General features: G+C 44.3%; 1 protein-coding gene and 1 long non-coding RNA gene across 3 annotated transcripts; both read left to right on the forward strand.

Moving 5' to 3' along the window:
- The first annotated feature begins 13404 nt into the window (after nucleotides 1–13404).
- Nucleotides 13405–55099, forward strand: LOC121539487. 2 transcript variants are annotated; one of them, XR_005995370.1, is made up of 6 exons: nucleotides 13405–13480; nucleotides 23382–23494; nucleotides 50173–50305; nucleotides 51991–52067; nucleotides 52203–52300; nucleotides 52476–55099. It is a non-coding gene; the product is annotated as an uncharacterized LOC121539487 (long non-coding RNA). The 2 variants fall into 2 exon arrangements; XR_005995371.1 differs by lacking the exon at nucleotides 50173–50305.
- A 3880-nt stretch (nucleotides 55100–58979) lies between these two features.
- Nucleotides 58980–110151, forward strand: LOC121539488 (leucine-rich repeat and fibronectin type-III domain-containing protein 5). Its single transcript, XM_041848015.1, has 3 exons — nucleotides 58980–59943; nucleotides 98632–100039; nucleotides 108485–110151. The coding sequence occupies exons 2-3, from the start codon at nucleotides 98652–98654 to the stop codon at nucleotides 109470–109472; spliced, it is 2376 nt and encodes a 791-aa protein (XP_041703949.1). The 5' UTR covers nucleotides 58980–59943; nucleotides 98632–98651; the 3' UTR covers nucleotides 109473–110151.
- Nucleotides 110152–144179: the final 34028 nt, after the last annotated feature.

Below are 144179 nucleotides of genomic sequence, written 5' to 3' on the forward strand. Positions count from 1 at the left end.
AGGCATTTAAACCTGTATGGTCAAACCATAGTCTACTCCAACATTGAAATCTGGGATATACACCCCAGCCCCCACCCTTCCACTGACTGGATCATTTGAACTATCTGTATATATCCTTAAAAACGAATAAAACCGATTATCTATATATCTCTCCACACACCATCTCAGGTTCTCACCCCATTCTCTCCTGCCCTCAATCATGTCCACACTACTAAACAGCCACGGAGGAACATTCCCCAATGCAATTGCCGGCTCTATCTCTCTCTCCCCCCGTCCATATTCTACCACCTTCTGCCCGATTGGCCCAGCACAATTGGCCCAGCGTCGTCCGGGTTTGGCCGGTGTAGGCCGTCATTGTAAATAAGAATTGCAATATAGAGTCTTTATGAATGTGTTATTTCAAACTAAGGATACTACATAAAGTGTTAATAAATAGGTTACTAACACTTTGCTGATTTATGAAGGTTCTCTCATGATCCACAGGTTACTGTAGGGTGTGAGAGGTATTCAAATAGGTTGATGGACCTGAAAACCTTGCGTTTGTGTGTGTGTGTGTGTGTGAGAGAGAGAGAGAGAACCAAGATGATTTGGAGTAGTCCAACCTGAGACTACCGCACCAGATATTCCTCTTCTGTTCCCATGCTGGAGACCAGGGCTTGATTACAACCTGTTACAATGGTGCCAACATTTTGTGGCTGATCTTTCAGCGGGTGAGTGGGTGAATGTATCAAAGACCTGACTAGGCCCAGCACCACGCGGTATGGCTTGTTTTTGTGTGGGTGTTTGTATACTGAGTAACATGTAACTTGGTTCCAGAAGAAAAAAACTTTCAATTTCTTTTAGTTTGGGGGCTTTCATCAAGGTAAGTGTTTATTGGTGTAATGTCATCTCCAGGCTATTGCACACACAGAACATATAAGCCTGGGCTATCAACCATTCAAAGTTGGCCTTAGTGGGAGTGACCATAGAATTCTATAAGAGTGACCTTACTGAGTAAAGTGTTTGTCATCGTCGTCACTACTTAAAAGAGTAAAAAAGTCATAATTGTTGCTAAACCCTGCCCATTTCCACAATTTATCTTCTTAAAATTTGATTTTAAACCCAACCCTAACTAATGAAGGCCAAGTTTGATGCGTTGGTCCATCTGGGAATGAGATTAGGTGCAATGTGACTAACATGACATCACTTTAGAGCGTATGCCATCCTTCAGCACGTCACTCTTCATAAAGCACATTTATATCATATTCGACATAGTGAGTTATGTGACATTTGACATTGGTGATTATGTCACAGAGTTATGCCACATTTATGAACCTTTTTAAAAAGCATGACATACAGTTATAGATGCTTTGTAACACATTTATGTAGTGCTTAAGAAGACATTATGAAGGCTTTATGAAGCCTTTATAAGCTGAATGTAATTTAAAGCGGGACCGTGTTGGTCAAAGTGTTCGGAGGAACATGACAGAGGTTTTGATTCCCCTCTGATGAAAATGTATCTTCTTTGAAAATAGAAATCGGATTGGAAGCCCACAGATGTGAGGGACTCAGTGGCTTTCTGTGCCATGCAGCTTGATGAAGAGATCTCCACCACTGTTGGGAAACAGTGTCACACATAATGTACTGTGGCTGTTAATGATCAAAGAGACATCAGGAGGTAAAACGCATAGAAGGTTTCCAGTTTGGAAAATACATCTTAACTTAACTCCACCCCCTATCCCCATCCTTCCTCTCACTTCCTTATTGGTGTGGATTCGTGGGATGTGTGTGTAATGAGGTTTAGGAGATGTTTCACATCTCTATTGTCACATTTCATGGTTTTGTAATTGACTGGGTTCTATCTCTTTGCACGCTCCTGTCAGAGACAATGAAGGGAATGGTGAGGGGACTGTGTAGTTCAGAAATGTTTTTTAGAACCAGACAATGCGTTTTCGAAATTGAATTCAACATTTACGTAAGGAGGGGATCTTTTCTGCGGTTCTCGCCTGTCATATTATTCACGGCACATTTTACAGCACGCTCCAGCCATTTCTCATTGTTAGGAAATGCCTGAGTGTGTTTCTTTGTTGGAGGAAACTTTGATAGCCTGCTAGCTACTAGAATCTGTGAACTGCACATAGTAACACTTTATTGGTATGCTACATCACAATGACTACATAAGGTTGTCTTAAAATATTTGGGAGAATAAGCAAAATGATTAAATGCTAAGCTGTACAGTAAACATACTTACCATTATTTTTTATGCCTGTGCCACCATCTCTCACATTTCTTGCTTCAAACATTTAGAATGCTCTTTCATTCTCAGCCTAGTATTAGAAAATAGAGGCACACAGACCCATCAAGCAGGCTTGATGTCCCACCTCCTCCCTCCCCACCTCCCCCCTCTCCCCCGCTTTGGCTGAGCAAACACACAAGCTCTCTGGAGACAAGACATTAATCCTGAAGACAAACAATGTGTAGCAAGTAGCTACAGCCATGATAGCCCTGCTCCTCCTCTAGCTCTTCCCTTTAAACACCGACCAGCACCGGAGGCTCGGGAGGCAATTTCACAGGCCCAGGAGCTAGCTAGCTGCACATACAGGAACCGGATTCTAGGCGTGCCACGGTTGTGTCATCATGCTTCAAGGGGATTAGGGGTTAGCCAGCGGTTAGTGCTATGGTCCCAGTTATTGAATGCACCACCAAAGTCCCTTTCAACTCTGTATATGGATGTGTCATGAGCCCTCTCACTCCACTGGGTTACCACCTTAAGTTGTTTCCACTCTGCTCACCACTCTCTCTCTACTCAGCCTAACTAGCTCCACCTGTCCCTGCTCTGCTCGGCTCTAATTACTCTGCCAGCTGCGCTGCATTACCCACTAACCTCTCCCAGTATTTATAGCCCTGTCTTTCAGCTCTCCTGTGTCAGATCGTCTGCAAAGCTCACACCCGGAACCTGTTTGCTCGCGCTTCTGGCTCACCCTGGTTTTGTGACCCCGGACCTGCCTGGTTTTTGGATACTCTTCTGCCTCAGGAGATCCAGACCTGCTTCTGCCATTACGACTCCTGACTACTCTTCAATCCCGGTAACTCTGACCAGCCTTCTGCCTTGCTACTACGTATTTTGGATCTCCCCTTGAACTGTACTGCTGCCTGGTTTCATTCCGCCCCGTTGTGTCTGTGTTTCCTCCCCCAGGACTTCTGGACCACCAACCACCGGCGTCATCGGACGCATCGCTGCCACTGGGGGAGGCACAGACCCAGCACATCGGACGGGATAACCCCTGGAGCCTTCACTCACTCCCTACATCCCTTTCCCCTTAAGTTTAAATAAACTTTCTGGTGTGACGCAATTGTGGTCCTCTTGTCGTCTGTCTGAACCGTGACAGTACGATCTGACCATTATGGACTCAGCGCACACTTCCCCCGACATGGAAACCGAAGAACCTGAGCAACCCACCGCCATGCTACGCCTGGAACACACTGAGAGAGAGCTAGGCCGCATGAGCGGCGACATCACCTCTCTGCTTCAGGCCGGCTACCAACAGCATCAGCAGTTCCAGCAGCACCAGCAGCAGTCCCAGCAGCAGCAACAACAACTCGCCATGATCATTCAACTCCTCACCAACCTGACCCCAGCCAGTCTGCCCACCAGCCCTGCCCCCGAGTTACCTGCCCCGGTCATTGCAGCCGCTGCTCCGAACCCAAGATTGGAAACCCCGAGCGGTTCAACGGCGATTCTACCCAGGTCCGGCCATTCCTGACTAGCTGCCGACTTCAGTTCTCCTTGCAGCCAAGGACCTTCGCCACGGAGGGGGCTAAGGTTGGGTATGCCATCACTCACCTGACGGGCCGAGCTCGACTCTGGGGAACAGCAGAGTTCGAACGTCAAACCCCCGCATGTGCAACCTTCGACCGGTTTGCCGAGGAGATGCTGAAGGTGTTTGACCTGGATTCACCAACCGCAGAGGCGTCTCGTGAACTGTTCAGTATTCGACAAGGCAGACGTACAGTCGCAGACCATTCCATCGACTTCCGAACCCTGGCTAGACGAAGTTCTTGGAACACACCATCGTTGGTGGACGCGTTTCTTCCATAGTTTGGCTGACTATATCAAGGACGAGTTGGTCTCCCATGAACTGCCTTCCACTCTTGATGAAGCCATCGCACTGACTGTCAGGATCGACAGAGGGATACAGACCCGTCGTCGTGAGAGGGGGCGCCAAGGTCCACCTACTACCGGCATTCGGAGAGATCCGACTGGGCTCCTGTCATCTACTGCCACTCACCCAGTTCAGCTTGATCAGTCTGAGCCTATGGAGATTGGGCGAGCCTCTCTCACTCCTGCAGAGCGCCAGCGACGCTTCACCTCAAACCTCTGCCTCTATTGTGGAGGTGATGGACATCGTGTGGTAACCTGCCCTTTAAAGGGCCGAAGCTCACCGGGCATAGGGGGAGTCCGGTTGAGTTCAATGACCATCCAGTCCTCCGACCGCAAACCCCTGCTGCAAGTTCACCTCCGCCTCCCTGACTCAACTCACACCCTGGCTGCTCTGGTGGATTCTGGCGCCGAAGCCAACATAATGGACATCAAGCTGGCACGCCAACTGGGACTGGAGAACCTCCGTTTGACACCTCCTATTCCTGCCCGGGCACTGGACGGACACTTACTCGGATCGGTCACTCATGTCACGGCCCCGGTCTCGATGGGTCTGTCCGGGAAACCATCAAGAAACTATCCAGTTTCACCTGCTCCCCCTCTCCAGGCCAACCCCTCATCCTGGGTTACCCATGGCTCCGCCGGCACAACCCTCAGCTCGACTGGGTGACCGGGGTGATCAGGGAGTGGGGAGAGGACTGCCACCGAACCTGCCTGCTTGCCGCCGCACTACCCCCTCGGCCAGTACCTACTAACTCCGCTCCTGACCCCTCCAAGGACCCTGTGTCGATTCTGCCAAGTCCCTGCATCGTTGCAGCTCTGACCTGGGCTGTTGAGGAACAGGTGCTGGAGGCTCTCCGTAACCAGCCAGGTCCCAGCACTTGCCCAGCTGACCGCCTTTTTGTCCCCGAAGACCTGAGGTCCCAGGTCGTTCAGTGGGGACATGACTCCCGCCTAGCTTGTCACCCTGGCTCCACCCGCACTTACAACCTGCTCGCCCAGAGGTTCTGGTGGCCCTCTCTGAGGAAGGATGTACGGGAATTCGTCCAAGCCTGCCCCATCTGCAACCAACACAAGTCGTCCTGCCAGCCCCCAGCCGGATTGCTGCAGCCCCTGCCTGTGCCCAGGAGTCCGCTGGTCCCTGCTGCGCCTTGTCCTCCTCCTCCACGGCTCGTCGATGGTGGTCTGGTTTACACCGTCCGCCGCCTGCTTCGGTCCAGACGGAGGGGTAGGGGTCTCCAGTACCTCATTGACTGGGAGGGCTATGGACCTGAGGAAAGGACCTGGGTGCCAGCTAGTCGGATTGTGGATAGGACTCTCATCACCGCTTTCCACCAACGGCATCCTGATCAACCTGCAATCCGTAGGGGCCGCCCCAGAGGGGTCTCTAACCGTCCTGCCCGCTCGGCTTCCTGTCCTGTGCCTGATCCTGTCTCGGGACCTGTCCCATCTCCCGACCACGGCCCTCCGGCTTCCTCCGAGGATGAGGACGTTCGCTCGGACCGTTCGGAGGAGTTCTAGCCCTCCTCCGGCTCCCCTCCTCCCGCCCGGCGTGGTGTTGCTCTTGGGACTTCTGGGGCCGTCCCCTTGGGGGGGGTTCTGTCATGAGCCCTCTCACTCCACTGGGTTACCACCTTAAGTTGTTTCCACTCTGCTCACCACTCTCTCTCTACTCAGCCTAACTAGCTCCACCTGTCCCTGCTCTGCTCGGCTCTAATTACTCTGCCAGCTGCGCTGCATTACCCACTAACCTCTCCCAGTATTTATAGCCCTGTCTTTCAGCTCTCCTGTGTCAGATCGTCTGCAAAGCTCACACCCGGAACCTGTTTGCTCGCGCTTCTGGCTCACCCTGGTTTTGTGACCCCGGACCTGCCTGGTTTTTGGATACTCTTCTGCCTCAGGAGATCCAGACCTGCTTCTGCCATTACGACTCCTGACTACTCTTCAATCCCGGTAACTCTGACCAGCCTTCTGCCTTGCTACTACGTATTTTGGATCTCCCTTGAACTGTACTGCTGCCTGGTTTCATTCCGCCCGTTGTGTCTGTGTTTCCTCCCCCCCAGGACTTCTGGACCACCAACCACCGGCGTCATCGGACGCATCGCTGCCACTGGGGGGAGGCACAGACCCAGCACATCGGACGGGATAACCCCTGGAGCCTTCACTCACTCCCTACATCCCTTTCCCCTTAAGTTTAAATAAACTTTCTGGTGTGACGCAATTGTGGTCCTCTTGTCGTCTGTCTGAACCGTGACATGGATGCATGGCTGTAGTCTGGGTGTCTCTTTGAAATTAAAACGTAAATTAGACTAAACAAGATTGAACTTTAACACCAGACTATGTCAACACCACATATTATCTCACCCAGTTTGAAAAGTACTGGAAGAGACTAGGATGAGTTTAAGGAGAAAATAAGCCCGAAAAACAAACCGCTTCACATTGGCTGTTTTTATCTCTGCCTCAGATGAAACAATGTTCAGAGACTCAATTATTCATGTTTCACTTTAATAGTTTGCTGACAAAGAGAAGAGTGTCAGAGTGCACTACAAGTTCCTCACGATTGTTGTCTTGACATACACATAGAGAAGCATTTGCAATGAATTGCGAAATCATTTCTTGTTGTTGATTATGTCTTGTAAACAAAAGACACCAATACTGCATTTGTAAATTAGTTGGGAAGGATAATACATAAATCCATCATGCTTGGTTTCATTTATTCATTAGAAATGGGAATTATTTGCCACAGATGTGATCAACATCCCAATTATAAGCTCATCAAATTGCCTCATAGCAACGGCCCATGTCTCCTAACGTAGTGCCAGCGTATTTTCTAACCAGTATTGGCTCTAATTTCAGAGTGCAACAGTCCTGTCATCAAACACATGCAACATTACCACATACTCAAAGCATTGATTCTGATTGAAGCCTTCTTCCAGCTCAGGATATTTTTTAAAGATTTATTTGAGGGATTTCAGTTTTGCCACACCTCTGAAGAGACCCATGCATACCTGTGCCCCTGAGAAACATGAATCATACAGTAATAGGAAGGACTTGTAAATAGTTACTAAGTACTGTAGTAGCACTTAGAGAAGGGAGAGAAGTCATAAACACATCAACATACTAGGAGTTTATGTCCTAAGAGAGAACACATCACAGCGTTAATAGCGTTGACAGAAATGCCTCCACAAATGAGAAGGCAAGTGGAAGGGGGAGAAAGTAAGGAACTTGTCTGTCTGCCCTGCATTAAAGACCAAAATTGGTTAAAGAAAACTGTAATGAATAAAAAAGTATACCAGTTTAATAAAGTATTCAGACCCCTTGACTTTTTCCACATTTTGTTACATTACAGCCTTATTCTAAAATGGATTAAATTATTTTTTTTCCTCATCAATCTACACTGAATACCCCATAATGACAAAGCAAAACCAGGTTTATATAAATGTTTGCAAATGTATAAAACATTATGAACAGAAATATCTTATTTACATAAGTATTCAGACCCTTACCTATGAAACTCGAAATTAAGCTCAGGTGAATCCTTTTTCCATTGGTCATCCTAGAGATGTTTCTACAACTTGAACGGAGTTCACCTGTTGTAAATTCTATTGATTGGACATGATTTGGAAAGGCACACACCTGTCTATATAAGGTCCCATAGTTGACAGTGCATGTCAGAGCAAAAACCAAGCCATGAGGTTGAAAGAGTTGTCCGTAGAGCTCCGAGACAGGATTGTGTCTAGGCACAGATCTGGGGAAGGGTACCAAAACATTTCTGCAGCATTGAAGATTCCCAAGAACACAGTGGCCTCCATCATTCGTAATGGAAGAAGTTTGGATCCACCAAAACTCTTCCCAGAACTGGCCGCACGGCCATGCTGAGCAATCGGGGAAGAAGGGCGGTGGTGATCAAGAACCCGATGGTCACTCTGACAGAGCTCCAGAGTTCCTCTGTGGAGATGGGAGAACCTTCCAGAAGGTGAACCATCTCTGCAGAACTCCACCAATCAGGCCTTTATGGTAGAGGGCCAGACGGAAGACACTCCTCAGTAAAAGGCACATGACAGCCTGCTTGGAGTTTGCCAAGAGGCACCTAAAGGACTCTCAGACCATGAGAAACAAGATTCTCTGGTCTGATGAAACCAACTCTTTGGCCTAAATTCCAAGCATCACGTCTGGAGGAAACCTGGCATCATCCCTACGGTGAAGCATGGTGGTGGCAGCATCATGCTGTGGGGATGTTTTTCAGCGGCAGGGACTGGGAGACTAGTCAGGGTTGAGGGAAAGATGAACAGAGAAAAGTACAGAGGGATCCTTGATGAAAACTTGCTGCAGACTGGGGCGAAGGTTCACCTTCCAACAGGACAACGACCCTAAGCACACAGCCAAGACAACGCAGGAGTGGTTTCGGGACAAGCCTCTGAATGTCCTTGAGTGAAAAACAAATGATAGTCCCACTAAGCGCAAACCAGATGGGATGGCGTATCGCTGTAGAAAGCTGTGGTAGCCATGCTGGTTAAGTGTGTCTTGAATTCTAAATAAATCACAGACAGTGTCACCAGCAAAGCACCCCCACACCATAATACCTCCTCCATGCTTTACGGTGGGAAATACACATGTGAAGATCATCCGTTCACCAACACCGCGTCTCACAAAGACACGGCGGTTGGAACCCAAAATCTCCAATTTGGACTCCAGACCAAAGGACACATTTCAACCAGTCTAATGTCCATTGCTCGTGTTTCTTGGCCCAAACACTTCTTATTGGTGTCCTTTAGTAGTGGTTTCTTTGCAGCAATTCGACCATGAAGGCCTGATTCACGCAGTCTCCTCTGAACAGTTGATGTCGAGATTTGTCTGTTACTTGAACTCTGTGAAGCATTTATTTGGGCTGCAATTTCTGAGGCTGGTAACTCTAATGAACTTATCCTCTGCAGCAGAGTTAACTCTGGGTCTTCCATTCCTGTCGCGTTCCTCATGAGAGCCAGTTTCATCATAGCGCTTGATGGGTTTTGCGACTGCACTTGAAGAAACGTTCAAAGTTCTTGAAATGTTCCAGATTGACTGACCTTCATGTCTTAAAGTAATGATGGACTGTCGTTTCTCTTTGCTTATTTGAGCTGTTCTTGCCATAATATGGACTTGGTCTTTTACCAAATAGGGCTATCTTCTGTATACCCCCCTACCTTGTCACAACACAACTGATTGGCATTAAGAATAAAATACATTCCACAAATTAACTTTTAAGAAGTTAATTTGTTAATTGAAATGCATTCCCGGTGACTACCCCATGAAGCTGATTGAGAGAATGTGGCTACTTCGAAGAATCTCAAATATAAAATATTTGTTTAACACTTTTTTGGTTACTACATGATTCCATATGTGTTAATGTCTTCACTATTATTCTACAATATAGAAAATAGTAAAAATAAAGAAAAGCCCTGGAATGAGTAGGTGTGTTCATACTTTTGACTGTTACTGTATATATATTTACAAATAAAATATATATGGGATTGGAAATGCTAACAATTACATTGATGAAAGCCACACTCTATCTGCAGTATTAAAGCTGATCCAAAATAAGACTGGGATTTATCAACTAAATGACAGAAAGTGGATGAAAATGGGCTTAGCAATAATATAAGCATTCTGTTTAGAGGAAGCTGTGAGTCAAATTGATTGTAATTAATTGTATAATCACAATAATAACCCTATGAAAGCAAACTATTCAAACATCTGTAATAGCAGAACAGAGCTCTATTCTGCCTCACTGTAGGATGGATATTACTTTAGGTCACTACTCCACATAACAACTAAAGTTTGATCCAGCCTCTTTAGTTTTTAGTTAGTGTCCTCTATGTCCCTTGCCAGTGGGTCCTGTCCTGCCCAGACCGGCCCCGGGGCAGGAGGAGCAGGGGGACGAGAGAAGAGGATTATGATGTTGTGTGACAGGAGCAGATGCTGCTGTGAGACCTCCCCAGTGGCTGTGTGGCTGCATCAGTGGCAGACACTGGAAGGTCAACACTGCATCCATCACCACGAGGCCAGGATCAGGGCAGAATATGAAGGCAGGCTGGATGGATGTTTTTCTATACTCTGACATCTCCTCGCAAAGGTTAAGTTGGTGTACAGAAAGCTTTCCCAAAATGGTTGTTGTTATGCACACTTGACCTATACCAGCTCCCTGCATACTACACCCTTGACCAAAATACATTGGCTGACCTGTTTGCTAGCTAAAACCAATTTTAAGGGTGCTTAAGAGTAAGTTAATCTCAACTGATACTAAAATGATTTTTTTTTACATTTTTAGTCATTTAGCAGATGCTCTTATCCAGAGCGACTTACAGTTAGTGAGTGCATACATTATTTTTTTCATACTGGCTGTCACGATCGTCTTCAAAAGGAGCAGACCAATACGCAGCGCGTTGAGCGAACATGACTTTATTAAATTAACGTACTCACTACAAAAACAACAAACAATGACTAAAACGTGAAGTCCTCCGTTACAATGACTGACAAGGAACAAAAACCCACAACACTAAGGTGAACACTGACAGTTTAAATATGGCTCCCAATCAGAGATAACGAGCCGACAGCTGACACTCGTTACCACTGATTGGGAGTCACACGACCAAACAATGAAACACAACACAACCAAATGAACACACCCTGGCTCAAAATACACAGTCCCGGAGCCAGAGCGTGACAGTACCCCCCCCTAAAGGCGCGGACTCCGACCGCGCCTACACCCCAAATAGGGAAGGGCTGGGTGGGTATTGCTCCTCGGAGGCGGCTCCGGCTCCGGGCTTGACCACCACCCTACTACAATCCCCCCGTAGTGTCCCCAGTCCGATCTGACCCAGTTAGCTGGATCAGGACTGCCGACGCGCACTCCCTGGCTTGGCGCGTGAGGCAGGAATGGACCGGACCTGGCAGACGATACGCACCCTTTGCATGGTGCGTGAGCCGGAACAGGCCTCACCAGGCTGAAGACTCGCATCCCTGGCTTGGTGCGAGTAGCAGGAATGGGCTGAATCCGGCTGACGACTCGCACCCTTGGCTTGGTGCGAGTAGCAGGAATGGGCTGAATCCGGCTGACGACTCGCACCCTTGGCTTGGTGCGAGTAGCAGGAATGGGCTGAATCCGGCTGACGACTCGCACCCTTGGCTTGTTGCGAGTAGCAGGAATGGGCCGGACTGGGCTGGCGACGTGCACCACAGACCTGGTGCGGAGAGCAGGAACGGGCAGAACCGGGCTGACGAGACGCACCACAGGCTTGATGCGGAGAGCAGGCACGGGCCGTGCCGGACTGACGACGCACACCACTGGCTTGGTGCGGGAAGCTTGGATGGGCCGGACTGTACTGGGGACACACACCACTGGTCCTACACCGGGATCTGGAACGGGCCGGACTGGCAACACACGCCAGTACCTCTCGCCGTGCCTCTACTTCCTCCATCCCCTCTCCGACCAGTGGCCCCCGTAACCTGGCGGCCTTCTCCGGCAACCCACTGGGCCGCTCTATCGCGGCCTCCTGCTGGTCCGACGTCGTGAGCCCCCCCCTAAAAATTTTCGGGGCGTCTCTCCTACCCGTGGACCAGGTCTCCATGTCCCTCGCCAGCCTCTCGCCCTTCTGCCATAATGTCAAGCCCTTCTCTTCCTCACTCGGCTTGACCCAGTCCAGGAGGCGAAGGAGATCTGTGAGGGATCTCCCTGGCGATGGCTCCTGGACACGCTGCTTGGTCCCATCTTGGTGGGTTTTTCTGTCACGATCGTCTTCAAAAGGAGCAGACCAATACGCAGCGCGTTGAGCGAACATGACTTTATTAAATTAACGTACTCACTACAAAAACAACAAACAATGACGAAACGTGAAGTCCTCCGTTACAATGACTGACAAGGAACAAAAACCCACAACACTAAGGTGAACACTGACAGTTTAAATATGGCTCCCAATCAGAGATAACGAGCCGACAGCTGACACTCGTTACCACTGATTGGGAGTCACACGACCAAACAATGAAACACAACACAACCAAATGAACACACCCTGGCTCAAAATACACAGTCCCGGAGCCAGAGCGTGACACTGGCCCCCCATGGGAATCGAACCCACAACCCTGGCATTGCAAACGCCATCCCTGCCGGCCAAACCCTCCCCTACCTTGGACGACGCTGGGCCAATTGTGCTACGACAGAGCCTGGATTCGAACCAGGATCTCTAGTGGCACAGTTAGCACTGCGATGCAGTGCCTTAGAGCACTGCGCCACTCGGGAGTCACTGTTCTATAGCATCAGCTAATCATAGGAAATTTACATTTAAACCCACTAAGAAACATATGGATTCTGTTTACAGGGCAGTATAGTTAATCTATCTTAATCAACCCTAAAGAGGGAAATGGTTTATGTAATATCCCCAGACTTTGTAATTACAGTATTTACCAAGGAGTGTCAAGAATAGGGTTGCAAAATTCCGGTAACTTTCAATAAATTCCATGGTTTTCCAGAAATCCTGTTTGGATTATTCCGGATTTCCTGCTTATTCCCTTCTGATTCCGTGAATCCTCCAACTAGGATTTCGGGAAAACCATTTTACTTAAAATAATGTCCATACAGCTCAGTACATCATGAGGAAAAAAATTCCTTAATATAAACAAATATAAATATAAACAAAATATTGCTACAGTTAGGCACAAAATCTGTCATAAATTGCCTCTCGAAACTACCCCCTGGAGCTTGCTTCTATACCCTTGTGGATACCCATACGCTTGTTTGGGAAAAACAGATGTAGTCCTGAATTAAGCCTGTCAGAGTGACTATATACGATTCCTATGGCGTCATTTTTGTCTCACAATTCAAAGAAGCAGGGAGGCATGTCGAGAACACAGAGCATAATGTTGAGCGTGCATGGAGAGAGTTGAGAATTCAGATAAAAAATGTCAAAGGCGCACAGGATCTTGTTGAGGAGCTGAGAGATAGTTGAGAGCTCAGAGAAAAATATTGCATGACCAGAAAGTGGAATTGAGAGTTAGAAATTAAGTGTCGAGCACGCATCTCTCTGCTCATGGTATACTTGCCTGCACTCTCTCAATATACTTGCCTGCACTCTCGAAATTCATCTGTGCTTGCTCGAAATGATGTCTGCGTGCTCGCAAATCTACCATGACATGGTACTGAAATATGACTGCCAGCCTTATTGACAAATCATAACACTGCTTTTTGTTACAATGTAATTGATTGGCTAGCTAAATGGAAGGCGGGATCCATACAACGTAATGTTTACATCTCTAGTTAGCTAGCCAAGTTGCAACATGCCAGACCCCCAGCAAGGCACTTCTTCTCAGGTAAGAAAGCTAGTTAGCTAATTCAGCCTAATGCTATTTGAATGTGTTTTTGATGATCTAATTTCTGTAAAGATTTTCCAGTAGATATCTGGTAGACTCAGTTGCGCGTTTTGTCACAAAATTGTTTTGAATGATTGTTTTAGGACTGATTCGGTCTAAAGTGCATTACTGTGTCTTGAAAACACGATTACATTTATAAAGAAGGCAAATAATTAGCAGGAAAACCTTTTGTCATAATTTTGATGTCGTCAGATTGACTTTAGATGCAGTATAACGTTAGCTAGCTAGCTAAGATGGAGGGGAGACCAACAGATTTTAGCTAGCTAATGTTAGTATTGCTAGCTATTTTTGACGAACTTTGCTAGCTAATGACAACATCGCCATCTGTTCAAAGTAAATTTACTGATATGATGATGATGGTTATTTCCTACTAAATATTTGCCTACTTTAGCAATGTCATCATATTTACAAACCATTAGTGTAATTTAGATTAAAGTCATTAGCTCCCGTTCAGTCATTAGACCCCGTGGCTGTAGAGCCAATCCTTCGGATTTCATCTCACTCAGTTATCTAATATCACCCATATACTCAATAAAACATGGATGAAGTCAAGTGTCTGACATCCCCAAGTAGCCACATCTACCTAACTCAGCCCACTACCTTTGCACCTATACTACATTGTATAGCTGAAGTAGCTATAGGAGTGTAGACTGCTGCTGTCAAGATTTTCTTGTATTTTATTTTTTCATATTTTATTTTTTATTCCTGTTGTTAGAAATTGCGTAAATCAAATCTGGTATTGGAATAAGAATCAAGAGATCTTCAATCCAAGCTAAATTTATTATATGCAAAATGTATGTATGATAAGTTTGAAGGTTCGTATACGGGTTCACTGAAAAACCACGCAGGGCAGACAGAGAAGTAAACCATTGTTTACAGGTTCTTTCTCAAATACTCTGACAGAGAGTTCCCACCTCTTCTGTTGGCCAATCAGAGTAAAGGACTGAGTGTGGTTTAGACTTTACTCAGCCAATCCGTTGGCGCACGGGTTAGTCCCAACCCCTTGGCGCTCCACCGTTCCCAGGCATAAGTTGCTATCATAATAACCTGTAGAGTCAGCACCCAAAAGACACCATTCCACTGTACTACGTTCAAGGACGGTTTACAGACAACAAAGAGGCAGTGTTCGTATCTGTGAGAAATACAAGTCTTATCTATAAGAAATGCAAGTTTTATCTCATCCTAGCCCCTAACGTTCCTCACATGAATCACAGCCTGTTATGTGAAACAATTTATATCAGTATAGTTCAAACCTATGCTCCTCATTAATGCATTCCTTCTAAGCTATTCATCACATACAGATCCAATTATGAGAAAAATAGAACCCAACAATCCCCCTTTTCACACCCACTAGGGTGTGAACCCAAAATAAGAAAACACAGGATGTCAGTCATTAAAATACAATACAAACAAAAATAATCACTTTTATTAATAGGCAATAATGATACTGAAAAATAAAAACCCTCAGTCCTTCCATCTACACCCAACTTGCAAACGGTTGGCTACCAGTCACCCAGGAACTTCAAACCTTCACGTAAGGAAAGACAAACATTCACAATGGTTAGCTTGATTAATAAAGCATAATATACAAACAGGGAAGTAAATTTTGGCCCCCTTTAGACACCCTCTAGGGTGTCACTCCACCAAGCCTGGTAGGTCATATCCTTCATTCCTTAGGTCGGAGTCCGGGATTGGGCCGTATCTCACCATCTGTTTGGAAACCACCTTCTCCATCTCCTTTTCTCACCAACCCTCAGACACAGGGAATAAGACAACATCCACAAAGAACAAGTATACCCATAGAAGCTATAACTTCACCCAGAATAGTTACAACAATAGTTTTCCATTTACCAAATATGTTATCAAACCAACCGTTTATGGAGCTATCAATACCAGAGTTCTCAACCAGTTCGTTCGCCAGCGTGGTCACTCCCTGAAGCGCTTTGGTCACGGACCCGTCCGGTGCTGTATTGTTTGAGGATGAAAGTACAGCACATATATCCAAACAGAACACAAACCCCATCCCGCTCAGCCAAAAGCATATCTAAAGCTATTCTATTCTTCCATGTCATTAAGCTAGTTGCCGCTGTCTGCTCAGCTAATCCCTTTATTGCATCACGAGTGTGGTTTATAAATCTTTTGCTGGTTATATTAAATATAATTTATCCAATCTACATTTTTATTAATTGTTGACCACCAGAAAATACTTGATTCAAACCCAGCTGCGATCTGATTCCTAGCTTTGAATTGTTCTGGAACCCCTCGAGGTACTCCTATCCCATCAATATACAGTGGGGAAAAAAAGTATTTAGTCAGCCACCAATTGTGCAAGTTCTCCCACTTAAAAAGATGAGAGAGGCCTGTAATTTTCATCATAGGTACACGTCAACTATGACAGACAAATTGAGAAAATAAATTCCAGAAAATCCCATTGTAGGATTTTTAATGAATTTATTTGCAAATTATGGTGGAAAATAAGTATTTGGTCACCTACAAACAAGCAAGATTTCTGGCTCTCACAGACCTGTAACTTCTTCTTTAAGAGGCTCCTCTGTCCTCCACTCGTTACCTGTATTAATGGCACCTGTTTGAACTTGTTATCAGTATAAAAGACACCTGTCCACAACCTCAAACAGTCACACTCCAAACTCCACAATGGCCAAGACCAAAGAGCTGTCAAAGGACACCAGAAACAAAATTGTAGACTTGCACCAGGCTGGGAAGACTGAATCTGCAATAGGTAAGCAGCTTGGTTTGAAGAAATCAACTGTGGGAGCAATTATTAGGAAATGGAAGACATACAAGACCACTGATAATCTCCCTCAATCTGGGGCTCCACGCAAGATCTCACCCCGTGGGGTCAAAATGATCACAAGAACGGTGAGCAAAAATCCCAGAACCACACGGGGGGACCTAGTGAATGACCTGCAGAGAGCTGGGACCAAAGTAACAAAGCCTACCATCAGTAACACACTACGCCGCCAGGGACTCAAATCCTGCAGTGCGAGACGTGTCCCCCTGCTTAAGCCAGTACATGTCCAGGCCCGTCTTAAGTGCATTTGGATGATCCAGAAGAGGATTGGGAGAATGTCATATGGTCAGATGAAACCAAAATATAACTTTTTGGTAAAAACTCAACTCGTCATGTTTTGAGGACAAAGAATGCTGAGTTGCATCCAAAGAACACCATACCTACTGTGAAGCATGGGGGTGGAAACATCATGCTTTTGGGCTGTTTTTCTGCAAAGGGACCAGGACGACTGATCCGTGTAAAGGAAAGAATGAATGGGGCCATGTATCGTGAGATTTTGAGTGAAAACCTCCTTCCATCAGCAAGGGCATTGAAGATGAAACGTGGCTGGGTCTTTCAGCATGACAATGATCCCAAACACACCGCCCGGGCAACGAAGGAGTGGCTTCGTAAGAAGCATTTCAAGGTCCTGGAGTGGCCTAGCCAGTCTCCAGATCTCAACCCCATAGAAAATCTTTGGAGGGAGTTGAAAGTCTGTGTTGCCCAGCGACAGCCCCAAAACATCACTGCTCTAGAGGAGATCTGCATGGAGGAATGGGCCAAAATACAAGCAACAGTGTGTGAAAACCTTGTGAAGACTTACAGAAAACGTTTGACCTGTGTCATTGCCAACAAAGGGTATATAACAAAGTATTGAGAAACTTTTGTTATTGACCAAATACTTATTTTCCACCATCATTTGCCAATAAATTCATTAAAAATCCTACAATGTGATTTTCTGGATTTTTTTTTCTCATTTTGTCTGTCATAGTTGACGTGTACCTATGATGAAAATTACAGGCCTCTCTCATCTTTTTAAGTGGGAGAACTTGCACAATTGGTGGCTGACTAAATACTTTTTTCCCCCACTGTATATATCTTTTCATCAAAGGATCCCGGGAGGAGGTTCTACTTTCTACGTGACAACTCACCAGTCTCTGACACGTTTGATTGTTTGCGTATGTAGGTGAGTTCACAATCAGTTATCACCACACAACCATCAGATGTCAGCACGGGCCTGGTTTTGGTTCCTAAAATCCTCTGGCTGCAACAAAGAGGAGAGATTAGTCATGGTCTCTTTTAGTTGTTATATTCTCTGTGTGGGAGCAGGAGCTAAGATGCCTTACCCTGTATCCTATCTTATTAGTCCTAGAAAAATAATAAGACTCCCCTGTGACTTCAAATGGAGGCAACCCAGGTCGGGATGACTTTGTTATCGGGGGAAACAGATAGTGCAAGTTACCATAAGACTCTTTCACCACATTCCCAGGTGGCTTGCATGGAGGATAAACCTGACAGAGAGTTAAAGCCTGTCAAGGGGAATGGAGTAGTTGTCAACCTTGGTTTGGCTGTCTTACAGGCATAACAGTCCTCTTTAGACCGTATACTGAATCCATTCCTAACTACTACTTCTGGCTGATCAGGAGGGTCTGTGTGTGTTAGGAATATGGCCCCCACAATCAGACAGCTACCTACCATCGGGAGACCTGTGAATCCCCACCCTCGCCCTGAGAACATGTCAGACGCCAGAGGCCAACCCATTGCTTCACCTTCTATCGAACTCACACAGGGATGATCAGACAGGGTAAGGGAATCTTCGTTAAGGAGCCAACCCCCGAGCCCTAGTGGTGATCGGTTCTTTCTCCTAACTCTGTGTTTGTTCGTCAGGTGTAGCTGGGTTTACCTTTTTGCAGTGAGTGACATGCACCCAGATGGATCTCTCAGCTATTCTGCTGGCAAAGGCAGTACTTGGTAGGGCCCTTCCCGCCAGGCCTGCTTCAGTCTCCTGGTTAGATAGAGTGGGTCACCTTCTCCTTTAGTTCACCTGTGGGGCACAAAACCTCTGACATACAGGTGTGGTTAATAAATTATCTTCACACATACATGTTCAGCTCTCAATTTCTAATCTTTTTTTAAAAAGTATTTTGTCCTCTCCTTCATATATAGTTATTATTTAATCCTACCTATCACCCTTGACCTGCTGAAACCCCCCCAAAATTGAAACAACAAGGCTTTATAAACATCATACTAGGTGTGTTGTTTTTTGTTTGAAAAACCCAATTTGAAAAACAACAACCACAAATAGCTTCCTCCAATTAAACATAACACTACCGGTTCTAACCCTGGTGGAAATGAGTAGATGTTGGTGGTGTGGTTATATTGGGTTTCAGGGCAGCTTCATTGGGGGTCCTGGTTGGGGTGTTGCATTCCCATCCATGACATACTTGGCAGCATTTCAGGGTTGGGTAGTTGCTGTGGCTGGATATTTGACCCTCCAGGATATTGGGGTGCTGGTTGGAAGTGTCGTGGTTGGAATTGTTGGGCGCCTTGCCAGGTTGGCCTTTGACCTGGGTATCTGGGCCCACCCCCTTCTTGCTGTCCTCCATAACCTCGTCCTCTTGGTTGTTTGAGGGTTGTGACCGACAGTCTCTAGCCATGTGTCCGTCCTTGCCACAGTTGAAACACCTCCTGTGACGGGGTACGTAGCCAGGATGTTGGGGTAAATCTGGTTCTGTGTACATCCCGACAGAGAAATACCCATTTGGCCCCACAGGAGCCATCATCTGGGGTGCCATCATCCCAGCCATTGCCTGTACTACTGCAGCAGCCGCGGCTGCAGCTGGATCAACACCTGGCACACCCTGTGGATTCGGGGTACTGGTTACAACCATCTGTTTGCCTGTTTTGTCTTCAGCTAGTTGTTTTTTCAAAACTTTCTTCTGTAGCTGCTTTAATTCATCTTCCTCCTTCCTCTTGCCTTCCCTCCATCGCTCCACATGATGTTGGGCTATCTCTGTGAACTCTGGGATGGATTTTGCTGTGAGTGCCACAACCTTTTCACACTCTACCCGGGCCTGGTCTGGGAGTCCCCCCAGGCAGTTTGCAAGGAAGAGGTGACTCATTGTATTTTTGGTGGGCTCTTCATTCCATGCTTGTCTCCAGAGGCACTTTGCCCTCTTCATGTAGGCTGGTATGGTTTCATCATCATTCAGCGTCAGTGTTCTCATGAGATCTGGCCTTGCCTGAGTGGGATACTTCCTTCTAACTGCATCCCATATGACAGTTCGGTATCGATCAAAACCAGTTGCTGCTCCTACTATTCCTCTCAGGCCTGCTTGTATGAGTATCTCTTTGCATTCATGATCTCCCATGCACCTGTTCATCACTGCCACCATATCCCCTATGGTGAGTTCATCTGCTGCAGTAAGGCTCTCAAAAGCCTTCACCCACCTGTGTCCTGATTCTTCAGGCTGGGGTAAACTGTCAACCAGAGTTTGCACATCCCTGTGTGGCCAGGGCTTGTATACTGAAGCTCCCCCTGTTGTTTCTCTCAGAGGATACTGACCCCCACAGTTACCCCCTCTCTCTTGAGTTTTGGCCCGTGTGCGTTGTGCAGGCCCTTCCTCATCCCAAATGTCTCCATGGAAAGCTCCATAGAGCATTTTTGTCAGCTTTGTGTCTTCATACTCTTCCTCTTCTTCTCCCACCCATGTATCCTGCAGCACGCCATCTTTCTGCTGATACTGTACCTGCCTGGTCAGTTCCAGCACTGGTGCCATTGTTTTTGGAGGGTTTTCATACGGCGGTGGGACCGATGGCAGGGCTGGATACAACCAATTCGTTATCTTGGGTGGTGCTTTGTCTTCCCACATTTTCTTCAGTTTCTCCAACATAGCCAAACCAATCCGCTCCTTTAACCTGGCTTTCTCCATCGCGTCTTTGGACTTCCCTTTGAGGGGCTCCCCTTCCTCTTTCCACTCACTTACTGCCTTCTCTGTTCTCTTCTTCAGGGCTGTCAGTATTGTCCTCGGTTCTCCTTCCCCTGGGATTCCATTCATTGCCATTATCCATCCATCTGCTATCCATTCTTTGTATAACTTTTCTCCTCTCCTCTTCCATTCCTTCCCGTCTTTTCCCCCATTTATCTCGAGGGCGGATTTCAACACTTTAATTACTTTATCTGTCATTTTTGCCAATGTTGTTGTATCTATACTTTTGTTTTAAGAACTTTATTATTTATTCTTAATTGTAATTTAAAACCTTACTGACTCCAATATTTTGTATAAAAAGTGCTTTTAATGTTAATGGTCTAATATTTTTAGTTTAAAACTCAAATGGGTAATAGTAATACCATTAGACCACTTTATTTAACTAAATGACCAAAAATGCAAATATAAATATTCTCTACTTTATCTCTCCTTCTCCTGGTTATAATCTAAAAATGGTAGTACACACAAAACATGATACAGATATCCCCAGTCCTAACCCATCAATAATTGTTTGTATCAATCTAAATCACCCCCCTTCTCTCTCTCCTGACTCTTCAAAAGCCACACTCTTGCTGTCTCCAGCCCCTCCCCTCGCAACTCTCTCTCTTTCCGTGTCCAGTGGGAGTAGGCTCTTGAGGAGCTGTTTCTCGTTTTAGTGATTCCAATATTCTGTCATTATTTAAAGTACTTTAATCTATTTATTTAAATCAAATTATTCCCACCTAATTAGTTAAAGTTGGTGCATATTTATATTTCAACGATAAACCAAATTATTTCAGTCGAATTGTTTAACCAGTATTTTGCAGGGTCAAACATCAATAACGGGTTATACGGTTTTAAGCAACCACAAACCCAACAGTTATCCCCAAATTATACAGTTTTGACAGGCACAGACGTCTTTGATTCCCAATTAGTTTTCTATCAAGGTATACAGGTTTATCATTCACACGTCATCCCTGTCTTAAAGAATTTTAAGTGTCTCCTTTGAACCTAGTCATATCTAGTCTGAACTGATATGTGCCATAGCGTCGCACTGCCTATTTATTTAAAGTACCTCCTATGGGTGTCTTTTGTTAACGTTTGCACAATTTAAACTTTATTTCCTAATTGTAATTCTCATTATTTACTGTTTTAAAATATTGTTTGTATTCTCAGCCAAAATGGTACACAGTTATTACACAGTTAAACGTAGTATACAGTTATCACACAGCAAAAATAGTACACAGTTATCACACTCACTCACAATACACAGTCATAATCCTATCACACAGTCAAATATGTCACGCTTACACTCGACACACAATCGTAATTCTTTGTCACACAACTAAAGTTTCTTAGGACACACAGATAACAAAGGTATACAATGGGGCACACAGCCTCCTCTACTATGGGGCACACAGCCACCTCTACTATGGGGCACACAGCCACCTCTACTATGGGGCACACAGCCACCTCTACTATGGGGCACACAGCCACATCTACTATGGGGCACACAGCCACCTCTACTATGGGGCACACAGCCACCTCTACTATGGGGCACACAGCCACCTCTACTATGGGGCACACAGCCACCTCTACTATTCCATGGGTTTAACCATCAGAATTATCAAACATTTGCATAGTATATTATGAAATCGAAATAGTATACTGTAATCGTTATTTATAGTACAATAGGGTTCACTTACATCAAACAGGTGTTTCACAAAATTAATTTGGATAAAGCCAATATGCAGAACTTTAGTTATATAAACAATAGGTGTCTGCTTACCAGTGTTTTTAGAAGCCCGGGCACTTTGTGAAACACACAGTTCGACGACAGTGATGTCCAATAGGCTGGGTGAATTCCAGCGAAGTTCCGCTACCAGATCACAGTCGGAGGTCACCAATTGTTAGAAATTGCGTAATTCAAATCTGGTATTGGAATAAGAATCAAGAGATCTTCAATCCAAGCTAAATTTATTATATGCAAAATGTATGTATGATAAGTATGAAGGTTCGTATACGGGCTCACTGAAAAACCACGCAGGGCAGACAGAGAACTAAACCATTGTTTACAGGTTCTTTCTCAAATACTCTGACAGAGAGTTCCCACCTCTTCTGTTGGCCAATCAGAGTAAAGGACTGAGTGTGGTTTAGACTTTACTCAGCCAATCCGTTGGCGCACGGGTTAGTCCCAACCCCTTGGCGCTCCACCGTTCCCAGGCATAAGTTGCTATCATAATAACCTGTAGAGTCAGCACCCAAAAGACACCATTCCACTGTACTACGTACAAGGACGGTTTACAGACAACAAAGAGGCAGTGTTCGTATCTGTGAGAAATACAAGTCTTATCTATAAGAAATGCAAGTTTTATCTCATCCTAGTCCCTAACGTTCCTCACATGAATCACAGCCTGTTATGTGAAACAATTTATATCAGTATAGTTCAAACCTATGCTCCTCATTAATGCATTCCTTCTAAGCTATTCATCACATACAGATCCAATTATGAGAAAAATAGAACCCAACACTGTCAAGATGAATCTGCGACATACTGTATATAAGAGGAGATGTTGAGTCGGCCACGAGGAACCTCATTCAGGTTATTAGAGGGATGTAGCTAAGTTGATAGAGCATGGTGTTTGCAATGACAGGGTTGTGGGTTCGATTCCCACAGGGGGTAGGAAAAAATTAATAATGTATGCATTCACTAACTGTAAGTCGCTCTGGATAAGAGCGTCTGCTAAATGACAAAAAAAATAAAATAAAGTGTGATTAGAGGGTTAGACAGAAGGCCTTGGGCCAATGGGAGGTCACGGGTGAGGGCTTGGGGGTCAGAGAGTGGACAAGTTCATTTAACATGGCCCACTGCTCTACGTTGCAATGTATACGTCTTTACAACTTTTCTAATGGGACGGCCTCCCCCAACACACTCCTCACATTGAGATGCTGAATCTTTTACACATCCATTTGTCTGAATTAAAGGCCCCTTTAAAGTCCTCAATCAATGTAATACTTGTTACATGTTAACTATTTTGCTTTCTTTCAAGCACACTTAGTACTTCTATCCTTCCCTCTCCAGGTGGTATTTCAAGGACCTCCAGAGCCTTCTGACCAACTAGCTGCAATCTCTCCAGAGCACAGAGCTTCACTAGTGCTGTCCTTGTGTCTGTGTGACATAGCATACAATCAAGGGTCAGTGGTTGGATTTACTGTAGTTCAAAACTCATGCTCCCTCTAAAAGTCTCCCAGACTTTAATAAAACTAACTAACTGCTCTTTCCATGACAGACTGACCAGGTGAATGCTATGATCCCTTATTGATGTCATCTGTTAAATCCACTTCAATCAGTGTCGATGAAGGAGAGACAGGTTAAATAAGGATTTTCAAGCCTTGAGACAATTGAGACATGGACTGTGTATGTGTGCCATTCAGAGGGTGAATGGTCAAGACAAAAGATGTAAGTGCCTTTGAATGGGGTATGGTAGTAGGTGCCAGGTGCACCGGTTTGAGTGTGTCAATAACTTTCCCGCTGCTGGGGTTTTCATGCTCAACAGTTTCCTGTGTGTATCAAGAATGGTCCACCACCCAAAAGACATCGAGCCAAGGAAGGTGTTCCTAATGTTTTGTATACGCTGTATATCAAAGACTAGATTGAAGAATGGGACACGGACAAGTGAATGTTTGTATCAGTTTGTATGAATGTGTGGTTACAAGATATGTAGACCTTCCAAACACAGACAGAAGGGTGTTCCACAATCTTTGTTTAACAATGGCTATAATTCCCAACTGGACAAGTCCAAAAATAATATGTAAAAGTCCTTGAGGAACGTTCTGTGGTCCCCCCATGGCAGGCACGCACGGAGGGATCCAATCCAGTGTTCGCAGCAGCTTCTAATAGATTCACAGTCACCTCCGTGACATACTGTACTTTCCATAACCAAATCCCTGTTAGTATTTACTGCTCGTGTTGCTGAACAATCCAACCCTTTTGATAGAGCCAATGATATAAATGGGCAATTCACACCATATTGCATTGACTGTAGTACCTTTGCTGTACAACAACAGCTTTCTTCCTGGTCTATCAGCATGCTCCTTTCTAGTGATCTTCCCTCTCCACCTGAAATGCAATAACAACAAAAACATGAATAACGACGTGATTACTCAGTCAGTAACTTAGCCAACTTATGAAACTCTAATGTGTACGTGTACAAGCCTATTCTTTATCAGCCAAATTGTACCAAAACAGCCTCTTTGCTACTTTCTCAGTTACCAATTCATCAATAAACAGTCAGGGGAACTAGGTAACTAGTTTGGGGAAAAGTGTTCAACAGTCAGTAGCAAGACTTTAAAATATAGCTAGAAAATAGTTTTTATTTTCTAAAATCTTTAGTTAGCTACATTGATGAACTAAGCTGATGGCGGAAGTTAGCTCTTCCCCAGCAGTTTCAACCTAGCTGGCTAGCTCATCCAACAGGCTTAAACTGCAATGAAACAGAGACCAGACCAGACAGCCTGACCCTATTGTCTTTAAGCTAGCTAGCTACCTAATGGCCTTTTGAAAATCTTTATAGATAATATAAATATATTAGTTTTCCCCTCGCATCTACAGCTGCCTAATATAGCAAGCCAGTTCATAGTACAGTAGCTAGGATGAATGCAAAGTGTGACATTAGTAGCTATATAAAATATTTTCAGATCATTGTTCTGTGGCTATATGGCCGGGCGACATTAGATAATTGAGTGAGATTAAATCCAAAGGAATTAAAAAGGATAGCTAAACTGGAATTACTGAGTATACCTTTACGAATGTCCACTGGCAAATCTTCACTTAAATGAGATCATCAAAAACACATTAAAATGGTATTATGCAGAATTGGCTAGCTAGCTTTCTTACCTGAGAAGAAGCACCTTGCTGAGATTCCGCCATATTGCAATGCTAGCTACTTGGGCATGTAAACGTCACGTCGTAAGGGTCCCGCCTTCCATTTAGCTAGCCAATCAATTGCATTGTAACAAAAAGCAGTGCTATGATTGGTCAATAAGGCTGGCAATCATATTTGAGTAACATGCTATTGTAGATTTGTGAGCACACAGAGATCATATCGTGCAAGCACAGGTTAATTTCGAGAGAGCGCAGGTAAGTATACCATGAGCAGAGAGCGTGCTCGACACTTAAGTTCTTGCTCTCAATTCCAATTTCTGGGCCCGCAACAATTGTCTCGGAGCTCTCAACCATCTCGCAGCTCCTCAACGTGATCCTTTGCGCATTCAAAATTTTTTATCTCAACTCTCTCCACGCACGCTCAAAATTATTCTCAGCGTTCTCAACATGCCTCCCTGCTTCTTCGAATTGTAAGACGAAAATGACGCCATAGATTCCAATCACACGTTGCTGCACCTACAGCAATTTAATGACTACTTCACCGCAGCCTTCTGAATCTAAAGAATCTCTGAAAGCAATCACAAGCCGTGTGCCGCACATCTTTCTTGGAATCTCTTTAGGAAGCCAATGGAATGCCACGGTCCTTCACAGCCAATATTGGACCTGAAAAGTGTTAAGTCTGTAATGTACAATTTGAGCAACGTTCCCATCCAGGCTAACTCTAAGTCCATTACCAGAGGTGTATTTCTACAAAGAGGCTCAGGCAAATCCTTTAATGGCTCTCAGATTGCCTGTAAAACACAACAAGCTCATTACTACCATCAATCCTTTATATTCATGTCATCTCAGCTCTAATAGTGTTAAACTAAACATTTCTGACTCCTTTGAACAGACAACGTTGTTGTACATTTGATGGTTTTATGGTTTCTCAGATGCATGAAATCTTTACACCATCTAAGGTTTTACTGTATCGGCTTTAGTGTCACAGCTTTTAACCCACACATCTATTAATCAGCTGAATAACCTCGCTCTGTTTTATCAGCATTTCTGTCAATATCTATATCGATTTTAATTAATTAATTATTTGTATGAATTCTGATTGCATCTTTCCTAATAAAAAAAGTTGAATTCGTAGCGATAATTACTTTGCAGACACAATAGATCCCACTGGCAAGGCACATTTTTACACACTCAACATGTACAATGTAAGTGTTGGTTATGCCTTGAAAAGAGACAGAGCTACATGAATAAATGTGCACATGTCCCTCAGGTTCTCAAGTATGTTCCGTCTTGTTCATGTAGTCAAGCAGCCGAGCCTGTAGGCACACATATTTCCACAACTGCTGTGAAACCTGAGGATCATGGAGCAGTATTTATGTATGTATTTAGATTTACAAATAAGTTAACATATTTAATTCATATCCCCCTATTACACACGTAAATAATCATGTTATCTAGTTCACAGTTAAGCATCAGAAGGAACTAACTGAATCCCCATGCTTGTTTTCATCAGACAAAAAAATATAGCAAAAATCTAACTTGTTGATTAAAATAAAGATAGAAGAGAGGGTAAATGTGCAACGTAGTCTCCGAGCATTTCATATTATTCTCTATGTAAATCCGAGACACTCCATTTAGTATGATATGTTACGTTTCGTATAGAATGTTTTAATTTGTGGATGTCCATCATCCATTTCGTATGATATGTTACGAATTACAATTTGTACAATATGTTAAGAATTTGCTAAACATGTTATATGTTACGAATTCCAAATTGTTGTAGCTAATATTAGCTAGGTGGCTAGCGCTAATGTTAGCAAGCTGGCTAACGTTAACTATGGGTTAAGGTTAGGAGTAAGGTTAAAGAGTTAAGGTTAGGGGAAGGTTAGCTAACATGCTAAGTAATTTATTTGCAAAGTAGCTAAAAAATTGTAAGTAGTGCAAAGTTGCTAATTAGCTAAAATGCTAAAGTTGTCCGTGATGAAATTCAAACACGCCACCTTTGGGTTGCTAGACGTTCGCGTTATACACCAACCCATCCACCCAGACCAATCACTCCTTTAGTTTTTACCTTAAGTAACCTTATATCTTATGGAACCACACCATACGTAACATATCATACTAATTTGAGTGTCCCGGATTTACATTTACTATGCTACGTCTAGTCTATGAGACCAGTCTGAAATGTGAGGTCAGATGACAAGTCCATTGGCATTCATGGACAGACAGCTCAGCTGCTGACTGGCACTTACAGACTGGAAGCTATAGAGATTAGTTGTGATACCCAGTCTTTGACAAAAGTTCCTTGACAGAGCTAGCTTAGTTGGTGGTGGGTGGCACTCTCTCACTTTTTTTCCCTGTCCAATCCTCCACATATTAGGGTTATTACTCACTGTTTTCCTGAAGCAAGGGGGAAGAAAATGTGTGTGGGCTCCCTTTTGGGAGCGAGTGAAATGTGTGGAGAGGGGGAACAATGTACCCCTCTCTCTGCAATTTACAATCCCTCAGGTCAGGGGATGGGTCTTATATCTCAGAGAAATAGGTTTTGGTTTTATACTGCATCAAAACCTCTTCTTCCACTGGCCTCGGATCTCCTCTCTGTCACAGTCACTGCTTTTCTTCTCCCATCCGCAAAATAACACCATATTACTGAATCCTCGTAATCACATTGCCTGTTCTGCTTTGCAGTGCCTCTTTGTATAGTGGGCTGTCTCAAATTTTTTAGTAAGGAACCTAGTCTGGCTGCAATAATATCCATATTTTCTTATCCACTGTCTGTTACTAAGATGAGATGATTAACTGCAAACTCTGTCCGCTACAAACTACACAGATATTTTCCCATTTAAGAAATATGTATTATATTATGTGATTGTAAGGAGTCTCAAATGAACCTGAGATGGTTCTTAAATAAACAGTCACATTTTCAGTAAATTGCTGTTTAAGAATAAGATCCATGCCAATGTTTGGCAATCACATTTTTACATTTTAGTCATTTAGCAGACGCTCTTATCCAGAGCGACTTAGTGAGTGCATAATTATAATTATAATTATTTTTTTTCTTCATACTGGCCCCCCGTGGGAATCCAACCCACAACCCTGGCTTTGCACGCGCCATGCTCTACCAACTGAGCTACACGGGGCACAATCACAATTACAATTACATTATTCAACTGTATAGTCTGAGAAGGTTGTTACATTTGAAATGTACTGTACAGTAGGTCAGCCATCCAATTTAAATTGGATATCTACCACTATAATTTGCTAAATGTAGTGTTCTAATTTGATGGACGTTTTCCAAGGCTGTGGTGATCCCTCTTCTAAATTATTTCACGACTGTTGCTTTGTTGCATGTGTAATATGTAGCACATAAATAGCCATTCCTCTTGAATGCCTGGCTGGAACATGGCCATTAATTACAGTTTGAAAATGAGTTCCCACTTATCTGCCCCGATGACATTTTCCTATCCTTCATGTTTCTAGTGCCCTATAGAATAAGAGTAGTGGTCACCTACACACACACACCTGAGTCATTTAGTTCAGATATATCTCAGTAACATCATGCCAGCACACATCAGATTACATATGTGTTGTACTTACCCTTGTGGTGTAGCGCTGCTCACATAACCCACGCATCCACATACTTTATTCCATTGTCATTTGTAACTTTTGTTTGCAGTCTGGAAAGGCCTACCAGCGTGCATTCATTTGGTAACAGCATCCTAGCGCATATCATTGTTAAATCTTATCGTTGCATATATATACAGTAGTTACATCTATTTATCGCAACTATTTATAAGAAATATGCAGACAAAATGTATATTTGCAAATCATGTTCTATTTATTAGAAATCATTGAAATCAGAATTGTTTGTTCGCCATTTATAACTCACTTGTCTGTAGTCTGCGTCTGTCCAACAGGAATGACGAACCCGAGTTGGGAGAGTCCAAGGACAATTGTTGAGGGGTTCCCGGGTTCAAAGCAAATGTGATAAAGTAGAAGGGAGGGGAATTTATGAACAGTGGGGAATTGATTTCACTGTTTTTAGTAAGTTGATTTATTTCCATGAACATACTGGGGAAACCGTGGGGTGTTTGGTTGAGCGTGCAGAGATGAACACAGAGACAGGGAGGTTCTAGTCAGAAAACATGACTTTACTAGGCAACAAAATAAACATAACAATTAAATAACTTAGGTTTGGCTCCGTTCCTCCAGGAGCTTCGTTCCCCTTCGTAGGCTCACTCCTTGCCTCTCTCTCTGTCTTCCTCGAGGTGTGCCACAGTGCTCCCTTTATGTGGCCTGCACGGCTGGTTGGCACTCTCCCCTAATTACCTCTACTTGGCTCCATCAGCGTTGGGGTGCCCAGCCCGTGTACTCCCAGCAGAGGGAGCCAATGTCACGGCAAGAACCTCCCCTCTATCACCAACCCCTGGGGTAGACCTCCCGGGATACCACCCCCCCCTCACCCCTTAGCCCTGAGTGGGAGGGAAGCTTGCTCAGTCGAGTACTCAATCGAGTACTTCTTCTCCCTCGGTAGGAGCTTCCTGCTGACATACATGATGGGGTGCTCCTCGCCTTCCTGCTCTTGGGACAAGACGGCCCCTACCCCTGTGTCAGACGCGTCTGTCTGGACCAGGAGGTATTTTGAGTCCGGGGTGACGAGTACCGGGATTGCGAACATAGCTCGTCCTTCAGGGCCTGGAACGCCACCTCTGTGTCCTCTGTCCATCGCACCGTCTGGGTTAGGCATGCCTTCGTTATGTCTGTGAGGGGAGAAGCTATTGCGGAAAAGTTAGGCGCAAATCGACTGTAGTTGGCTGCTAACGCCAGGAATGACTTCACCAGCCTTTCTTCATATTTCCCCGCCCAATTCTATAGCCCAGGTACTCGACCTCGGTGTAGCTCAGCTTGCACTTGTGGGGGTTCGCGGTCAGCCCCGCATCCCTTAGCGAATCCACCACCGCCTGTACCCTACAGAGATGGGACTCCCAGCTGTCACTGTGCACGATTTATATCATCCAAATAAGCAGTAGCGTACACAAGGTGCGGGCGCAGGATGCAAGGAAGAACCCGAAAGGAAGAACACGGTAGTGGTATAGCCCCCCTGGGGTGGAGAAGGCCGTCTTCTCCTGGGAAGCCGCTGCACCTACCAGTACCCCTTCGTTAGGTCCAGGGTGCTGACGTATCTTGCCTTCCCCAAGCGGTCGATCAGTTCATCCACCCAGGGCATGGGGTAGGGGTCAAATTTACTGACCGCGTTCAGGCCCCGGAAGTCATTGCAGAAGCGGACGGTTCAGTCCGGTTTCGGTACCAGCACTATAGGGCTAGACCACTCACTGTGGGACTCCTCCAGTACTCCCTTCTCTAGCATTGTCATCACTTCCCGCTGGACCGCTGCCCTCCGGGCTTCTGGTATCCGGTATGGCCATTTACGCACTTCTTCTCCCGGACGTGTGTGGATATGATGCTCCACGAGATCCGTGCGCCCCGGCACCTCGGAGAACACGCCCGTATTCCGCTGGACCATCTCTCGGAGCGTTTGTCGTTGGGTCGGGCTGAGGTCTTCCCCCATGGAAACTTCAACAGAGGGCGGGTTCGGCTGTGGCCGGGTCCACGTTGCGCACAGCGCCTCTCGTGCATGCAACTTTTTCAGCAGGTTCACATGGTAAAGCTGGAGGGGTTTTCTCCGCCCCGGTTGGCAGACCTTATAATTGACGTCGCCTACCCGCTCTACGATGTCGTAGGGCCCATACCATGTAGCCAGGAACTTGATCTCTGTTCTCACCTGGGTGAAACTCTCGTGGTTGGGCACCCCGGTTGTATACACGCTCCTGGGCACGTTGCGCCTGGGCAATGTGCTCCCTCACCACTGGCCAAATCGCCTTCATCCTCTCCCTCATCTCCTCCACATGTTCCACCACGCTATGTAGGGGGGTCGGTTGGTCCTCCCAGACCTCCTTGGCTAGGTCCAGCAGTCCGCGGGGCCGACGGCCATACAGGAGCTCAAAGGGGGAGAACCCAGTGGACGCTTGGGGTACTTTGCGCACCGAGAACATCAGGTGGGGCAGAAGCTGGTCCCAGTTCCTCCAGTCTCTCTCGATGACCTTCTTCAGCATCTGTTTAGGGTCTTATTGAAGTATTTGACTAGCCCGTCCGTTTGTGGATGGTACACACTGGTCCTCACCTGTTTGATTCGTAAAAGGTTGCAGACATCTTTCATTACATGAGACATGAATGCGGTGCCCTGGCCCGTCAGGATTTCCCGCGGAATACCCACCCAGCTGAATAAATGGAAGAGCTCCCGTGCGATACCTTTCGCTGCCGCCGTGCGTAACGGGATTGCTTCCGGATACCGGGTGGCGTAATCCACGATTACCAGGATGTATTGGTGTCCCCTTGCGGTCTTCACCAACGGAACCACCAGATCTATTGCCACCTGCTCAAACGGCACCCCTATAATGGGCAAGGGAAACAAAGTGTTTCTATAATGTGCCCAGTTTCTATAATGTGCCCACGGGGCTGTGATCTGGCACTCCGGGCAGGTACGGCAGTAGTCCTCCACAGCACACTTGACTCCGGGCCAGTGGAACCGATTCCCGATCCCCTGCCTGATTTTCTCAATCCCCAGGTGTGCCCCGAGCAGGTGGGTGTGGGTGAACTGCAAGACAGTCCTAACATACTGGGTGGGTATGAGTAACAAGTCTCTTTCATCTCCCCATTGTGCTTTACTACCTGATACAACAAATTACGCTTGATGGCGAAGTGTGGGTAGCGCCACTCACTTAGCCCGGGTAATAGCGTGTCATCCACTGCAATCACCTGGCCCCTCGCGTTCTGGAGGTAGGGGTCCTTTAACTGGGCCTCAGACGATGGCTCGCTTCCCGGCGCGGGGTCGTCTCCCTTCTCCTGGACCGACTCGGACCGACACAGTCACTGTCCTTTTTCCTCTCCTTCCTACCTCGCGCACCTCCCCACGTCCCTCCTCCACAGTGCCTGGAAGAGAGGGTAATCTCTACCGAGGAGAATGGGCACGGGCAGGTTAGGAACAGCCCCCCACGCGCATCTGGCACTCCCCCCTTGGGGTGGTTACCCACACCGGCATGGTTGGGTACCTCTTTGTGTCCCCGTGTACACAGGACACTGTCATCTCCTCGTCCCCCAGTTCGTCTTTCCCTCACGTGTGATCCGCTGCGGCTGGGCCAGGGTCACCATGCTGCTGGAGTCCAGCAGAGCGCTGGTGTTGACGCCAAATAAAAGTACTGGAACCATTGGATGGGCCGTCTAGGGGTGTGTTCCCAACAGGAGGTGACATAACTCGCCATCCGGGTTACCTCGGAGCTGGGGGATGCGGAGGGCATGGACTCTTTCCGGCAAGGGCAGCTCCACGCGAGGTGTCCCAGCTCGCCGCACTCATAGCAGCGCCTCTGATCTAAGTCTAGCAGCAGACGTCGTCGTCCGTTCAGGTCGCCCTCCTGCTTCACGGCCTCGGCTGGTTCCGTCCGGGCCCCCTTCAGCCCCTTGCCTCTCTCGGTGCTGTTTTCTTCCCCCTCCCCTCGTTGTGCATGGTGTGCGAGGCTCAGGATCTCGCGTTTGAGTCCCTCATAATTCGCTGCCTAGTCAGCGTTCAAGTCGAAGTAGGCCTTCTGGGCCTTCCCGGAGAGGTAGGGTGACAAAAGGCTGGCCCACTTGGGCTTGGGCCATCCTTCCGTCTGCGCCGTCCTCTCAAAGGTGCACAAATACGTATTCACATCATCTTCCTCCATTAGCTTGACCAGGAACTGATTCGGCTAGACTCCTGAGCCATCCCATCCTTCAACTGGGCTACCTCCGCTACCAGTCTGAGGTTTTGTACAGCCACCAGTTCCACCATTGTAATATCCGTATGCTCGACCCCACGGCACCCAAAGCTACTGAGTTGCCCGCATTCTCCACCATAAGTGGTAAACCATGGGGTGTTGGGTTGAGCTTGCAGAGATGATCACAGAGACAGGGAGGTTCTAGTCAGAAAACACGACTTTACTAGGTAACAAAATAAACATAACAACAAAATAACTTAGGTTTTGCTCGGTCCTTCTTCTCAGATTCGGCTCCGTGCCTCCAGGAGCTTCGTTCCCCTCCGTAGGCTCACTCCTTGCCTCTCTCTCTGTCTTCCTCGTGGTGTGCCATGGTGCTCCCTTTATGTGGCCTGCACAGCTGGTTGGCACTCTCCCCTAATTACCTCTACTTGGGGTCCATCAGTGTCGGGGTGCCCAGCCCATGTACTCCCAGCAGAGGGAGCCAACATCGCGGCACGTACCTCCCCTCTATCACCAACCCCCGGGGTAGACCTCCCGGGATACTAACAATACTTTGATTCATTATTGGTACCTTACATTATGTAATCTAGAATATTGTGTTCATTTTTTATTGGATTAACTATTTTTGGTTTGTCTCTATAGGAGGGGCTAAGGCAACTTAAAGGCTGGGGTAGAGCTCCTCCCTGCAGACCATGATGGACCTTTGATGCGGAAGCATGTAATGTTTAGGGCCCAAGACATATGGCCGTAGCCTAAAAAACACAGTTAAATCTAGTCTCATGATTTTCAAGTTTGTCATTTTAATTTTATTTTCTGTTTTTATCCTGCACTGCAAATATTCCTCACTGGATTTTGGAACTCCACAATCTTTGTAAATAAACCAATAGTGACGCCATACCGCTGCCTCCACTCCAATGCTGTTAAGCCTCCAACTGCTGGGCCAACCCAACACACTCGTTTTCCTTGCCAGGTGTCTCTCTCTCTCTGCCTGGCTCTCTCCTGGCTGCCTCTTACATGCACACACAGGCAAGACCTAGGTTTTCCTGTGCAGGTGAAGCTACAGCTGCTTCACGCTTCTGTTTGCCAACTTCCAGGCTCTAGTCAGAGCTGGAGTTGAGCTGAGTCCAAAGACTACAAAATATAGAGGTGCTAAACTCACTATACTCAACAAAGATATAAATGCAACATGCAGTTCATATAAGGACGTCAGTCAATTGAAATAAATCTATTAGCCCTAATCTTTGGATTTCACATGACTGGGAATACAGATACAGTATGCACCTGTTGGTCACAGATACCTTAAAAAAAATGTAGGGGCATGGATCAGAAAAACTGTCAGTATCTGGTGTGACCACCACTTGCCTCATGCAGCGCGACACATATCCTTCACATAGAGCTGATCAGGCTGTTGATTGTGGCCTGTGGAATGTTCTCCCACTCCTCTTCAATGGCCGTGCGAAGTTGCTGGATACTTGCGGGAACTGGGACATTGGCGGGAACTGTCTTGGAAACAATGTTGATTCAACCAGTGTTTGCCCAGTACGATGCTTACCCTTTAGCTGAGGTACTGACTAACGAAAGGCATTTGTATAAGCTATACAAATGAAAAAGAAAGCAGAACACTCAAGAAGAAGCAATAAGCAATTCCATGCAATTGTGTATGTCTACTCTGAGTTTAACCAAGAGGATTTAAGGATTTGTGGATTTCAAACAGACAGAGAAAGAGAGACAGGATGTGTCGCAAATGGCACCCTATTCCTTACATAGTGCACTACTTTTGACCAGAGCTACACAATATACACAAAAGTATGTGGACATTACTTCAAATTAGTGGATTCGGCTATTTCAGCCACACCTGTTGCTGAAAGGTGCTGCCCCAGTCAACTGTAAGTGCTGTTATTGTGAAGTGGAAACGTATAGGAGCAACAACGGCTCAGCCGCAAAATGGTAGCGTAGCTCATAAAAATGGTCTGTCCTCGGTTGCAACACTCACTACCGAGTTCCAAACTACCTCTGGAAGCAACGTCAGCACAAGAACTGTTCGTCAGGAGCATCATGAAATGGGTTTCCATGGCCGAGCAGCCGCACACAAGCCTAAGTTCACCATTCTCAATGCCAAGCATCGGCTGGAGTGGTGTAAAGCTCGCCACCATTGGACTCTGGATTAGTGGAAACGCGTTCTCTGGAGTGATGAATTACGCTTCACCATCTGGCAGTCCGACGGACGAATCAGGGTTTAGCGGATGCCAGGAGAACGCTACCTGCCCAAATACATAGTGGCAACTGTAAAGTTTGGTGGAGGAGGAATAGGAAAAGCCTTCCCAGAAGAGTGGAGGCTGTTATAGCAGCAAAGGGGGGACCAACTCCATATTAATGCCCATGATTTTGGAATGAGATGTTTGATTAGTAAGTGTCCACATACTTTTGGTCATGTAGTGTATTTGAAACCTGGTCAAAAGTATGGTACTATTCAGGGAATAGAGTGCCATTTGGCATGCAGGCAGTCAGAGCAGAGCCCCTTGTCTTCATTGTTGAGTCAACCTGGCTCACTGCTGGTCCGGTCATAACATCTCAGTAGCAGAGCACAGCGGTTAAACCGGAGAAAGGCCTCACCACTTATTAGGAGAGAGGAGCACAGGGCAGCACTCAACTCTGTGTGGGCTCATTAAAGCAGATCTGCTGCAGACTAGTTGACATTATTTAAAATCTTATATTTATAACTGGCTGAAGGAGGGGAGCAATGTAGCTTGAGAAACAGGCGGTCCGAGATTAGAATAGGACAGGAGGTCTCTTCCCCTAACCCCCTCTCCCCATACCCCTTCTCCTCCTTACACGCTTAGCTGATCTATTTCAAGGGTGTGCATGCATGTGTGTGTGTGTGTGTGAAGGCTTGGAGCGTAGACTGTTGTTTTTCTGTGACACAGGTTGTCGATGAGAGGGGTTCACGGGATGACTGTGGCTGTCAGGATGGCTCAGTCTGCCTGTTTGTCACCGACGGCAACCTTCCTGCCTGCCTGACGACCGACCCACCCACAAACCGGGTGCTGTTCATTAAAAATCACACCGGGTCCGGGGAAGACTGACAGGTGACAGGGCATGCTGTGGGTGCTCTCTTCTCCCTCTCTCCATCCATAACTATTTCTCACCCTCTCGCTCTCTCTCTCTCTCTTCATCCATCTCTTTCCAACTTACCCTCTAGCTCTCTCTCTCTCTGGATCTCTCTCTTTCTCCATCTCCCTCTCTCCCCCTGTATCTCTCTCTCCATCCATCCATCTCTCTCTAGTCTGCCACCTGAACTGCTCATTAGCAGAAAGTGTATGTCAATCCTCCAGGGGTGAGTCCAATGCCACTGAACCCCTGATGTTAGTTCTCTCTCTCTCTGTGTGTGTGTGTTTGTGTGTAGTTTGGAGAGAGGCTACTGTGGTATTAGCTACAGACCACAAGCCACTGGATGCCATGCAGGTGGCACCACATAAATATAATTATATTTCTATGGGTGACACCTGCCAACAGCTCGTCTCTTTCTGATTGGCCATCTGTTGAAATGTCACACAATGACTACAATACTTGATTATAGTAGGCCACCTTGGAATTCCAACACATAATCAGACATTCCAACACATTATTATGTTTTGCTTAGAATATGTCAAGGAAGGGAGGGAAAGTACATGCAGTGCACTATTTAGTCAAACTGTCAATTATTTCCTATGGCCCAATGAAGCACTACAGTAAATTTAAGCATGCTTAAAGTGGAGGAGACTGTGGGTTGGCTGATAACTGTGATTATTTGACTCTATGTCATGTGGATTCTCAACTAAGTGTGATGGTCATTTGACTGCATGTCATGCTGACTATCTTGTGACAGTGATGGTAATTTGCCTGTTATGCTGTCTGACTATCGTGTGAGGGTGCTGGTCATTTGATTATCCTGCTGTGTGGTCCCAGTAGGGTTGAGCTGATTGCACAGATCACTGGATTTCATAGGGATTTATTTTAGAGTTTAGAAGTGGGGAGGGAGGGGAAGGGGGTGTTAAGAGGGATGTGTTATGTCAACATGCAAGGCAGGCATCCATCAAAGCCAACGCCTGATCTGACCCATGTTGTATTGTGGTGTTCAAACCCTAGCAGCCTGACAGATTGGTACGAGAGCGTGGAGCTATCCATCAGAGCCCATCAAACACCAGCTTGTGTGTCTCTTTTTCTGCCCTCATTCCCTCTCTCTGTTTTTATATTCTCTTTCTCTCTCTGTCTGTCTTTCTCTTTCTCCCTGTCCACCATCAGACTGTCCTTGTGTGTCAGCCGCTGGCTCTCATGGCTTTGCCAGGGGGACTGGAATGGTGTAAGGGAGGTTTTAAGTATCTTGGAGTGTACCTAGGAGATGAGGGGACAATGGAAAAAAATTGGATTGGGGTGGTTGAAATGGTGGAAGCGAGGATGGGGAGATGGCGTTGGTTGTTATCTCGTATGTCATATAGGGGGCGCACAATTATAGTTAACAATGTGATTGCCTCTGCGCTGTGGCATCGGTTGTCAGTTTTAGAGCCACCATCTGGCCTTCTGGCTAAGATACAGGCGATTATTGTAGATGTATTTTGGGATAAATATCATTGGGTTCCACAAAGTGTTTTGTATTCATCAAAAGAGGAGGGGGGACAAGGTCTTGTACCGGAAAATGTGGTTTGGAGAGGGGTGGCAGGTCTAGTATTACAGCAGGTTGGAGGATTAGGTTTAAAGAAGGCTTTATTTTTGGTTGATAGTAGCCAGATTTCTAGGGAGGGAGTACCTCCGTTTTACAGAGGCCTTCTTAGGGTGTGGAGCATAATGAAGGTGTCCAGACGAACTTCAGCGGAGTCAGTGCATTGGCTGTTGGAGGAATCTCTGGTGTATGGGGCAAGACTGGATTGTACAACTGCAGCTGTTCCACATTTCTCCAAGATTCTGGTGAAGTGCAAAATCATCACCTTAAACAGTTAATGGCCATGGCTGGGCCCGCCTTAATGGATGGAAGACGGGTGGCTGAACATTTGGGGGTGAGGTCGGAAAGGATTGTCGGACAACTGCTGGGAAGCTGCAGGAAGGCTCTGTCAGCAGAAGAGTGGGGTATGCTGGATAGTCACAAGAACAAGGTACAAGATGAAAACGTCTCATTTCCAAGACTAGGGATTACACCCAATATCCCAGAGTCAGAAAGAAAGGCGTTATTACTGGATTTGAGAGGGTTGGAAGAGGTGGGTTTGGATGAGGTGAATGGGAAATACTTATATAGGGGGTGTGTCAAGGTGTTGAATAAAGATACATTGAAAAATAGAAAAGACACTCTATGGAGGGTAAAATTGGGCATTGATGACAAGGTAAAGCCAGCATGGAGAGCACTGTACAAGCCACCGTTACAAAAGGGTACTGGGGATATGCAATGGAGGGTTTTACAAGGCATCATTGCAGGTAATGCTTTTGTATCCGTTATTAACTCAGATGTTGGAGATGGATGTCCTTTTTGTAATATAAGAGAAACAATTTTTCACTGTTTTATGGAGTGTGAGAGGATAAAACCTCTCTTGGAAATGCTGGAGTCTTTGTTTAAAGCTGTAGGGGTGATTTTCAATAACAGGGGGGGGGGTTTCAATATAGTAAGCAACAGAAAATAAAATGTAAACTGTTAAATTGTATTTTGGGACAAGCTAAGATCTCAATTTTTCTGAGTAGGAAACATAAGATAGAAACGGGATATGGGCAGGATGTAAGATGTGTTTTTAAAGGATTAGTGAAAGCGAGAATAAAAGTGGATTTTGAGTTCTTCTCAGCTGTAAAAGATCTCCCATTGTTTGAGGAGAAGTGGGCCTACGAAAGAGCGGTTTGTTTTGTGGAGGAGGGGAAACTATTTTTTGTTGATGTATATGTTTTTTTGTATTTTTATTTAATTTATTTTTATTTTTGTTTTCATTTTTATTTAGGAATGACATTTGTTGTTTAATTTCTGAAAAGGCAGTGTGCCATTATTTATGTTAACACTTGAGTATAAAATAAAGGTTTTATAAAACCTAAAACTTTCTCTCTCTCTCTCTTCCTGTCTGTCTGTATCTCTCAATTCAATTCAATTCAATTTCAATTTAAGGGCTTTATTGGCATGGGAAACGTGTGTTAACATTGCAAAAGCAAGGGAAGTAGATTTACATTTACATTTACGTCATTTAGCAGACACTCTTATCCAGAGCGACTTACAAATAGGGACCTGTAAACAAAAGCGAAATAAACAATAAATATTAACAGTAAACATTACACTCAGAAGTTTCAAAAGAATAAAGACATTTCAAATGTCATATTATGTATATATACAGTGTTGTAACAATGTGCAAATAGTTAAAGTACAAATGGGAAAATAAATAAACATAAATATGGGTTGTATTTACAATGGTGTTTGTTCTTCACTGGTTGCCCTTTTCTTGTGGCAACAGGTCACAAATCTTGCAGCTGTGATGGCACACTGTGGTTTTTCACCCAGTAGATAAGGGAGTTTATCAAAATTGGGTTTGTTTTCGAATTCTTTGTGGATCGCTGTAATCTGAGGGAAATATGTGTCTCTAATATGGTCATACATTTGGCAGGAGGTTAGGAAGTGCAGCTCAGTTTCCACCTCATTTTGTGGGCAGTGTGCACATAGCCTGTCTTCTCTTGAGAGCCAGGTCTGCATACGGCGGCCTTTCTCAATAGCAAGGCTATGCTCACTGAGTCTGTACATAGTCAAAGCTTTCCTTAAGTTTGGGTCAGTCACAGTGGTCAGGTATTCTGCCACTGTGTACTCTCTGTTTAGGGCCAAATAGCATTCTAGTTTGCTCAGTTTTTTTGTTTGTTCTTTCCAATGTGTCAAGTAATTCTCTTTTTGTTCTCTCTCTCTCTCTCTCTCTCTCTCTCTCTCTCTCTCTCTCTCTCTCTCTCTCTCTCTCTCTCTCTCTCTCTCTCTCTCTCTCTCTCTCTCTCTCTCTCTCTCTCTCTCTCTCTCTCTCTCTCTCTCTCTCTCTCTCTCTCTCTCTCTCTCTCTCTCTCTCTCTCTCTCTCTCTCTCTCTCTCTCTCCAGTTCTCTTTTCTGTTTTTTTCTTCAGCTCTCCAGTTAAATGTGGCTCAGGACAGCTGCCCCAGGGGTCTGAATGGACGGCTCCATTTGAATGAGACTCATTCACTGGCCACTAATTTTTTTGGATGGTGCTTTGTTGAGCATCCAAATGTTGCTTCAACCAGATGTGTTAAGTGCATAGCAGAGCACACGCTGTGTTCAGTGGCCCCTCTTATCAACCCCTTTACTCATGGATGAATTGAGACAATATCTCCATATTAAATCACCCTAGATTCCTATTGAAGGAGGAAGGGTCTTTGTTGCATCGCTGTTTAATGCACAGTGTTAGTCTTCATACATAGAGTGGGCAGGGCTGGTTAACACTGAGCTCCTGTGATCGACCAGGCTGCACCAATATTATCATAATAAGCCGCTTTTCTTCATTGGGAAAACTAATTTTTTTTCCACACCACTCTTTTTTGAGATGTTGTAAAAAAAACACTTGCTGGCCGGGATGCCTGTAAAAAGATCTATCTGTATGTGGATTATCTGAAAGGTTTAAAAAAAGTTCAAGAATAGACTACCAGCCATACCTGTTTAGTCGTAAGAAAGAATGCGGCAGCTTCATAGGCAAATAAGGGATGTGAAATGAGTGACATGCGACAATGTCTATTAACACCTTATAACATGACCTGTGATATTGTGTATTTTACACTCCTTGATACCGAGTAACTAAAACAAACAAAGTCTAAACATATCTGTAATGCGATGCCTCTCCTTATCATTCCCATTGAGCTCTGTTCGTTCGCATGCTTCCTGCTTTTGTCATGTGGTTGCATGGTGTTAAATCTGTGGCTTAGGTTATTTATCTCCAGATTCCACTGCATGTATTCTCTTGTTCAAAATTCAATATAGGATTTGGTACAGTATAAGATGTGCTGTTGGCGTGTGAGACTAAAGTGAATTGGCATTGACATTAAAACGGTCTACACAGCCAATGCACAACAATGGTCAATCTGACGCTCAGTTCTCTGTGAGGAATAAAATGTGATTTCAGCACGGACACACTCTCCTGTTGTTTTATCTCCAGAGCCAGGAACACATGATGCTGCCTCCTAGAATAAAAAACAAACCCATCCAAAAACTACTAAGGAAACAATTCCACCTGTCTGTCAAAGCAGTTCGACACCCAGCAGCAGCTTAATGGTCCTCGCTGTTAGCATATCCTCTAAAGCTGGGGGAGTTATATGCAGAGTCAAAGGGGGTCTGCTTTGTGTACTAAGGCACGCATGTTCTGCTCTTTATCACTACATAAAACAAAAAAGCGGAGAGATCAACTCTTCCCTGTACATATGTTAGCCTTCCTGTTATGTCATTTTCTCTGATTATCACGTTACAATGTCCTTACTAGCATACTATTCCAAATGCATGCCCGAATACCTTACCTCATTCCAAGTAGTGTGCTAGTGGACTATGTTGGAACCTTGGTACAGAGCCATACTCTGCTTAAACAAAGCAAGAGGAGCAGGAAGCTTTAATTACAAAGGGGTAATGAACAAGACCTTAAATGAAAAGCAAGAGGGATGGAGAGAGGCAGGAGGAGAGGCAGGAGGAGCAGAAACAAAAGCAAGTCCCAAGGCCAGTCTGCGTCCAAAATGGCACCCTATTACCTATTAGCTATAGGCCCTGGTCAAAAGTAATGCACTACATAGGGAATAGGGTGCCATTTTAGACGCAGACCCTGTCTTTGATGGAGGTGGAACAGCTTGCCTTCTCCACTGAGACTCAAAGATGCATGACAGTCTCAGCTGCCTCCCCTTCCCTGAATGCATGGAACATGGAAAATGTCTGAACAACACTAATACAGCTTTGAATGTGCATATGGACATTAGGAAATAGCTAGTGAAGTAGACATTGTGTTGCTTTATTCAGTGCTGTGCTGTGCTGTGTCACGTTGATCTCTCGTCTATTATGTAAACTGGTCACATACTTTGTGAAACAACAAAACCCTCAGAAGAAGTCACACAGATGAGTAGTCGTTTCTCTGCTTGCTTTCTCTTCCATTTCAGCCGGGTTAAAGTGTGACCAAAGTCTTTGTTCCCTCTTTCACACCATTTACCAGATTTCAAAATGCAGAATTAGTATTAAATTGAACATTGTTTGTCTCATAAGCCATTTTTGTCTAGTTAATCTGAGTGTAGCAAAGTCATGTCCCATTGTGTTTCATAATACATCCTCAGATTGCTGCAGATTTCGACTGCATCACTAAATCAACCAAATCTTGGCAGTCTGAAATGATCGATCACCAAGAAACACAAGCTTAAATGAAATGGCTTGAGATTGTATAAACAAGTACAACATGGGGTAGTTATTATGGCACAATGCTCTGAATTTAAAGAAGTGGTCTAAGTGGTTTTTACATCTGTGAAAAAGAGAACAAGGTAGTGTGGGGTGATGATCAGTTGTGTTTCTCATAGTTAGCTGCAGTAACAATGTTTCTGGTATGTGTTGTGCAGTCAGTTTGAAAGAAGCATACAGTACCTGTGATATAATATAACCTAGCTGTCAGCCCCTCTTCTCTCCTCTGTGCTCTGTAATGTTCTGATGTGATGTTATCCTCTCTCCAGTGTGTGTGTGTGTGTGCGTGTGTGTGCTTTTGCATGTGTTAGTCCAGGCCCCAGCCTCCTCATCTGCCCTGTAATGAAGACAGACATCTCCAATGACATATCCCATTGGCAAACACAGCACTGAGCTGATTACAGACGGGCCACAGGCTTCACCTAACAGTAGAACTATCCATCTTGTTATGTCTGTAGTGGAGTTCAGTCTTCTGTGTCATGTTGTATGTGTGGGGTAAATAAAGCTGTGTTGTATGACTGAGAAAGGTGTGTTTTTTTATGCAATGTTCCACTGTATGATCAGCATCTCATTTGTTGCATTCAATGGAGCTTTGGACACTACAATGATTTTAATGATACACCACTCCAACCCTGAAGAAGGCACTGTGTGCCAAAATGTTGGTGTTTTATACCCATTAATTTATTGGGAGCATACATAGTGACTTTCGACTTTCTTTATGTTTTCATAAATGATGCACCGCTCCTGATGTGCACAACGTTTAACGAGTGTTTCCCAAAATATCATGTAGACAAAAAATATCCACAAATGTTTAGTAACTGTTTGGCTTAGTGACAGATTGGCCAGCAATGAGAGGGAAAAGGGAGGGATGGATGGTGGATAGCATTATGCAGCAGATTTCAGTTTTTGGAATCCACTTGGGGATTGTGTTTCCATTGTTTCAGGGAGTGGTGCTGTGTTTTTGCCTGCTGTCTATGTCACAGAGAAGTGTGTGATTATATCACTTGAAGGAGGTTTATGCCGGGTCTCTCTCTCTCTCTCTCTGTGTCTGTCTGCCTGCCAGCCAGCCAGCCAGCCAGCTAGCTAGATAGATAGATCAGAAGACTGAGGGATTACCAGCACGTGTGTGTGTCTGTCTCTGTGTGTGCTGCACATGCAGGGAGACAAACAAAGTGCAGACGGAAAAACTGAACAAAATGGCCTCTGTGTCACATTAAGCTAAAAACACCCTCAATCAGAAATCAGACCACACATGACCTGCTATCGTAAACACTTCATATTCAGTCGCTCAGCCAATGTAACACCACTGTAGTACATGGTTTATTGGGGCTGTACAGTCTGCTGCGCAGCTACAATGAAGGCACATCATGAAAGAGCATGGAGACTGCACAGCAGGAGGACAAAATGCAAATGAGTACAGTGTAAAAGTAATCTCATCTTCCTATTCAAATAACGTTAGACATCAAACCCAGACAGAGTGTTATGATATGGAGACTTATGGACTGCATGGCTATGCCTTGAGGGTCCTAGTTGGATAGTTGGATATACCAAGCTCCAGCTCCAGTTCAAGCTGCATCCCTGGCACATATAAATTAGTTACTAACCTACAAGGGCAAAGTAAAAATGTGGTCCCGCTTTAAATGAAGTGCAGCTTATTAAGGCTTCATAAGGCCTTCATAAAACCTTCATGAGCACTACATACTAATGTAATACATCATTTATAACCGTATGTGATGCTCTATACAGGGTTCATAAATATGGCATAACTGTGTGACATAACAACCGATGTCAAATGTGACATAAACCTGTGCTAGTGGGTTCGATTCCCGGGATCACCCTTACGTAAAAATGTATATGTAAAGGTATTGCTTTCGTCCCTTTCCTTGCACCAACCTGGGCTCGAACCAGGGATCATCTGAACACATCGACAACAGTCACCCACAAAGCATCGTTAACTATCGCTCCACAATAGCCAAGGCCCTTGCAGAGAAAAGGAATCAACTACTTCAAGGTATCAGAGCGAATGACGTCACCAATTGAAACGCTACTAGCACGCACCGTTAACTAGCTAGCCATTATACAATGGTTACATATGCATGCATGACTATGTCACTTCGAATAAAAGTGTCTGGTGAAAGCTATTGATATCACTTGATCAGTGTAGATGAAAGGGAGGAGACAAGTTAAATAAGTATTTTTAAGCCTTGAGACAATTGAGACATGGATTGTGTATGTGTGCCATTCAGAGGGTGAATGGGAAAGACAAAAGATTGAAGTGCCTTTGAACGGGGTATGGTAATAGGTGCCAGGCACACCGGTTTGAGTGTGTGAAGAACTGCAACACTGCTGGGTTTCTCATGCTCAACCGTTTCCTGTGTGTATCAAGAATGGTTCACCACCCAAAGGACATCCAGCCAATGGCAGGCCACTGGTCGGAAACGAGTCATTGATGAAAGAGGACAAAGGAGGCTGACACGAATTGTGCAGAGCAACAGACGTGCTACAATTAGTCAACTGACAGTCCAGTACAACATTAGCGCCCACAGACCCATAAAACAATGGTCGCACCTTGACACGAATTGCGTATGGCAGTCGACAAACTTACAGAGTTTCACTTCCTTCAGCAAAAAACAAGAAACTACGGTTGCAGTGGGCTAAGGAACGAAAACACTGGACACTGCATTATTGGAAAAACATTGCCTGATCTGATTAATCCCAGTTCCTGCTTTTTCACGTTGATGGGAGGACTAGGGTATGGAGAAAACCACGTGAGTACATGCATCCATCATTTCGCGTGTCAACACTGCAGGCTGTTGGTGGTGGTGTGGGGTGTGTTTTCATGGCACATATTATGCCCCTTGATAAAAGTGGAGCAACGTTTGAATGCCACAGGATATCTGAACATCAATGCCAATCAGATGCATCCCTTCATGGCAGCAATGTATCCATCTGCAAATTGATCCAGGAATGGTTCCATGACCATGACAGTGAAATCAGCTAACTGCAGTGGCCTTCCCAGTCACCAGATCTGAATCCAATTGAGCATCTGTGGGGTGAGATGGAACAAGCTATTTGGAGTAGAGATCCACTACCAGCCAAGTTGACACAACTGTGAGAACCATTGGAGTCAACATGGGCCAGCATCCCTGTGGAACGCTTTTGACACCTTGTAGAGTCCATGCCCCGACGAATTGAGCCTGTTCTGAAGGGTGCAACTCAATATTAGAAAGGTGTTCCTAATGTTTTGTACACTCAGTATATATATACAGTGGGGAGAACAAGTATTTGATACACTGCCGATTTTGCAGGTGTTCCTACTTACAAAGCATGTAGAGGTCTGTAATTTTTATCATAGGTACACTTCAACTGTGAGAGACGGAATCTAAAACAAAAATCCAGAAAATCACATTGTATGATTTTTAAGTAATTAATGTGCATGACATAAGTATTTGATACATCAGAAAAGCAGAACTTAATATTTGGTACAGAAACCTTTGTTTGCAATTACAGAGATCATACGTTTCCTGTCTTGACCAGTTTTGCACACACTGCAGCAGGGATTTTGGCCCACTCCTCCTTACAGACCTTCTCCAGATCCTTCAGGTTTCGGGGCTGTTGCTGAACAATACGGACTTTCAGCTCCCTCCAAAGATTTTCTATTGGGTTCAGGTCTGGAGACTGGCTAGGCCACTCCAGGACCTTGAGATGCTTCTTACGGAGCCACTCCTTAGTTGCCCTGGCTGTGTGTTTCGGGTCGTTGTCATGCTGGAAGACCCAGCCACGACCCATCTTCAATGCTCTTACTGAGGGAAGGAGGTTGTTGACCAAGATCTCGCGATACATGGCCCCATCCATCCTCCCCTCAATACGGTGCAGTCGTCCTGTCCCCTTTGCAGAAAAGCATCCCCAAAGAATGATGTTTCCACCTCCATGCTTCACAGTTGGGATTGTGTTCTTGGGGTTGTACTCATCCTTCTTCTTCCTCCAAACACGGCGAGTGGAGTTTAGACCAAAAAGCTCTATTTTTGTCTCATCAGACCACATGACCTTCTCCCATTCCTCCTCTGGATCATCCAGATGGTCATTGGCAAACTTCAGACGGGCCTGTACATGCGCTGGCTTGAGCAGGGGGACCTTGCGTGCGCTGCAGGATTTTAATCCATGACGGCGTAGTGTGTTACTAATGGTTTTCTTTGAGACTGTGGTCCCAGCTCTCTTCAGGTCATTGACCAGGTCTTGCCGTGTAGTTCTGGGCTGATCCCTCACCTTCCTCATGATCATTGATGCCCCACGAGGTGAGATCTTGCATGGAGCCCCAGACCGAGGGTGATTGACCGTCATCTTGAACTTCTGCCATTTTCTAATAATTGCGGCAACAGTTGTTGCCTTCTCACCAAGCTGCTTGCCTATGGTCCTGTAGTCCATCCCAGCCTTGTGCAGGTCTACAATTTTATCCCTGATGTCCTTACACAGCTCTCTGGTCGTGGCCATTGTGGAGAGGTTGGAGTCTGTTTGATTGAGTGTGTGGACAGGTGTCTTTTATACAGGTAACGAGTTCAAACAGGTGCAATTAATACAGGTAATGAGTGGAGAACAGGAGGGCTTCTTAAAGAAAAACTAACAGGTCTGTGAGAGCCGGAATTCTTACTGGTTGGTAGGTGATCAAATACTTATGTCATGCAATAAAATGCAAATTAATTACTTAAAAATCATACAATGTGATTTTCTGGATTTTTGTTTTAGATTCCGTTTCTCACAGTTGAAGTGTACCTATAATAAACATTACAGACCTCTACATGCTTTGTAAGTAGGAAAACCTGCAAAATCGGCAGTGTATCAAATACTTGTTCTCCCCACTGTGTATGTGTATATATGTATATATATATATATATATATATATATATATATATATATATATATATATATATACACACACTACCAGTCAAAGGTTTGGACACACCTACTCATTCAAGGGCTTGTCTTTATTTGTACTATTTTTTACATTGTAGAATAATAGTAAAGCTATGAAATAACACATATGGAATCATGTAGTAATCATGTAGGGGTGGTATACAGAAGATAGCCCTATTTGGTAAAAGACCAAGTCCATATTATGGCAAGAACAGCTCAAATAAGCAAAGAGAATCAACAGTCCATCATTACTTTAAGACATGAAGGTCAGTCAAAACGGAACATTTCAAGAACTTTGAAAGTGTCTTCAAGTGCAGTCGCAAAAACCATCAAGCGCTATGATGAAACTGGCTCTGCTATGATGAAACTGGCTCTCATGAGGACCGCCACAGGAATGGAGGACCCAGTGTTACCTCTGCTCCAGAGGATAAGTTCTTTAGAGTTACCAGCCTCAGAAATTGCAGCCCAAATAAATGCTTCACAGAGTTCAAGTAACAGACACATCTCAACATCAACTGTTCAGAGGGGACTGTGTGAATCTGGCCTTCATGGTCAATTGCTGAAAAGAAACCACTACTAAAGAACACCAGTAAGAAGAAGAGACCTGCTTGGGCCAAGAAACACGAGCAATGGACAATAGACTGGTGGACATTTGTCCTTTGGTCTGGAGTCCAAATTTTTGGTTCAAACGCTGTGTCTTTGTGAGACTTGGTGTGGGTGAACGGATGATCTCCCCATGTGTAGTTCCCACAGTAAAGCATGGAGGAGAAGGTGTTATGGTGTGGGGGTGCTTTGTTGGTGACACTGTCTGTGATTTATTTAGAATTCAAGGCACACTTAACCAGCATGGCTACCACAGCATTCTGCAGCGTTACGCCATCCCATCTGGTTTGGGCTTAGTGGGACTATCATTTGTTTTTCAACAGGACAATGACCCAACACACCTCCAGGCGGTGTAAGGGCTATTTTACCAAGAAGGAGACTGATGGAGTGCTGCATCAGATGACCTGGCCTCCACAATCCCCCGACCTCAACCCAATTGAGATGGTTTAGGATGAGTAGGACGGCAGAGTGAAGGAAAAGCAGCCAACAAGCAGGGGCGGTGTGTTCAATAGGGCGATATGGGCGACGCACTGCCAAACGGGAAAAGGAAGGGATTTTTTTTCTAATCAATTATATCACGGCAACAGTAGTTATCAGTGTTGTAATCTAGACGTCTGATCTGCCACAGTGCCACACTGCCACTAAATGTCCAATCAGGCTAAAGTCGTGCTTCAAATGCCCCCCTTTTGGGGCGATTTCAGTCAGGTTGAAAATCGCCCAGAAGTCTGTCATAGACTCCCATGTAAAATCTATTTTTTTCAAATTTCAGAGCTTTCAATACAATCTCTATGGGTTTCTGAGGGCTTGCACTTACGCGCTTTCGTCATACGTAACGTAACCATGAACGTAACTAAGAAAAGAGCGGGTAGCAGCATCAATCAATTCACGTACTACTATCAAGATGGCTATAGCGTTCAGTGCAACTTCGATTGTCTCTTTGAAAGAAGTTCACATCAAAGAGACAACCACAAAGTGCAGGAGCGCTTTTTTGAGTTCCTTCCCATCTCGGAATCAACCTCAGTCTCAATCGCCAGTGTGCTTTTGGAGAGACTGAACGGTCTTTTTGCCGACGACGTGAAAGTCAAACTCATTGCGCAAGCTTACGATGGAGCCAGTGTGATGAGGCGAGAGAAGGCAAAAGGTGCGTGAGCATTTCAAGAAAGGCCATTACGTGCATTGCTATGCGCATCAGCTGAATTTGATCATGCAGCAAGCTAAAAAAGTAACTAGTAAACTAGTCCTCAGCATGCCTGATTTCAATGAGAAAGTCATTGACCGCTTTGCTGCATTGAAAGAGAGAAGAGAACAGTTTCAGTACAAGTAATGTAGCCTCTCTCTCTCTTTGTCCTTCCCTGTCTGTCTCTTTAACACACACACGCCCAAATCAGTTCACAGTTGATGTTGTTTAAAATAGTTATTTTTCATTTTAAAAAAAGTAAACAATTTTTTTTACAAATCTATACAATTGGCCAGCATATGGTTGTTCATATTTACAAAGCCATACAGATAGCTGTGTTTACCTTTTCTAGAAATTATTTTCAAATTCTGTTTTCAGGCAAAATGTCTATCACTGTTCATTTTCACAAATCTATACAAGAGGGCAGAATATGGAAGTCTATAAAAATTTCTTATTACCAATAACTTGCATCAATGTTTTCAGTAGCCTCTATCAAAAGCTCCTGCTTGCTCAGGTGCACATATTTCCAATTAAACCATGAGGCCTTTTTGAAGCAAGTAATGTGTATATCAGTATTGACTTATATGCTGCCCCTGTCTTCATGTTGTTGCTGGACATATCTTTTTTAAAATGTGTGTAGGTCACCTAAATCATCAGAAAAATTGCCCCCCCTGAGAATTTTTTCAGGAGCCGCCACTGCCAACAAGTGCTCAGCATCTGTGGGAACTCCTTCATGACTGTTGAAAAAGCATTCCAGGTGAAGCTGGTTGAGAAAATGCCAAAAGTGTGCAAAGCTGTCATCAAGGCAAATGGTGGCTATTTGAAGAATCTCAAATAAAAAATATTTTTTGATTTGTTTAACACTTCTTTGGTTACTACATGATTCCATATGTGTTATTTTATAGTTTTGATGTCTTCACTATTATTCTACAATGTAAAAAATAATAAAACTAAAGAAAAACCTTTGAATGAGTAGGTGTGTCCAAACATTTGACTGATACTGTATATATACTGAGTAACATTTTAATTGCTTTGTATTGGTTGTTATTGCACTGGTTCTAATGTTATTTTGCCTTGACTCTTATCTCTGTTATTAAGCTCTCGAGGTAGACAGTTAAGGAAGGCACTGAGCCACAAGCTGTCGCCATAAACCCAAGTGCTTGAAATGTCCTCCTCCTCATCCCATTCCTCAAGAACTTCATCCCCAGACTTTTGCACTGACTGCTGACAGGTTAGGTCAGACAGAGACCTGTCATTAAAGAGTTTTGATATACAGTGGGGAAAAAAAGTATTTAGTCAGCCACCAATTGTGCAAGTTCTCCCACTTAAAAAGATGAGAGAGGCCTGTAATTTTCATCATAGGTACACGTCAACTATGACAGACAAAATGAGAAAAAAAATCCAGAAAAATCACATTGTAGGATTTTTAATGAATTTATTTGCAATTTATGGTGGAAAATAAGTATTTGGTCAATAACAAACGTTTCTCAATACTTTGTTATATACCCTTTGTTGGCAATGACACAGGTCAAACGTTTTCTGTAAGTCTTCACAAGGTTTTCACACACTGTTGCTGGTATTTTGGCCCATTCCTCCATGCAGATCTCCTCTAGAGCAGTGATGTTTTGGGGCTGTCGCTGGGCAACACAGACTTTCAACTCCCTCCAAAGATTTTCTATGGGGTTGAGATCTGGAGACTGGCTAGGCCACTCCAGGACCTTGAAATGCTTCTTACGAAGCCACTCCTTCGTTGCCCGGGCGGTGTGTTTGGGATCATTGTCATGCTGAAAGACCCAGCCACGTTTCATCTTCAATGCCCTTGCTGATGGAAGGAGGTTTTCACTCAAAATCTCACGATACATGGCCCCATTCATTCTTTCCTTTACACGGATCAGTCATCCTGGTCCCTTTGCAGAAAAACAGCTCCAAAGCATGATGTTTCCACCCCCATGCTTCACAGTAGGTATGGTGTTCTTTGGATGCAACTCAGCATTCTTTGTCCTCCAAACACAACGAGTTGAGTTTTTACCAAAAAAAGTTATATTTTGGTTTCATCTGACATTCTCCCAATCCTCTTCTGGATCATCCAAATGCATTTTAGCAAACTTCAGATGGGCCTGGACATGTACTGGCTTAAGCAGGGGGACACGTCTGTCACTGCAGGATTTGAGTCCCTGGCGGCGTAGTGTGTTACTGATGGTAGGCTTTGTTACTTTGGTCCCAGCTCTCTGCAGGTCATTCACTAGGTCCCCCGTGTGGTTCTGGGATTTTTGCTCACCATTCTTGTGATCATTTTGACCCCACGGGGTGAGATCTTGCGTGGAGCCCCAGATCGAGGGAGATTATCAGTGGTCTTGTATGTCTTCCATTTCCTAATAATTGCTCCCACAGTTGATTTCTTCAAACCAAGCTGCTTACCAATTGCAGATTCAGTCTTCCCAGCCTGGTGCAGGTCTACAATTTTGTTTCTGGTGTCCTTTGACAGCTCTTTGGTCTTGGCCATAGTGGAGTTTGGAGTGTGACTGTTTGAGGTTGTGGACAGGTGTCTTTTATACTGATAACAAGTTCAAACAGGTGCCATTAATACAGGTAACGAGTGGAGGACAGAGGAGCCTCTTAAAGAAAAAGTTACAGGTCTGTGAGAGCCAGAAATCTTGCTTGTTTGTAGGTGACCAAATACTTATTTTCCACCATAATTTGCAAATAAATTAATAAAAAATCCTACAATGTGATTTTCTGGATTTTTTTTCTCAATTTGTCTGTCATAGTTGACGTGTACCTATGATGAAAATTACAGGCCTCTCTCATCTTTTTAAGTGGGAGAACTTGCACAATTGGTGGCTGACTAAATACTTTTTTTCCCCACTGTAATGATTGAAGTTTAAATATGTAGCTTTTGTGTTTCTTTAAATGCAGGGGTAACCTGTGATGGAGTGGCATCGGACCTGAGTTGTTGTCTTCCAGAGAAGGAGGATGCTGAAACCCTTCTGATGGTAAGACAACATTAAAAATATACTAGGCCATATTTGTTTATTATGGAATTGTACATACCAATGTCCTTATCCAATATGTTTTCCTGATCACATTCATAATTTCTGATTCGTTTGAAATGTTTTTTCCCCCTATAGAATAATTTGTTGATATGACCCTGAATGTGATGCCTGCATCCTGCCTCCATCGTCATACAGAATAGATGGGGAAATGATTTGCTGCTGATATACAACCTGTAAGTATACAGGCTAAATAATAACACATAATAGGACCATGTCTACAATGCGATCAACCTGTCCTATCAGTGCAGCACAGAAATGCCCTGATCCAGATGATGTGACAAAGGCATTTCCTAACAGACCTGCTAACTTTCTTTGTAGTTACTTTTTACTTTTTCTTTTTCTTTTTAGGAACCACCATGCAGTACCTCCAGCAGGCGTAAAGGCAAGAACCATTCGTCCGCCAGCTCAGGGACACGCTACACTGTTCACAGACCTGTGTAATGTTAATGTAGTTGTTTTGCTGGACTTTTTGAAAGGTCATGTATTTGTATTGTGGGGGGGGGGGTATTAATGGTAAGGGTTTTCAAATGTACAAGTAAAAGGGAAAGTATAGTTTAAACTTGTCTTGATTATATAACACAGTTATGCCACAGTTATTAACCCTTTATAAAGCATGATGTAGGGTTATAGATGATTTGTGACACATGTATGTAGTGCTTATGAAGGCTTTATGAAGGCAACAATTCTAAAACAGTAGCTTCATTATCTAGAAAACATGCGGGAGGGTGACCTGGCTGTCACTAATGTATTCCTGTTCGGTTGTTGCATAAAATTAAAGTTAGTGGTTAATCTCCATCAGGGAAATTAGCCCTCTTTTACATGTTCTCCTCTAAATTTAGACCACCTAATAGAGGAAAAACAACCAATGCAAAGATAAACCAACGTAACATGGAGCTTATCCAAATATGCACCACGAAATAAATCCCAGAGGGAATATTGTATACATTCTCTGATCGCCTGTCAAGATCATAATATGTTTAAGGATTACAGATGAAATGTGTCGGAATACCACAGGTGTGTGAATGAAGGCACCAGGTGTGTCTGATTTAATAGAACAGGTGCATGAATGACAGGGCGAGTGGATTATTATTCCCAATCTACATCCGTGGTTGTGATATGTCTTACCAAGAGCAGCACACACACACGTTAGTGTAATTAATTCTAATATGGCTGTATTTCATCAGGTGAAGGTGTTGCAGCAGTATAACTGATCTAACCACTTCATATATTGGTGTCAGTGTGGTTAGTTATCTAAATGAAACAGTTTACTTTAAAACAGCCATGCACTTTGTCTCTGCAGTATTGTATATACAATTAGACTGTATTTTTTCTCTCACTAGTCGTTACAATGTAATTCACCATAACCTTGTGGCAATTGTCTTGAGAAAAACGTATGGGTTATCATTTACATTGTATCTCCAATGTATAGAATGGGAGAGAAAACCCAAAATGATTTACAGTCAATTACCTACGGTAAGTTAACTCGTGATCTCTTTCAGGATGTGTATAAGAATACAAATGTAATTTATACTGATACACTATTACATCACAATGCTGGATATGTGATTGAATGGGTTTTCCCTCTGAAGAGGATAAATTGGGGCCCTCATACCTTTATTGTAAATCCACTTGGGTTAGAGAATGATTAATTGGGGATTTCCGTATAGTTCATATGATCAGAAGTTTCACGTTTCACAGTATCTGTTTCACCGTATACATAACATAACTGTTATGCTGTGTGGAAAGCCTGTATGCTGCCATAATCATGAGATCATGTTGGAGGCATAGAACTAAATAACTCTTATCAGTTTTATGGTGGTGCTGGTATTCAACATTGCATGTAGAATATGCCATCATTAAATGCCTATACCTGCTGTGAGGAAAGCCTGAAGCACATGTGTGCTGTCCTGTCCAAAGTTAGCAAGATGAACAGGAATGACATTTACTCTCATAGGTGGCCAATAAGATCTATCTGAAAGCCACGCCCCTAATAAGCCACACTTCCTGAAAATAACCCAAGGATTACATTACAAAAGACCCAGCTGCTAGGTCAGCCCAGCATGAAAGTAAAAAATACCCAACTGATGGTTGAATTAAACCATGTTTAGGTAATCCCATTAACCCAACATGTTAGGTTATTTACGCAACTCAACTGGCTGGGTTAAAATAACCCAGCATGTGTTCTGTCCTCTTTCAAATACTTTATTTAAGTTTTTTTGTTTTAAGTGGAAGACAAAACAAAAAAAACTAAACATTTACGCAACCCTGGGTTACCAAATAACCCAAATTGGGTTGTTTTTAACCCAGCATTTTTTAGAGTGTAGGTAATGTAACATGTCTAGACTACAGGGCCGTAATAACTCCACTTCAGATGTTGTTGTTTTTGGCTGCTATTGTTCCATCTGTGTGGAGATGATGGTCTTGAGATCATGTTGTATGGAAACTACACAAAGGAACTCTGAGAAGAGGTGGTCTGTAATGTACGTTTCTATCCATCTGGAAAAGGCCCCTTTCCTTTTAATCATTGTCTAGGAATTGTAATATAATTCCCAAAATAATCAACATGTTTATATCAGTAAGTCTGTATCAGCTGTGAAGGTCTTGTAAATTGCAACTATCATTTTCTGCACATTATTCAGTGATTTGTGTCAGAGGTCTGCATTCTGGTGTACTGTCTTTAAAGAAAGACACCAAAGGTTGGCATACATCAGTTTGATCACAGGTATGTCACACCAATACATTTAATTTCTTCCAGGAAATGTTCTTTGTGAGCCAGCCCAGTGTTCCATATTACAACGGCTCCCCCATCTCACCACATCTGTCAGCTGCAGGCAGGACTGACCGACACTGAGACAGACCCCAGGGTAACTCATTAGAATAACCATCACTCATATCTCAGTTTACTCACTTACTTATGGCACTGCCTATTCCTGATTATTTGTTTTTCAAATCATATGAGCAAAAAATATTTACCTTTATCTGGGATGCTAAACCAGACAAGATAAAGCGTGCCTATTTATATAATGAATATGAACTGGGTGTGTTGAGATGATTAAATATAAAAGCACCAAACCTCTCTCTAAAAGCTTCATTTATTCAAAAGTTTTACTTGAACCCAAAATGGTTATCTAGTAGATTACTAAGAAAAGCTCATCCATTGTTTAATAATGGCCTTTTTTTATTGAAAATGAAACCTTGTTCAAAGTATCAATTTCAATTTCATCCCCCAGAAAAGATAGAACAAACTTTACAACAAGAATTATGGTTGAACTCAAATGTGCTGGATACCTGTATTTATGGAAAATATGTTTGAAAGGGGTATTTTGTTTTTAAATGATATTGTAAATTAGAATGGTAGAGTTATGTCTTTCATTAAGTTATCGGAATTGTATGGGAAGGTCTGCTCAATCCAAGATTACAACCAATTGATTACAGCATTACCCCAAAAATGGAGGAGGCAGGTGGCAGTGGGAGGAGGTAGGGAACTGGCTGTCTGCCCAATATAAAGGATCAAAACTGGCGGAGGAAAGAAATAGCATAAATAGGAAAGTATACCAGTTTCATTTGAGGACCAGGATGTTGACAGCTGTGCCATACAGATTGCAAAATAGCTGGGAAGAGATTTTTGATGTACCGATTCCATGGCACAGGGTGTATGAGTTGATATATGAAACGATGCAAGATTCAAGACTTCGTGCCTTTCAGCTAAAATTATTGTACAGAATTCTTGCCACCAACAAAATGGTTTGGGACAAACCATCATCGCAGCTCTGTAGATTTTGTTGTGAGGATACAGACCATTTGTTCTGGTATTGCCCTCAGGTAGCCTCGGATGGTTGAGGGGCAGCTCTCGGGGAACTGTGGGGAGATCTTGGATGGTTGGTGGCCTGGCTGTTGGGAGCTTGGGCCGGTGGCCGATAGGTCGCTGGTTTGGGTCCCCGTTTTGACTTGGTGGGAGGTCTGTCAACGTGCATTTGGGCAGGGCGCTTGACCCTGGTTGATCCTGTGGGAGAAGGTTAGATGATTGAATGTAATGTAAATGTTGAGCGCCTTCATTGCAGGTAGATTTTATGTTTTAATATTCAATAAAAATAAAATAAAAATAAAAGAATAACCATCAATCATTATTGAGAACGTTTACATGCACACTACTAATTCGATAATAAACGGATTATGGCAGTAGGTGGAGTGTGGAAATAGTAATGGTCACACCTTATTCTGCTTATTTTAATTGGAGTAACGTCAAAATCTAAGTAAGAGCAACCCGATTGAAACACCTGGTTTTCTGAGCAATCTTTCAAATTATTAGGACATGTAAACAGATTAATCGGCTTTCCAGCTGTGCATGTCATGTGCCAGCAGCTGTAGCACAAGCCTCCCTCAAGTGAATGGAATTCGGGAAAACTGAAAGATTCCATGTTAGGCTACAAATAGTTTTCACATAAAAATGTTATGTGTCCGAACTCAGAATCAAATAGGCTTTGCAAAAATAACATGGCCACTGTGGTAGAAAGTTTATTTTTATTGGCGATTTTAGTATTACAAAAGTTCCATCAGGTAGCCTGATTTCAGATGTGTCCATGTAAATAGGATTATTAGGGAAATCGTTCTTCTTAAAAAGCAAGTACACATTTGAAATGAACTATTATAGTAATCTGACTCTCCACAATAATCGTGTTATTATGTGTATTTAACAGTACTCAATGGATAGTCTTTTGACGGACTTGAGAATCCTCAGTAGAGGGACCATGTAATCAATACAAATAGAGGCCCTTGAAGCTCACTGACGTAGAATGTACAAGTTTGGTGATTGCAGAGTCTTAGAAGCCAACATCATCAAATATTTGTTTACAATAGGCAAACATGACAGTGTTGACAGTGCAGGTCAGAGCAAAAACCAAGCCATGAGGTCGAAGGAATTGTCCGTAGAGCTCTGAGACAGGATTGTGTCGAGGCACAGATCTGGGGAAGGGTACCAAAACATTTCTGCAGCACTGAAGGTCCCCAAGAACACAGTGGCCTCCATCGTTCTTAAATGGAAGAGAGTTTGGAACCACCAAGACTCTTCGTAGAGCTGGCCGCCTGGCCAAACTGAGCAATCGGGGGAGAAGGGCCTTTGTCAAGGAGGTGACCAAGAACCCGATGGTCACTTTGACAGAGCTCCAGAGTTCCTTTGTGGAGATGGGAGAACCTTCCAGAAGGACAACCATCTCTGCAGCACTCCACCAATCAGGCCTTTATGGTAGAGTGGCCAGACGAAAGCCACTCCTCAGTAAAAGGCACATGACATCCAGCTTGGAGTTTGCCAAAAGGCACCTAAAGACTCTCAGACCATGAGAAACAAGATTCTCTGGTCTGATGAAACCAAGATTGAACTATTTGGCCTGAATGCCAAGCGCCACATCTGAAGGAAACCTGGCACCATCCCTATGGTGAAGCATGATGGTGGCAGCATCATGCTATGGGGATGTTTTTCAGCGGCAGGGACTGGGAGACTAGTCAGGATATAGGCATGGCTGAACGGAGCAAAGTACAGAGAGATCCTTGATGAAAACCTGCTCCAGAGCGCTTAGGACCTCAGACTGGGGGCGAAGGTTCACCTTCCAACAGGACAATGACCCTAAGCACACAGCCAAGACAATGCAGGAGTGGCTTCAGGACAAGTTTCTGAATGTCCTTGAGTGGCCCAGCCAGAGGCCGGACTTGAACCCGATCGAACATCTCTGGAGAGACCTGAAAATAGATGTGCAGCGACGCTCCCCATCCAACCTGACAGAACTTGAGAGGATCTGCAGAGAAGAATGGGAGAAAATCCTCAAATACAGGTGTGCCAAGCTTGTAGCATCATACCCAAGAAGACGAGGCTGTAATCGCTGCCAAAGGTGCTTCAACAAAGTACTGAGTAATGGGTCTGAATACTTATGTAAATGTCTTATTTCCGTTTTTTAAATAAATACAAATCAAATTTTCCTTTCTCATTATGGGGTATTGTGTGTAGATTGATGAGGAAAATAAACGATTTAATCAATTCTAGAATAAGGCTGTAACGTAACAAAATGTGGAAAAAGTGAAGGGGTCTGAATACTTTCCGAATGAACTGTAGCGTGTACACTGTTTAAAATAGCTTAGTACAACAAGTCTAGACTCTATGGTCATAATAACTCTACTTCAGATGTAGTTATCGGCTGCATGTTCCTTCTGAGTGGAGAGGCCTTGGCTTGAGGGCACCGAGTCACATCCGATGGTATGTGTTGCTATTGTAAGAGCTGACTGAGAAGCAAAAACTTGAGCTATTACAATAGCTGTATTTTATTTCCACTGAAAACAGAAAATATGTGTTGTCAAAATGTTTCAACCTCTTGTAGCTACAACACTAGAAAACAACACCTGAAATCTGGTAACCCACTCAACAATGACGTCGCACATTTTATCAGCGTTGCTGTGCATATATAAATATGATATGGCAGGCTATACATAAACATCAGGTAGCCTACTATGTTAGAGGAGCCAATATCCTACTCTTGCAATATTCAGTGCAGTTACCCAATATACTTCAGTTTCCATTGCACATTTTTTATCAACTATGTAAAGGCATTGAGTCTACATAGTAGACTATAAACATATATTCTAGTCAGTATACCTCTTAATTGTTAGTGCAAAAATACAGCACTTTATTAGTCATACTCAATTGTAAAAGTTATGCAACAAAATAGTCGGGTGCCTGTAGTTGGTTTTCTACAAGATTAGGCCCTACGCGTGGGCTCCTATTATTTTACATCAGAGATGGTCCTATTGCCCGTCAGGCGTCGTTCTTTCCCTCTTCTGTTCATTGCAATGCTATTCCGTCTTCCCTGCAAAGGCTCTACCGCCAGCACTTCTTAGCAGGTCCCACGGAGTGAGGCTGAATCAAGGAGTGCGAACGAACAAAGAGAGGGAAAATAGCTACCATCACATGTCCCAGTAACTGCTGCTAAAGCTTTTAGTTTGTTAAATATTCTCGAATGGTAGAACTGAGCATTGGGAAAAAGCACAATGATGGCAATGGGGGTGAACCGTTAATTGTGCCTCATAATGGACGTTTCTTTTTGGTCGAGGTTTTAAATCGAAACACTATTGAGCAGCATATATTTGGATGATAAAGCGCTTTTTCGGTGCTAAATAGCTGAGAATAAACTGGAGAAGAGGATCGGAAAGAGCTAGCCTTTTGATAACTTGGATGGAAGGCAAGCGTGCTATAGGCACTCAGTCACTGTGGATTACGGGGTGGAGGCAGAGCGGGGGAAGTGCGCGTAAAGTGCAGCGGTTCAACGGTCTACCTGCTGAGATTTGATCTGAGTTCCCCATAGCAGCCACTTTATCGCACTCGGCTGTAGAGACGTGCACTCAGCTAAATAGAGCAAGCCGGTATTACTGCGCGTCGACGAGCAGCAGGAGAATGGCAAGGTCTTCCGCGAGTCTGACGGGAAAGCAAACGCCCGTTTTTCACCAAAGGATTCTGTCGAACCGCGTTGGAATTTGACTGTCTCTTCGTGTTGGTGTTCTTGGATCTTTATTTTACACTGAAAAGAAAAGGAGCACAAGTGGATTGGGTTCTGAGAGGCACCAACCAATGGCAAATTACTCGGGCACACTGAAGAGATGGGCTGTGCAGAGTTGTGCGCTTTGAAATCCAGCACACCTTGTATTGATATAGCTTAATTTAGCCATAATCCAATGGGGCAAAACAAAATTGGAACATGGGAAAATATGAAATGTGAGAAAATTCGATTCCCCTGACCGTCGGTGCTCAGAGCAGGGCTGGCGTTCATTTTTCAAGGTAAACTTTTGCTGTTTAAATGTTTGTACATGTTTGTACATTTTCATCAGTCCTTTTTGTGTTCGTTTCATTGTTCGTTGACCGATTGTCAAGGCTGAACCCATTGGGTTCTAAAGTCAGATAACCTACAGGACGTTGTTGAAAAGCATGTGGGAGCAGTATTACCGGTTATTCAGGTACATCGCAAGGTAAAAAACGAGCCTTAAATAATGGTTAGTTTGAAGGAATTCAGGCTGTCTGACTGCATATCAATTTGAGTGTCTGGGCGTAGATCAAAATTACGCAGTGGGATCATTTATTTGGCCAGGTCACTGCTTGAAATTGTATAAATAGGATAAATTGCAGTGCTGTGTAGCCTATCCTTAGACCTGTTCTAGCTCTAATTGATTTGGGTGAATGTGATGGTATACTTGGGTGGTGGTAATGATGGTGTGTCTGTGTGTGTGTGTGTGTGTGTGTGTGGAAAGGGGGGAGGGGCGGTTGTTTGTTAACGTAGACACCCTCTTTCACTGCCTCACCCGGTCATGAGGGGCTAGATTGAAATCACCTCTGGAAGCTGAGTTCCCATGCTAATTCAGCCTGATAGATAACTTCGCTAAATGTCCTCCATGAAGTGTGTATAGCCTTATAAATGTAGGCTACCCAGGCAGGTTACAAGAGTCCTCAACCTTGGCATATGCTCAAATGATGATAAAGTATTCAGGCGTCGTCATCTTCTAGCCCCGTCCTAAGCGATATATCATGCTCACTACCATGGCACCAATGACTGCTAAAGATGCTCTATGATATAATTATAACCATACCCACATATTCTTGATGCACTGGAATGATATGTATAGAGATCATATGTAAATTAGTCAAAATTATGCTATAATAACCATGTGGTGATGCAAATTAACTGGAGTTTATATTTCCATTGTATAGGTAAAGGCAATGTATGGATGTGATTTAGAATGGCAAAGTATGATGTGTCCTAAAGGAAATTCACATCAACGCAGTGGTCGTGCGCGCGTATTTGTGTTTGTGCTATCTTTCTGTATTTATGGTACCATTTGCACATCAAAACTATTGAATCTAGTGAGTGCAATAAGCTACATCAATTCCCATTTGAATTCTATATTATTCTAACAAGGCGTTTCTTTGATTTCATCATTGTTGGTTGTCAGGTAGGCTATCTTTATGCACGTGCGCTTCTATGAATGTAATCTGATAAACAAGACATATTTCAATTCTTCAGACCCCACGACATGTCATCCTTAATAGGGCAGGGTAGCTGTCATGGTATTGGTTTCGACAATGTATTTTTTTTGTGTACTTTAGAGTTAACATTATGCTATGTTTGGCGTCATTATAAGGAGACAATGAAACGTATCTGTGTTCTGATGCGGTTTACCTGCGTATGTTACCCATTATCTCATGCATATGGACAAAGCACTGTTACTACAATACATTAAGTTGATATACACATTTAGGCTACTTCTAGACAAGTCAAGGAAATAGAAAACAAATAGTTCAGCTCCTGCCAATCTTTCTTAAATCGCTCTTAGAAAAACGATTGAGTCATTTGTTTTTTACATACAGTGTGATATGCTATCTACTTTATTTCACTTGATAAAAAGTACTATTATGTAATGTACAGTAATGTACAATATTATGTATGTAAGGGTATTCTGTATTCTTATCCTATGAACAACAAGCTATATAGGCAAACTGATCTGCAGCTCCACTTCTAGTGGCTGGTGGTGCTATAATTCAATGTATTCTCCCTCCATACTGTTGCCTGCTGCAGCTCTGAAGGGCTGGGAAGCACTGAGGATGGTGCGGGGAGACTGCCCAACCGCAGCTTTACCGTACACCTATTAGGGTGGAGTGGAGAGTGGAATGCACCTTTGGTAAATAAAGTAGCATGTAGTCAAATATTATGTCTAGTGCATTAGGTATTAATTTTAGACCCATGGACCTCTTCAGTTGTTGTGATATATATCTTTTTAAAATCAGGGTGGGATTTGGCACGTTGGAGATGGCGTGGCAGCGATCCCTGTAACTCTGAGACTTGTTTTAATTACACTAGCAGAGCTTAAGACCCTGTGATGTTGTGAGCCCGAGCCAAGGAATCAAAGAGCACGGTATGAGGATCCTGCTGTTAGTGTGATATGGGGACCGAGGGAATCAAACGCTGCAAAACTACATCCTCCCCCAGGCAGCATTAGCACCACATACCTGGGTGCTCAACAAGTACATAGTCTACTATAAAATCTTGCCTTTGATATGCCCTCTGGGTGCATGTGAGGAGTTACCATTACATATTTTATTACATTTACAGGCAGAGCACTGGTGCCCAATATTACTTCATACAGAGAGCATACGATCAGCAAGTACTTACAGTCCTCTTCTACAATGTCTTTACACCTTTGATATGTGTGTGCTTTTTCCCTGTGAGTCTGTGAGGACGTAACATGACAGGTTTGAACACATTTATTGATACCTGAGACAAGACATGTATGTCTGAGACAGATAAGTGTCAGCAGATACTTGACAGCTCTGGTGGGATGAAACCTGGATAGGGTTGAACTTTAGACTAGACATAGCACTCAGCTAAAGGTCATGTGATCCATGATTGGTGAGTTAGTTTAACCCAACATGCCTGTGTTTCCTTTCTAGAGGTGTTAGCATAGTATGTTTTACCATGATGTGGTATATGCTCTATGCTGTGTTATGCAGTCACCATATGGTGTCAAAGAAACCAGCTGCTAGTTTGGCCAAGAGTTCAGCTCCATGAACAGTTACAAGTGAGATTGTGTCAGAAGCTTGTGAAGCTAGAAGTGTTATTGTTGTGTCAGAACCATGGACAGCCCCTCACTCTTGATCTGTGTTCTGCATGGTGGAGTACACACAACAGTGTTTTCAAACTCATTCATCAAATCAGCACCATGGACAGCAACCATTTTCTTTGTTTGCTTGAATATACTGTAGGTTTTGCTGCTCCCAAAACAGCTTTGATATGATGCTTATGAGCAAAGGGTGAATTTATAATGTTTGTGACCTTTATGTTATGTTCTCATTGGATTTTGTGATAATAATCTGTTAGCATACTGTGTTTACTGATTTTAAGGATGTCTTATTTTGTATGATTTGTCAATTGTTGATTGTTGAGTCAATTCTAAAAGTCACCAGGCAGCATTGCATTTAAGCACTAGGGGCCCAATCCAGACTTAGGAAATGTACACCTTTACTATGAACACCATTCCTACGCATGTCTCAGTAGTTGGCATTCAGACTTACCGTATGCAGATGGTACCGGGCTTTGCAGGCGTGGTTCCATTGTGCGCTCTGAATACATTTAATTCAACCACTGAAAACCCTCCCACTTGCTGGCCAACATATTTTTTCATGGAGTATTCATTCAATAGGGTTTTCAGTACATTGATCTAAAGCCATCCCTTTAAATTTGGTGTACCTTTAATTTGAATTTTCTCAACAGACTCACTAGAATAGATGGAGAGAACAGTTCAGAATATTAGGGATCAATGAAAGAAAGCCATGTAAATACACACATATTCTTCTCCTTTTCAGCACCAATTGGTAGATTTTAAAATACTCTGATCTTGTATATTATTTAGGGTTAGGAAAGTATTTATGGATAATAATAAAAAAATCGGTTTGGAGAGCACTATACGCACTAAATATATTGATGAATCAAAAATATAGTGGTTGGGTTCATCCTGAAATTTGCCATATTCAATTGTTCAAACCATTACATATTGGATGGTGAGAAAAGTGTACAATAGGGGTTGAAGAGTAGTCCTATAAATCTACCCTAATAATTCTCACTAATCATGGAACTGTGATAACAGTTGTCGTGAACCGTGCACCAGGCTCCAGGTTAAAACTGCTACGTATGGTCTGTGTTCCATAATGATTCAAATAGGCTACATGTCCATTATTGCACAACTTGTAATATGTTATCCTACTATGATCCACTATTACTAGCAATCCTCAGGAACAACCACACAGACGCACTGGTGTACCACACACCCGGACTCTGGGGGCCCCCAACCCAAAAAATAAAAAATACTTATTTTCTTTTTGTGTAGTTCGGAGCCCCCCTGGATGTACTAGATAGCATATGAACACGTAATTAGCCATGTCAAAAAATATATAGAATTACAGGAAATTAGCTGTAAAACTGCAAAATTAAAACATTCTCTCAGCCTCATTGGAAAATACAGTGAAGACCGGACATATAATTAAAACATTCTAGAAATTATAAATTAACCCAGTTCCTATATTTGAATATAACAATTGTTTTTATCAAACAAAACTATGCTACATAATACATGTTGTCCTTTCAATAGTGGTTTGTGATATATAATGAAGCAAGTGTTTGGGGGAGTTTTTGCATATAGTATAGACAAAACAATGTATCTTCTTTTAAAGACAGCATAGAATCAGACCGGCATACTGTAGATAGTGCCATAGGAAGCTTTGGAGTCCTAAGGCTTGTGGATGATCCAAAACCAAATCAGGAGTTAGTGTTCATTAGTGCAGGAGAACTTCAGCTGGTAACAACTAATTAAAACCACCAGGTATTTCAATGTTTTATTTTCTTTAATTTGGTGTTCCTCAAGTTCTTGATGCAGGGTGAGATCTTTGTCAGTGTGTCAGTGTGATGGAGTGACTAGAATGAGTTCCTCTGTCTGTCTGTGAGGGGAAGGGACTTTGAGGGGTGTTTGTCTGTGATAATGAGCTGTCAAGGGGACAGCGGCAGGTTGTTTGGATCCCGATAAAACCCGCTGGTTTAAACAGGTGAAAAATGGTAGTCAGGAATGGTAATAGTTTCTGTGGTGAAGGCCAGTGAGTCTGTAATTCTATTACGTATTTGACTGGAGGGACTGATCCCTAGTTACTAAAATATAGATAGATTTATATGCACTAGGGTAAATCCCAAATGAAATGAAAATAGAACTTCATGTTTTAGATTATTTTCACGGCAGAGACACCAGGGATTTGCACATACAGACAACATGTGAAACCACAGTAAGTGAGTCTATGGGAACAAGATCCATGAAATAATTATTGATTGAGACCCCAAAGGTAACTCAGAAGACCTACCAAACACAAGAGCAGTGGGATGTTTGGATGTATATTATGGGCTAAGTATAGGAAAGGGAAAGTTAAGCGAGTTCCGCTGATGATTTTCATTCTCTAATCAAGGAATGATCAAGACCTGGGACACCAGGTGTTTTTTTTTTTTTATACTGGCCCCCCGTGGGAAATGAACCCACATCCCTGCCGGCCAAACCGTCCCCTACATTGGACGACGCTGGACCAATTGTGCGCCGTCCATGGGTCTCCTGGTTGCGGCCAGCTGCGACAGAGCCTGGACTCGAACCAGGATCTCTAGTGGCACAGCTAGCACTGCGATGCAGTGCCTTAGACCACTGCGCCACTCGGGAGTCACTGTTCTATAGCATCAGCTAATCATAGGAAATTTACATTTAAACCCACTAAGAAACATATGGATTCTGTTTACAGGGCAGTATAGTTAATCTATCTTAATCAACCCTGAAGAGGGAAATGGTTTATGTAATATCCCCAGACTTTGTAATTACAGTATTTACCAAGGAGTGTCAAGAATAGGGTTGCAAAATTCCGGTAACTTTCAATAAATTCCATGGTTTTCCAGAAATCCTGTTTGGATTATTCCGGATTTCCTGCTTATTCCCTTCTGATTCCGTGAATCCTCCAATTAGGATTTCGGGAAAACCAGGGAATTTATTGAAAGTTCCCGGAATTTTGAAACCCTAGTAAAGGATTCCCAAAACTCATATTTTAGGGTTATAGCTATCATTTTATTACACAGCATCAGCAAAGCTGCCTGGTGGTAAATTATTGGGCAATTTGCCTTTGGGAAAAAATAGCCAGAAGTAGATTTATGGATGTAAGATTGTATTTAGTGGAGCTATAGTAGAATGGATAAAACAATGATATGCTATCAAATAGGCAGATGTATACATTAATAAAAAAGCTAAATGACATGACACATCACTGGGACTTCTCAGGAAGTCAATAATTTCATAATTGGTTTAAAATCGCAGACTCAAAATCTTACAGTTCCTGTTTGAAAAAGTGAATATTAATCAAGAAGATCTGGAAGTTTTAACAAGCAAAAATGATAATATTTCAAGGTAATGTAGAATCTTTCATGACTTGTGGTCTAGCTACTATTAGTTACAAAAATATCAATATTCACAATATTCTCTGAGACTCTTTGGTGTTTGTAAATACAAACATATCATAATAATATATATCTAATCTCATTGTATTGTAGGCAGCTAACAGCTTTTTGTGTGTCTGTGTAAATTGTAGTTTGTAAGGCCCTGAGCTGACTTCCTGTAGTATGTGATTGTAGTATGATGAGATTAGAGTGAATAGGTGGGGATATGGTCTCCTCTGCCTGGCCTTAATCTGCCCAGGGACACACATGGACCCTGCCCTACCCTGCTATGACACATTTGACAAGACTATACACACCACTGATGGGATAAGCCCTTTACAAGGCTTTGGCTGTGACAGAGGCAGAGCTACAAAAACTGAATTGGCAGAGCCGTTCTGTACAGTTACAAGGCTTTGGCTGTGATGGAGGCAGAGCTACATGAAACTACTGTACAGAGCCATTCTGGCTCACTACAGCACCGTCACACAGTGTTCCCAGCTGATGCCACCTCATCTTCTAAACTATATTACTCTAAAGGGCAGATTAAATATATTTTTAGTATTCTTGTGATTTCAGTTTCAACGCAATTAGCCAAACCACAAATGTATGTATTGCATTTTCCAAACAACCAACAGACACCAGTGGTTGAAACCATATGGATCATTGATGGTGCTTTGAGCTGGTTGGACCACCTGGTGTCTGTTCCCAGAACAGTTTGGTGTGATTAACACAGCTGATAAATAGCTATATATAGCTGTGTGTGTATATCAGTGTGATTAGGGATGATCATTTGGAACCATACTCAAGACACTGCTATTGATTAACCAGGTACAGTCCAGACCTGCACTGTACCGGACCTTCAAATGGGTTTCTTTCAAACACTTCAGCTGGGCTTGATTGAGCTTGCCTGGTGGATATGAATACATGAATGAATAGTGGTGTTCCTTGGCACTGTACTCAGGACACTGTAATGAGCAGGTAGCCAGCCTGGTACAGTGTACCGTTTGTATGTCTGTCATATATCATGTTTAGTGTGATGGAGCATGCAACCCTAATCCCCAACTCCTATGAGGTGGCAGCCATCTGCCCTGGCTGGCTCATCTTCTATTATTCATGCCTGTTGTGGATTGACAGAATGGCTATCTCATTCTGAGGCGATGTAACCTATACCATACTCATTGTTGGATTATTGTTGGGAATTGTCATAATGCAGACATGCAGTGTGTTTATCAGAGATGAGATCGGATAACAACATAAAGGTAAAATAAGAGGTTTAATCTACAGATTCCAAAGATACTTAGATATTCCTGATGTGTTGTGATAACGAAGGTTGGGTTTTAGGTTTTATGGTGCATCTGAGTGCTCTCTGGGAGCCAGCCCACATATTGCTGCACACACAGTAATGAATTGGAATAGCTTTGCGCACATCTGTATTCAATATAGAAACCAGAGTGTAATACTATAATGGTGTCTATTGCTTCAATGAGGATGGGCTCATACACTATATATATACAAAAGTATGTGGACACCCCTTCAAATTAGTGGATTTGGCTATTTTAGATTTAGGCTTGCCCATTGCTGACATGTGTATAAAATTAAGCACACAGCCATGCAATCTCCATAGACAAACATTGGCAGCAGAATGGCCTTACTGGTGAGCTCAGTGACTTTCAACATGGCACTGTCATAGGATGCCACCTTTCCAACAAGTCAGTTCGTCAAATTTCTACCCTGCTAGAGCTGCCCCGGTCAACTGTAAATGCTGTTATTGTGAAGTGGAAACGTCTAGGAGCAACAACGGCTCAGCCACGAAGTGGTAGGCCACACAAGCTCACAAAACGCTACCGCCGAGTGCTGAAGTGCGTAGCGCATAAAAACAGTCTGTCCTCGGTAGCAACACTCACTACCGAGTTCCAAACTGAAACAACGTCAGCACAAGAACTGTTCTTCATGAAATGGGTTTCCATGGCCGAGCAGCTGCATACAAGCCTAAGATCACCATGCGCAATGCCATGCGTCAGCTGGAGTGGTGTAAAGCTTGCCGCCATTGGACTCTGGAGCAGTGGAAACGCGTTCTCTGGAGTGATGAATCACGCTTCACCATCTGGCAGTCTGCCGGACGAATCTGGGTTTGGTGGATGCCAGGAAAACGCTACCTGCCCCAATACATAGTGCCAACTGTAAAGTTTGGTGGAGGAGGAATAATGGTCTGGGGCTGTTTTTCATGGTTTGGGCTAGGCCCCTTAGTTCCAGTGAAGGGAAATCTTAATGTTACAGCATATAATTACATTCAATAGGACACTGAGCTTCCAACTTTGTGGCAACAGTTTGGGGAAGGCCGTTTCCTGTTTGAGCATGACAATGCCCGGGTGCACAAAGCGAGGTCCATACAGAAATGGTTTGTCGAGATCGGTGTGGAAGAACTTGACTGGCCTGCAGAGAGCCCTGACCTCAACCCCATCGAACACCTTTGGGATGAATTGGAACACCGACTGCGAGCCAGGCCTAATTGCCCAACATCAGTGCCCGACCTCACTAATGCTCTTGTGGCTGAATGGAAGCAAGTCCCCGCTGCAATATTCTAGTGGAAAGCCTTCCCAGAAGAGTGGAGGCTGGGAACCAACTACATATTTATGCCCATGATTTTGGAATGAGATGTTCGACGAGCAGGTGTCCACATACTTTTGGTCATGTAGTGTACCATTAGCCTGCAGACAGTAGTGCTGAGTACAAATGTAGGTCCCTGCACTATCTCTCTCATTTGAAGACGGTTGATGGAATGTTCCGGGGGATGAAGGATGAGGGGGAGTGTGGTTGTGAGATATGATGTGTATGGTTGCGGTGGGAACATGTGGGTATGAGCAGGTATGATGTCATTGATGTTTGTTGAAATGTGTGTTCGTCTGTTTATTGTATTTTGTTTATGTATGGTTGCTATTGAGAAAAAAAATCTAATTGTTTTAGGTCCTCTGAGCATGCTATCTTATGGAAACAGGTTAATATTCTCTTTCTGTGACCCGAGTTACAGTTCGATAGAATACCGTATGTAATGTATTAATTTCTCCCCGATGCACTTAAAGAAAAATACACACAAAAAGAAAAAAAGAGTAGCCAGAAGATAGAGAGAGAGAGAGAGAGAGAGAGAGAGAGAGAGAGAGAGAGAGAGAGAGATTAAATATGCCAATGACAAACACACCTTTCCACAGCTGGCAGGCTGAATGGGTCTAAAACAGAGAATATAACCATGCCATTGCAGTAGAGACAGAGAATATTGGCTATCTATCTCAGCCGCTTGGCAAATTAGTATCCTCCCTCCCTCCTTCAGCAGGAGAGCTTGGCAAATTAGTATCCTCCCTCCCTCCCTCCATCCCTCCCTCCCTCCTTCAGCAGGAGAGAGTCTCATGGCAGAGAGAGACAGAGAAACAATGAGAGAGGAGAGAGAGAGAGAGAGAGAGAGTGCCATTATGCCCATAATGACCCTTTAATGAGGCCCTGCATGTATTGGATAAGCCCACAGTGCATCCATCTCTGTTCTCCTCCTTCACTGCTTTCTATTGCTTTCTGTCGCCAGTCATTTGCAGGTTGTCTGCTTGACCTTCATAGAAAGGTAATCATTAGCATGCACCAGTTTTATTGATTAAGAGAGAGAGTGGGCTTTGCTGAGAAATAGTTTTGCAGTGCAGACGGTAGTATGCTTTTGAGCTTGATCCAGGCTTGGTGGGATGGGTGGGGAGACTGGCAGATTGATGAGCTGGGTTGGTTGGTTGGTGTGTTGGTGTTGGTTTGGGGCATGTGTGATGACTCGAGAGGGGAATCTTTGTGACACATTGCATGCTGGGATGGGACATCAGCATTGCATGGTGTGCTGTGTCTGTGCGCCAGGCACGGAGGGAGAGAGTTGTGGCTGCCTGTACACGCCAGGATGACAGAGAAACCTTTTAGCACATTTAGCACTGCTCAGGCCCAATACTGTGAAACACAAGGACGACATTTCTTAGATCTGAGCAGTCAGTCACAAACTCTTCCAAACACAGTTAATTACAAAAATGTCTCAGTAGCTCATGACGTTGCTAAGCCTTTAGCATCGGAATTAACATAAATAATATTGTATTGCATGAACAGCAGCAAACTATCAAACCATAGTGCTAGGAAAACAACACTTAAGGGCACAAACATGGGAATAGTATTTCGTACAAAAATATACTTCCATATTGTTTTCTCAGATAAATGGACAGACCTAGCAGCATTTTCACGCAGGGTGGACAAATTCTCTGTTTTTTCTCTCCTGAATTTATAATAATAACAGTATGTGTTCTTGCTCAGCATACACTGTTTAATATGTTTAATGGGAGTTACAAAATGGCACATCGTATTCTCAGTGACAGACGCGGAGGCAGAGCACACTACAGGTGGAATATGTTACCTGTCATCAAATGTTATGGCTTTTATACATGTTCAGGCTATGTAACCTGAACAGGATGCACATCGTACATCATAGCTGAACAGAGGGCCATTAAAGACAGGATCCTTATTAATCATCACACCTCTCTCCATCACGCACAGAGAACCCAACATGGCAGCCAAAAATATGTCTCAGAAAGGTAAAATATTTGGTGGGATCTTAACTCTCAGCTTGTATTAATGTGGTGCTATATGAAGATCAATACAGGTCGTGAATTCTGCGTAGTTTGCATTTATTATTCGACCTTAGATCACAATGCTTGCCTTGCTCGACCAGAAACCTCAGCCGCAGTAGAAAGTCAAATAGGGTGATATGGTGGAATTGGATCACACACAGATCCAATCAACCCCAGGACTATTGTTTTTCGCTGCGTGGGTTTTGCTCTGTGGTTGATAAGATCAAGAATGTTTTCTCATCTTAACATTTTGAAAGAAAAGAGAAACCCGCACATTGCTCTTTGCGGGTTTCTTTTTTCTTTCAAGTTATCTCACTGTTACCGTGCACCTGCAAGAAAATAGCTCAAATGTGCGAGTGCCTTTTTTTATATCTCTTACATACGATACAGAACTTCGCTATAGCATCGCATCGTTATGATTCTAATTATGTAAAACGGTAGCTGTGCCAGAGTCTGTGCATGGCTGTCGTTATCTATCACTGTCTATCTTACCTTTCTGTGAGAGCATGTTATCTGCACACCTCACTCCGTTGAAGGCCTATGTAGCAGAGGCTGTTGTATGGGGGACACTTTGAATTCAACTCACGACTGGAGTTTTGAAGATGGTCGCTAGGGATAGCACAGACACAGACTGTAGAATCAGCGGCTCTGTTTGCTTGAGGCATGTAGAAAGTAATTTGTATTTGTATTTATTAAGGATCCCCATTAGCTGCTGGCAAGGCAGCAGCTGCTCTTCCTGGGGTCCAGCAACATTAAGGCAGTTATATACAATTTAAAATATTACATGACATTACATTTCATAACACTTTACCCAATACATTTAGTGTGTTCCCTCAGGCCACTACTCCACTATCACATATTTACAATACAACATCCATGTGTACGTGTGTGTAGAGTGCGTGCCTTATCGTGTGTATGTGTGTCTGTGCCTGTGTGTGTCTCTTCACAGTCCCCACTGTTCCATAAGGTGTATTTTTATCTGTTTTTTCAAACTGATTCTACTGCTTGCATCAGTTACCTGATGTGGAATAGAGTTCCAAGTAGCCATGGCTCTATGTAGTACTGTGCGCCTCCCATAGTCTGTTCTGGACTTGGGGACAGTGAAGAGACCTTTGATGGCATGTCTTGTGGGGTATGCATGGGTGTCCGAGCTGTGTGCTAGTAGTTTAAACAGACACATCGGTGCATTCAGCATGTCAACACTTCTTACAAAAACAAGTAGTGATGAAGTCAATCTCTCCTCCACTTTGAGCCATGAGAGATTTACATGCATATTATTAATGTTAGCTACCACCCGGTACTCTACCCTGCACCTTAGAGACTGCTACTCTATGTACGTAGTCATTGAACACTCGTCACTTTAATAATGTTTACATACTTTCTTACCCACTTCAAGTGCCTTCAGAAAGTACTCGCACCATTTACTTTTTCCACATTTTGTTGTGTTACTGCCTGAATTAAAATTGATTACATTTAAATGTTGTGTCATTGGCCTACACACAATACCCCATAAAGTCCAAGTGTAATTATGTTTTTAGAAATGTTGACAAATTAATTAAAAATGTAAAGCTGAAATGTATTGAGTCAATAAGTATGCAACCCCTTTCTTAAGGGCCCAAATAAGTTCAGGAGTAGAAATCTGCTTAACAAGTCACATAAGAAGTTGCATGGACTCACTCTGTGTGCAATAATAGTGTTTAGCATATCTGTACCACACACATACAATTATCTGTAAGATCCCTCAGTCGAGCAGTGAATTTCAAACACAGATTCAACCACAAAGACCAGGGAGGTTTTCCAATGCCTCAAAAAGAAGGGCACCCATAGGTAGATGTGTAAACAAAAAAACCTACAGACATTGAATATCCCTTTGATTATGGGGAAGTTATTAATTAGACTTTGGATGGTTTATCAATACACCCACTCACTACAAAGATATAGGCATCCTTCCTAACTCAGTTGGCGGAAAGGAAGGAAACCGCTCACGGATTTCACCATGAGGCCAATGGTGACTTTAAAACAGTTACAGAGTTTAATGGCTGTCATAGGAGAATTGAGGATCGATTCAGTAAAAAGAAGGAAGCCTGTACAGAATAATGTATTGAATACAAAGCGTTATGTTTGGGGCAAATCCAACACAATACATCACTGAGCACCACTCTTCATATTTTCAAGCATGGTGGTGGCTGCATCATGTTATGGGTATACTTGTAATCAGCAAGGACTACGGAGTTTTTTTGGGATAAAAAGAAATGGAATAGAGCTAAGCACAGGTAAAATCCTAGAGGAAAACCTGGTTCATCTGCTTTCTAGCAGACACTGAGAGACAAATGTACCTTTCTGCAGTACAATAACCTAAAACACAAGGCCAAATATACACTGGAGTTGCTTACCAAGATGACATTGAATGTCCCTGAGTGGCCTAGTTAAAATTTTGACTTAAATCAGCTTGAAAATCTTTGGCAAGACTTGAAAATGGCTGTCTAGCAATGATCAACAACCAATTTGACAGAGCTTGAAGAATTTCTTTAAATAATAATGTGCAAATATTGTTGAATCCAGGTGTGAAAAGCTCTTAGAGACTTACCCAGAAAGACTCAGAGCTATAATCGCTGTCAAATGTGATTTTAACATGTTTTGACTTATGTAAATGAGGTATTTCTGTATTTCATTTACAATAAATATGCAAAACTTTCTAAAAACATGTTTTGACTTTGTCATTATTGGGTATTGTATGTAGATGGGTGAGGAAACAAATATATTTAATCTGTTTTGAATTCAGGCTGAAACACAACACAATGTGGAATGAGTCAAGGGGTATGAATACTTTCTGTCATGGCTCATCCTATATAACTACTGCTGTACACACCTTTTCTATTCATATACTGTCCATACTGTCTATACCCACCATTATATACATATACAGCATATATATATTCTGGACTCAGACGTTGCTTGTTCTCATGTTTATTTATTTATTTATTTTTATTTGGGGGGGATTTGTGTGTATTGTTAGGTATTACTGCACTGCTGGAGCTAGAAACATAAGCATTTCGCTGCACCTGCAATAAAATATGCAAAATATGTATATGTGAGCAATACTTTATTTTTTTTATTGGAATTTGTAACATATCATACAAATTGCAGGATGTACAGTTGAAGTTGGCAGTTTACATACACTTAGGTTGGAGTCATTAAAACTCGTTTTTCAACCACTCCACAAATTTCTTGTTAACAAACTAAAGTTTTGGCAAGTCGGTTAGGACATCTACTCTGTGCATGACACAAGTAATTTTTCCAACAATTGTTTACAGACAGATTATTTCACTTATAATTCATTGTATCACAATTCCAGTGGGTCAGAAGTTTACATTCACTAAGTTGACTGTGCCTTTGAACAGCTTGGAAAATTCCAGAAAATGATGTCATGACTTTAGAAGCTTCTGATAGGCTAATTGACATCATTTGAGTCAATTGGAGGTGTACCTGTGGATGTATTTCAAGGCCTACCTTCAAACTCAGTGCCTCTTTGCTTGACATCATGGGAAAATCAAGAAATGTGTGGAGTGGTTGAAACACAAGTTTTAATGACTCCAACCTAAGTGTATGTAAACTTCCGACTTCAACTGTATCATCAGGATATAACATATCATACGCAATTTCTGGGGACCCGTTTTGACTCGTGAGTGCTACTTTCAGACCTACTGGCTAAAAAGTATAAAAAAGCTCTGGAACACATCTTTAAACCTGCCTCCATCATTATAAACAAACCATGTCATTCCGATTTATAGTAGCTGCTTCTGTATGCAAATGACACCATATTATTATAACATTTACATTTACGTCATTTAGCAGACGCTCTTATCCAGAGCGACTTAGCAGCAGCTCAGACAGAAACAATAGAGCTGACCTGAAAGCATTGAGGTTGAGATTTAACCAAAACAATATCAGCTGGAAAGAACAACTATATAGACAATACAAACTGATTGTAGCTGGTTGCCTTGAATCTGTAGTTCCAGGAACAGCCATAGACTGATTATAGGTGTGATCGCCTTGTATCAGCAGGCCCAGGGGCACACAGACGGAGGAGGAGGGAGATTTGGAGTGATTGCCCACTAGGCCCTGCATTAATCCTTAAATGTGAAATCAATACAGGAAGTGAAATGAGAGTGGAAAGAGAAATCAGGTAAAGGCTATACAGTATGCTTGCCGTTGGATCAAATAGAAATCAATTAAAAATAGACCCGTAATCGTTGCAGCTGCACTTAATTATTGTATTATAAAACATGCTTGTTGATGTTGAAAAGCAGCATTTCTGAAAGCCAAATTCATAGTTTATTAACAATATACCTATGCATATGTTTTGATTAAATCTCATTCCCAAAGAATATGGAGTCAAAAAGCAGTAGGCTACGTTTCGTCAGTCAGTGCCATGTAATTGCTTGTAGACGCCTCGTACTGTAGATGCACTCTGCATATTATGTATACTGTAGTGTAGATCATTCTACCATCCATATCCATGTAGCTAAGGGACATGTGAAATTTACACTGTACCTAATATGGGCCTAGTGTTGTAGGCCTATCCAAATGTATAGTCCTGGCATCCTATACCAGCACAAATAATTAAGCCAGGGCTGCTGACCCCGTTTGGAAAGAGGTGCCTTTGCTGCTTGCTACAGTACCAAAGGGAGATCCAATACATCTTGGAATAAGTCTTGGAAAAACAAAAACACAGCACATTCAATAGACATCATGGTCTTCCACCTAGCTATAATAATATCCTATAATCACGCAACAATCAGTCTGCTTTGTCTCGTCTCGTAATGAGTCCACAGGAATTGGGTCATTTCTCTCTTTCTGGATCCCATACAAGTTTCATGAGAGCAGCAGAGCAGCAGCCACTATATATGTATGTGCTGCTGCCAGTCCAACTGTAGAAATAGCTCTGAACTCTGGACCCGTCCATCTGTTGCACGTTTTATGTTCATATATCCCTGGCATCATGGCAGACACAGGCCAGGCAGGGAGGCAGCCGGTGTTTTAGAGGGAGAGCCACAAGCACTACAAACAGACAGATGGCCTCTGTAGATGGTCCGCTCCGTTTAGACATTTGGGGTTAACTCCAAAGTTATGCTGCATGCACGGCAGAGTGAACACACATTGTTACATAAGCAGAACGCTCTGTCTGCTGCATCTGTTGAGGGTCGTAAGCCAGCCCACCTCATCGATAACAAAAACAAATCCAAAATGAATGGACAGATTTAATTGCCTCACAATCCCCACCACCCTCCCATTAAAAAGTTTCCATGCATTTCTAAGTGCTTATTAGTTTTTTGCATTATTCAGGTCTGTTTAATTGCACAGGCCTCCTGATATAATATAGCTACTGTCCTGCTTATTCCACTGTTTGAATTATTCATTGGTTGCGACTGGCTGGCCTTTTTTCTCTTTGAGTTTAACCAGGCGATGCACAGAGAGAAAGGTCATTCAGGTCATTCAGGACATTTCCACCAATGTAGCAAGATATAACAAGGGGGAAAATAATAAGCACAAACAGACAGCACTTCCGTTGTGGAGAAATTATTATTGTGCTAGCATTGGCAGGTGTTGAGATCAAGTTTATTGATCACAACAGAGAGCGGTTCATCTCAGCTGGGAATCCACACAGGGAAAATGTCACAGGCCAGAATGTCAGTGAACATTTACCTGGCAGGGTTTACTCATATATCATTTATCCTCAGATGGGCTTTACTCAGTAAAAGAGAGCGGCACTGGACCAGTGCAGCAGTCGTTGTTGTTTCTTTAAAGTTGCTGAGGCAAGGAATTAAAGCCCTGCTTGACAAATCCATTACTCTACCTCATTTCAGAGCATAATGAAAGTGTCTAAGATTTTACAACATCAGGAAAAAGTCCTGCCATATCTTGGAGCTTTGGGGAGATTCAGTTGAAGTCTGTATTAATAGCATATTGTGGTACATTAGTTTGAACTGATTGTTAGGTCTTAAGGTAAACAAAAAGGTTCAGGCAAAGTCACTTTATTCATGCGATAACATAACACAACTCTATACTTGTCCTGATACGTAATGTTGTTTAAGTTCAATTTTAGGGTTCAAATCTTATCTTTTATTTTTCTCTAGTGATTGTTTTATAATCCCATAATGCTTTGCCAGGCTCTCAGTAGAGTTGTCTGCATGAGCTTATCAGCTCCAGTTGATGGGTGGTGTGCTGCTGCCTCTTCCCCTGTCTTATAAATATCAAAGCCATTCTGGCTATTGATCCTCAAACACTCCTCACCCTCTCGTCTCTATGACAAGACTAAAGTAAATTATATGTTGCTCTGCTCTCTACTGTATATATTCAGCATGCGAGGTTCCTTTACAGGGCACAAGAGAGACTGTAAGTTACTGTCGCATACATCAAATATTTGGTTGTTGATAGTAAAGTTGGTGTGGCACAAAATGCTGGGTAGAAAAACAAACAGATAGTGAACACAAATTGCGACTTTGGACGAAATAATATGATGTTTAGAAAAGTATGGTGTTGCATTAGTGGCATGAGTAGAAAACAACAGCAGGGAAAAGTAAAATGATGTGAGACCATAATAGCATTTTACAAAATGTAAATATATATAATGATACTTAATTATTGATTTACCCTTTGGTAACGAGGCATACCTACTTTACAAATGGGTAATTGTCTCCATTTTGCTTTAATAAGTGTAATGCCATCATACAAACTGCTTATGGATTTGTTTTAGTAATGATAATGGTGAGCTAAGCTGTTTTCCATGCTAGTCATTACAAATCCTGGGCAATTAATTTAAGCTCTCTGAAAGAGGAATATCAAAAAGCTGCTAAACCCTGTCACACAATCAAATGGATCCATTTGCAGTCAGACTCATGCTGTCTGTCAGCCTTAAACCTAGGGCTCTATTCAATCCATATCGCATAAATTCATTGTTACAGCATGATTAAAATGTAAATGCAATGTTCCCGCGTTACCAGAGACTGCATTCACGGTAAATGCTGCATATGTCGGCTCAACCGGAAATTACCTTTACATTTCTAGAGCGCAATCTGTAACTCTTCAACGATACAGATTGAATAGAGCCCCTATAATATTTGCAACCAAAGCAGAATTTGCCAAAAGAGCATAATGTGGGCCTACTGTACTGCAGGCTACTTCTCAAATCCTCTTCAGCCAGTCAGTCCCAGCTCTGTCCCAGCTCAGACCCAGGCAATTGGCATGGATGCTGTCTTGTTTAATTGTTCTATCTCAGGAGATAGAGTTGTGTAATTGGCGATAAGCAGGCCTGGGGATAGTGGGAAGCTACTCAGCCCATTATCGGCCCATCTAAGAGGTCTGCCTGCCTGGGAATCATCATGGCTGCCATGATAACAACATACAGTGATGGAAAAAAGTATTTGATCCCCTGCTGATTTTGTACGTTTGCCCACTGACAAAGACATGATCAGCCTATAATTTTAATGGTAGGTTTATTTGAACAGTGAGAGACAGAATAACAACAAAAAAATCCAGAAAAACGCATGTCAAAAATGTTATGAATTGATTTGCATTTTAATGAGGGAAATAAGTATTTGACCCCTCTGCAAAACATGACTTAGTACTTGGTGGCAAAACCCTTGTTAGCAATCACAGAGGTCAGACGTTTCTTATAGTTGGCCACCAGGTTTGCACACATCTCAGGAGGGATTTTCTTCCACTCCTCTTTGCAGATTTTCTCCAAGTAATTAAGGTTTTGAGGCTGACGTTTGGCAACTCGAACCTTCAGCTCCCTCCACAGATTTTCTATGGGATTAAGGTCTGGAGACTGGCTAGGCCACTCCAGGACCTTAATGTGCTTCTTCTTGAGCCACTCCTTTGTTGCCTTGGCCGTGTGTTTTGGGTCATTGTTATGCTGGAATACCCATCCACGACCCATTTTCAATGCCCTGGCTGAGGGAAGGAGGTTCTCACCCAAGATTTGACGGTACATGGCCCCGTCCATCGTCCCTTTGATGCGGTGAAGTTGTCCTGTCCCCTTAGCAGAAAAACACCCCCAAAGCATAATGTTTCCACCTCCATGTTTGACGGTGGGGATGGTGTTCTTGGGGTCATAGGCAGCATTCCTCCTCCACCAAACACGGCGAGTTGAGTTGATGCCAAAGTCCTCGATTTTGGTCTCATCTGACCACAACACTTTCACCCAGTTCTCCTCTGAATCATTCAGATGTTCATTGGCAAACTTCAGACGGCCCTGTATATGTGCTTTCTTGAGCAGGGGGACCTTGCGGGCGCTGCAGGATTTCAGTCCTTCATGGCGTAGTGTGTTACCAATTGTTTTCTTGGTGACTATGGTCCCAGCTGCCTTGAGATCATTGACAAGATCCTCCCGTGTAGTTCTGGGCTGATTCCTCACCGTTCTCATGATCATTGCAACTCCACGAGGTGAGCTCTTGCATGGAGCCCCAGGCTGAGGGAGATTGACAGTTATTTTGTGTTTCTTCCATTTGCTAATAATCGCACCAACTGTTGTCACCTTCTCACCAAGCTGCTTAGCTATGGTCTTGTAGCCCATTCCAGCCTTGTGTAGGTCTACAATCTTGTCCCTGACATCCTTGGAGAGCTCTTTGGTCTAGGCCATGGTGGAGAGTTTGGAATCTGATTGATTGATTGCTTCTGTGGACAGGTGTCTTTTATACAGGTAACAAGCTTAGATTAGGAGCACTCCCTTTAAGAGTGTGTTCCTAATCTCAGCTCGTTACCTGTATAAAAGACACCTGGGAGCCAGAAATCTTTCTGATTGAGAGGTGGTCAAATACTTATTTCCCTCATTAAAATGCAAATCAATTCATAACATTTTTTAAATGCGTTTTTCTGGATTTTTTTGTTGTTATTCTGTCTCTCACTGTTCAAATAAACCTACCATTAAAATTATAGACTGATCATTTCTTTGTCAGTGGGCAAACATACAAAATCAGCAGGGGATCAAATACTTTTTTCCCTCACTGTAGCTGGAGGCTTCCTTCCATCTCCATCCCCTCCTCCTCTCATCTGGGTCCTCATCCAGATTCACACATCAGATCATCCTATCCATGTATGTTGTCTGCTGGCTGATCAACTCAACTTGGTGACATTATTTCAACTTCACAAGAGTAGTTCAGGGAGTGTGTCTTACAAGCCAATGTAGAAAGAGCGAGAGAAAGTGTGAAGGCAGGGTATTTGAACCCATCACCCTCGCGGTTAACCATCTCTGCACCACCTGCCTCTCAGCTGGAGTGTTCTGTCTTTGGCCTGCGACTCAGCTGAATGCTGCTGTTGAGCACCGTCCCCCCCGCGCTGTTCAAAGCACAGGGGTCATGGCGGTTCGTAGTGATTGAGGCAGCAGTTTTCTGGAAACCCCTCGCCTCGTCGTCATCTCCTTCCTCCCGGGCACAGAACACTGGCAGTGTGGTGTCATTCTGTTCTGATCAGACCCACCAGACTGAGGTTGGCAGCAATAGGGCTGTGCTCTCCTGGGGAGATGAAAGATGGGCTTAGGGAGGCCTGGCCGCTCATTGAGCCTGGAGGACAGCTACACTGAACAAAAATATAAACGCACCATGTAAAGTGTTGGTCCCATGTCTCAATCCTTTTCTCCATTGTCTCAAGGTTTAAAAATCTACACTGATTGAAGTGGATTTAACAGGTGACATTAATAAGGGATCATAGCTTTTACCTGGATTCACCTAGTCAGTTTATGTAATGGAAAGAGCAGGTGTTCCTAATATTCTGTACACTCAGGGTATATATATACTGAACAAAAATATGAATGCAACATGTAAAGTGTTGGTCCCATATTTCATGAGCTGAAATAAAATATCCCCAGAAATTTTGCATATGCACAAAAAGCTTTGTTTACAAAATTTGTTTACATCCCTGTTAGTGAGCATTTCTCCTTTGCCAAGATAGTCCATCCACCTGACAGGTGTGGCATATCAAGAAGCTGATTAAACAGCATGATCATTACACAGGTGCACCGTGTGCTGGGAAAAATAAAAGGTCACTCTAAAATCTGCAGTTTTGTCACAAAATGCCACAGATGTCTCAAGATTTGAGGAAGCGTGCAATTGGGCATGCTGACAATCAACAGCCTAATCAACACATCATCAAATGTGTCGCGCTGCATGAGACAAATAGGAGTCACACCAGATACTGACTGGTTTTCTGATCCATGCCCCTACCTTTTTTTAAAGGTATCTGTGAGCAACAGATGCATATCTGTATTCCCAGTCAAGTGAAATCCATTGATTAGGGCCGAATTAATTTATATAAATTGATTTCCTTATACAGTGCATTCGGAAAGTATTCAGACCCCTTCACTTTTTCCACATTTTGTTACGTTACAGCTTTATTCTAAAATTGATTAAATTGTTTTTTCCCCTCATCAATCTACACAGAATACCCCATAATGACAAAGCAAAAACTGGTTTTCAGAAATTTTTGCAAATGTATAACCCCCCCCCCGGAAATATCACATATACATAATTATTCAGACCCTTTACTCAGTACTTTGTTGAAGCACCTTTGGCAGCGATTACAGCCTCAAATCGTCTTGGGCATGACGCTATAAGCTTGGCACACTTGTATTTGGGGAGTTTCTCCCATTTTTCTCTGCAGATCCTCTCAAGCTCTGTCAGGTTGGATGGGGAGTGTTGCTGCACAGCTATTTTCAGGTATCTCCAGAGATGTTCAATCGGGTTGAAGCTCTGGCTGGGCCACTCAAGGACATTCAGAGACTTGTCCCGAAGCCACTCCTGCATTGTCTTGGCTGTGTGCTTAGGGTCGTTGTCCTGTTGGAAGGTGAGCCTTCGCCCCAGTCTGAGGTCCTGAGTGCTCTGGAGCAGGTTTTGATCAAGGATCTCTCTGTACTTTGCTCCGTTCATCTTCTCCTCGATCCTCACTAGTCTCCCAGTCCCTGCCTCTGAAACACTTCCCCACAGCATGATGCTTCAACCACCATGCTTCACCGTAGGGATGGTGCCAGGTTTCCTCCAGACGTGACGCTTGGCATTCAGGCCAAAGAGTTCAATCTTGGTTTCATCAGACCAGAGAATCTTGTTTCTCATGGTCTGAGAGTCCTTTAGGTGCCTTTTGGCAAACTCCAAGCGGGCTGTCATGTGCCTTTTACTGAGGAGTGTCTTCCGTCTGGCCACTCTACCACAAAGGCCTGATTGGTGGAGGTGCTGTAGAGATGGTTGTCCTTCTGGAAGGGTCTCCCATCTCCACAGAGGAACTCTGGAGCTCTGTCAGTGTGACCATCGGTTTCTTGGTCAACTCCATGACCAAGGCCCTTGTCCCCTGATTGCTCAGTTTGGCCGGGCAGCCAGCTCTAGGAAGAGTCTTGGTGGTTCCAAACTTCTTCCATTTAAGAATGATTGAGGCCACTGTGTTCTTGGGGACCTTCAATTCTGCAGACATTTTTTGGTACCCTTCCCCAGATCTGTGCCTCAACACAATCCTGTCTCGGAGCTCTACGGACAATTCCTTCGACCTCATGGCTTGGTTTTTGCTCTGACATGCATTGTGAACTGTGGGACCTTAAATAGACAGCTGTGTGCCTTTACAAATCATGTCCAATCAATTGAATATACCACAGATGGACTCCAATCAAATTGTAGAAACATGTCAAGGATAATCAATGGAAACAGGATGCACCTGAGCTCAATTTTGAGTCTCATAGCAAACTGTCTGAATAATTATCTAAATAAGTTTTATTTTTTATTTGTTTGCAAACATTTCTAAAAACCTGTTTTTGCTTTGACATTATGGGTTATTGTGTGTAGATTGATGAGGATTTTGTATTTATTTAATCCATTTCAGAATAAGGCTGTAACGTAACAAAATGTGGAAAAAGTGAAGAGTTCTGAATACTTTCCGAATGCACTGTATGTACTGTAACCCAGTAAAACCTTTGAAATTGTTGCATGTTGCATTTATATTTTTGTTCAGTGTACATGCGGATCACTAGGCATCCTGCTCCCCCTGCCCTCTCCACGGCTCTCAATGGGTTTCGGCTGCTTAGCATATGGGCCCGCTGGAGGTTGCTTGTGCCTCCGGCATCTCCACTGACTCTCGTCTACTGCAGGATGCCCTGTACCACACAACAGCTAAACATCCCCCAGCGCTCACACACACAGCCTCACAAACACACATGCACACGCACACACACATACAGGCATGCACACACAGAGACACATACACACGCGTGTATATTTATTCCTTGTGTCACTATTTTTTATCTTTAGCTCTGTATTGTTGGAAAAGGACCCGTAAGTAAGCATTTCACTGTTAGTCTAATCTTGTTGCTTATGAAGCATGTGACAAATAAAATATGATTTGATTATTTATTTGATGATTTGATTTGACACACACGCACACATGCACACATGCACACCACACTTCATCAGCTCCCACCAAGCCCATAAACAGTATAGTGCTGCTAGAGGAACTGATCTTAAGTTCAGCTGCATTAAACATACAAACCCAGGTTATATAGCCAGTGGCCTGTCTACAGCAGCTGCTACAGTAGCACAGTGCACAACAGATGGGAGCATTTTCTCCTCTGTGAAACACAGCCAGGGGGAAGGGGACAGGTTCTATTGTTCTGGATGACAACCTGCGATTCAGTGACCAGTAAACAACATGTCTAAGGAACCACGGGAAATCTGATTGGTAGCTCATTGATTTCACAGTGTCATGAGCTGCTTCACCCAGTTTATTAATATGCATCTCATTTTAGGCAGCGCTGGATTCATGTTCCTCTCCAATTAAAAGGCCTGAGTGGAGAGGCAAACATGCACGTCCAAACACATGCAAACATGCATTAATTCATGTACACACACACAAGCACGCACGTCCGCACACACACACGCACACACACTCACACACTCACACACACACAGACACACACACACACACAAAAACACACAAAAACACACACACACACACATACACAGTCGTACAGGCACACGCATGTAATACACAAACACAAACACAAACACAAACACAAACACATTGAAACTGTGCCGTCTAGTGTTACTCATGCTGAACAGTGTCATTCCTCTCTTGTTACTGCTACTCTTTTCCCACCATGCTTTTCCCCAGGCATGGCTGCAGAACAGGGGGAAGTTGTGCAATATAAATATGATATGGGTCTACTGTCAGCTATAGGTAACTGCCCAAATAAAGGAAACACCAACATAGTGTCTTAATAGGGCGTTGAGACACCACAAGCTGCCAGAACAGCTTCAATGCACTATTGTAAAATAGTGGAAATTCACTTTGTCTGAGGAATACAGATAATTAGCGTAGAGGGTCTATGACCCTAATATGATGTACTATCTGACTCCATTATCATGTGAATGCTATAGGCCCATAATCGTATCCAGTGGGTATAGCCAAGGTTGTGAGCCTTGCGTCACCACTCCGAATACTATAAGATGCACGTGTCTATGCATATCTAGGTTTACAATGCAATTATTAAGAGGCTAAGGGACAAAGAGCTAATATCTTGCAGTCAATGTCCTAGCATTAAATGATTAAGTTAACCATGGCTCATAGATACACAATTAGAGACCAAGCATATATGCTACGTGTATTGTGAATAACATTTACCATTAGACATTTCACCAAATAAGAATTCAAGGAATATTATTCAGAAATGTGAGGACTACGGTTAGTTTCCATTTAAAAATAATCAGATATATTACAGTTACGCAATAAGAATACAATTAACAAATGGTACATACCAGAAATCTTCATCATATCACAAAATATTGTAAGTCTTTTAACAGCATAGAACATACACCACTTTGACATACAAGCGTATTTCAGGAGATCGGTTTATCAATGACCCCATGATCAACGTTTAAACCCAGCTTTTATTCTATCAAGAGCGCCAAATCCCAGTATCTCCTATCGACTAATTAACATAACTTTGCATGGCCCAAAACATTAAAACCAAGGCATGAAAACAACACACACATTCTTGGATCTAATCATCACAACTCTTATCTAAATTATACGGGCACACCCCTGTGTCGCTCCTCTTTGAACTATCCGCCGTCCGACGAACAGAATAACACAGTTCTCTGTAACAATAAATCCAGACCACTTACAGTACAATGAAACATATTAAAATTCATAGCTCTTTATGAACTCTTGAAACAATCCAAACATGACAATTTATTTCACACAGTAACATTAATTTAGTTGATTGAAGTTTTATCAGTCTTCACCCATCCTGGCTTCAGTGACCCTAGGACTACTGTGGGACATACATCGTGATTGAGTCATCACGCTGGGCCCCGGCGCCAGCAAGTCGCTAGATGAATCTTCATCACTGGCCTTCATCATCGTTCACATTTGTTCACTCTCTTTATTTTTCCACTACACTTTGGCATAGATTCTACAAGTCTCTGGAACACTAATGGAGGGATGCGACACTATTCTTCCACAATAAATTCCATGTAGCGGGTGATTTTGGACGGAGTCAGGTGCAGGAGGGTAATTCACAGAATAAATGGTTTATTCAGCAATACAGTGGTACGCAGCAATGCGTAAAACACTCCTGTGATGAGTACTGAGGATACGAAGAGGCAGGACGCAGACGCAGGAATCAACAATGTAAAGGTTTACTTAACACTGAGCAAGAGAACAACAAAGAGCGAGTACACGACAAGACACTAACAATCACACACAACACTGAACCATCCAGGGCTATATAGAGGTGGTGATGAGATGATGAGGTACAGGTGTGCTGGAGGTGATTAGGGTGCGTTGGGTTTCCATTACGGTGTTGCCGAGGTGGTGCGCTCAACCGGTGGCTCAGTAGACCGGCGAATCAGAGCGCCGGAGGGGAGCAATGGGAGGAGACGTGACAGTCCCCTCCCCCGGACGCGCGGCTCCTGCCACAGGACGGCGCCGGCCATGAGGACGACCCCGAGGATGAAGAGCAGGCCGGTCAGGGCGGCGACGGTGGAAGTCCCGAATTAGGTTGGGGTCCAGAACATCCCCAGCCGGATCCCAGCTCCTCTCCTCAGGACCATACCACTCCCAGTCCACCAGGTAACGAAGCCGTCCCCCACGGAACCTGGAGTCCAGTAGGTCCCTCACCGCATACGCCGGACTCCCGTCAATGTCCAGGGGCGGAGGGGGCGTACCCTGGGGACGGCATCAGCCAGAGGAGCAGGAACCACCGGCCTGAGGAGAGACACATGAAAAGTGGGTGAGACACGGTAGTGAGGGGTAAGGAGCAGCCGGTACGATACCTCATTTATCCGCCGGAGGACCTTAAATGGCCCCACAAACCGGGGGCTCAGTTTCTTGCAGGGCAGGCGGAGAGGGAGGTTTTTAGTGGACAGCAAGACACTGGCCTCACTGCGGTGGCGGTCGGCTTGGTCCCTCTGGAGATGGACATGGGCGGCATCCCAGACCTGTCCGGCCCTGCGGAACCAGTCGTTGACAGCGGGCGCATCGGTCTGGCTGGGTGTCCAAGGGGCCAGGGCTGGCTGGTACCCCAGGACGCACTGGACGGGAGTGAGCCCTGTGGAGGAGTGAACGAGCAAGTTCTGGGCATATTCTGCCCAGAGAAAAAACCTTGCCCACTCACCCTGCCGGTCCTGACAGTGGCAACGAAGAAACCTCCCCAGCTCCTGGTTCATGCGCTCCACCTGCCGATTCGACTGAGGCCTATACCCGGAAGGGAGGCTTGCCATGGCCCCGATCTTCTCCAGGAAAGCCTTACAGGTGAAATGGGGGCCACGGTCCGAGACGATGTCCTCCGGAAGTCCATAATGCCGGAAGACCTGTTGGAACAGGACCTCAGTGACCTGGAGAGCAGAAGGAAGACCAGTTAGTGGCAAAAAACTGCATGATTTGGAGAACCGATCTACGACCACCAGGTCTGTGGTGAAGCCGTCAGAACGTGGGAGGTCGGTGACAAAGTCTATGGACAGGTGTGACCAAGGTCGCTGAGGCACTAGGAGAGGAACTAGTTTGCCTGCCGGGGCGTTCCGAGGTGTCTTTGTTTGGGCACATACGAAACAGGAGTTGATAAATCGGTAGACATCAGTAGCCTAGGTGGGCGCGTCATACCGGAGTGCCCTGCCATAAGGGTGGTGTGCGCCCAGATCAGCAGGTGGTCACGGACCCTGGTGGGTACATACATGCGCCCCGGAGGGGCGTTAGCAGGCACTGGGTCCTCCTGAGCTGCCAGGCGGATGTCTTTGTCCACATCCCAAACGACAGGTGCCACGATGAGAGATGGAGGCAGGATAGGACCCCCCAGATCCTTCCTTTTTCCGGTATGGTCATGGAGAGTGCGTCGGCTTTCAGATTCTGGGATCCTGGGCGATAGGACAGAATAAACTGAAAGGGAGTAAGAAATTGGGCCCACCTGGCTTGACGAGAGTTCATGCGTTTCGCTGCCCTTATGTGCTCCAAATTCCGGTGGTCAGTGAGAATCCGGAATGGATGGACAGCACCCTCCAGCCAGTGTCTCCATTCCTACAGAGTGAGGACCACCACCAACAGCTCCCTGTCTCCAACTCCATAGTTCCTCTCTGCGGGGGTAAGCTTTTTCGAGAAAAAGGCACAGGGATACATTTTCTCTGGCTTACCCTGCCGCTGGGAGAGGACCCCACCCACGCCCTCCTCAGATGCGTCCACCTCCAGGATGAAAGGACGAGCTGGATCTGGGTGTTTTAGGAGGGGCGCTGTGGTGAACCTCTCCTTCAGCCTATTGAAGGCAGCGTCAGCCTCAGGGTTCCAGGCCAGCTTCTGAGGCCCCCCCTTAAGGAGAGAGGTGGGCGGGGCGGCTATGGAGCTGAAGGACCAGATGAAACGCCAGTAGAAATTGGCGAAGCCCAGGAAGCTCTGTAGGCCCTTGATGGTGGTGGGGATTGGCCATGACCTGACGGCGTCTTTCTTCGCTCTTTCCATGAACACCCCCTGAGGACTGATCCTGTATCCCAGGAAGGAGATGGCCTGTTGGTGGAATTCACATTTCTCCCCCTTCACCAACAGGCTGTGTTCCCGGAGGCGGAGTAGGACCGCTCTGATATCCCTGATGTGCTCCTCAAACGTAGCCGAGTAGATCAGGATATTGTTGATGTACACCACCACCTGTCTACTCAGCATGTCTCGGAAAACATCATTGACGAAGGACTGGAACACGTAATGTGCGGTTGGCGAGGCCGTAGGGCATGACACAGTATTCATAGTGGCCTGAGGTAGTGCTGAATGCTGTCTTCCAGTTGTCTCCTTCCCGGATTCGGATCAGGTTGTAGGCACTCCTCAGGTCCAACTTGGTAAAGTACCAGGCCCCTTGCAGCTGCTCGATGGCTGACGGAACCAGAGAGAGGCGGTACCAGTACTTGGTGGTGACTGCGTTCAGCCCCCGGTAGTCAATGCACGGCCTCAGTCCTTCATCTTTTTTGGCCACGAAAAAGAAGCTGGCAGAGGCAGGAGAGGTAGAGCATCTGATGAACCCCTGTTTCAGGGTCTCCGACACATACTTCTCCATGGCCTCAGTCTCCGCGATGGAGAGGGAGTAAATGCGACTCTTCGGGGGGTGTTGTCCCTCCAGCAGGTCAATGGCGCAGTCCCAGGGCCTGTGAGGAGGGAGACCCTTGGAGGCAGAGAAGACATTGGAGAGATCTGCGTACTCACGTGGAATGTTGGGCTGGAGGGCGGATACCGGACTCTCCACTGACGTGGAACAACACACCACCGGCAGGCAGGTCCTCCAGCATGAGGGGGACCAGGCTGTGATTCTCTTGGTGATCCAATTGATAGGGTTGTGTAGTCTGAGCCAAGGCAATCCCAAGACAATCTCCTGAAGGCTGTGCGCAGAGCACGCTCATTCCAGCCGGAAGACGCCGCCACCGTGCGAAAGCTCAGGGTGTACTCGCATGCGGCCCCCTCTCCCGGTTGTAGTTCGATCATCCCCATCCTTTCCCTCCGTGGGATGATCGAACACCGCCCAGAACCGATTTAGGAAGGTGGAGTAGGGAAGCGCCGTGGCCTCACCTCCTACCCAGACTGCCGTAGCCTAATCCAGTGCCTTTCCCTTCAGTAACGAAACCACCAGCGCTATCCTGGCTTGGTCCGATGGAGATGCCCCACGCTGACGCGCCAGATACAGTGAAACCTGTAGCAGGAAGCCTCTACATTCAGTCTTTTTCCAGTCATAGCGCTCCGGCAGGGCGAGGGGTCCGTCAGACGTTGGTGATAGCACGGGAAGAGGTGGACTGGATGCACTCGACGCTCCCTGAGGTGGAACCGGAGTGATTGTCAGTTTATGCAGCATTTGGAGCACTCCCTGCATGGTGGCGTTCAGCTGGGCAATCTGCTGCTGGTACTGGTCGAGGCGCTGGGAAACTCCAGGAGGATTACCTGCTGCATCCATCTTCGTGATTGGTGTGTGATTCTGTGACGAGTACTGAGGATGCGAAAAGGTAGGACGCAGATGCAGGAATCAACAATGTAAAGGTTTACTTAACACTGAGCAAGAGAACAACAAAGAGCGAGTACACGACAAGACACTAACAATCACACACAACACAACATTGAACCGTCCAGGGCTATATAGAGGTGGTGATGAGATAATGAGGTGCAGGTGCGCTGGAGGTGATTAGGATGCGTTGGGTTTCCATTATGGTGTTGCCGAGGTGGTGGGCTCAGACCGGTGGCTCAGTAGACCAGAGAATGATAGTGCCGGAGGGAAGCAACGGGAGGAGAGGTGACAACTCCAGTGCGGTAAAACGGCGCCCTGGGGAAAACAAGGCATACGGGTTAATATCCCGGTGATACACAATACAATACAGCTCCACCGAGCTAATGTAACCTCCACAATAAACAATCACACACAAAGACAAGGGGGGCAGAGGGAATACTTATACAGGTACTGATGAGGGAATATGAACCAGGTGTGTGTAATAAACAAGACAAAACAAATGGAATGATGAGATGAGGAGCGGCAGTGGCTAGAAGGCCGGTGACGACGAACTCGAAGCCTGCCCGAACAAGGAGAGGAGGCAGCTTCAGAGGAAGTCGTGACATTCCATCATTGTTTGTTTTGTTGATGGTGATAGAAAATGATGTCTCAGGCACCGCTCCGGAATCTCTTATAAGTAGGTTGAGATCTGGTGACTGAGACACACACACACACATACACACACACACACACACACACACACACATACACACACATACACACACACACACACACACACACACACACACACACACACACACACCCTTTATCCTCCCTATGCTCCTTTGAGACCCCTCTTCTTCTAGCCATGGTAGCCAAAATAATGGGCAACTGTGCATTTTTATACATGACCCTAAGCGTAATGGGATGATAATTGCTTAATTAACTCAGGAACCACACCTGTGTGGAAGCACCTGCTTTCAATATATTTACTGAAGTGTTTCCTTTATTTTGGCCTCCCGACTTACCATCACAAATCGCTGACAATACAACCGTAGTACATTTCGACTATCAAATATGGAATGCGAGACAGTAAGAGCATGAGAGAGAGAGAGAGATGGAGAGAGGGATAAAGGAAGAAAAATTAGGAGAGGGAAAAGAGAGTGTCTGTGACTCAGAGCGCCTTCCTTCCAGAATGCGCCATTGACTCCTTGTGATCAGAGTCTCTGAGGGAGCAGGGTAGGCAGAAGCTTTTCCTGCTTTATACAGCACAATGACGGATGCTGACTCTCTCAGGGGGAGCAGCCTTTTGTAGCATCCAGCTCTGGGTTTCATCTCATGTTTCCTCTCTAAGATGCTGATTTATGTGAAATATTCTGCTGAAAATGCTGCCGCCACCATTTATCGCTTAGGAAAAATGAATTTTCACCTCGTAAGTCATCACCTTAGTAAAGCTACATCTTCAGCTGTTTGAAAATAGATAAATACATATACTGTAGCTCTTTAGAAGGTCTTAGCTGTGTTGAAGCAGCTTGAAGTTACATTCACTCTGGGGAAGATAGGAATAGAATAGTAAAATGTGTTTTTCGCACATCAAACTATTCTAATTTACAATGCAAAATGGTGTCAAAGCCATTTTTTAAATGTATTAATTTATTTCACCTTTATTTAACCAGGTAAGCCAGTTGAGAACAAGTTCTCATGTACCACTGCGACCTGGCCAAGATAAAGCAAAGCAGTGCGATTAAAAACAACAACAACACAGAGTTACATATGGAGAGACAACAGAAAATTGCAAATGCTCCTCCAAAGGAAACTGAAAGAAATAACATGTCACTTATTCAGGGACTTGTATGTCTTGTTTTGTCAACAACAAGGACAGAATGAATCAGATTTGTATGTCTTGTTTTGTCAACAACAAAAGCAAAAGCCAGGAATAGTGGAAAAAAATACTACCACAGGTCATGCATACAAATAACTTAGAATACATTGTTTTGACAGAAATGTTCTTATTGGAGACATGGCCATTAGCTGCTATCTCAATGTGCGTGTGTATGTGTGAGTGTGTGTGTGCATCTGCATCTGCATGAGTGTGTATTTGTGTGTGTGTGTGTGGGTGTGCGCGTGCATGCACACATGCACTTGTTTTGCTTAAATGCTGACCACTCTTATTAGGATAAAGAAAGCATCCATACACTGTCCACCCCACTTTCCCTCCAGTCCAGAGAGAGAGAGAGAGAGAGAGAGAGAGAGAGAGAGAGAGAGAGAGAGAGAGAGAGAGAGAGAGAGAGAGAGAGAGAGAGAGAGAGAGAGAGAGAGAGAGAGAGAGAGAGAGAGAATGATAATGATAATGCTGTGGTGGGGATATTTGAAGTATGTATTGCATTAGAGGAAAGTGTCTGGAGGAGCCCAGCTAGTTAGGACATCCTTTCACCCGTGAGTACAGGTGAAACGATGACTCTAGGTTACACAGCAAAGCTGCCAAGCTGAGATAAGAACCCTTTAGCACCCCTTCACCAGATGATTCCCTTCTACTGTATGTCTAAGCTGCTCCAAGGTTGCCAAAAACATTTCTCAGAACGGTGACTATATTTGCATTGGTTTTCTATTTTAGCAACATTTAAAAAAATGTTTCACTTGTGTCAAATCTTCACTTCGGTATCTTTCATATAGTATTGACAATGTTGTCAAATCTTTTATAATATTTTGCTCAGGATTATATTAGGTTTAGGGTTAAGGGTAAGGAAAAGGTTTAGAGTTAAGTGGTTACCCACTGGACACACACTGGTTGAATCAGCGTTGTTTCCATGTCATTTCAATGAAATTACGTTGAACCAATGTGGAATAGACATTGAATTGACGTCTGTGCCCAGTGTGTAGTGGTTAGGGTTTAGGGGTTAAGGGGTTTTAAGGTTATACTTAGGCTTAGGTTAGATCAAGGTTAAAAGTAAATACGATCCATAACACGTTGAAAATTACAAAGGTGGTGATGTGATGAAAACAACGTGTGAGCAGGTTATTACAGGTTACACGTTGGCACGTTGATGTGATTCTACTGTGGGTATTTTAAGCATCGTGACACAATTCCAGCCTAACTCCAGTTGACATTCAAGTCAACGCTCTCACTGTCCTCAGGGCCAGCTGCCAAGCCACACGGCTCTTTCATCCTTCTCCTCATCCCCTCTTCTGTGTGCACCCGCCGGCCGGGTGTGTGTGTATTGACATATTCAAAAACATGTATGATCATATTTTGGGTGCGATGGTAATGTCTCCTTTTAGGGCACTTAAAAAATTAACGTGTGTGTAAAATGTGATCAGTGTTAATTATAGTGTTCATGTTTCCTGCTTCCACTTGCCTCAAGGACATATCCTACCGACAATGTCATTCTCTCTCTCTCTCTCTCTCTCTCTCTCTCTCTCTCTCTCTCTCTCTCTCTCTCTCTCTCTCTCTCTCTCTCTCTCTCTCTCTCTCTCTCTCTCTCTCTCTCTATATATATATATATATATATATATATATATATATATACACTCTCTCGCTATATATATATATATATATATACACAGTATCTCACAAAAGTGAGTACACCTCTCACATTTTTGTAAATATTTCAGTATATCTTTTCATGTGACAACACTGAAGAAATGACACTTTGCTACAATGTAAAGTAGTGAGTGTACAGCTTGTATAACAGTGTAAATTTGCTCTCCCCTCAAAATAACTCAACACACAGCCATTAATGTCTAAACCGCTGGCAACAAAAGTGAGTACACCCCTAACTGAAAATGTCCAAATTGGGCCCAAAGTGTCAATATTTTGTGTGGCCACCATCATTTTCCAGCACTGCCTTAACCCTCTTGGGCATGGAGTTCACCAGAGCTTCACAGGTTGCCACTGGAGTCCTCTTCCACTCCTCCATGACGACATCATGGAGCTGGTGGATGTTAGAGACCTTGCACTCATCCACCTTCCGTTTGAGGATGCCTCACAGATGCTCAATAGGGTTTAGGTCTGGAGACTTGCTTCTCCAGTCCATCACCTTTACCCTCAGCTTCTTTATTAAGGTAGTGGTCATCTTGGAGGTGTGTTTGGGGTCGTTATCATGTTGGAATACTGCCCTGTGGCCCAGTCTCCGAAGGGAGGGGATCATGCTCTGCTTCAGTATGTCACAGTACATGTTGGCATTCATGGTTCCCTCAATGAACTGTAGCTCCCCAGTGCCAGCAGCACTCATGCAGCCCCAGACCATGACAATCCCACCACCACGCATGACTGTAGGCAAGACACACTTGTCTTTGTACTCCTCACCTGATTGCCGCCACACACGCTTGACACCATCTGAACCAAATACGTTTATCTTGGTCTCATCAGACCACAGGACATGGTTCCAGTAATCCATGTCCTTAGTCTGCTTGTCTTCAGCAAACTGTTTGCGGGCTTTCTTGTGCATCATCTTTAGAAGAGACTTCCTTCTGGGACGACAGCCATGCAGACCAATTTGATGCAGTGTGCGGCGTATGGTCTGAGCACTGACAGGCTGACCCCCCACCCCTTCAACCTCTGCAGCAATGCTGGTTGCACTCATACGTCTATTTCCCAAAGACAACCTCTGGATATGACGCTGAGCACGTGCACTCAACTTCTTTGGTCGACCATGGCGAGGCCTGTTCTGAGTGGAACCTGTCCTTTTAAACCGCTGTATGGTCTTGGCCACCATGCTGCAGCTCAGTTTCAGGGTCTTGGCAATCTTCTTATAGCCCAGGCCATCTTTATGTAGAGCAACAAATCTTTTTTTCAGATCCTCAGAGAGTTCTTTGCCATGTGGTGCCATGTTAAACTTCCAGTGACCAGTATGAGGGAGTGTGAGAGCGATGACACCAAATGTAACACACCTGCTCCCCATTCACACTTGAGACCTTGTAACACTAACAAGTCACATGACACCGGGGAGGGAAAATGGCTAATTGGGCCCAATTTGGACATTTTCACTTAGTGGTGTACTCACTTTTGTTGCCAGCGGTTTAGACATGAATGGCTGTGTGTTGAGTTATTTTGAGGGGACAGCAAATTTACACTGTTATACAAGCTGTACACTCACTACTTTACATTGTATCAAAGTGTCATTTCTTCAGTGTTGTCACATGAAAAGATATACTCTAATATTTACAAAAATGTGAGGGGTGTACTCACTTTTGTGAGATACTGTATATATATATATATATATATATATATATATATATATATATATATATATATATATATATATATTATGTCTAACTGTCTGTAATATCAATATCAAGTGTACATCATGAAAATGCTCCAATACTGTCTATGTGCATCCAAAGATGATCTTAGCATACTTCTCTACACCTCAACGTTGATCAGGGCGTCATAGAGTGTGCTCAGCTCAACTACCTCACTGCTATACTAACAATCATTCCTGGCTGCATAACTGGCTATATGCCACCCAGTCTGTCTCCTCAGCAGACCTGGGCAGGAAATAGTTGTATTTTGTAGTTTATTTGAAAATACCAACTTTTCAAATAATCGAGATAGTCGAACATAGTTTATATTGAGATTAAACTAAAAGACAACTATTTTCTTTGATATTCAAATACAGGTCTCAGAAAAACAAATAATATTTGAAGGTATTTGAATATACATTTTATGTAAGTTATTTGAAAAGAAAAAAACATATATATTTGATGGCGGCCAAATATTTGATGAAGAACCAAAAACTACAACACTTAGTTGAATTGCTCTAAATATATGACGATAAGCACCTGGTTTGGAGGGCTCTTAGATATTAATCTTATAGCCTATAGCCTATAATAAAATACACGAGGGACATGGAATCACCTCAACATTAGAGTATATCACTTTTGCAGCTTCAAAATGACTAGCAAATATATTTTCATAAAGAATGAGACATAAGGTAATATAGTAACACTTGACATCAAGTTCTTATACATGTATAGTAACTTTGTGATTATTACAATAGCAACATTGTTGTTACATTTGGAAATTGCTTTATTTAATTACATAATAATGGAGTTAATACATAAGTGGAAAAAGGAGCAGTCACTATTCCTCTTGTGTACAGTAGTTATACAAACTCTTAGCTTATTGCTCTGCAATTAAAATGCAATTACCAAAGTATTATGGTAACAACATGCTAATAAAATGTATCTCCAAAAGTAATCACAGTTGTATTACACAGGCATAATAACAGTTTAATGTTAAGTGTTACTGAGAATGTAACAAAGAGTAACAAAACATGGCTATTAAGTGTCGAAAGCAAACCAAATATCCCAAAACTGCCTTATTGATTCAACTACAGCCAAGGTAGGTGGAAAATCATGTTAGTTTGTATTCTGAGTAAACTATCCCTTTAAAGATGATATAGCATGTGTTTGAAACAAGAGCACTTACCCTCAGCTGCCTTCCTCTGCAGTATTTTCAGGTATAATACAATTAATTGCAGCTTTTTACCTTTTCAGTGCATGTTGAAAGAGTCATACGGTAGTTGAGCGTCACAACTTATTTATACTTACAGAATCTGTACAAAATATAATTGGTTAATTGGTTTGACTTGATTATGTCCACCTGGAGCAATGGACATTCAGGAGAATTTGTAGACCAAATATGACTGTCAGATAGATTGGAATAGTATAGGAGATTGTGTGCTCTATTCATTCTATTTCTATCTTCAACATGCCATTCCAGATACAGCCCTGCCATCAGTTGAAGGCAGTCAATCCAATAGTTTCAGAAAAGTAGTCACTTCCTGAGATCTGTGGCACAGATAAAAGGCTGTGTCCTAAATCAAATCAAATCGAATCAAATGTTATTCGTCACATACACAGTTTACAGCAGGTATAAAAGGTGCAGCGAAATGCTTATGTGCTAGCTCCCTCAACAATGCAGTACATTAACGTAATCAACGTCAATAATAACAATAAAAAAGTCAAGTCAAAAACAACAAGTAATGGAAGTAATAGAAGAGGTAGTAGTATTGTATGGAACTATATTACCTATATGGAACTCTATGGGTCCTGGTCAAAAGCAATGCACTAAATAGGGAATTGGGGAATCATCAAAAAGTGCTTTTTGAAGGTTCTCTGTCTATGTGTAAAAAACATCACTCGTAGCTGTCACTGAGAGATTGCATTGAGGTTTTAGCCTCAGTAAAAATAGCTATTAATTTACATGCATGAGTATATTTGCATGGGTGGGACATTCTTTGTTTGCAATCCAATGCACATAAATCCATTAAAATATCATATTTCTCTCCTCTACTCTCCCTCCATCCTCGTTCTTTCTGGTCGCCCACGCACACACAAACAGCAGTATGTATAGCCTGGAATGGAAAATCAATGGTAAAAAATGACAGTGTGGTAATCAACATGATCCTGCTGTATGCTTTGTCAGTGGGCAGCAGTGTTGCTTTCATTACCCTGTGGTGGTATGACCTTCCGGTGTGCTCTGGAGACAAGACTCCCCGTAATTAGAAAATCACACAGCTGCATGTCATGTGATTCATTGTATCCCAAATGGCACCGTATTCCCTATGCAGTGCACTACTTTTAACCAGAGCCCTATGGACCCTGGTTTAAAGTAGTGCACTATACAGGGAATAGGGTGCCATTTGGGACACAGATATTGACTCTATTCCTACCTTTCAAGGGCCCCTGTCATGTTATTAGTAACGTGTCATGTGACGAGTACCTATTCTCCTTAATCGAAATTACATGTCATGCCAGATCATACTATAGGCTAAATGAGGCCTTTTCCATCAAACGGGAAGTAATCATATAGTACCTGTATATGTTAGGCAGGCCTGTGGTTTTGGCAAGTTTAAGTATCATGTATGCTCTGGCTGGCTATGATGATAGACCGTTATGTCGACATGATCACATTCACTCTACGGCACAAAATCAAATTCTCCTGTCAGGTTTTTTCAACCTCATTACATTGATTTTATTTAATTTGCCCATCATCCTTCGTTTGAAGCCAGGCAGGCAGGCTGAGTGAGTAGCGAGACACTTATCTTCTCATTACATACTTTCCTCAGTATAATTACAGCGGTGATATCTTCCCACGTGTCAGATATGTCCGATGCAGTCCGCAGTTCAGGCTGAAGCATTGTGAAACAGCTCCTCTGTTCTGCACCCCCACACACTTGTAATGCTGAGTGAGTGACCCAACACAGGGATAGCATGAATCATTCTGGGTATGGAGGAGAGGAGAGCAGCAAGGGATGTGTTTAAAAGTAAAAAGCTCTGTTCTGAAGTATGGTAGGGCTAGTGATGCATGTAAACACACATTTATTATTTCTGTTAGAATTTAGAATTTGTGGTTATGCATTCTGGTTCGTTCCACCAATTAGGTGCCTTTTGAGTAGTGTAACGTGGTAAAGAAAAGTTTTATTTCATCTAATTTTAACATTCTGTCATAAAGACCACATGTTCAACTTAATAAACAACATGTTTTACCATCTCAAAAGGTTAAATAAATAAAAATGACTAGTAGTGTCTGTTAAGTGCCAAATAAAGTAACAGGGTTGACAGTAACAGGGTTGACAACCTCATCTTAAACCATCAATAAATCACCTTGTGACAGGGGGAATGGAAGCTTGTTGTGTAGAACAGGGAAGGGCAATTGAATGCACTTTTTTACATTTATTTTTATTTTTAACATTTATAGTCTGTCTAGCTATGGGTAACAGGCTTGACGTGTTATGCTCGACCCGCTCAGTTTTCCACCACAAAACACCAGAAAATTGACAAAAAGAGAAAAACCAGCTTTTACACTATGATTTGCCAATTAGATGTTCAATGTTTCTTTTGTAAAAAAAAAAAAAATCTTAAAGGAATGGTTTCACCATATTAAAATGAGAGTTCAGATCACATAAAAGGGTTGACCTTAAAATGAGGAACAGTTTTTTTTTCTCCTTAAAATTAATTACTAATAACATGCAATAAATAATAATCTTCTGAAATGACTTTGTCAAAGCATCAAAATAACTAGGGCTTTACAATGATGGTGAAATCTTCCTAGAAGTCACAGAGGACACACCGAGGGATATGAAATGACAACATATTGACTTAATTGTAACCAGTTTCTAGTTGTACTGACGTCATTTCAACCAGTTTTGATTCCTGGGTATTTCTTACTAAATGGCCCCATTATACTGGAAACTGATAAATGTTCAAGACTGGGGTGGAATTTAACTCAAATCACCTTCACTCAAGATGTTAATGTCACTGCTGGTGTCATTTCTGGTGGTGAATGTCATGATCCAGTTCAAATGAGTAATTCTCTCTTTTTCTCTCCCTCTCTCTGTCTTATGTTGCAGGTGTTTGAACCTGACTTACAATGGAAAAACTGCTTGTCTGTCTGTTGGTTATTGGAATGGCAGTGAAGGCCCAGATCTGTCCGAAGCGTTGTGTCTGTCAAATACTATCTCCCAACCTTGCAACCCTCTGTGCCAAAAAAGGGCTCCTCTTCGTCCCCCCGAACATTGACAGGCACACCGTGGAGCTACGGCTGGCAGACAACTTCGTCACCAGCATCAAGAGGAAAGACTTTGCCAACATGACCAGGTTGCAGGACCTCACCCTGTCAAGGAATACCATTAGCTTCATCACGCCACACGCGTTCGCTGACCTGGAGAACCTCCGTGCCTTGCACGTGAACAGCAACCGTCTGACCCGTATAGCCAACGACACCTTTAGCGGCATGTCCAAGCTGCACCACCTGATCCTCAACAACAACCAGCTGACGTTGATCCACCTGGGGGCTTTCAATGACCTGCTGGCTCTGGAGGAGCTGGACCTGTCCTACAACAACTTGGAGTCCATCCCCTGGGAGGCTATCCAGAGGATGACGAGCCTCCACACCCTCAGCCTGGACCACAACATGATCGACTACATTCCTGAGGAGACCTTTTCTCTTCTCCAAAAGCTAAACCGCTTGGACGTAACCTCAAATAAGCTACAGAAGCTTCCTCCAGATCCTCTGTTCCAGCGGGCCCAGGTTTTGGCCACGTCTGGGATCATGAACCCTTCCTCATTCGCACTGAGCTTCGGCGGGAACCCACTGCACTGCAACTGTGAGCTGCTGTGGTTGAGGCGCCTGAGCCGAGAGGATGATCTGGAGACATGCGCATCGCCGCAGCACCTCTCTGGACGCTATTTCTGGTCCATCCCGGAGGAGGAGTTCCTGTGTGAACCTCCTCTCATCACCCGGTACTCCCACGAGATGCGGGTGCTGGAGGGCCAGAGGGTGGCCCTGAGGTGCAAGGCCAGGGGGGACCCTGAGCCTGCCATACACTGGATCTCCCCAGAGGGGAAGCTGGTGTCGAACTCCTCCCGGACGTTGGTCTACACCAATGGCACCCTGGACATTCTGATCAGCACTGTGAAGGACACAGGATCCTTCACCTGCATCTCGTCCAACCCGGCGGGTGAGGCACATCAGACTGTGGAGCTGCTGATTATCAAACTCCCACACATCTCCAACAGCACCAACAACATCCAGGAGCCTGACCCTGGCTCCTCTGACATCTCCACGTCAACCAGGGCTGGGGCCAATGGCAGCAACCACACTGGGGACACCAAAACCAGCCCAGATAAGAGGGTGGTCATCGCTGAGGCCACATCCTCCACTGCGCTCATTAAGTTCAACTTCCAGAGGAATATACCTGGGATCCGCATGTTCCAGATTCAGTACAATGGCAGTTATGATGACTCTCTTGTTTACAGGTAGGTTCCATTCAATCCCCTCTAATTATTTGTGTATGATTTGTGTATGAAATGTGTGGTGAAATGCATAATGGCCCTAATGGATTTAATTTCAATCATCAAGTGCACTTATAGTTTAGGTTCAGAGATGTTTTGCAGCTTTTTTTTAATTTTATGTTTTGTATGGAGATTCATCTATGGATCATTTTTGATGGAGATTAATCTCAATCACGTTCACACACTATGCAAACCCTAAATTATGTTTTATAGGCTTTCAACCACTTGTTTGTAAAATCAATGATGGTGACCACCCTAACTAAGCAAAGGCAATAAACTAAACAACCAAATCAAGTTTCAATTGCAAAGCAATTACAATAGCCACAAAATGAGATTTGAAAGCTGTTTAGCTAGTAGCTGATTCTAAATTGTGAAGCGATTCTATTTGTACAACATTATTTACAAAAACAAAAGGATAATTTATCTAAAATCCCAATGTTATTACATTTGTTTTTTAGATCATCTGTAATCCTTGAAAACTCATTAGTAAAACCCCCGCAAAGCAAAAACCCCAAATGGACTCAGCAGGCGGGCCGTGTGACAGAGGGATCAAAGAAAGACAGTCATGATCTCATATAGATTAAGATGAGCTGAACTCTGCATTGTGAAGCAGCAGAACATAACCGCCGTGTATTCTCTGTGATGTGAATAGGAGGTTATTGGATTTCGACGAGGTCGTCAGTGAAATGGCCCATTTTAGTCAGATCCACACAAACTAATTCAGTCTGAACTACAATTAACTGGCACTGTAATGGGCATATAAATTGATTCGGTCTCAATAACAAACAATTAGCTGGAACTCCAATGGGCAGGAGCAAACGGTATTTGGTTCATTAACAAATACTGTACATCTGTCACTTTTTTGTGTTGATCTAATAGGGAAGGATCAATCCCTTTGCTTTCATTGCCTGTAGATGCATGAATGGAAATCAATACTTCATCAGAGGAACATGTAATGTGTGTAATGGCTGTCAACAGCATCTATCCTCAGAGAGCAGGGAACACCAGGCTTGTTTTGAAAGGGTTTCTAACATTAGCTTATCCATTGATTAATCAGAACAGTATTACAATTTATTTTACCACATAGGTTGACTGAGAACACATTCTCATTTACAGCAATGACCTGGGGAATAGTTACAGGGGTGAGGGAATGAATGTGCCAATTGGAAGCAGGGGATGATTAGGTGGCCATGATGGTATGAGGGCCAGATTGGGAATTTAGCCAGGCCACTGGGGTTAACACCCCTACTCTTAAAATAAGTGGCATGGGAACTTTAGTGACCACAGAGCGTCAGGAAATACAGCACCCTACACAGAGTTCCCAATCACTGCCCTGTGGCAATGGGATATTTTTTTAGACCAGAGGAAAGAGTGCCTCCTACTGGCCCTCCAACACAACTTTTAGCAGCATCTGGTCTCCCATCCAGGGACCAACCAGGATCAACCCTGCTTAGCTTCAGAGGTAAGCCAGCAGTGGAATGCAGGGTGGTATGCTGCTGGCACGCTAATAAAACATTGTGTTTTAAAAGCTTCACACGTCTAAAAAAGCCTCAATATTCCCTCCTATAAGAACAGTGTTTGTGTTGATATTGAGGATCACCATAGGTCTCTGGAGTACCTTGACCTTTTGAATAGCATATCTCCTGTCAATATCTCCTACAATCACAGGCCTTTTCGGTTTTACTGTAGTGTTTTCCATTGTTATTTCACCCCCACACATTTCCCTTTCAACATTATTCATTAATTAAAAAATCTGGGCATCAAACAAATTGTGCGACAAGTTTTATGTGCACACAAATCAGGAGAATGAACCTCTTTTAAAGCACTCCAACTAGGGCACAGGTAATACCTGGCTCAGATCTGCTTAAGGTATAAAATAAACCGCTTTATTCAAATGATATGGTCCCAATTTCCATTGTACTGTATGTCCAATAAACACACTCAGGCTAACAACAATATTGTTGACATTTTATGTCATCTGTCTCTCACGTGATTGTAAATGGTTTCAAACTAAAATAATACAAATATTCCATTAGATTTCGATGACATGGCTGGATGGAGCTGTGCTGTGCTATTTTCCACTGTGCCATGGCCTTCAAAACTATTAGTAAGGCACTTTGCCATATGCCTGTTGGTGGATGTCAGGGAGGTCAACCTGAACGTGAAGTCACCCTGCATGAAGTTATCTTGGTTTGAGACCCTCAGGCTCAGTAAATGTTAATGGTAAATAAATCAGTAGAAGTGTTGTTTACTTTTTGGGCGCTGTTGTTTTTATCTTTTACATTTTAAGAGTTTTACGCAGTCATTTTCTTGACAATGTACACTGAGTATACCAAACATTAAGAACACCTTCCTAATATTGAGTGTCAACCCCCCTTCCCCTTTTGCCCTCAGAACAGACTCAATTCGTTGGGGCATGGGCTCTACAAGGTGTCGAAAGCATTCAACAGGGATGCTGGCCCATGTTGACTCCAATGCTTCCCACAGTTTTGTCAAGTTGTCTGGATGTCCTTTGGCTGGTGGACCATTCTTGATACACACAGAAAACTGTTGAACATGAAAAACCCAGCAGCGTTGCAGTTCTTGACACAAACCGGTGCGCCTGGCACCTACTACCATACCCCGTTCAAAGGCACTTAAATATTTTGTCTCGCCCATTCACCCTCTGAATGGCACACATACACAATACATGTCTCAATTGTCTAAAGGCTTGAAAATCCTTCTTTAACCTGTCTCCTCCCCTTCATCTACACTGATTGAAGTGGATTTAACAAGTGACATCAATAAGGGATGATAGCTTTCACCTGGTTAGTCTATGTCATGGAAGGAGCAGGTGTTAACGTTTTGTATAATAAGTATATAGTACTGTACACTGGTAGAGAGCCACATCATGTGTCTGCTATGGTCTAAGTTTTCTGCATGATATGATTCAATTAATTTAATTGCTTTGGCAATGCAATCAGTCCCATATGGGTTTGAGTGTCGCAAAATAATAATCAACAAAGAAAAAGGATACAGTAGTTACTGGTATTCTGTATTTATATTTGTATTTATTAGGGAACCGCATTAGCTCTTCCTGGGGTCCAAACATATTAAAGCACTTACATTACATATAAAACAAAATATAAAACAGTCCATCATATGACATTATTACACCACTACTGCTTGCATCAGTTACCTGATGTGGAATAGAGTTCCATGTAGTCATGGCTCTATGTAGTACTGTGCACCTCCCATAGTCTGTTCTGGACTTGGGGACTGTGAAGAGACCTCTGGAGGCATGTCTTGTGGGGTATGCATGGGTTTCCAAGCTGTGTGATAGTAGTTTAAACAGACAGCTCGGTACATTCAGCTTGTCAACACCTCTTACAAAAACAAGCAGTGATGAAGTCAATCTCTCTTTCACTCTGAGCCAGGAGAGACTGACATGCATGTCATTAATGTGAGCTCTCCGTGTACTTTTAAGGGCCAGCCGTGCTGCCCTGTTCTGAGCCAACTGCAATTTTCCCAAGTCCCTCTTTGTGGCATCTGACCACACGACTGAACAGTAGTCTAGGTGCGACAAAACTAGGGCCTGTAGGACCTGCCTTGTTGATAGTGTTGTTAAGAAGGCAGAGCAGCGCTTAATTATGGACATACTTCTCCCCATCTTAGCTACTGTTGTATCAATATGCTTTGACCATGACAGTCTACAATCCAAGGTTACTCCAAGCAGTTTAGTCTCCTCAACTTGCTAAATTTCCACATTATTCATTATGAGATGTAGTTGAGGTTTAGGGTTTAGTGAATGATTTGACCCAAATACAATTATTTTAGTTTTGGAAATATTCAGGAATAACTTATTCCTTGCCACCCATTCCGAAACTAACTGCAACTCTTTGTTAAGTTTTGCAGTTATTTCAGTTGCTGTAGTAGCTGACGTGTATAGTGTTGAGTCATCCGCATACATAGACACACTGGCTTTACTCAAAGCCAGTGGCATGTCGTTAGTAAAGACAGAAAAAGCAAGGGGCCTAGACAGCTTTCCATCCAAGTTGTCAGACCCCAGTGGCTTGTCATTGTTAATAGACAACAATAATTTTTTTCAACTCTTCCACACTCACTTTACAGAATTCAAAATTACAATGCTTGTCTTTCATAATTTGGTCAGATATACTTGGATGTGTAGTGTCAGCAATTGTTGCTGGCATGTCATGCCTAAGTTTGCTAATCTTGCCAATTAAAAATATATTAAAGTAGTTGGCAATATCAGTTGGTTTTGTGATGAATGAGCCATCTGATTAAATGAATGATGGAGCTGAGTTTGCCTTTTTTTCCAAAATGTCATTTAATGTGCTCCAAAGCTTTTTACTATCATTCTTTATGTCATTTATCCTTGTTTTATAGTGTTGTTTTTTCTTCTTTGTATTCAGTTTCGTCATATGATTTCTCAATTTGCAATACGTTTGCCAATCGGTTGTGCAGCCACACTTATTTGCCATTCCTTTTGCCTCATCCCTCTCAACCATACAATTTTTCAATTCCTCATCAATCCATAGGGATTTAACAGTTTTTACAGTCATTTTCTTAATGGGTGCATGCTTATTAGTAACTGGAATAAGCAATTTCATAAATGTGTCTAGTGCAGTGTCTGTTTTCTCCTCATTACACACCACGGACCAACATTTATTATTTACATCAACAACATAGGAATCACTACAAAAATTATTGTATGACCTCTTATACACAATATTACGCCCAGCCTTTGGAACTTTGGTTTTCCTAGATATGGCTACTATATTGTGATCACTACATCCAATGGATTTGGATACTGCTTTCAAACAAATCTCTGCAGCATTAGTAAAGATATGGTCAATACATGTTGATGATTTAATTCCTGTACTGTTTGTAACCACCCTGGTAGATTGACTGATAACCTGAACCAGGTTGCAGGCACTGGTTACAGTTTGAAGCTTTCTCTTGAGTGGGCAGCCTGATGAAAGCCAGTCAATATTTAAATCACCCAGAAAGTATACCTCTCTATTGATATCACATACTTATCAAGCATTTCATACATGTTATCCAGAAACTGACTGTTAGCACTTGGTGGTCTATAGCAGCTTCCCACCAGAATTGGCTTTAAGTGAGGCAGATTAACCTGTAGCCATATTACTTCAACAGTATTTAACATGAAATCCTCTCTAATCTTCACAGGAATGTGGTTCTGAATATAAACAGCAACACCTCCACCATTGGCATTTCTATATTTTCTGTAAATATTATAACCTTGTATTGCTACCAATGTATCATCAAAGGTATTATCTAAGTGAGTTTCAGAGAGTGTCAGAATATGAATGTCATCTGTTACTAGCAAATTATTGATATCATTAACCTTGTTTCTTAAGCTACATATGTCAAATGCTCGTAGGCACATGATCACTGCACACAACAGCTGCAGGTTCAGCAGAGGCACCCAGGGCAGCTAGAGGGACACAAACCAGGTTACCCACATTGTGTCTACCGACACCCCTGATGTAATGTATATTTGCTGAAGCATTTTGACAACTCTGCGTCACAATGGTAGGGATTAGCTGAGCTGGGCTTGGGTCATCGCTAAGTCATTATCTCAACGCAGCCTTATAATGCTGTGAAAGGATCCAGGAACCCAAATGATTTGGGTGGATCCCATCCTCCTTGTAAAACGTGTTTTGTTTCCAAAAGGTATCAAAATTGTCAACAGAAGTTACAGTCATTGAGCTACAATAATCAGCCAGTTGTGAAGAGCAAGAATCCTGCTAAAGCGTTCAATGCCACGATTCAGAGAGGGCACAGGGCCAGATATGATGGGTTTTTTGTTAGTGTCTAGCAGAGAGTCAATCAGCTCTTTAAAATCCAGTTTCAACTGTTCAGAGCTGCCCTTCATAATGTCATTAAAACCCACATGGACTACGATAGAATCGATTTCCATGTCCTGACGTAGTACTATCGGGAGCAGCTTAGTAATGTCATTTACTCGAGCTCCGGGATAGGACATTGTTTTTGCACCAGGAACGGTCACATTTCTTACCATGGAGCTGCCCAAAATCAAGGCTGGCGAGAAGGATGAGGAAATCTGCCCACTCCCACGCTTCACAGGATGCAGGCCTCCGACAGATGGAGAATCCCTGCTTGATCCAGAGCAGGGACGGAATGTTGCCGACGTCGACTTTGAAATCGTAGTAGTAGGCACTGCGGCCGCAGACACAGGCACCCCAAGCGACGAAGGTGCAGGAAGATCAGGCTCCAGGACGGCGAAACTATTAGTTGTTTGTATCCGCTCCAGGCCTCTTGTTGGGAGTGTAGACTGCTTTGCGGGAGGTCGCTGTCTTCGGCTTCCATGGCTCATGACATGCGACCATCGTTGATTGTCCCGAAACAAAGCATAATAGATACAACTCCTACAGCGCTGGAACCGTTCATTTAGTTCTCCAGACAAAGAGGGCTCCATTGCTAAACTCATCTGGTACCAACTTCGTAAGCTTGATGGCTAGCAGCTTAGCGTTTCTAAGCTTTGGGCTTAGTTAAGATACACTATATATACAAAAGTATGTGGACACCCCTTCAAATTAGTGGATTTGGCTATTTCAGCCACACCCGTTGCTGACAGGTATAAAATCAAGCACGCAGCCATGCAATCTCCATAGACAGACATTGGCAGTAGAATGGCCTTACTTAAGAGCTCAGTGACTTTCAACGTGGCACCGTCATAGGATGCCAACTTTCCAACAAGTCTGTTTGTCAAATTTCTGCCCTGCTAGAGCTGCCCCGGTCAACTGTAAGTGCTGTTATTGTGAAGTGGAAACGTCTAGGAGCAACAACGGCTCAGCCGCGAAGTGGTAGGCCACACAAGCTCACAGAACGGGACCACCGAGTGTAGAAGTGCGTAGCGCGAAAAAAACGTCTGTCCTCAGTTGCAACACTCACTACTGAGTTCCTAACTGCCTCTGGAAGCAACGTCAGCACATTAACTGTTCGTAGGGAGCTTCATGAAATTAGTTTCATTGGCTGAGCAGCAAGACACAAACCTAAGATCACCATGCGCAATGCCAAGCCTCGGCTGGAGTGGTGTAAAGGTTACCGCCATTGGACTCTGCATCAGTGGAAATGTGTTGTCTGGAGTGATAAATCATGCTTCACCATTTTGCAGTCCGACGGACAAATCTGGTTTTGGCGGAGGCCAGGGAAACGCTACCTGCCCCAATGCATATTGCCAACTGTAAAGCTTGGTGGAGGAGTAATAATGGTCTGAGGCTGTTTTTCATGGTTTGGGCTAGGTCCCTTAGTTCCAGTGAAGGGAAACCTTAGATGTAGATAATTATGTGCTTCCAACTTTGTGGCAACAGTTTGGAGAAGGCCCTTTCCTGTTTGAGCATGACAATGCCCCGGTGCACAAAGAGAGGTCCATACAGAAATGGTTTGTTGAGATTGGTGTGGAAGAACTTGACTGGCCTGCACAGAGCCCTGACCTCAACCCCATCGAACACCTTTGGGATGAATTGGAACACTGACTGCGAGCCAGGCCTAATTGCCCAACATCAGTGCCCGACCTCACTAATGCTCTTTTGGCTGAATGGAAGCAAGTCCCCACAGCAATGTTCCAATATCTAGTAGAAAGCCTTCCCAGAAGGGTGGAGGCTGATGTAGTAGCAAAGGGGGGACCAACTCCATATTAATGCGATGTTCGACGAGCAGGTGTCCACATACGTTTGGTCATGTAGTGTACTCTTTGAAGAGGTAGGGTTTCAGATGTTTTCGGAAGATGGGCAGGGACTCTGCTGTCCTAGTTTCAGGGGCACCATTGGGGTGCCAGGACAGAGAAGAGCTTTGACTGTGCTGAGCGGGAGCTGCCCTTTCTGTAGGGGTGGGAGGGCCAAGAGACCAGAGGTGGCAGAACGGAGTATTCAGGTTGGGGTGTAGGGTTTGAGCATAGCCTGAAGGTAGGGATAGGCAGTTCCTCTTGCTGCTCCGTAGGCAAGTACCATGGTGTTGGTACATTAGAGGTCAAACAATGTTCAGGAGTATGAATGACATTAGCATTCACCCAGTCAATGTATGCTGTCTAATGTTATACAGGAATATTGCACACACACGTTATAACATCTTGAAGTTGTTACTTGTTTGTGTTGTCTTTGAATATTTTAGGTTTCATTACTCTCTAAAAATATATTCCTTTTCATTTATGAAACACAGCATTGTCGTTTTGGGATAATATTTTTTTTAATGCAGCAACTAGGATTGTTTTAAGAATATAGGAAAATGCTTCTCAGCAGCAGAAGCACATTTTGAGCAATTGGTAATAAAAGATAATGTATGAATGACATGAACTGTCCTTATAACACTTTTTATTTGAATCCACATTGATTTCTTTCCTTTGTCCTTCTCTCCCCTCAGAATGATTCCCCCCACGAGCAAAAACTTCCTAGTCAACAACCTGGCTGCTGGGACGTCGTACGACCTGTGTGTTCTGGCCATCTACGACGACGGTATCACCTCCCTCACCGCCACCCGCGTGGTGGGCTGCATCCAGTTCACCACCGAGTCTGAGTACCTGCGCTGTCACTTCATGCAGTCCCAGTTCCTGGGAGGCACCATGATCATCATCATCGGCGGGATCATCGTTGCCTCCGTCCTCGTCTTCATCATCATCCTCATGATCCGCTACAAGGTCTGCAACACCAGTGACTCAGGCAAAGGCACCCTGGTCACCAACGTCCACTCACAGACCAACGGGGCGCAGTCTCAGGGGTGTACCGTCAATCCCTCTGTGTCCAAACAGGCCATGGGAGGGTCAGAGGGAGGGGTCAGAGGGTGTCTAAAGGCCACTGGGCACGCGTCGGACACGCTGACGGACTCGTCTGAGACCTCTCTCCCAGACTGCTCCACTGCTACATCCCTGGTGAGCCAGAGCTGGAACACGCCTGGCTCCTCAGGGTCTCTGAAGCCAAAGTGCAAGCCTGCGCCAAAGCCCTCCGCTGCTGCTTCTGTCACCCCTGAGCCCAAGATAGAGGCCCTCCCCAACGCTGAGACACAGAACACCAACCGCAACAACTCCACCGCTCTGCAGCAGCCCCCCGCCCCGGTATTCCACTCCACCCTACCCTACTCACGCATTACGGACACGCCCATATTAAGACGCGCACACCCCAGACCATCCTCCAAGTACCTGACCTTACCGGTGGAAGGGGTGAGGGCCAAACGTAGGTACTCTCTAAACGAGGACTCGTCCAAGCACCACTGCTACATTGGGGCAACAAAACTTGGGAATATGTGGTCTAAGCGGAGTATGTCGATGAATGGGATGCTACTTCAACAGGAAAATATAGACAGTGGCAAGGCCACCTTTTCCAGTTCAGAGTGGATTCTAGAAAGCACTGTGTGACTGTTCTGTTTGTATGGATGTGTGTGTGTGTGTGTGTGTGTGTGTGTGTGTGTGTGTGTGAGTGAGTGGGGACATCTGTTTTTGAATGTTATTTTATTATTTTTTGGCGTTTCAGTTTTTCTAAAACCAACAGTAAAACGGATGCTTGCCTTGTAGTAATCCGAATGTCATCAATGTTCTCCTCTGATGTGGAGAATCTCCAGCAGGGCTCGGAGCCCAGTGCTCGGCAGTCCATGCAGTGTTTTCATACCCATGCAAAAAATAAATCCAACACACCCATCCACTTATACAGTACATACACCCATTGTTATCATTGTGGCAAGAGAAAAGCATTGGTGCCTTCCTCTGCACAACAGTTGTCCTCTTGCAAGGAGCACCAATAGGATTTCAGTTGTCCCTGACAGCGGATGTGGGATCGACAGGAACAAGAGAGAGATTTCACAAAAAGCCTTTCTATTACAAGGAAATACTTTCCTGCATATAGAGACAACACAAAAAACAACTATCAAAGACTTGTTACTGGACCTCTTATTAAATTGATATTTTTTAAAGAACAATTCAAGCTTTCTTTTCAGTGACATTGATATTGCCTTTGTTTTAAGGCACAAAAAAGCCCTGTACAGAGAAACAACATCTGCTGTGTTGTTATGTTGTGTAAAATAAAATAAAAATGAAACAAGTATGTTTTGATGGTTTTGCGTTGATAAATACATTGGTAATATCTTCATCCCAGACAGGTATATTCTCAGACAAGCCCTACCATACCTACACAATCCGATACTGTTCAGTGTAACCTAACCCTGTGGTGTTCCCAAAGCTTGTAAAAATGTTCCTCTGACCTACCCGATAAACCAAGCAAATGTTTTTAGACTCAATCTGTAGTCTTTAGCCACAACCCTAAAAGGTTCAGACAGGATCCACCATTAGGGGAAACACTAACAGAATCCATATGGAATTATCTATACCAAGACAAGAAAATTGCAGACTTATTCTAACACGATACTACAGTAGGTATGCATATTTTACTGGCACATTAAATCAAATTATTATTTTTTCACCTTTATTTAACCAGGTAAGCCAGTTGCATTTACAACTGCGACCTGGCCAAGATAAAACAAAGCAGTGCGATAAAAACAACAACAACACAGAGTTACATATGCAATAAACAAAAACAAAACGTACAGTCAATAACACAATAGAAAATCTATATACAGTGTGTGCAAATGTAGTAAGTTATGGAGGTAAGGAAATAAATAGGGCATAGTGCAAAATAATTACAATTTCGTATTAACACTGGAGTGATAGATGTGCAGAAGATGATGTGCAAATAGAGATACTGGGGTGCAAATGACCAAAATAAATAACAATGTAAATAACAATATGGGGATGAGGTAGTTGGGTGGGCTAATTACAGATGGGCTGTGTACAGGTGCAGTGATCGGTAAGCTGCTCTGACAACTGATGTTTAAAGTTAGTGAGGGAGATAAGTGTCTCCAGCTTCAGAGATTTTTGCAGTTTGTTCCAGTCATTTGCAGCAGAGAACTGGAAGGAATGGGGGCCAAAGGCTTTGGGGATGACCAGTGAGATATACCTGCTGGAACGCATTCTACGGGTGGGTGTTGCTATGGTGACCAATGATCTAAGATAAGGCGGGGATTTGCCTAGAAGTGATTTATAGATGACCTGGAGCCAGTGGGTTTGGCGACGAATATGTAGTGAGGGCCAGCCAACGTGTCACGATCGTCGGGAACAGAGGACCAATGCGCAGCGTTGCAGGCAAACATACTCTTTATTTAGCGATATTACGACAACATAAACAAAACGATAAGGTGCCAGTTCACGGCCTAACACAAACCAACTAGAAACAAGATCCCACAACAACTGTGGGAAAACAGCCTGTATAAATATGGTTCCCAATCAGAGACAACCAGCACCAGCTGACACTCGTTGCCTCTGATTGGGAACCAATCTGGCCAACATAGAAATGCAACTACTAGATAAACAAATGAAACACACACCCTGGCTCAACATACAAGTGTCCCCAGAGCCAGGGCGTGACAGTACCCCCCCATAAAGGCGCGGACTCCGACCGCGTCAACTAAATACCACAGGGGAGGGACCGGGTGGGCACTCCGCCTTGGCGGCGGATCCGGCTCCGGACCTGATCCCCACTCCAACCCCCCAAAGTACCCCTGGTCCGGTCTGGCCCCGCTGACCGGAGCTGGACTGCACACTGGTGGAGCGGATTGCTCTAGCTCCGGCGTGAAGCAGCTGACCGGTGCCGGACCAGGCACCGGTGGAACAGGCACGGGCCGTGCCGGACTGATGATGCGTACCAGAGGCTTGGTGCGGGGAGCAGGAGCGGGCCGGACCGGACTGGCGACGCACACCACTGGCTTGGTGTGGGGAACAGGCACGGGCCGTGCCGGACTGACGACGCACACCACTGGCTTGGTGTGGGGAGCAGGAGCGGACCGGACTGGGCTGGCGACACACACCACTGGCTTGGTGTGGGGAACAAGCACGGGCCGTGCCGGACTGACGACGCACACCACTGGCTTGGTGTGGGGAGCAGGAGCGGGCCGGACCGGGCTGGCGACGCACACCACTGGCTTGGTGTGGGGAGCAGGAGCGGGCCGGACCGGGCTGGCGACGCGCACCATAGGCTCGGTGCGGGGAGCAGGAACAGGCCGGGCCGGGCTGGCGACGCGCACCATAGGCTCGGTGCGGGGAGCAGGAACAGGCCGGGCCGGGCTGGCGACGCGCACCACAGGCTCGATGCGAGGAACAGGAACAGGCCGGACCGTACTGGGGACACACACCACTGGCCCTATGCAGGAATCAGGAACGGGCCGGACCGGACTGGTAACACACCCCAGTACCTCTCGCCGTGCCTCCACACTTTCCCTCTCCTCTGTGACCAGTGGCCCCCTTAACCTGGCGGCCTCCTCTGCACACCCGCTGGACCGCTCCATCGCGGCCACCTGCTGCCCCGTCGTCCACGGCGTGAGCCCCCCCTAAAAAATTTCTGGGGGTCTCTCCTCCCCGTGGGCCAGGCCTCTATAGTTCTCGCCCAACTCTCGCTCTTCTGCTTCCAACTCCAGCCATTCTGCTCTTCATTTGGCTTGACCCAGTCGAGACTCTTCCTCCACTGTTCCCAAGTCCACCCTCTCTGCTCTTCACTAGGCTTGACCCAGTCGAGGCTGCCACGGAGATCTGCTAGCGATTCCCCTGGCGATGGCTCCTGGACACGCTGCTTGGTCCAGTTTTGGTGGGATCTTCTGTCACGATCGTCGGGAACAGAGGACCAAGGCGCAGCGTTGCAGGCAAACATACTCTTTATTTAGCGATATTACGACAACATAAACAAAACGATAACGTGACAGTTCACGGTCTAACACAAACCAACTAGAAACAAGATCCCACAACAACTGTGGGAAAACAGCCTGTATAAATATGGTTCCCAATCAGAGACAACCAGCACCAGCTGACACTCGTTGCCTCTGATTGGGAACCAATCTGGCCAACATAGAAATGCAACTACTAGATAAACAAATGAAACGCACACCCTGGCTCAACATACAAGTGTCCCCAGAGCCAGGGCGTGACACAACGAGAGCGTACAGGTCACAATGGTGGGTAGTATATGGGGCTTTGATGACAAAACGGATGGTACTGTGATAGACTACATCCAATTTGCTGAGTAGTGTTGAAACTATTTTGTAAATGACATCGCCAAAGTCAAGGATCGGTAGGATAGTCAGTTTTACGAGGGCATGTTTAGCAGCATGAGTGAAGGAGGCTTTGTTGCGAAATAGGAAGCCAATTCTAGATTTAACTTTGGATTGGAGATGCTTAATGTGAGTCTGGAAGGAGAGTTAACGGTCTAACCAGACACCTACAGTGGGGAAAAAAAGTATTTAGTCAGCCACCAATTTTGCAAGTTCTCCCACTTAAAAAGATGAGAGAGGCCTGTAATTTTCATCATAGGTACACGTCAACTATGACAGACAAATTGAGAGAAAAAAAATCCAGAAATTCACATTGTAGGATTTTTTATGAATTTATTTGCAAATTATGGTGGAAAATAAGTATTTGGTCATCTACAAACAAGCAAGATTTCTGGCTCTCACAGACCTGTAACTTCTTCTTTAAGAGGCTCCTCTGTCCTCCACTCGTTACCTGTATTAATGGCACCTGTTTGAACTTGTTATCAGTATAAAAGACACCTGTCCACAACCTCAAACAGTCACACTCCAAACTCCACTATGGCCAAGACCAAAGAGCTGTCAAAGGACACCAGAAACAAAATTGTAGACCTGCACCAGGCTGGGAAGACTGAATCTGCAATAGGTAAGCAGCTTGGTTTGAAGACATCAATTGTGGAAGCAATTATTAGGAAATGGAAGACATACAAGACCACTGATAATCTCCCTTGATCTGGGGCTCCATGCAAGATCTCACCCCGTGGGGTCAAAATGATCACAAGAACGGTGAGCAAAAATCCCAGAACCACACGGGGGGACCTAGTGAATGACATGCAGAGAGCTGGAACCAAAGTAACACACTACGCCACCAGGGACTCAAATCCTGCAGTGCCAGACGTGTCCCCCTGCTTAAGCCAGTACATGTCCAGGCCCGTCTGAAGTTTGCTAGAGTGCATTTGGATGATCCAGAAGAGGATTGGGAGAATGTCATATGGTCAGATGAAACCAAGATATAACTTTTTGGTAAAAACTCAACTCGTCGTGTTTGGAGGACAAAGAATGCTGAGTTGCATCCAAAGAACACCATACCTACTGTGAAGCATGGGGGTGGAAACATCAGGCTTTGGGGCTGTTTTTCTGCAAAGGGACCAGGACGACTGATCCCAAACACACCGCCCGGGCAACGAAGGAGTGGCTTCGTAAGAAGTCTCCAGATCTCAATCCCATAGAAAATCTTTGGAGGGAGTTGAAAGTCCGTGTTGCCCAGCGACAGCCCCAAAACATCATAGCTCTAGAGGAGATCTGCATGGAGGAATGGGCCAAAATACCAGCAACAGTGTGTGAAAACCTTGTGAAGACTTACAGAAAACGTTTGACCTGTGTCATTGCCAACAAAGGGTATATAACAAAGTATTGAGAAACTTTTGTTATTGACCAAATACTTATTTTCCACCATAATTTGCAAATAAATTCATTAAAAATCCTACAATGTGATTTTCTGGAGACATAAAATCTCATTTTTTCTGTCATAGTTGACGTGTACCTATGATGAAAATTACAGGCCTCTCTCATCTTTTTAAGTGGGAGAACTTGCACAATTGGTGGCTGACTAAATAGTTTTTTTCCCCACTGTAGGTATTTGTAGTTGTCCACATATTCTAAGTCAGACCCGCCGAGAGTAGTGATTCTAGTCGGGCGGGCGGGTGCAAGCAGCGTTCGATTGAAGAGCATGTATTTAGTTTTACTAGTGTTTAAGAGCAGTTGGAGGCCACGGAAGGAGTGTTTTATGGCATTGAAGCTCGTTTGGAGATTTGTTAACACAGTGTCCAATGAAGGGCCAGATGTATACAAAATGGTGTCGTTTGCGTAGAGGTGGATTTGAGAGTCACCAGCAGCAAGAGCGACATCATTGATGTACACAGAGAATAGAGTCGGCCCGAGAATTGAACCCTGTGGCACCCCCATAGAGACTGCTAGAGGTCCAGACAACAGGCCATCCGATTTGACACATTGAATCTGAAAAGTAGTTGGTGAACCAGGCGAGGCAGTCATTTGAGAAACCAAGGCTATTTAGTCTGCCAATAAGAATGCAGTGATTGACAGAGTCAAAAGCCTTGGCCAGGTTGATGAAGACGGATTCACAGTACTGTCTTTTATCGCGGTTATTATATCGTTTAGGACCTTGAGCATGGCTGAGGTGCACCCATGACCAGCTCGGAAACCAGATTGCATAGCGGAGAAAGTACGGAGGGATTCAAAATGGTCGGTGATCTGTTTGTTAACTAGGCTTTCAAATACTTTCGAAAAGCAGGGCAGGATGGATATAGGTCTGTAACAGTTTGGATCTAGAGTGTCACCCCCTTTGAAGAGGGGGATGACCGTGGCAGCTTTCCAATCTCTGGGGATATCAGACGATACGAAAGAGAGGTTGAACAGGCTAGTAATATGGGTTGCGACAATTTCGGCGGCTAATTTTAGAAAGAAAGGGTCCAGATTGTCTAGCCCAGCTGATTTGTAGGGGTCCAGATTTAGCAGCTCTTTCAGGACATCGGCTATCTGAATTTGGGTGAAGGAGAAGCGGGGTGGGTGGGGGGGGGGACATGGGCAAGTTGCAGCGGAGGGTGCAGAGCTGATGGCCGGGGTAGGGGTAGCCAGGTGGAAAGCATGGCCAGCCGTAGCAAAATGTGTATTGAAATTCTCGATTATTGTAGATTTATCGGTGGTGACAGTGTTTCCTAGCCTCAGTGCAGTGGGTAGCTGGGAGGAGGTGCTCTTATTCTCCATGGACTTTACAGTGTCCCAAAACATTTTGGAGTTAGTGCTACAGGATGCACATTTCTTTTTGAAAAAGCTTGCGTTTGCTTTCCTAACTGATTGTGTATATTGGTTCCTGACTTCCCTGAAAAGTTGCATATTGCGGGGGCAGTTCGATGCTAATGCAGTATGCCACAGGATGTGTTTGTGCTGGTCAAGGGCAGTCAAGTCTGGGGTGAACCAGGGGCTATATCTGTTACATTTAACATTTTAGTCTTTTAGCAGACGGTCTTATCCAGAGCGACTTACAGTTAGTGAGTGCATACATTTTTAATACTGTTCTTAGTTCTGAATTGTTTGAATGGGGCATGCTTATTTAAGATGGAGAGGAAAGCACTTTTGAAGAACATCCAGGCATCCTCTACTTACGGAATGAGGTCAATATCCATCCAGGATACCCGGGCCAGGTCAGTTGGAAAGGCCTGCTCGCTAAATTTTTTTAGGGAGCGTTTGACAGTGATGAGGGGTGGTCGTTTGACTGCACTTCCATTATGGACGCAGGCAATGAGGCAGTGATCGCTGAGATCCTGGTTGAAGACAGCGGAGGTGTATTTAGAGGGTAAATTAGTCAGGATGATATCTATGAGGGTGCCCATGTTTACGGATTTAGGGTTGTACCTGGAAGGTTCCTTGATAATCTTTGTGAGATTGAGGGCATCTAGTTTAGATTGTAGGATGGTCGGGGTGTTAAGCATATCCCAGTGTAGGTCACCAAGCACTACAAACTCTGAGGATAGATGGGGGGCAAACAATTCACATATGGTGTCCAGGGCACAACTGGGGGCTGAGGGGGGTCTGTATCAAGTGGCAACAGTGAGAGACTTATTTCAGGAAAGGTGGATTTTTAGAAGTAGAAGCTCAAACTGTTTGGGCACAGGCCTGGATAGTATGATAGAGCTCTACAGTAGATTGCAACCGCCCCCTTTGGCAGTTCTATCTAGACGGAAAATGTTGTAGTTCGGAATGGACATTTCTGCAGTGTCTGAAGCCAAGATTCAGACACTGCTAGAACATCAGGGTTGGCAGAGTGTGCTAACGCAGTGAGTAACTCAAACTTGGGGAGGAGACTTCTGATGTTAACATGCAAGAAATCAAGGCTTTTACGGTTACAGAAGTCAACAAATGATAGCGCCTGGGGAGTAGGAGTGATACTGGGGCCTACAGGGCCTGGGTTAACCTCTACATCATCAGAGGAACAGAGGAGGAATATAATAAGGATACGGCTAAAGGCTTTAAGAACTGGTCTTCTAGTGCGTTGGGTACAGAGAAAGGGAGCAGATAGCGGGCCGGGGCTAGCAGATGGATCTTCGTGGTCGTCGCAACGGGAAGCCTGTTGAAACCACATCAGACGATTACATCGGCAGACCAGACGTGATGGATCGGCGGGACTCCGTGTCGACACTAGAAGGTCCCGTCCGGTTGACAGAGAGGTAGATAGCCGGGAGATGGGCCTGGCTCGAGGCTAGCTCAAGGCTAACTGATAGGTCGGGAAGTGGATATTAGCCAACAACAGCCATTCGGTTGCAGCTAGCTTGTTGCGACGGTCCGGTGTTAAGGTCCAGTGATTCCGGCAGAAAATCCGATATGCTCTGGGTCGATAGCACGCTGTGCAGACTGGCCGATAATTGTCCAGGCTAGAGCTGGCTGGTAGGTAGTGCAGGCCACGGACAGTGGTGAAGACCGCTAACGGTGGCTAATAGCAAGTAGCTAGTTAGCTGGCTAGCTGGCTAGTTTCAGCCATAGGTTCTTGATAAAAAGAAAGTAATAATAGAATCCGTTCCACATTGGGTGAGGCGGGTTGCAGGAAAGTATATTTAATAACTACTGATGCATAGGAACTCAAGTTAATGTTTCAGTAGCCAATCCATCACATTCACGCTACCTAAGGAATCTGATGCCAGATGCATTAAGCTCTAAGCCTGCCATGTACTGTACCAGTAGAAAAGGATTTACATGTTTTAGTACAATTCAGGAAGGGGTTCATCATTTCTTGCACACGAAACCCAGATACCTGAGCCTGGGCCTGAGGTACAATGCTAATGAACTCATAATGTGGTCGGTGACATAGGATTGGAGTAATATAATTTACTTTAATATCCCAAGGGGAAAATTGTCTTAGACACACAGTACTTCTGTATACAAATAAACACAGTCCATTGCACACTCAACATAATACAAATATTTCATGTTACCTATGTCATACTTATTGGTGGTAGTCGAATGAATACTTGTTGAAATGAAGTCATTACAACTATATAATAATCAACTTGTTTTAATTATTTCATTTGCCTCCTGGGATGAGTATAATGTCAGGTTTCTTACACGCTCCCATTTGTCTCAATTCACTAAGTTTTCTACATTCCAAGTAAAGCAGGTTGAGAGAATGCCAAGAGTGTGCAAAGCTGTCATCAAGCCAAAGGGTGGCTATTTGAAGAATCTCAAATATATAATATATTTGTTAGGCCTACTGCTGCTAGGTAGCTCTCTCTGCTCTCTCCCTCCCCTCTGTCTGTCCTTGATTGCAGGAGTGAAGTCTGGTGTGCGGGAGTCAGGGTTCCAGCTGCAGCTCATTCACCATAATCACCTCAGCCTTTAAGACCCGGTCAAACTTACCACTCATCGTCAGATCATAGTCAAGACGACCATGTTAGTCTCGCTGCCGACTCAACCTGGTTATTTTTGCTCTTTGTGTTTTTGGTCTGTTCTATTTACTTTTTCTCCTGTGCCACAGATATTTGGAACCTGACTCCTGCCTCCGCTTCACTCCTGCCACCACCATCCTGCTCTCCAATACCGGACCTCTCTTTTGGACTCATCACGGACACTAGGACATTACGGTACCACACCTGCCCTGATCTGGATCTGTTACCCTCCCTGTAACCTGGACTTGCTCTTCCCATATATTTGGAAACCTGGACTTTGAACATTGTAAATAAACCTGTTAAAACTTCTATGGCTTCGTGTACTTGTCTGCATTTGGGTTCTTATCCAGTTAAATCATAACAGTATGATCTGACCAACATGAACCCAGCAGACAGTAGCTCGGATACCACCCCAGAGTGCACTGAAATTTGGACTGCCATAGCCAATCAGGGCATTTTACTTGGCCAACATGATACCCTGTTTAAGACGATTGCTGAGGACAGTCAGGTGCTGCTTAATCAGGTTCAATTACTCACCAATCAAGTGTCTGCCCTTACTACCCCTTCAGCCCAGATCAGAGAGCCTTTTGTTCCTGCTCCAGAGCGCTATGACGGGAACATGGGAACCTGTGGCGATTTTTTGACTCAATGCTCGTTAGTGTTTGAACAACAGCCCCTCACCTACGCCTCAGAAAGAGCCCGTATTGCCTACCTTATTAACTCTACTAGCGGTTCCGCTCGTGCCTGGGGATCCGCGGTATGGGAGAGTCAGTCGGACATTTGCAACGCTTACGTTGCCTTCACCACGGAGATGAGGAAGGTTTTGACCACCCCGTACGAGGCAAGGAGGCTGCGAAACGGTTGTTCTCTCTTCGACAGGGGGCTCGTAGTGTGGCGGAGATGGCAGTGGAGTTTCGGACTTTAGCAGCAGTGAGTGGTTGGAATGACGAGGCATTACAAGGAGTGTTCATCAATGCTTTGTCTGAGACTTTAAAAGATGAATTGGTGTCATATGATGAATCGGCTACGCTGGATAATCTTATTTCACTCACTATCAGGTTGGATAATCGGATTCGGGAGCGCCGCCGGGAGAGGAGTGTTAGTTCCAAGCAACCTGTCTGTCATCAACAAACTCCTCCCTGCATCTTCCCTACGGAGAAAGCCGTGTCTTCCCGAGTCGATACGAGGAGCACTGAACCCGAAGCCATGGAGGTGGGTCGTGCACGGTTGTCCTCAGAGGAGCGTGCACGTCGTATTCAGGCTCGGGTCTGCCTGTATTGTGGAGAAGCTGGTCATTTCGTTCCTTCCTGCCCAGTTCGTCCGGGAAAAGGGCCGGCTCATCATTAATGGGAGAAGTTTTGGTGAGCCGAGCAGCGGATTCTTCCTCTTCTCCCCGCATTCTGCTCCAGGCATCCCTCCAGTGGCAGTCCCAGAATTTCTCTGTTAGTGCGCTGATTGACTCTGGTGCCGACGAAAGCTTTTGGATAGAGAGTGGGCTCAACAAATGGATTTGGAGACTGTTCCTATGGACTGTCCGCTGCAGGCTAAGGGTCTAAATGGACAATTGTTGACCCGTATTACCCATCAAACTGTTCCTGTTTGTCTTAGAGTGTCGGGAAATCATCAGGAGAACATTCAATTCCATATTATCGACTGCCCACAGACACCCCTGGTCCTTGGTATCCCCTGGCTCATAAGACACAATCCACACATTGATTGGGTGACAGGTAACATTGTTTCATGGAGCACATTTTGTCATGTGAATTGTTTGTGTTCTGCTCAGACTCCTGCCAGTACTGTGCCTCAACCTCCACTGGAGTCCATGGATCTCTCTGCTCTCCCTGACGCGTATCATGACCTGGCATCCGTTTTCTGCAAACACAGAGCTACTTCTCTTCCTCCTCACCGGCCTTACGACTGCGCCATTGACCTCCAGCCAGGAGCCCCGCTCCCCAGCAGTCGCCTGTACAATCTCTCCCGGCCGGAGACGGAGGCTATGGAGAACTACATTCGGGACTCCTTGGCGGCAGGTATTATGCGTCCTTCCTCGTCACCTGTAGGAGCGGGATTCTTTTTTGTTGCTAAGAAGGATAAGACCCTCAGACCCTGTATTGATTACCGTGGACTTAACAACATCACCATTAAGAACAAGTATTCTCTGCCTTTGATTAATTCTGCTTTTCCCCTCCTTCATGGTGCTACCATCTTTACGAAACTGGATCTACGAAATGCGTATCACCTGGTGCGCATTCGTAAGGGGTGATGAATGGAAGACTGCCTTCAACACACCCTTGGGACATTTTGAGTATCTGGTTATGCCTTTTGGGTTGTCCAATGCCCCTGCTGTTTTTCAGGCACTAGTCAATGATGTCCTTCGGGACATGTTGAATCGGTTTGTTTTTGTCTATCTGGATGATATCTTGATTTTCTCAGAGTCCTCCCAGGAACATGAACTACATGTGCGCCAGGTGTTGCAAAGGTTGTTGGAGAACAAACTGTTTGTGAAGATGGAGAAATGTGAATTTCATGTGTCTGAGACCTCTTTTTGGGTTACATCATAGCTCAGGGGGAGTTGCGGATGGACCCAGCTAAGATCTCTGCTGTCACGGACTGGCCAGCTCCCTCTACCCGCAAACAACTTCAACGATTCCTGGGGTTTGCGAACTTCTATAGGAGGTTCATCAAGGACTACAGCCGCATTGCGGCGCCACTCACCGCTCTCACCTCCATCTCACGACCGTTCGCTTGGAATGAAGGGGCCGAATCAGCGTTCGAAGAACTGAAACATCGCTTCGCCTCGGCTCCCATTCTGATGCAGCCGGACCCCGACCGCCAGTTTGTCGTGGAGGTGGATGCATCCGACACTGGGGTAGGTGCAGTGTTGTCACAACGTTCTCCTGAAGATAACAAACTGCATCCCTGTGCTTTTCTCTCAAGGAAACTTTCTCAGGCAGAGAGGAATTATGATGTTGGCAATCGTGAACTGCTCGCCGTTAAGCTGGCTCTCGAGGAGTTGCGACATTGGTTGGAGGGGGCGGAACAACCCTTCATCGTTTGGACGGATCATAAGAATCTGACTTACCTCCAGTCAGCGAAGCAGCTCAACCCCCGTCAAGCCAGGTGGGCACTATTTTTTGGGAGATTCAATTTTTCTCTGTCTTACCGTCCTGGGTCACGCAACGTCAAGCCTGACGCCCTGTCTCGTGTTCATTCGGCTGTTGATACTGGTAGTAACCCTGAACCCATTTTGCCTCCTACCTGCAGTATTGCAGTCATCACATGTGACATCGAGGGGATTGTTAGACAGGCTCAACATCATCAAGCTGACCCTGGGAGGGGTCCTCCTAACCGGATGTTTGTCCCTGAGTCTGCTCGCTCCCAGGTACTTCAGTGGGCTCACTCGTCTCCCCTTACCTGTCACCCTGGAGTTTCGCGGACCCTTGACTTTGTGCGACGTAAGTTCTGGTGGGCCACGATGGAGGCGGACACTCGAGCCTTCATTGCTGCTTGTACGGTATGTGCACGAAGTAAGAACTCCACCCAGGCCAGCGCTGGTCATCTACGACCTCTACCTATACCCAGCCGGCCCTGGTCGCATATCGCTATGGATTTTGTCACTGGACTTCCCCCCTCGTCTGGTAAGACTGTCATTCTTACGGTGATTGATCGTTTTTCTAAGTTCGCTCATTTTTTGGCCCTACCTAAACTGCCTACTGCCAGAGAGACGGCTGATATTTTGGTTGAACATGTGTTCCGCTCTCATGGTCTACCCACGGATATTGTCTCTGACAGGGGTCCCCAGTTTGTCTCCCAGGTGTGGAAAGCTTTCTGTAAAGCTTTGGGCATTACATCCAGCCTGTCCTCTGGATATCACCCCCAGACCAACGGGCAAGCCGAGAGAGCGAACCAGGAGATGGAGACCGCTCTTCGCTGTGTCACTGGGTCTAACCCTGGGTCATGGAGCTCCATGCTCCCCTGGGTGGAATATGCTCATAACACCTTGACTAACGCTTCCTCTGGTTTGTCTCCTTTTCTGTGTGCTCTGGGTTATCAACCTCCCCTGTTCCCTTCCCAAGAGAGGGAACTGGCGGTACCCTCGGTGCAGTCCCACATGCGCCGCTGCTTCAAGGTCTGGAGGAAGGCCAGGGTAGCTCTGTCCCGAGCTTCGGCGTACATGCAGAGGCAAGCCAACCGTCACCGGTCCCAGGCTCCCGGTTACTCTCCTGGTCAAGAGGTATGGCTGAAGTCACGGGACCTTCCATTGAAGGTGGAGTCTAAGAAGATGGCGCCTCGTTTTATAGGACCGTTCAAGATACTGTCTATTGTTAACCCCTGCGCGGTTAAGCTACAGCTTCCTGCCTCCCTACGGGTTCATTCCACCTTTCATGTTTCCCAGATTAAGCCTGTGTCGGTTAGCCCTCTGTGCCCGCCCTCTCGTCCCCTCCTCCGCCCAGGATCGTGGGTGGGGGTCCGGTCTACACTGTCCGGCGACTTCTGGATGTTCGCCGCCGAGGTCGTGGTTTCCAGTACCTGGTGGATTGGGAGGGTTATGGTCCCGAGGAACGTTCCTGGGTGCCCAGGAGCTTCATTGTGGATCCTGCTCTGGTCCGAGAGTTTCATAGGTTACATCCCGATAAACCCCGTCGGCCGCCAGGTGGCGTCCGTAGAGGGGGGGGGTACTGTTAGGCCTACTGCTGCTAGGTAGCTCTCTCTGCTCTCTCCCTCCCCTCTGTCTGTCCTTGATTGCAGGAGTGAAGTCTGGTGTGCGGGAGTCAGGGTTCCAGCTGCAGCTCATTCACCATAATCACCTCAGCCTTTAAGACCCGGTCAAACTTACCACTCATCGTCAGATCATAGTCAAGACGACCATGTTAGTCTCGCTGCCGACTCAACCTGGTTATTTTTGCTCTTTGTGTTTTTGGTCTGTTCTATTTACTTTTTCTCCTGTGCCACAGATATTTGGAACCTGACTCCTGCCTCCGCTTCACTCCTGCCACCACCATCCTGCTCTCCAATACCGGACCTCTCTTTTGGACTCATCACGGACACTAGGACATTACGGTACCACACCTGCCCTGATCTGGATCTGTTACCCTCCCTGTAACCTGGACTTGCTCTTCCCATATATTTGGAAACCTGGACTTTGAACATTGTAAATAAACCTGTTATAACTTCTATGGCTTCGTGTACTTGTCTGCATTTGGGTTCTTATCCAGTTAAATCATAACAATATTTTGATTTGTTTAACACTTTTTTGGTTACTACATGATTCCATATGTGTTATTCCATAGTTTTGATGTCTTCACTATTATTCCTCAATGTAGAAAATAGTCCAAAAAAAAGAAAAACCCTTGGATGTGTAGGTGTGTCCAAACTTTTGACTGGTACTGCACGTATTCACACCCCTGAGTCAATACTGTAGAAGCACCTTTGGCAGCGATTACAGCTGTGCGTCTTGCTGGGTAAGTCTCTGAGAGCTAACCACACCTGAATAGTGCAACATTTGCCCATTATTATTAAAAAAATTATTCAAGCTCTGTCAAATTGGTTGTTGATCATTGCTAGACAACCATTTTCAGGTCTTGCCATAGATTTTGAAGTCAAAACTGTAACTCAGCTACTCAGGAACATTCACTGTCTTCTTCGTAAGCAACTCCAGTGTAGATTCGGCCTTGTGTTTTAGGTTATTGTCATGCTGAAAGGTGAATTTATTTCCCAGTGTCTGGTGGAAAGCAGACTGAACCAGCTCCATTCTATTTATTTTTTTTTACTCCCCAGTCCTTAATCTCCCCAGTCCTTAACGATTACATGCATTTTATTCTGTACAGGCTTCCTATTTTTCACTCTGTCAATTAAGTTTGTATTGTGGAGTAACTAGAATGTTGTTGATCCGTTCTCACCTTTCTCCTATCACAGCCATTATCACTAGAACCGCTGGGCCTCAACAGACCCCCCTTCGAGCTAATGAGCAGTCGTTCTGACTGCAACATTCTAACAGTGTAAATAACCCTCCTGTTATGTTGTGGGTCAATTTGACCCGTTTCCACTTTTGCGTTGTCTAAAATACTAGTTAACCACTCTTTTTCGCCATGAAATTACATGACTTTTCACATTTAGGGTCATGAACCTAACTGCAAAATGTGGACACACTGATGTGTTGTGGAATGTCTGTGTACATTTTGTATACAAACATGATGTTGTGGGTCATTTTGACCCGGAGGCTTTCATGTGTATATATATTTGCACAGGTGCAAAACAAAAAAGTGTCTTTGATGTATTTTGTTTTGACTGGTCCTGGTTGCACTTTTAGAATTGTGTTTGGGTTAAAAAGGGCTTTCCCAAGCTTCTCCTCAGTGTGAGAGCAGCAGGTCCCTGACACAGACACTCAAAAATGAGCTCCAAAAGATTTTCAATCAATGAAGTCTTATCACAAATTCTGGACTGTGACAGTGAAAAAGAAGAAGAGGTTTCAGAGACAGAGGATATTTCAGAGATAGAGGACAATGCTGTTGATGATCCAGATTTTGTCTTCATTGAAGAGGATTCAGAGGAGGAGTCTGCCGTACCATCCCCTACATCAGATGAGAGACAGAGCATGCAACAAGCATCATCAAGAGAAGAGAAGACATGGAAGTCTAAAGATGGTCATATTGAATGGTCACCGTCACCACAACGAGGTCAAGGTAGACTCTCAGCTTCCAATGTAATAAAAATGGTTCCAGGACCTACACGATTTGCTGTCACTCGAGTCCATGACATACAATCAGCTTTTGAGCTCTTTTTACCCCAAGCAATAGAGAAGATTGTTCTGGACATGACCAACTTGGAGGGGAGCCGTGTGTTTCAAGAGAACTGGAAGCCACTGGATCGGATTGACTTGCATGCATACATTGGATTGCTCATATTAGCTGGAGTCTACCGGTCAAACGGAGAAGCAACGGCCAGCCTGTGGAATGAAGAGAATGGAAGGCCAATATTTCGGGCAACAATGTCTCTACAAGAATTCCACATAATTTCTCGGGTGATTCGCTTTGATAACCGTGATACCAGACCGGTCGACGTGAAAGAGACAAACTAGCTGCAATCAGAGATGTATGGGATAAATGGGTGGAAATTCTACCGTTACTGTACAATCCCAGTCCTCATGTTACAGTTGATGAACGCCTTGTTCCATTCAGAGGACGTTGTCCCTTCAGACAGTATATGCCAAACAAGCCTGCAAAATATGGCATCAAAATATGGGCAGCATGTGATGCCACATCAAGCTATGCATGGAATATGCAAGTTTACACTGGGAAGCCACCCGGCGGAGTGCCTGAGAAAAACCAGGGGATGCGGGTGGTGCTGGACATGAGTGAAGGGCTGCAAGGTCATAACATCACGTGTGACAACTTCTTCACATCCTACCGCCTTGGTGTTGAACTACAGAAGAGAAAGCTGACCATGGTTGGAACAATCAGAAAAAACAAACCTGAACTTCCCAGTGAGCTTCTGAAAATGCAGGGCAGAACTGTGCATTCCTCTAAATTTGCTTTCTCTGAAAATGCAACTGTTGTTTCATACTGCCCAAAGAAGAACAAGAATGTTCTTGTAATGAGCACAATGCACAAAGATGCATCGCTGAGTGCAAGAGAGGACATCAAGCCACAAATAATACTGGACTACAATTCCACCAAAGGAGGAGTTGACAATTTGGATAAAGTCACAGCAACATATAGTTGTCAGCGCATGACTGCCCGCTGGCCTTTGGTGATTTTCTACAACATTGTGGATGTGTCTGCTTACAATGCCTATGTCCTGTGGACTGAAATCAACCAGCAATGGAATGGTGGCAAATTGTACCGACGCCGGCTTTTCCTAGAGGAGCTCGGCAAAGCTCTCATCACTCCCAAGATCCAGAGGAGAGTCCGGCCTCCTCGGTCGACAGCAGCTGCATCTGTCGTCCAGAAAATTCAAGCTGGACCATCAACACATGCCTCCAATCAACCAGAAATGGATCCAGTGGATACAGGCAGTGGCAAGAAACGGAAAAGATGCCAGCTCTGCCCCCTCGACAAGACAGTAAAACAAGCACCACTTGTGTAGAATGCAATAAATACATCTGCAGAAAGCACACACACACATTGTGTTCAACATGTAGAGAGAAAGACTGAAGGGATAATATGGACCAATAGGGGGGGAAAAAACCTACTTGGGGAAACTGAAAAATCTTGTTTGTGAGAAAGGAAATATGTTTAACAAATAGTTCTTAAATATTGTTAAAAAAAAATAAAAAGTATTGTATTTCTTCTTTCTGAAATGTCTGATAAGACAAAATAAAGTTGTTTCTGTTTTTACTTAATTCTTTGACTGTCTTGAGTGTGTTTAAACTGTGCGGGTCAATTTGACCCGTAACATAATGGATGTCATTTTTTTCCAGCAAAGCACAAGGGTTAATACATTTCATATATGATATAGAAAAATAATAATTGGGTTGTGTTTATGAAGGCCTATTTATATGTTATTTCAAATAACCCAATAGCATTTCCATTAGTTATTGTAACTTTAGGCTATATGTAAAAACAAAAAAACACTAAAAGCACAACAATTCAAGTGTTTAATCAATTTTATTTGTGGAGTGACTTTGATACAACTGTGAAAAAGAAAGCATATGTCTTGCAACACAGTAACAGCTTCTTTTTATAACGACAAAATATATAAAAAAAATACCCCAACCACCAAGACGCACGGTCAAGACTTGCGGTCAAATGATGAAAACATCAGTAGCCTAAACATCATTATAAGCGCCAAGTGGCATTGATAAATAGTACAGTCAAAAATGGTTGTTTATTGTCAGCTTGTGTGCATCTTCACGCAATGGCATCAGTTGGATTTCATTTAGCTGTTACCCCTTGTTCTAACAATAAATGGACACATACATATTATTAAATCATTGCACCCACACTGCTAGCGCGGGTCAACGAGCGTCTGCGTAGCAGGCACTAAAATAGAACTTGGTTCTATTTGTTACGCTTGACGCGCTGCAAGTCCCGCCTCTCCCATCTACTCATTGGTTTTTAGGAGCATATACCCACGTGGGTGATTGAAAGATGAACTGAGGTCCACACTCCAGTTGGTGGTGGTAATGCACCTTAAAGTTGGTTGCCAACTGCCATATAAAGTCCAAAGAAGAAAAAGAAGCTCAAAGGAGGAGAGATTACTAGAAATTAACTTTGTTTACCCTTTTATCTGTGGATTAATTGTCGGAGTAGACGACCTTGTTTATTTCAGGTAAAATAACAACCCAACGTTTATATCCCAGGACAAATTAGCTAGCAACAGCAAGCTAGCTAGCTAAATTGCGATAAATGTTTAATGCTTTTCGACCTGTCCCCAAATTAATATAGTTGGTTCAGAGTTTTTTTTGATATTTCAACCTGCGTGTCCTGATCGCGTCTGGTGTGGGTGGTGTTACGAACCCCGTGGCTCTAAACATCTAGGGTGGATGGACATGAGACCCGTAACATAAATTCATGTAAATTATAAGTGTGGCTGGGAACAGTGAGAACATAACTGACACAACAACCATGAACTACCGTCAAACACAAAGTGTTTATTTATGAACACACGGTAAGGGTTTGGGAAAAAGGGCTGAGCAGGACCCAAGAAATGAAACAATAGTGTAAAACCCCCTAAACTGATCTAGCCTGCCTGAAGAACCGCTAGGCTACTGCTACCATACAAAAATACAGTGGGTGGTCCGCTCAGGTCTAACTGGTGTTTATAGACAGATTTCTTCCTACGGGTAATGTACGCCCAAGGGCAACTAGCTTAAACCCCCCTTTTCCCAAAAAACACACAAAGCTACTAAACAGGGTAATCAGCAACTAAGCGAGTACACAACACACAGGACACCACCGTGTCCATACTCACATATGGAAAAAGTCTCTCTCTTGCAACAAACACAAGTCTGGTTTTTATAAAATGGGATGTGTGATTGAACAAACGAATAACAGGTGGTGCAATTAACAGGAATGTTCACTGATTGGTCCAATCAGCAGACACCTCAACGACCACCAATCAGGAACATACAGGACACCTGTGATTAGGGCAGAAAGAGTAGAAACACACAAAAACACAGGATACCTGTATCCGTAACACTCCCACCCTTAAAAGAGCAAACCACAATGGTTTGCGACACACGTGGTATCACAACACCCAAATTCACAAATCATCCTGCCGGGATAACAAAAAAAAACCTAGATCATTACACACGAGACAAAGCATCTGCCAACACATTATCCAACCCCTTTTTGTGGCGGATCTCCAAGTTATAATTTTGCACGACAAGTGCCCAACGCATAAGGCGTTGGTTCTGGTTGTACATCCGGTGGAGAAAAACTAAGGGATTATGGTCAGTATACACTACCACTGGTAATGCACTGGAACCAACATAAACTTCAAAGTACTGCAGAGCTAACAACAAAGCTAGAGCTTCTTGTTCAATGGTGGAATAGTTTGTCTGACATTGGTTAAATTTCCGTGAAAAATAACAGACAGGATGGTCCACTCCACTCTGGTCTTGCTGCAGTAGAACAGCACCAGCACCTCTGGCACTTGCATCTACCTCCAGTTTAAACGGCCGCTCAAAATCTGGCGCAGCAAGAACAGGAGTACTACACAAGAGTGCTTTAGCAGTGTTGAAAGCAGTACAACAATCTTCAGACCATACAAATTTCCTCGCCGGACTGAGCAAATCCGTTAATGGAGCAACTACCGCAGAGAAATTTTTACAGAAACTACGGTAGTAGCCAACCATCCCTAAAAAACGGCGTAGCTCTCTTCTGGTGGTAGGTGCGGGAAATGCGTTTATAGCTGAGACCTTGGCATCTACAGGGCGCACCTGACCATGGCCGACCTGTTTACCAAGATACGTAACAGTGGCCTTCCCAAACTCGCACTTTGCTAAGTTCAGGGTTAGAGAAGCGGTTGCTAGATGTTCACACACTACCCTTAGAGTGTTAACATGATCAGACCACTCAGTTGAATAAATGACCAGATCATCCAGGTAAGCACTACAATTAGGAACTCCAGCCAATACTGTGTTAACCAGGCGTTGGAAAGTGGCTGGTGCGTTCCGCATCCCAAATGCCATGACAGCATATTGTAGGAAGTGATCTGGGGTCACAAAGGCAGAGATGTCGGAGGCACGTGGGGTTAACGGCACCTGCCAGTAACCTTTAGAAGATCTAGTTTGGTTACATAAGTAGCAGCACCAACAGTATCAATACAGTCATCCAGTCTGGGTAACGGGAACGAGTCGGGCACTGTGACAGCATTGACTTTCCGATAGTCCGTACATAATCTGGATGTCCCATCAGGTTTAGGAACCAGAATGCACGGAGAACTCCAAGGACTTGAACTTGGCATAGCCAGGTTATTCTCCAGCAAATAACCGACCTCACCCCTCATTATCTTTCTCTTAGCGACGTTGACACGATACGGATGTTGCTTGATAGGTGCAGCGCTTCCAACATTAATGTCATGTTCTAACACATTTGTACATGTAGGAACATCATTAAAAAGACATGGAAAGCTGTGTAATAGTCTCACAATATCATCTGACTGTCTGTCCGTTAAATGAATCAGGCTTGCCGGGAGAGACAACAGCATCTCTGAATTGGGCAATCTAGCACACTGCTGCTGAGTATTGCGCAACTCCAAACCATCTCCGTCCACATCATTAACATTACCTCCCACTACAGCCGTAGCAGCAACAGAGACAGCCGACTCGGCCAGTTTCTCTGGACTGTCTACCTGAGTGACGGGTCTGTTGTGGTATGTCTTCAACATGTTAACGTGGCACACACGAGATTGGCGTTTTCTATCAGGAGTCTGTATCACATAGTCAGTTTCCAGTTAGTTTCTTTTCAATGACATAAGGCCCAGAGAAACGTGCTGACAATGACGCTCCTGGCACAGGCAACAACACAAGAACTCGGTCACCTGGCTGCAGTGAACGAGAAACAGCCTGTGTGTCATAGTGTCGTTTCATCCGTTTCTGTGAGGAAGACAGCGCTTCCTTTGCTAGAGCACAGGCAGCATGTAGGCGCTCACGAAGCGACTAACGTAGTCCAACACATTTTCTTTCACACACAACTCTTGTGACAAAAACTGATCCTTAAGGACTTTCATAGGTCCTCTCATGGTGTGTCCAAACACCAGTTCAGCTGGGCTGAACCCTAGGGATTCCTGTACTGTCTCACGGACAGCAAACAACACTAGAGGAACTCCCTCATCCCAATCTTTCTCAGATTCCAAGCAATATTTACGGAGCATAGACTTCAGTGTCTGATGCCAACGTTCAAGCGCACCCTGAGACTCTGGGTGATATGCGCTTGACACACGGTGTGTAACTGACAAGGATTTTAACACTTGTTTGAAAAGTTTAGAAAGGAAATTCGTACCCTGATCAGTTTGTATCACCTTAGGTAATCCAAAAGTTGAGAAGAATTTGATCAACGCTTTACTCACCACTGGAGCAGTAATCCTTCGCAGAGGAATGGCCTCTGGGTACCTGGTGGCCACACACATAATTGTCAACATAAACTGGTTACCAGATTTTGTTTTTGGTAATGGTCCAACACAATCAACCATCACATGCTCGAATGGTTCACCTATGGCCGGTATGGGACAAAGAGGCGCGGGGGAAATAACCTGGTTCGGTTTCCCAACTACTTGACAGGTGTGGCAAGTCCGACAGAACTGAGCCACATCTTGTTTTAAGCCAGGCCAAAAGAAATGTCGCAAAACTCGATCATAAGTCTTGGTGACTCCCAGATGTCCGGACCACTGGTGATCATGAGCGAGGATAAAACATTTTGTCGAAAGGCTGTAGGAATCACTATTTGGTAAACAGCATTCCAATCTCCGCCAGCGTCAACATGGGATGTCCATTTACGCATGAGGAGATTACCATCAATGAAGTATGCCATGTTTTTCTTCTTTAGCTCGTCCTCTGAGACAACACTAGAAAAACAGTTAGCCAGACTAATGTCAACCTGTTGGTTAGCGATCAGCTGCTCACGAGTAACTGGTAACTGTATTGCCTCAGCAACAAGTTCCACATCCTTCTTCCTTTCTCTGGGCTGTTGGTCAGACTGCACCAGCTTACCAGAGGTAGCACCCGAACTATCCTCTGGGTCACACTCTCTGAATAGAATCGTGTTCGACAAATCTATCACTTCACCCACTTGTCGTGCTTGAGCACGTGTGACAGCACAAGCGGGGAACACATCTGGATAACCCTGTGCCAGCTCCTCGGAGAGAGACTGGTCACTTTTATCCATTACCTCCAATACGGGTATTACCTTTCCTCCGGCAATATCGTTGCCCATTATAAATGTCACCCCTTTTACTGGCAACATCGGACGTACGCCAACTCTGAACAATCCACTGACTAACTCAGAGTGTACGTTCACAAAGTGCAATGGCACTGGGACGAAACCCATTTCAATTCCTTGTACTAACACACTGGAACCACAATATGTATTATTAGACAAGGGCAACACATCAGCTAGTATGAACGACTGCGCCGCACCAGTATCTCTGAGGATTCTAACTGGACGCTGAGACGCTTCATCATCTGATATAGAAACAAACCCCTCAAAAATGAACGGTTCATAACTGTGATCTGGGACAGGGACTTTCAAACCACATTCACTATGAGGCTTCTGTCTTGATTCCGGCCCTACAACCGTACGAATCAGCCCAACACCCGTTGGCGGCCTGGCGTGCTGAGGTATCCCCGGTTTGCGTTTTAGCAGAAAGCAATCATTAACCATATGTCCCACCTTATGACAATAGAAACAGTGACGCACATCTTTTGGGCGTGCTGGATGTACTGCTGGTCGACTAGGACTAAAAGTTAGCAACTCCGCAGCCCTGCTCTCCGTACGAGCCGAAAACACGCTCTTATGCGTCAACACAAACTCGTCTGCCAAAACAGACGCTTCCGACAGTGAGGATACTTTCTGTTCGTTCAGATAAACTACAATGCGTTCCGGTAAGCAATTTTTAAACTCTTCTAACAAGATTAACTCCCGTAGAGAGTTAAAATCAGTTACTTTACTAGCACTGTGCCATTTGTCAAACAGATTTCCTTTGTCTCTAGCAAACTCCACATAAGTCTGAGTAGGAGACTTTTTATGAGACCTAAATCTCTGTCGATATGCCTCAGGAACAAGCTCATAGGCACGAAGAACAGTAGCTTTGACCACTTCATAATTCAAACTGTCTTCAAGAGGTAGCGCTGCCAGAACCTCTTGGGCTTTACCTGTTAGTTTACACTGAAGTAATAGGCACCATACCTCTTCGGGCCATTTCAATGCTACCGCTATACGTTCAAACACACTGAAATAGGAATCAACCTCTGACTCCCTGAACACAGGTACCAAGGTGATCTGCCTACTAATATCAAACGTAGCAGATGACACAGCTGGTGAGGATGGCTCACTAGCAGGCATAGTATTAGCAGAGACTAACCTCGCTGTTTCTGCCTCTAGTTCCATTTTACGCATCTCCAGTTCCATCTTACGCGTCTCCAGTTCTTGATCAAGCCTACGCGTCTCCAGTTCTTGATCAAGCCTACGCGTCTCCAGTTCCATCTTACGCGTCTCCTGTTCTGCCTCTAGCTTACGCATCTCCAGCTTGTCTTGCCTGATTTGTGCCCGCTCTTCCGCCTCCATTTGGAGCCGTGTCGAGCGGACATCGATCCTGGCATCACTGTCAGTCAGTGGGGAGAGTGGGTCATAACGGGGCAATGTGGCTGGAGCCTTAGTCTCGTCCTCAGACACTGATGGGCTTACAGGAACAGCAACCACATCCCCTACAGGAGCAGCAGACTCAGGCGGCGGTAACTCAAGCACTCGCTCGTTTAACAATATCGCTAACACTACTTCCCTAACTTCTGCTTTCACTAAACCCCTCGGTATGGGTAAAGAAAAGTGGTCAGCCAAAGCCTGTAGATCCACTCTACGACAATTCTCAAAAACCCCCCACGTAGGGTTTTCCAAAAATGCCTCTAACTCAAAAGTAGCCATCCTACTAGCAACACGAGCCGTCGACTACTGAACACACAAAAAAAAACAGGTAGTTACAGCTGCCAAGCTCAACACTGAACCAGACACTGACTAATTTACATGAGTAGCATGGGATAGATAGGATCCCGGACGAGCCCCCACTTTATGTTACGAACCCCGTGGCTCTAAACATCTAGGGTGGATGGACATGAGACCCGTAACATAAATTCATGTAAATTATAAGTGTGGCTGGGAACAGTGAGAACATAACTGACACAACAACCATGAACTACCGTCAAACACAAAGTGTTTATTTATGAACACACGGTAAGGGTTTGGGAAAAAGGGCTGAGCAGGACCCAAGAAATGAAACAATAGTGTAAAACCCCCTAAACTGATCTAGCCTGCCTGAAGAACCGCTAGGCTACTGCTACCATACAAAAATACAGTGGGTGGTCCGCTCAGGTCTAACTGGTGTTTATAGACAGATTTCTTCCTACGGGTAATGTACGCCCAAGGGCAACTAGCTTAAACCCCCTTTTCCCAAAAAACACACAAAGCTACTAAACAGGGTAATCAGCAACTAAGCGAGTACACAACACACAGGACACCACCGTGTCCATACTCACATATGGAAAAAGTCTCTCTCTTGCAACAAACACAAGTCTGGTTTTTATAAAATGGGATGTGTGATTGAACAAACGAATAACAGGTGGTGCAATTAACAGGAATGTTCACTGATTGGTCCAATCAGCAGACACCTCAACGACCACCAATCAGGAACATACAGGACACCTGTGATTAGGGCAGAAAGAGTAGAAACACACAAAAACACAGGATACCTGTATCCGTAACAGTGGACAAAATCAACATGCACGTGCACGAGCGGTGTGGTCAGCATGTAACATTTTCATAACTTTCACTTGTTTGACACACTTTGACATACCTTTGTTTGGTTGTAGTGCGTAATAGTAAACAGTTTTCTCTTTATTGTGCCCCTTCCTCTTGTCAATCTTCAGCATTGTTGTGGGGTACAACAGCTGTGCAGGTGCCTTATTTTGCGCAGAGGGAGGGAGCTCCTGCCTCACTTTGTTCATGTGCTGGCCAGACTTGTTTTTCTTCGCAAATCAAATCAAATTTTATTGGTAACATACACATATTTAGCAGTTGTTATTGCTGGTGTAGTGAAATGTTCCTAGCTCCAACAGTGCAGTAGTATCTAACAATTCACAACAATACACACAAATCTAAAAGTAAAATAATGGAATTAAGAAATATATAAATATTAGAACGAGCAATGTCGGAGTGGCATTGACTAAAATAAAGTAGAATAGAATACAGTATATACATATGAAATGTGTAAAGCAAATGTAACATTATTAAAGTGACCAGTGATTTCATGTCTAGAGTGAGGGAAAAAAGTATTTGATCCCCTGCTGATTTTGTACGTTTGCCCACTGACAATGACATGATCAGTCTATAATTTTAATGGTAGGTTTATTTGAACAGTGAGAGACAGAATAACAACAAAAAAATCCAGAAAAACGCATGTCAAAAATGTTATTAATTGATTTGCATTTTAATGAGGGAAATAAGTATTTGACCCCTCTGCAAAACATGACTTAGTACTTGGTGGCAAAACCCTTGTTGGCAATCACAGAGGTCAGACGTTTCTTGTAGTTGGCCACCAGGTTTGCACACATCTCAGGAGGGATTTTGTTCCACTCCTCTTTGCAGATTTTCTCCAAGTCATTAAGGTTTCGAGGCTGACGTTTGGCAACTCGAACCTTCAGCTCCCTCCACAGATTTTCTATGGGATTAAGGTCTGTAGACTGGGTAGGCCACTCCAGGACCTTAATGTGCTTCTTCTTGAGCCACTCCTTTGTTGCCTTGGCCGTGTGTTTTGGGTCATTGTCATGCTGGAATACCCATCCACGACCCATTTTCAATGCCCTGGCTGAGGGAAGGAGGTTCTCACCCAAGATTTGATGGTACATGGCCCCGTCCATCGTCCCTTTGATGCGGTGAAGTTGTCCTGTCCCCTTAGCAGAAAAACACCCCCAAAGCATAATGTTTCCACCTCCATGTTTGACGGTGGGGATGGTGTTCTTGGGGTCATAGACAGCATCCCTCCTTGAGTTGATGCCAAAGAGCTCGATTTTGGTATTCTCTGACCTCAACACTTTCACCCAGTTCTCCTCTGAATTATTCAGATGTTCATTGGCAAACTTCAGACGGCCCTGTATATGTGCTTTCTTGAGCAGGGGGACCTTGCGGGCGCAGCAGGATTTCAGTCCTTCACGGCGTAGTGTGTTACCAATTGTTTTCTTGGTGACTATGGTCCCAGCTGCCTTGAGATCATTGACAAGATCCTCCCGTGTAGTTCTGGGCTGATTCCTCACCGTTCTCATGATCATTGCAACTCCACGAGGTGAGATCTTGCATGGAGCCCCAGGCCGAGGGGGATTATCAGTTCTTTCGTGTTTCTTCCATTTGCGAATAATCACACCAACTGTTGTCACCTTCTCACCAAGCTGCTTGGCGATTTTCTTGTAGCCTATTCCAGCCTTGTGTAGGTCTACAATCTTGTCCCTGACATCCTTGGAGAGCTCTTTGGTCTTGGCCAAGAGAGTTTGGTCTTGGTGGAGAGTTTGGAATCTAATTGATTGCTTCTGTGGACAGGTGTCTTTTATACAGGTAACAAACTGAGATTAGGAGCACTCCCTTTAAGAGTGTGCTCCTATTCTCAGCTCGTTACCTGTATAAAAGACACCTGGGAGCCAGAAATCTTTCTGATTGAGAGGGGGTCAAATACTTATTTCCCTCATTAAAATGCAAATCAATTAATAACATTTTTGACATGCATTTTTCTGGATTTATTTGTTGTTATTCTGTCTCTCACTTTTCAAATAAACCTACCATTAAAATTATAGACTGATCGTTTCTTTGTCAGTGGGCAAACGTACAAAATCTGCAGGCGATCAAAATACTTTTTTCCCTCACTGTATGTATATGGGGCAGCAGCCTCTAAAGTGCAGGGTTGAGTAACTGGGTGGTAGCTGGCTAGTGATGGCTAATTAACAGTCTGATGGCCTTGAGACAGAAGCTGTTTTTCAGTGTCTCGGTCCCAGCTTTGATGCACCTGTACTGACCTCACCTTCTGGATGATAGTGGGGTGAACAGGCCGTGGCTCGGGTGGTTTATGTCCTTGATGATCTTTTTGGCCTTCCTGTGACATCGGATGCTGTAGGTGTCCTGGAGGGCATGCAATGTTCCCCCGGTGATGTGTTGGGCAGACCACACCACCCTCTGGAGAGCCCTGCATTTGCTGGCGGTGCAGTTGCCGTACCAGGTGGTGATACAGCCTGACAGGATGCTTTCAATTGTGCATCTGTAAAAGTTTGTGAGTGTCTTAGGAGCCAAGCTAAATTTATTCAGCCTCCTGAGGTTGAAGAGGTGCTGTTGAACCTTCTTCATCACACTGTCTGTGTGGGTGGACCATTTCAGATTGTTAGTGATGTGTACGCCCAGGAACTTGAAGCTTTCCCCCTTCTCCACTGCGGTCCCGTCGATGTGCTCTGCTGTTTCCTGAAGTCCACGATCAGCTCCTTTGTTTTGTTGAGGGAGAGGTTATTTTCCTGGCACCACTCCTCCAGGGCCCTCACCTCCTCACTGTATGCTGTCTCGTCATTGTTGGTAATCAAGCCTACTACTGTTGTGTCGTCTGCAAACTTGATGATTGAGTTGGAGGCGTGCGTGGCCACGCAGTCATGGGTGAACAGGGAGTACAGGTGGAGGCTGAGCACACACCCTTGTGGGGCCCCTGTGTTGAGGATCAGTGAAGTGGAGGTGTTGTTTCCTACCTTCACCAACTGGGGGCAGCCAGTTTAGGAAGTCCACGACCCAGTTGCACAGGGCGGGGTTCAGACCCAGGGCCCCGAGCTTAATGATGAGCTTGGAGGGTACTTTGGTGTTGAAGGCTGAGCTATAGTCAATGAAAAGCATTCTTACATAGGTATTCCTCTTGTCCAGATGGGGTAGGGCAGTGTGCAGTGCGAACTTTGAATTGAAGTGGATCTAGGGTGTCAGGTAAGGTAGAGGTGATATGGTCCTTATCTAGCCTCTCAAAGCACTTCATGATGACAGAAGTGAGTGCTACGGGGCGATAGTCATTTAGTTCAGTTACTTTTGCTTTCTTGGGTACAGGAGCAATGGTCGACATCTTGAAGCAAGTGGGGACAGCAGACTGGGATAGAAAGAGATTTAATATGTCCGTAAACCCTCCAGCCAGCTGGTCTGTGCATGCTCTGAGGACGCGGCTAGGGATGTCGTCTGGGCCGGCAGCCTTGCAAGGGTTAACACGCTTAAATGTCTTACTCACATCGGCCACGGAGAATGAGAGCTCACAGTCCTTGGGAGCGGGCCGCATCGGTGGCACTGTGTTATCCTCAAAGCAGGCGAAGAAGGTGTTCAGCTTGTCCGGGAGTAAGACGTCGGTGTCGGCGACGTGCCTGGTTTTCCCTTTGTAATTCGTGATCGTCTGTAGACCCTGCCACATACGTCTCGTGTCTGAGCCGTTGAATTGCGACTCCACTTTGTCTCTGTACTGACGTTTTGCCTGTTTGATTGCCTTACGGAGGGAATAACTACACTGTTTGTATTCAACCATTTTCCCAGTCACCTTGCCATAGTTAAATGCGGTGATTTGCACTTTCAGTTTTTCGCGAATGCTGCCATCTATCCACGGTTTCTGGTTTGGGTAGGTTTTAATAGTCACAGTGGAAACAACATCCCCTATACACGTCCTGATTAACTCAGTCACTGTGTCCGTGGATACGTCAATGTTATTCTCAAAGGCTACCCAGAACAACTTGTTCGCCAATGACAGTGAAGTGAAGAAATTATCCATTGTGACATTTCTCCCCTTCCCAAAGTAAGGTTCCGCAAGCTTTATTGCCACTTTTCCCAGAATTGAAAGTCGTTCAGCATGTACAATTACGCACACTCTCACTGTGTAGCCTACTTCAAGTAGGCCAGAGTAGACTGATTGGACTGCTTTGATTCGGTGGACTGATATAGGGTACATACAATTTTAAGATTATAATTAGAATGGATCAATACAATAGATTGGCTCCCCCTGTTCTTCATTCACAATTGGTGATTACATAATTATGCATAATTCGCTTCCCCTTGCTCATCAGCTCACCCTTTCTTCCAATAATACTTTACTTAATTGATTTAATATTTTGTTATATCTGTGAAATTAGTTTCGGTATACTTTAGGTTCAGTGTCGGAGCAATTATCGGGGTGATTATCAGCTGGGCACTGTACTTTCGACTATTGGAAGAAGGAGCGGAGCAGGCCCTACTTTTAGGAGACTGAGGGGCAACGGGGAAAACCTTTTTAAAAAATGACATGCCCTCTTAAAACTGGTTATAACTCCAGTTCTGTGTGTGAAATTAAGATTCTAACACTGATAGTGTGTTATATAGACTTACAGTACCAGTCAAAAGTTTGGACACCTACTCATTCCAGGGTTTTTCTGTATTGAGATTTTTGGTTCCAACCGCTGTGTCTTTGTGAGACGTAGAGTAGGTGAACGGATGATCTCTGCATGTGTGGTTCCCACCGTGAAGCATGGAGAAGTGCTGCATCAGATGACCTGGCCTCCACAATCAACCGACCTCAACCCAGTTGAGATGGTTTGGGATGATTTCGACCGCAGAGTGAAGGAAAAGCAGCCAACAATCTCTCAGCATATGTGGGAACTCCTTCAAGACTGTTGGAAAAGCATTCCTCATGAAGCTGGTTGAGAGAATGCCAAAAGTGTCCAAAGCTTTCATCAAGGTAAAGGGTGGCTATTTGAAGAATCTCAAATATTTGATTTGTTTAACACTTTTTTGGTTACATGATTCCATATGTGTTATTTCATAGTTTTGATGTCTTCACTATTATTCTACAATGTAGAAAAGTAAAGAAAAACCCTTGAATGAGTAGGTGTGTCTAAACTTTTGACTGGCACTGTCTCTAGGAAAAGTTAAGGACGGATGGGGAGTAATACAAATAAATAAATAATAAGCAGTCAAAATGACTGCTTTAGCGGTTCTAGTGTTAAAGGGGGCTGGGGGGGGGGGCATACCTCATATTGAGGAATATGAACGAGTCTATTACAAATTCAAAGATCAACAAAAGTGTTTTTTAAAGAATCAAGCACAGTACTGACAGGAGTCATCCAGCTTGGCTACATCCATTGGGAGTGCTATAGAGTTGAGGGTTGAGGAGTCCATGGGATCTTGATGAAAACTCCCCAGACATGATCCGTGTGGTGTGGCTTGCCAAGTAGCTCTGGTCCCTCTCCAAGCGGCTCTTTAGTTCTTGACTAAGCGCAGTGAGCACCTCACTCCGGAAGTAGGGGGGCTTGACGAACTACACTGGTTTGCCGTTTTACATGCCATCCTCCTCATCACTCATCAGGTCCACATTAGCTCCTCTCCAAATGTCTCTCTCATCCTCTGCAAGCACTCTCGGGCCGTGCATCTAGAACCTATAGGACACAATAAATCAATCTCAAGTCATGCATGTTCATATAATTAATATACAATTTTAACTTTACCCCACCAACCACAGATTGAGAAATAGTAAAGGGGAATTCCAACCCTTGACATTTATCACTTACCTTGATTGTAGTTCCCTCAAGCAGGTTTTGATATCGTGTGAAATGACTGAGATTATTGGACTATTGTGAAAAAAATAGTTGAATTCCATCCACCTGGTTGAAAGGGGGTCCACATGCTTTGACTACATGCGCTCGATGTATCACCCACAAACAGGTAATTATACTGAACAAAAATATAAATGCAATATGCAACAATTTCATCAATTTTACTGAGTCACAGTTCATATAAGGAAATCAGTCAATTGAAATAAATAAATTAGCCCCTAATCTGTGGATTTCACATGACTGGACAGGGGCGCAGTCATGGGTGGGCCTGGGAGGGCATAGGCCCACCCACCGGTAAGCCATGTCCAGCCAATCAGAATTCGTTTTTCCCCACAAAAGGGATTTATTACAGACAGAAATACTCCTCAGTTTCATCAGCTGTCAGGGTGGCTGGTCTCATACAATCCCACAGGTGAAGAAGCCGGATGTGAAGGTCCTGGGCTGGCGTGGTTACACGTAGTCTGCGGTTGTGAGGCCGGTTGGACGTACTGCCAAATTCTCTAAAACGACATTGGAGGCGGCTTATGGTAGAGAAATGAACATGTAATTCTCTGGCAACAGCTCTGGTGGACATTCCTGCAGTCAGCATGCCAATTGCACACTCCCTCAAAACTTGAGACATCTGTGGCATTGTGTTGTGTGACAAAACTGCACATTTTAGAGTGGCCTTTTATTGTCTCCAGCACAAGGTGCAGCTGTGTAATGTCCATGCTGTTTAATCAGCTTCTTGATATGCCACACCTGTTAGGTGGGGGTTTGCGGCACCAGGGCAACCCACAGTTGAGCTCAGCTCAATGCTGATTGGCTAATTATTTTATAATTTTTTTATCAATGGAGGCCAAATGCTTGCTGGCATCAATCAATCAAATGCTACGGAGGCAACATGTCATACTCTTTTGGTCCAGACAGCATCAGATACATGGGCTACACATACTGAGACAGAGAGGCGATGTTTCCCTCGTTCGGATGATTTGTCCGGTGAGATTCAGCCTCTTGCGAATTGCTGGAAAAATTTTTAAGAGACAAAATATAAATTATTTTATAATTTAAAAAAAACTATTGGTCAAATATCTGGGGAAGACTGGCTTCCCTTGGCATCCATGAATACACACCACTGTATATAACTTGAAACATGTAATAGGGTCATGTATGCACTTCGTATTCCAAGGACCAGGAGTAATACAGGAGTAATAAACCTAGTGTTACACAGAAACCACTTTTACAAAAAGGCTTACCCGCTTTCTCCTCTGGCGACCCTTCTTTGCATGGCTCTCCAAGATTGTGTCCCCTATGTTCTCAGGTAAACCTGAGAGATATGCATGTCTCGGCGGCACAAGAACCTCCAATGGATATAGGCACAATATTAATTTTATGTTGTTTTGTTGGCCAGGCCACTGGTGCAGAGCCTTGCTATCGTATGTAAAAAGAGCATTAAACATACCTTTGAGAGTATCACTCTTTTTCAGTGATTGAATGAACAGAGAAATGTAGTACAACATTAACATTCGTTGACGTGTTTGTAATCTTTGACATCGCACAGACACATTGTGCTGGGAGTTAAATCTGTGTGTCAGAGAGAATGCAAAAGTGTTACATGTGTGTAAATGTTACTACTCAATTCAACAATCTCTAAAATAATTTACTTTACTAGCTAATTGCCTTTGCAAAAATCTATATCTTACTAGCAGTGTTGGGGGTAATGCGTTAAAAAGTAACACGTTAGAGTACTCAGATTACTTTTTTTGTGGTAACAAGTAACTTAACGTGTTTGGTTTTCAATTTAAGTAATTGGTTACTTAGTTACTTTTCAAATAAGCAAGTCGTTACGTTTACAATATTATTTTGCTTTTTCTTTGTTGGTGCAAATAAAACATGTAAATCCCTCCCCCTAGACTATGTTCCCTGTGGTTCGCACTCTTCCTGTTTCTGCACGGACATTGTGGTGGGTAGCTGGCTGGTAGCTAGATAGCTAGCGGGATGGCAGAGAATACATTGTCGAACTATTTTGAATTGGTAGAAGAAAAGGACAGATGTTAGCCCTTGAATATTGACTGACGCTACTTGCAGGATTCAGATGGCTCGGGTTCAGGCAAGTGGTAATAGCTAACAACGTAGGTGATCAAGTTAAGCTCAGTTAATAATAATGGACATTACTCCAGCTCCATCTTTGCCATAAACATAAAGGAAAGGGCACCAAAAGTGCACAATGTGAAGTTTTACATAGAATCTCTCTGCCCAGTTCGTATCTTGAAAGAATGGCGCCGGAGAAGATAGCTGCCGTTTTACAGCCCTCTAACCAATTGTACTATTATGTGTGTTTTTGCGCGTTATTTGTAATTTATTTTGTACATAATGTTTCTGCCATCGTCTCTTATAACCGAAAAGAGCTTCTGGATATCAGGACAGCGATTACTCACCTCGTATTGGACGAAGATTTTTTCTTCAACGAGGCGGCCCTGAAGGATATCTTACAGACACCCGACAAGGCCCAAATCCCCGTCATTCGCATGAGGAAGAGACAGAGATATCGTGGACGTAGGTCGGGGTGCCTTGTAAGGATCCGACGGCGAGCGAGTAAACTGCCTCTCCCATCAATCCTATTAGCCAATCTTCAATCATTTGAGAATAAATTGGATGACCTAAGATTACGGTTATCCTACCAACTGGACATTAAAAATTGTAATATCTTATGTTTCACCGAGTCGTGGCTGAACGACGACATGGACAACATACAGCTAGCGGGCTATACGCTACATCGGCAGGATAGAACGGCTGACACCGGTAAGACAAGGGGTGGCGGTCTGTGTATATTTGTAAACAACAGCTGGTGCACAAAATTCCTGACGGGCCGCCCCCAGGTGGTAAGGGTAGGTAACAACACATCTGCCACACTGATCCTCAACACGGGGGCCCCTCAGGGGTGCGTGCTCAGTCCCCTCCTGTACTCTCTGTTCACCCATGACTGCATGGCCAGGCACGACTCCAACACCATCATTAAGTTTGCCGACGACACAACAGTGGTAGGCCTGATCACCGACAACGATGAGACAGCCTATAGGGAGGAGGTCAGAGACCTGGCCGTGTGGTGCCAGGACAACAACCTCTCCCTCAATGTGACCAAGACAAAGGAGATGATTGTGGACTACAGGAAAAAAAAGAGGACTGAGCACGCCCCCCATTCTCATCGACGGGGCTGTAGTGGAACAGGTTGAGAGCTTCAAGTTCCTTGGTGTCCACATCACCAACGAACTATCATGGTCCAAACACACCAAGACAGTCGTGAAGAGGGCACGACAAAGCCTATTCCCCCTCAGGAGACTGAAAAGATTTGGTATGGGTCCTCAGATCCTCAAAAAATTCTACAGCTGCACCATCAAGAGCATCCTGACTGGTTGCATCACCGCCTGGTATGGCAACTGCTTGGCATCCGACCGCAAGGCACTACAGAGGGTAGTGCGTATGGCCCAGTATATCACTGGGGCCAAGCTTCCTGCCATCCAGGACCTCTATACCAGGCAGTGTCAGAGGAAGGCCCTCAAAATTGTCAAAGACTCCAGCCACCCTAGTCATAGACTGTTCTCTCTGCTACCGCACGGCAAGCGGTACCGGAGTGCCAAGTCTAGGTCCAAAAGACTTCTCAACAGCTTCTACCCCCAAGCCATAAGACTCCTGAACAGCTAATCATGGCTACCCAGACTATTTTCACTGGCCCCCCACCCCCACCCCCCACCCCATCTTTTTACGCTGCTGCTACTCTGTTAAT

The sequence above is a fragment of the Coregonus clupeaformis genome, chromosome 25, assembly GCF_020615455.1.
Source record: "Coregonus clupeaformis isolate EN_2021a chromosome 25, ASM2061545v1, whole genome shotgun sequence".
Classification (NCBI taxonomy): Eukaryota; Metazoa; Chordata; class Actinopteri; order Salmoniformes; family Salmonidae; genus Coregonus; species Coregonus clupeaformis.

Coding starts and splice junctions, on each gene's coding strand:
- LOC121539488 (XM_041848015.1), top strand. CDS start 98,652: ATGGAAAAACTGCTTGTCTGTCTGTTGGTTATTGGAATGGCAGTGAAG. Junction 100,040..108,484: donor GATGACTCTCTTGTTTACAG/GTAGGTTCCATT, acceptor CTCTCCCCTCAG/AATGATTCCCCCCACGAGCA.